A 143,206-nucleotide genomic window follows, 5' to 3' on the forward strand; every position below is an offset into this window, starting at 1 on the left:
ACACTTACGTCAACCAAATGCAACAACATAATTAGAACATCTGAGCAGAGAACGCAAAACTGAAAACAACTGACTTTAATCAAGAAAAATGACATCAAGTCTCTGTGACTGTGGTCAAAACAAAAAAAAAAAAAACAACAAAAAAACATCACCATACACAGAAGTGGCACAGGTTTTCTTCACAGATTATGGAGCAGAGATCTGCTGCCCTCTTGTGTGGTGAAGTGTAATAACAGTACACATTGATGCTTGGCAACCTGAGGAGAGCACAGACTAACAATAGACTACACCATTTTTATATCACACTGTGATATACAGCATCTATCAAGAGTCTCATAACTGAAAACTAAAATGATGATTGGCTCAGATTTCCTGTTGTGAATGTAAATGGGTGAATTACGGAAAAATGTAGTTCAATCATATTCTAAATATTCAGCCTGTGCATATTCTCATTTGTCCAGGTCATAGTATCTGACAGGTCATAGCATCTGACCAGGCTGTGACTGGTCCCAGCCTGGTCAGATGCGTACATGAACTGATGAAGCCTCTTGGATGAGAGGTGAAACGTCTTCCCAGACAAATAATCAAGTCCAGTTGTTTTTTTCGATTTAAACTCCTTTAGGGTATTCTAAATATTCTGAAGACGTTCATAGCATAATTGTCAGTACTAGACTGAACAGTAGAAAAAGAAAAGAAATAGATATTTAATTTAGGGAATAGATACCACAGACAATTTGTTTGTCTTGCAAAATCAGCATCTTATTTTAAATTGCCTCTAAAAATATATTTCTTTTGAATAACCTGTTTTAAATCAATTGCGTTTTTTCTCTTTTATATTGCTTTTGACAATGTATTTTTCATTCTAAGCCTGTTTTATAACCTTACTGGACTTCAGTAAATTTGGCAGCATCTGTGTATTTTTCTGTCTTTTTTCATTTTGTCCTTTAGTAATCTCTTATTTTGATAAGTGCTTTATAAATAAACTTTATTATTATTATTGTAGGCTGGACATTTACAACCTTGAGACTGAATTTAATAAAAAAAATGAATTATATAATATTCCTTTATAATGCAATTCAAAGGTGAGAATACACACCTAAACCTAACTGAGGAATATTGTACCAACCACTAGCCTCAGTGGTAGGGTACCACAGAGGAGATATATGCAGTAAGCTACAGAGTAAGACTGCAATCAAACCGAAAACACAAATCCTCAAACACTTAATCAAAATATGACAGCTGGCTGAGTATGTCAGTGAGGGAGGAACCTCCCATCCCTTATGTTGATGATCATTAGATCTACGATATCTGCATAAGGCTGTGCAGTGACTTCGGCCATCCCAACCACCTCAACTGTTGTCGGCTGCACTCTACATTACCCTGTGCCAACTGAACACTTGGGCCTATCAGTGGTTATACAATCATTTCTAAACTCGCTGTCAGTCTTATAGACAGTTGGCTGATTGATCTGTCCTGAATCGGTCAGTTCCTAAGCAAAACTACAGCAGTACACAGATTTAGCTTCTTTACTTACATAAAAGTAAAAATACACTACCACAATGTAAAAATATTCATGAACTCATGTACTTAAGTAACAGAGCATAAAATCATCAAATTGTAAGTAAATGTGCTCCCTATAGGCAATAAAACTCCTTTCAGAGAGTTACATTATCATATATATGACGCTGGATGTTTATTATTACTGATGTGATCATATGTAAGTAGTAATATTGCACCTGGTGGAGGTGTAGCTATTTTTATAATTATAACCACATATAATAATTATTATTTATTTTGCAAAAACCAGAGATTACAAAGTGTTTTATGTTAAAAAGAAAAAGCACATTTTACTAAATTAATATATACAAAAATATGTTACAAAAAACAAACTTCCATAACACACAGATGCAAGAAACATTACCAAAATTATTATTATATTATTATTATATTATTACCTTTTGATTGAAATACATTTTTAGAAGGTATTCAAAGGAGAATTTTAATTTGGAGTCACGGTAGTTTAATGTATAGTGATGATTCTAATTTATTAGTATAGGCTATTTTTGTATGGAAAACTTTAATTGCTCACTGGTAAATAATCATCCACCATTTTGTCAGATCTGTCAGATCTTTCTGTGATCAGATGACTGCTGACCAAGCTAGCCATTACACCAGCTGTCCGAAGCTAATGTGTTGCTAATACAAATGTAACGTATGTATGTTATGTAACTGTTAATTTCCTGCTGGGTTACAGTGATGTTACTTTTATCTTGTGGACTTTAAGTAATGGCACACTTTATGTTTATTACTTTCTATGGGTACTTGCTTGATACTGTGTTGACACTTTTATATTGTTTTTTTGTATCGCCTTGTGTAACCTTTATATCTTGTCTCAATGCCTTTTATGTGTTATGTAAAGCCCTTATTGTATTTGCTGGAAGGTGCTTTACGAACAAACTCTACTAATTCTCTTTTGCAGTATCTTTAGTATTAATGCATGTTTATTGTATCCCATCTTTTTCTGATCTGTAGTGACTATCCTTTAATTGCTTGTGTTTTATTACAATTGCATTCAGTAAAGATGTCACGGGCCAACTGCTGTCTTCAACCCTTACTGGAAGCCTATATAGATCTGATCCCACTCACACAATGAGGGCAGAGGATGTAGCATATAGTGGAAATATGAAAATAAATTACAAGTGCTTCATTCATTCCACATCAAACTTGGAACAGTTAACAACGAGTTTAACCACAACTGTACTAAACAAGTTGTACAGCTGTGGGTGGGTGGGTTCGTTGTGCTTGCTACAGTGATTTAGAATGCTGCAATAATACTGCAGGGCCCAGTCATTACATCATTTTGTAAGTGTATGCAATTATGTAATTTTGACTGCATGCCGTTAAACGAGGCCAAATTTTGAGGAAGTGAATGTTGGCTAGAGGAGGAGCTTGAGACTGTGCTGACAAGTGGACAGTTTCAAGTGGATAAATGTTGGTCATATCTGCTAAAATTATGCATTTTACCTTGAAAATTAACACTTAATATTATGGTATTTGAACAATGTGGGCATTATATTATATATAATAATGGTATTTCACACTTTTATCAAAAAAGTGAAGATTTGTCTCAGATGTTAAGATTTGTTCTCTTTTTTACATTACAATGCTGCTTACACATTAATGCACAAGTATTAATGATCAAATGATGTAATATAAGATAACACTGACAGAGGCCATTCACCTAAGTTACGTTTACTTTTGATACTTTACATTAAATTTTGCCCATGATACATTAATGCAGGAGTGTTTTTACATTGTGGTACTATTACTTTTGCTTAAGTTAAGGATGTGAGCACTTCTTTTTTTGTTTTTTAAGCATTTTGGGCTATAATGAAATTAAATGGCTTCACTTTCCAATGATTGTGGTATAATATTTTTTTTTGGATTGTTTGAAATTTTTTTTATTAAACTGTATCTAAATATCAGTTTCTCTATCAACTTCTATGCTTGTCATTTATAAACACAAAATGCTGTTGTGCACATGATGTCAAAGCATAAAGCATGTATTAGAAAGTCATATAATAGGATAGAACTAAAATAAATAGAATAAAAGTTTCTAGGAATGCTTAAAAAATTATGGTTTATACAAAAATTCTAAGTCATCATGGATGCATTGTGACTAAATTGCAGATGCATCAATTAACAGTTGGATTAGCATTGGTTGAAAGTAACTACTTTTACAAGTACTGTGAGTTTTCATCATACTCATGACTGTCATTTCTAAATAGATGAACCTGCTGAGATGTGCAAGAAGGAAAAGTTTCAAGGAATGCTTAACAATTAAATGCCTGTTATATATTAAAAGGTTAGATCTGAATGTCAACAGCCTATTACTCTTTGAGCCATAAACACTATTAAAAATTGCAGTTGTCACAATTAACACTTGTATAAGCAGAAAATAACTACTGATAATTGTATTTACTCAAGTACTGTACTTAAGTGCAATTTTGAGGTATTTCTAATTTGAGTATTTCAGTTTTATCATACTTTATACTTCTACTTTACAAAATTTAGGCACGACTTTTAATTGTAATGGAGTATTTTAGCATTCTCGCTCATTATAACTTTTAAGTATAAGGATCTGAGTACTTGTCATATGTAATGTTAGACTATTTGAATAAAATAGATGTGACTTTAATTTTGTCTTGTCTTTGTCATTTTATTTATTTATTTAGATTATTTAAATACAGTCTGTTTAAGTTAGTTATGCTTGCCATAGCTAAATACATAATGACAATTTTCACATGCATATAATAAAAGTAAATGTGCTGCTAATAGAAAGCGTAATTGTCACGGGGTAAAAGTTTATAGGAACACTTAAAAAAGAAATGTCTCAATACTAAAACATGAGGTCATAATGGCAACATATAAACACTCCTGAAACTGCACTTGTAGCCATTAATAGCTGCATTAGTAATTGCAAATCAAACAAACAAGAGGCATTAATAAACGCCTGAGTTATACTTAGCCTCTAATAAAGTCAGGCAAACGAGAACTCAAATGTCATCCCATATCTGTGAATGCAATCGTGATGCTCCAAAAACGCGGAAGCAAGGCTCGTTTGGTATCTTGACAGAGACATCTCTGACCAATCCTAACTCTAACCATACCGTGAGTGCAGCTGAGGGCTTGGGGGGAGGACGGGGGGGGAGCAGCAGCTCAGTCAGAAACAGAAGTGACCGCTAGCTTCATGTCAACCACACAGATAGTGCTCCATTAGCAAGAGCGGAAACCTTTCAGAGGGAAGAAGGCGAGGGAGAGACAGAGGGAGAGTGAGGGGGGCTGCTGGAAGGGACACTGGCCTTTATTTCCTCGCGTTTGAACTCAACAAAAATATTTGTATCGATTTGTGTTTACCTATCTGAAGGAGCTCGGGAATATCAGCTGTAGGAAGGTTAGCTATAGCCACCGCCATCTCCTCTCAGTCGGAGCGACCGCCGTGTCTTCCACACCATGGGGAACGCTGCCACCGCCAAGAAGGGCAACGAGCTAGAGAGCGGTGAGTCCGGGCTGTTGTTTTGGCCTCAACGGCGTTTCATGTTGTATTTAGTCGTTTGACACTTATCAATACCAACCATAAAGTAGCTAGCTACCCTTGTTATAGCACTTAACACTGTCCTATCTGGCAGCTAAAGTAAAGCAGGGGAGGGCCGTCCGTCATCCCCCGCACAGTTATCCCACCAGCGCTGCAGACACTTCGCCGTTTAGTTGTCGAAAAACAACCATTCAGGCTTTGTTTTGTGCGTGTGATCTTGCACATTTAATTAGTTAAAGGCCTAGCAAAGGTGGCTAGCAGCAACAAGACCCCGTGAATGTTGTGGTTTTCTTGGCTGTAAGGCAAGGGGGTGGGTAAGGGGAGCATTGACTGACAGTGTTAACAACAAGCTATTAAAGCATATCACAGAGCTGTGAATGCAACGCTTATTGTTAAATTCCCCGTATGGATGATTTCACACGTTTAAAAGGTTACTCCGTGTGTGCCAGCTGGAGTACAAGAAGGATCAAGCTAGATGACCAGCTAGCCTGCTAACTTTAGCTGTGAGGGGGGGATTAGCCCTCAGAAGGCCCCTGTCATTTCATTGCCTCTTGATGGTGGTAGCTGTTCAGGCCTGTGCACATACAGTTAGCCGTAACGTGTTGTCGCCTCACATCTATATCTTTGGATAATGGCCCCAAACTAGCATCACCTCATCATCTCTTCTGAGGTGTTATCCTTAGCTTATAACAATCACGACGTGGTTCTTACTGTATGTTTTGTTGCAGCCTCCTCTCAGCACAGGCTAGCTGTGTCAGATAGAAACTTTGCACTGATGATCTTAAATCTGCAGCAATAAACCACAAACCCATGAGTAATTGTTATAAATAGCCAATAAATTTTACTTGAAGGCAGTGTGGGACTGTTTCTGCCTAGGGCTTCACTGCTACATTTTATTCCTGGCTACATAAACAAAGCTTTCCCTCTGTGCAGCACCCTTACCAAATATGGTGAAGAAATGACAAATGCCCTCTTTCCATTCATAAAACTGAGACCTACTACTGTCTTCCTGGCATATGCGCACACACACAAATACACTACAATTGTGTCAGTTGTGTTTATTTAGAGCCCCATTTCTAATCTTGCTGTGGTAAACGTCCATCAAGGCTCACTTCTCACACTCAGCTTGTCATTGACTGGAGCAGCTTGTCATCAGACCTTCGTCAGAGGATAAGGGGTATTACAAGCTTTGAAAGGTTTGACGTAACTCGGCCCAGGCCAGTGTTACTTTGCGCTCGTGTACTTTGATGTGTGCAGCTGGTCATCGTTGAGCATCCCATGCAGTATATCATACATGTTTCCCTATGCCTGGTTGTAAACATAAAAGCTGTAGGTGTTTATTGCTTGTTGCAGAATCAGTTGCATTTGATGGCTTAAAATCAGTCACGTATGCACTGACTTTTCTCTGCTACCTTCATGCACTTTTACACTCTTAAAAACTTGCACAGTACCCTCTGTGTTCAGTTATGCACTTAGTTTGTTTAAAGTAAAGTCACTGTATGATGCAGTGAAAACGTTCCTCTTATTTATCGACCTGTTGAGAGAGACCAGGCAGACACAGTGAACGGTGCCAACCACAGACACTCGGGCAGACAGAGATGATCAGATCAGCAATAGTTCTCATACTGCTAAGCATTTCTTTTGAGTGTAACTATGATCCTGAGATCCTGGGCCTCAGCTAACTGTTAAACCTGTTTAAGCTGACACTGTGCCCTGAGCTGCAGATTTGTCTGGAGCGTAACCGCTCTGACAAGACGTCCTGGTTACCTATAGCACTGTTTATACACTAGACTACCTGTGTTTACTCTATATAGCTGCCACTAGCTGGATCAGTTGGTCACAGGGAGATTAAACAGTTGCCTTCATGACACCTATTTTATTTCGCTGTGCCCGTGTATTGTGTTTCACAGTGTAGTGCAACAGGACAGACTGACATAACTAAACCATGTTATGCTTGTCTGGATCTTGGCATTGCTGTCAGGAAGGGCTGGCCAACTGTGCTGGCTTTGGACCATTTATTTTTCCCTCAAGGTACAAAATGTTGGAGAGACGTTTGTGTGAACAAAAAGAGCTCAGATTTTTCAACTATTTAAAGTTTCTGGATGGGGAATATTAAATCAGCATGTAATCGATGCTGTTATTGTCATTGTCATTATCAATTAATCTGTAGGTCAATTTCTTGATTAATCATTTGGCTCATGAAAAGTCAGACTACAGCTGAAACAGTTAGTTGATTAATCTGTTAGTTGATCATTACAAAATTAATCTGTGTCTGTTTCATAATTCATTAATTGTTTAAATCATGTTTCAAGCATAAATGAGGAATCCCATCTGTTTTTGTTTTTCTCTGTTTACATCATTATAAATTTAATATATTTTGGATTTGGATAGTTGGTTGTACTGAACATGACATTTGAGGACATCATCTCAGGCTCTGGAAAATTTGTTGCAGCCCTAGTGTTGGTCTATAAAATGTCTGAAAATATAGAAAAATGACAATCAATCACAATTTCCTGAAGCCCAAGGTGACGTCTTCAAATTGCTTATTTTGTTTAATCAAAAGTTCACCAGTCAGTCATGTAGGTCAAAGAAAAACAGCAAAGCCTGACTGTTGAGAAGCTAGAAGCTAGGACATATTTGGCATTTTGAAAAATCAGTTCAATCAGTCATCAAAATAGTTTTAATTCTTTTTGCGTCGATCAACTAAGTGAGTAAACAACAAATCAATTTAGATTCATTTTGTTAACGCAAATTCAGTTTTATCTCAGTTTTCAGAATTAGGTGCAAAAAACCCAAATTATATTTTTTACAGAAACCCAGAAGCTTTGTAGAACATAGTATGGTTTGAATTTCTTTTTCTCTAGTATGGATTGTTATCTTTTCGATCTGACTTAATGTGCATGACTGAATTTGTGCTACATGGCATTTGGGTACACCTGTTGTTCGAAAACCACTGGAGACAGTCAGTCTCTGTATAAATTCCTCAGGTGAATGTCAACTCTGTTTTCATTCTTGTTGCTTTGGTTCACTACATATGCCTCATGTTTGTTGATGTGGTATACTTGTTGTTATGTACATGAACTCTATATTTCTCTCTGTCTTCTCTTCCGTATCATCCCATCCATGTGGGTGATTGTTCCTGCAAAACGTTGGTGATCAATAGAGACTTTTGGTATGCTCATTCCTCCAAAAGATGACCAGAATGGCAGAACGGCATTGGTCTCATTGTGAAAAACTTGCTAGATGTGCTTGCTTATATTGTGTGCTTTGATAATAAGTTGGTGTTTTTGTTATCCACATTCTCTCAATCTGGATATCTGCTGTCTGCTGTGTTCCCCATACATTGGTTTGTCTCTGCTTACCATTTTTATGCTGTTTTTAATAGTTTTCCCTTAAACCGTATCAAGTGATGCACAAGATGCTCAGATAAACCTACCCTGTAAAGTGTTGTGGTCCCTTTCCCTTTTTGAATAAGGCTACTAATTAACAGAAAATATACTGAGTTTCTTGGCATGCATCACTAGTCTGCCTGTCCTGAATGGTGTTGTCTTGTGTTTATGTTTTATCTCACCTTTAGAACAAAGTATGTGGTATTTTTTAATATCCTGTTTAATTTATATCCAGATGAGAGTTAACGTTTCCCCGTTTTCTTCTCCATTGATTTACAATTTAATTTCCATTTCCCACATTTCTTCCTTTCCCCTTCTAGTAGAATAGCATTTGGTCTTTTTGCCAGTTCCACCTAAAACCTGTACCTGTCTTTATAGTAATGACTCAAACTGTGTTGCTAAACTGTGTAAGCTAACTATCTTTTTTTCTTCTAGTGAAAGAGTTTCTAGCCAAAGCCAAAGAAGATTTCTTACGGAAATGGGAATGCCCACCACAGGTCAGAATAATGGAAAGTTGAACTTAACATTTGCTGTAGCTTCGTCCACAGAGTAATCTAACACATTGTTATTTTCGCAGAGCACAACGTGCCTAGATGACTTTGACAGATTAAAGACCCTGGGTACCGGCTCATTTGGGAGAGTCATGCTGGTGAAACACAAAGGAACAGAGCAATACTTTGCCATGAAAATACTGGACAAGCAGAAGGTCAGTTAAAACATGTATCAGGCCTCATGGGACATTTTCAAATAAATAATAGTGTTGACATTAGCAGCTTTATGTGCAGCGACAATAAATGTTTGGTGGCACTTAATATATCCAGCAAATACCATAAAAGATGACATTTTAACCTGTTGCTGTTGCATTACAGGGTTACTAGAGGACACAAGTAAAATACATAAATAACTAAAAGCTTTCTTTCCTCTCAGTGTTTGCAATCTCTATTGCTAGTGTCAGTGAGATTGGCCTGACAAAGTCATCTTATCTCTTTTTATCTGACAGGTGGTGAAACTCAAGCAAATAGAACACACATTAAATGAGAAGAGGATATTACAGGCTGTGAGCTTCCCCTTTCTCGTCAAACTTGAGTACGCGTTTAAGGTACAGTATGCCTTTTTTTTTTTTTTTTATGTAGTAATTAAGATTCCTTTTTTAGGTTATCAGCATTGTTCAAGTGTCTTTTCCTTTATGGTAGGACAACTCCAATTTGTACATGGTGATGGAGTACGTTCCAGGAGGAGAGATGTTCTCACACTTAAGAAGAATTGGAAGGTTCAGGTGAGTATTCATTACATATAAAATATACAGTGTCTTATTGTGCAGTGCCCCCTTGATTTAACTTTTTATTTTCTGCTTATAAGAAACATTGATCAGTTTTTGAGATTACTTGTGTTGCATGTTTTTTTTTTCGTGTGTGACTGTGACCACACTTATCTCTTATTCCTTTCCAGTGAACCACATGCACGATTTTACGCCGCCCAAATAGTGCTGACATTTGAGTACCTCCATTCACTAGATCTCATATACAGAGATCTGAAACCTGAGAACCTTCTCATTGACCACCACGGCTACATTCAGGTGAGCCAGAACGTAACCAATGAATAAGTAATGCTGCTGTGTCCTAAATGTCCACACTGTGGTCAGGTCACTGTGGAATGGTGTGTATAAATAAATATGTGTACTCCTGACTTCTAGGTGACAGACTTTGGATTTGCCAAGAGGGTAAAAGGCAGGACCTGGACGTTGTGTGGGACACCGGAGTACCTGGCACCAGAAATCATCCTCAGCAAAGTATGGAGTTTCTGGGGTTTTTTTTCTTTTTAAATGTTTGAACAGATGAATGGTCTTTCCTTTCTCTGTAGTGCAACAAAAAGTCCACCCCACAGTTCTTACTGTAGAAGACCTTGTTTGGCTGAGTAATTTACTTCCACTAGTAGATAACATCAATCAATCAATCAATTTTTTTTTTCAGCCAATTTCAAGCAATAAAGTTGTCAATTTACCTAAAACATCCACAGTAGATGTCAGGTTTCTTTTTATACTGACCACTTTCACTGTGGAACCATCATCAAGAGGAAATCTGCTCAAGAGGAAGAACTTTTTTTCACTTTCAGTAGCCTCAGTAGACCATAATGTAATGCAGCAAAAAAGAGGAGTGATGGGTTTTTTCCCTTTTTTTTTTTTTGTGCAAGGCTCCAAATCTAAGTTTTTATCAACCAGAAGAAATTGGACTTTGCTGTTGCAAAAACTCTTTCCACCAGAAAGTACAAACTACATTTGAATTAGACAAGTAGAGAAAATCACTTCGGTTGCTGGTATAACAAAAAGCTCAATTACAACACACAATAAAAGTATCATTAACGTGTTGTATCCCACAGTCTGAGTAAGCAATGGTGGATATTGCCTTTTACCTTATGTGTTCTATGTAGACAGAAATGAGCATTGTTATGTTATGTTATGTTGTGAGTTTTCATACTGAAAATTACAATTAAAATTAAGCATTTTTATGCAAGTCTCGAAAAAAAGAATATCTCCCCAGCTTAATGTTATCATTTGGTCCAGATGAGGATGTAGGAAGCATTTGGAAGTTCTTTCTTAATTTTAGAAGATGTCCTAATAAGGAAGCTCTTACACCCGTGTCTGTCTTGACCGTTTTAGGGCTATAACAAAGCTGTGGACTGGTGGGCCCTCGGAGTTCTCATCTATGAAATGGCAGCTGGCTACCCTCCATTCTTTGCAGATCAACCTATTCAGATCTATGAGAAGATAGTGTCTGGAAAGGTAAGCAGGTGTTTGTTTTGGAAATGTTTACATTTGAAATGTGCTTCCTCCCTGCACTTTGAGAATTACTTAGGTCTTATTGTGCTTGTACAGAACGCTGCTATTTAAACTGATTGAAGGAAAGTCTAATAGATTCTTGCTCCCTATTTCTAGGTGCGATTCCCCTCCCACTTCAGCTCCGACTTGAAGGATCTCTTGAGAAACCTGCTGCAGGTGGATCTGACCAAACGTTACGGCAACCTGAAGAACGGAGTCAACGACATTAAGGGCCACAAATGGTTTTCCACAACAGACTGGATCGCTATCTATGAGAGAAAGGCAAGACACCAAATGCATTTTGTAGTGACACCAAACAGCGTTACCCCTGTGAAAAAAACAACAAGTTAATTAGATATTGATTTGTTCATACTGGTTTTTTGCAAGTTGTAAAATTCCCAGCCTTGATGCTGCAACAGTATTATTTTACACTGTTTTGTTATCTGAGGACTGTTCATCAAATTTATTTTAGTCTTTTTTCTGTGTGAATGTCAACAGACATTTCAAAACTGGGCTGTCAGAGTCTTATGTTTTTTTTTTTTTTTGGTCACTTGGAAATCACCCAACTCCACTGATGGCTGTGAGGTATCAGTGTCACATGCCATTTTGCAGGGACAACAATAGAAATAGTGTTTCGATTAATCAAAGTAGATATTTAGCTCGGGCCTGAATCCTATTGATCTGTTGATTCTTTTTAACCTCAGTTAACAATTGCAACAATTGTACTATGTTTTTAGAAATTTTAAACCAGCTCCTCCTGCTTGTCCAGATTTATTACAAGATTATACCATTTTCATTAACTTTTTATGTTTCTCTTTGATTTATTGTTGGTCCCCGGTAGTTACTGGATGCAAAATTTCTGCTTCTACAAGACAAAACCTAGTGACAAAACCTAGTGATTCTGATGTAGAAACAGTTAGTGAGATCCGACACACAAATCAAGAAGCCTGCTTTGTTTTTCTTGTCTATTGACAATCATTAAAGGTGACTTTTTTGACTTGTTAAATCATCTGCAAACAATTAACAACTCAGTGAAGGTTGGTGTGCACACAAACAAATTCCTGCATGTTTTTGAATCACAGCTAAAGTCATTTTCTTCGTCTTTCTCTATCTCTCCACTTTCATTCTCTCTACCAGCCAAATACTGTATGTTTACTAAATACAGAGCTGAGGGAGGTGGACTGACACCTTTGAAGGAATAGTACAGCAAAGATTTGACATTTGTGTCATGTCAAGCTTTAGCCTCAAGAAGATGTTGATTGCTGTATACTGTGTGCCTCTTTGAAAACATGCAAAGTGTAATGCAGCCCGGGAAACAGAACTGACATCGACATTCATTAATAATGAAGAGAAAGCCCACGTGCTCTGCCAGTCTCTGGTTTTTAATTGGTTGAATGTCAAGTGTTTCTGTGTAAATTTATTGAAAATAAACTGTTATGACAAAATATTAAAAAGGAAATGAGTATAAGTAAATGTACAAGTATGTTTTTTAGGGATTATTTGCAAAATGTGCAACTTCACAGCCAAACATTTGGTAAAAACATTTGGTAATAAACTGTGAAGGTTTAATCTCAGGGTGAATAATATACAGCCAGCAAAGGTACAGTCATATGCAAAACAAAATCCATGACATAAGATACCTTTTTAATGCTGGGCTACGCTTGAGATGAACTACAAAGTGTACAAACTGTTGTCCGACCATGTCTAAAGGCACAAGTGTCCATGCTGTAGCTGTTCCAGATGGCAATGCTCAAAGGTGGGATGAAAAGCCTGCTGTCAAAATTGTTAAAACACGGATTAAGGCGCACACTTTCGGGCACACTCTTCCTCAAAGAAAGTCATGCTGTTGCACTTGTTTATACATACAAAAATTTTGGGAGGTAGTTGTGTGGAAGAAAAGAAAGCTTAAAAAAATGTTCTAATCCTTCATACTGACTTACCTCGCTGTGTGAAGGGGGTATGATTGTCAAGTTTGGAAAGTCACAAAAATTGTTTGACCCAGACATTGGAGAAGTGTGGAGGGAGACAGTTTCACATACTGATCATCTGACTAGCACTTCATTTAAAGCTTACTGCCTCCTTTAGCTGTCAGCTTTCAGTGTATTTTAGCATAACTGGTGCTACTTAACACACAGTAGGTCTGTTCTATCCTTCAGTTGTGCTGAGTGATTTGAATCTTTTTCACGATTTCTCTGTAAGAATAGTTTTCATTTTCTGTCTCTTGCTGTTTTGCCAACTGGCTGTTTAGACATAAATCTAAATCCTGCATGTTAAAATGAGTATTTCTCTTATTCTTGCAGGTGGAAGCCCCATTCATACCAAAGTGCAGAGGCCCAGGGGACACCAGCAACTTTGACGACTACGAAGAGGAGGAAATCCGCGTTTCTTTAACAGAAAAATGCGCGAAAGAGTTTGCAGAGTTTTAGGACGCGGGAACATGGATAAATCAGGGAAAATAAGGGGATCTTTGCACTCTTCTAAAGACTTGGGATGGAGCAGAGACCATCGTTTTTCAGATCTACTACATAGTCCCTTCATTCCACAAGGCTGAATGAGGTCGCCATGATCCTTGGGTGCCGATAACCTCTCACTGTCACGTACACCTGCGTATTAAAGCAGACACACCACTTGTTTCTTTTTCTTTTCTTTTTTTTGTACCTACCCGCTGTTTTTTCTTTTTTTCTTTTTTTCTTTTTTCTTTTTTTTTTAACTTTGAAGCAGTTAGTCTTGGATGTTGTTATCCCCTTTTAAAATGTGATATTTTTCAATTCATGAGGAAAAACTGAGACAACGGCCAATAATAGTCCACACATTTTAACTGACTTGTCTGTGGCAATTTGACACACAGTTGTGTGGGTTGAAGGGTACTCCCTCTAGTCGTCAATGGTGTATATTTAATGGTCTGTTACAAGTCCACATCAAGTACTGGCCAGCTTTCAGAGGTAGTATTTGTCCTATGTGCATATCTGTCAGTTTTGTAAGACATTTGAACACGTCAGGTGTTTAAAGCATGACCAAATAGAAAACAGTGGGAGACACAAGAAGAGAGGTCCTTTCCTTTCTTTGCTTTTTGCCTTAGAGAGCCAAGTCCTCAGACCCCCACAAAAGCATCCACTCACTGTCTTCTTGATATTCTGGCACAGCAAGCCATTGCAGAAAATGACAAACCTTGTTACATTAGTAAAATCCAAATCCAGTTGTTTGTTGGATCCTCTTGGATCTGTTAGTTACATGTAAAATTTGTCATTCGGTATCTTAACCTTTTTTGTCGCTGTGTCTAACATTATAGTCATATTGTCCCTAGATTTCAGGTCTGCTTATAAAGACCTATCGTTACGAGTCTGTGGAACAATGTGACTCCAGTAAATGGAAAAGAGTGAAGTGAAATCCTTTTTAGGGTTTTTATTGAGTGTAATGTAAAGCTGAGAAGGTCAATGTGAATAGTGTTGCGGCTTTGTGCCTCAACATTGTTAGTGATACCTTAAAGTACAGAATTTATAATGTATTAAATCAAAGATGTTTTAAAATCTAAAGAAACGGGAACGCAAAACTGCAGTTTGCCATATTCTCCCTGCCTCCAAACAGATTATGTTCTTTCATTCTTGTCAGAGAATGTAGATTTGCAACTTACAGGTATGCCTATTTGAAAGCTTAATTTCAAGGTACAGTTTTCCTCACAATACACTGTCTAAAATAAAGACTGCTCCTTTGTATCACATGTAACCCTGTTATTGTTAAGCTCATTACATTATACGTATATGCATTGTTTCATATATGTTTTTATTTATACACATTAGAGAAGCTAATAAATTTTATTTTTAAAAGTGTTGAAGTTGTGCAACTCTCCTTGCATTGTGACATTTACCGCTGGCACACTCGCATAAAGATGGTCTGAATTTCACCAGACAGTAATCTAGAATAGTTAATGAATGTGATAGACACTAGGTTTAAGTGGATCCCAGTGTGTGATCCAACAAACTCAAGATGATTTGTGACTAATTACAAGGGTTCTAAATTAGCATTTTATTTGACTCCTTGAAAGTCAGCAAAATGTTTTTTTTTTTTTGTTATCTAAGGTGTTTCACATATAGTGAGAATGTATACACACACACACACACACACACACACACACACACACACACACACACACACACACATATATATATATATAAGAGGTTTTAGTAGTGAAAAAAAAAAAATCACGGGAACAAATTAAATTTAAATTATGCATCAGAAGTAATAGATGAGTCAACAACTCTATATGCCTCGATTTAAGTGTTAAGTAAATCATTTATTTCAGTTAAGTAAGGAACACGGCTTGTACATAAACTTTTTTTCATTTTTTTCAGTAGTTTACAGAAATGTTTTAGTTCAGTTTGAAACGAATAAATAGCGGTTCGCTTGCTGACCAGATACTTTTACATTATATTATATCTACTTGTATCTACCGAGGATAGAACCGTTACAGCGTTCCCAACCCAAAAATCCGAACTGTACATTTTTTAACCTTTGGCTTTGCCGTAGTCCTTCCAGTGAGCGGGTTTGTGGGTAATGTAGTATAGCGCAGGGCACGTGGGGCGTCGTGTTGCTGTTCATTCGAAGTTTGCGGAAACATGGCGGGTTTGGAGCTGCTGTCTGACCAGGGATACCGTCTAGATGGACGAAAAGCCACCGAGCTGCGGAAGGTTCAGGCCCGTATGGGTGTGTTCGCTCAGGCGGACGGTTCTGCGTATCTAGAGCAGGGAAACACGAAGGCTCTGGCTGTGGTGTACGGTCCACATGAAGTAAGTAGCATGAATGGAGGGGTCGGTTAGCCAACTGTTATAGCATAACATAAAATTTATGTAGCGAATGAGCACCGCAGCTGCCACCTGCAATTTTTGTAAATCTCTGCAAAGTGTAATTGAAGTAGGTTCATTACTGTGAGGTTAGAAAGGGCGTAGTTGTTTGCACGTATGTTTATCCGTGATCCAGATGAGCACGAAATGTCATTCAAAGTGAGTGACAATCCAGTTAATATTTTGACGATGAAAAACACTTAGTTTAAAGCTGACCCAGAGAACAACAAACTGAGATCAGACTAATCGGGATTATCACCAGACATAATCCTACTTTAGTATTTTATGATCAGTCAAGTAATGAGTTACCAGAGCCCAAATAAATGTGTTATTAACTCAATGGCTTGACCACCACATTAGGGCTTGTCAACATTAAATACACAAAAGTATGTTTTTGGCCTACATCTGTTTTTCATGGTTTAGTTATAATGAAGGGAAATCTTAATGGTTCAGCACAGAATGACTCTTTCTTCCAACTTTGAGGAAGTTTAGGGAGCGACAGAGCCCTGACCTCAACCCCATGCAACAGCTATGTGATGAACTTGAACATTGAAGCCTGGCTTTTCTGCGAGATGTCATGAGATGTTTCGTGTTTGTCATCCCTAGATGCGAGGTTCACGCAGTCGCACTCTTCACGACCGGGCCATTATCAACTGTCAGTACAGCATGGCCACATTCAGCACAGCAGAGAGGAAGAGGAGACCCCATGGGGATCGGAAGTCCACTGAGATGAGCCTCCACCTGAAGCAGACATTTGAAGCTGCTGTGATGACCCAGCTCTACCCACGTTCGCAGATTGACATCTATGTCAAGGTCAGTAATTAGACTGTTGAACAGGGAGATGTGGATTTGATGGGTTTACATGTACTTTTTGTGATTTGATCGGTGTGATCTGATATTTTTGTTGTACTAAAGTACATGAAAACTTTTCTTTCCAAACAGATTCTGCAGTCAGATGGAGGAAACTACAGCGTGTGTGTGAATGCTGCCACTTTGGCAGTCATTGACGCCGGCATCCCCATGCGGGACTACGTATGTGCCTGCACTGTCGGGTTTGTGGATGAGACACCCCTCGCTGACCTTTGCTATGCAGAGGAAAGTGGAGGAGTGAGCTCTCTGGCCTTGGCACTGCTTCCCCGAGGTGGACAGATCGCTCTGCTGCAGATGGACGCCAGACTACACCAGGATCACCTAGAGACTCTGATTGAAGCTGCCATGACAGCCTGTAAAGGTGTGAGCAAGGTGCTGGATGAGGTGGTGCGACAGCATCTTCAAGAAGTGTCAGTGCTCACTGGAGAGTGATGCAGGGAGGAGGGGGAACATCTGGACTGTGTTTTTGGGTGCAGCCTGGAAATGTTATTGGACTTTGAATGGAGAAGAATGATGGATTTTTTTATGCATTCATAGCAATTACTGTGTACTTTTGTATATATGTAGTGAAGCTAATAATAAATATGTGAACTCTGCATCCTTTCTGTGTTGCTTGTTTGTGGGTAGTTGGATTTATGTATTTATTAAAGTAGTTCAAGACATAATCCTTTTCCCAGTGCAAAAATGAATACAAATGCTCACTTATTATTCAAATAACGAGCATATAAAGAGAGTGACAAATTAAAGGAAAAACTTGAATATACTCTGGCCTTTACAGTCACCAGATCCCAATTCAGCCTGATTTGCCATTTATAACTATCAAATTTATGTTATTAAAATTGCAATGGATTGAGAATTTTAATGCACATAAACTAAGTTCTTTGGAAGGTCAATTTATTATTGAAATAATAACAATAATATTAATAACAACAATTATAATGATAATAACGACAATGAAGCAATTGATTGATATGTCCAGTAAAATTCAAAGCTGTGGTTGTCTTATACCACATTTTTTTATTTTATTTTATTTTATTTTTCTGGACCGGATGTCAGTCCGCCACATTAGTGTTCCCACAGAAACAAGGAAATTGAAAACATTTAGCAGCGGCTGCTGTGAATGAGCTCCACCTCTGCAGGTGGATGTGACCGGCTTTACACTGGAGAGAGGTATGTCTTTATACATATTATGCGAAGTATTGAAAAATTAACCACGGAACCTTTAATAATCATTTCACCTTCGCAGAGGGCAGCTGTTTTAAGCACTTCACCATCCAGCGAAGATAGCCTGCTAGCTAACACAAGGCTAATCACAGCTGTCAATAGATGCAGAGAAAGAGGGCGGCAGTAAACCCTCATAATGACCGACTCATATAAAGATAAAACCCATGGTATCCATGGTATCCAGTTTTGCGGCTGTCTGTCTCAGTGACAATTGATCTATAATTTGAAATAATAGTTACAGCCTGTGTGTGCTGCCTTCAGGGTCCAGTGTGTCTAGGCTTCAGGACTGTGTTACAGCCGACAACAACATGGGGCTGCTGTCGGACCCAAACAGAAGACGGGCCTTGATCAGCCTGCTCACCCGCCTCAATACCCCAATCTGGTGAGTTTTAGCATGAAACAATTCCTGCAAAGGCCCATGGGCTCAAGGGGTCAGAGCCAAAGTTGTAAGTGTGATTGTTATTCATCGTTGGTAAGTCAGTCAAGCAATCACACATGGATGCAAAATGACCATTAAGAGACAAAATAACCGCAAAGAAACACAAATCGACAACTAAGAGATGCAAACTGACCAGTTTTTGTTGTCTTGCGTCAGTCTGGGTGCCTTGCTTCTAGGTATGAGGGGTGGGGGGCCCTTTACACTTCTGCAGGGGCCCATTGTCTGATAACCCATTCATCGTTTGTAGTGACTGAAAAATTAAAATGCCAAAGTTAACTGTTACATGCACAAGCAGATTTAGCATTTTAGTACAATACCCACTGTGCACCTGTGTGTATACCTTATATGATTTCTGCCACTTCCATGTCTCTGTCTCAGTGTGGTCTGCTACATGGCGGGCGTGGCCTGGTTCATGGGTTTAGCTTTTGAGCCGTTCACTCTGCGGACATACATGTCAGAGAACGCCATGGGGTCTACCATGGTGGAGGAGCGGTTTCCAGCCGGGGAGAGGGCACTGGCCACCGGCAGGGAGTTTGCGGCTCATAAGAAGAAAGCAGGGTAAGTTACATGCAGCTTCAATTAAAAAATTGTAGAAAGCTTGAAAATAATCTGGTGTTGGAGATCGTGGAGGGTCTCATTTAGGACCATAACAAACAAAAGTCAGTGTTTAAATTTGTAATTCTAAGTCTTCTCAGAGTCTCACAGGATTTTAAAATTTTCCTTTCTGTTTCTGACTTTAGCTGCCATACTAAGTCCAATAGCATTTGCTGTTATGTTGTTTATCTGCAGTGGGATGCCTGTGGATTGGTTGGTGAAGACCATGCAGGCTAGAGGGCTAGAAGTGTTTACCCAGAGCTTCTCTCGCACTCTTCCCTTTCCTGATGAAAACAAAGAGAGATATGTGAGTTTGTGATTGAAGACTTATTGCATTTTTGTTATAAGGATGCCTCTCTCTTCACTTTTCTTTTCTTCCTCTTGGAAAGCAACTGACTGATTTTTGTTATTATCTTTTTGCGTATTCTGTGTCTCTTCTTCATCTCACGCCGTCCTCAGATGGTGAAAGGCACAAATGTATATGGGATCCTTCGGGCCCCTAGAGCTCCACGGACTGAAGCCCTGGTGCTGAGTGCTCCCTGCAGCCCGGGCGATAACAACAACCAGGCTGTGGGACTGCTGCTTGGTTTGGCACACTACTTCAGGAGTGAGTTTAGCTCCCACTGTATTCTCCCAGCCTGTGTTGTATCCGTATAACACCACAGTGTAACTGCATTCAGTGCTGTCACTATGTCACTAAGTCACTATACTGGATAGTTGGTGCATTTCATCCTCCAATTCTTCAGTTTGTGTTTCAGTTCCATCTCTTGTTTAATGACTGCTGTTTCCCTCAATAGATCAGATTTTCTGGGCCAAGGACATCATCTTCCTCGTGAATGAGCATGATCTGATTGGTATGCAGGCTTGGCTGGAGGGCTACCACCACACCAACACTACAGGTGATCACCTGCTTTCACCCATTAACAAACCACATCAACAAGAACAGTGAATTTCTCTGTTAACTTTTTTTCTGCAATACCAATTTTAATGGTTCCTCTAGGAATGGACTGGTCCCCGCTGCAGGGCCGCGGTGGTTCAATCCAGGCAGCTCTGTCCCTGGAGCTCAGCAGTGATGTTGTCACCAGTTTGGACCTAGTACTGGAAGGTCTCAACGGCCAGTTACCCAATCTGGATTTAGCCAACCTCTTCTATGCCTTCTGCCAGAAGATAGGAGTCCTTTGCACCATCCAGGGCAAGGTAAAGTCTTCTTAACACCTCTCTTAACACATTTTCTCTTTTCTCATGTGTTTGGTGAAGACATTGGTGATGACCCTGGTGTATGACAGGTCATATTCAGATTTGATCTGTTTCTGTAGCTGCAGAGGAATGACTGGGACAGTGTGTCTGGCTACAGCCACGCAGTCAAGACCATGATGCTGATGGTGATGAAGCAGGCCAGTGGACGACCTTGGGGGGACCACGGCCTGTTCCTGCGTTATCACATCGAGGCTGCCACCATCAAGGGCGTCAATAGCTTCCGCCAGTACAAGACTGATACTACCACCATTGGCAGGTCAGAGCAAGTGTCTACTGCCTTTTGCTTAATGTACTTTATTTTCTAGATTACACATATTTATAAGCTGACAACTGCTGCTTTTGTCCTGATCAATATCCTTTAGGCTTCTGGAAGGGATGTATCGTAAGCTGAATAACCTCCTGGAGCGCCTGCACCAGTCCTACTTCTTCTACCTTATGCCGTCACTCTCTCACTTTGTCTCTATTGGTTACTACATGCCTGCTTTCGGCCTGCTAGTCGTCATCCTGCTGCTTCGCGTATCCTTTAATAATTATTTTACTTACAGTTTGTCTGGTTTAGATTACATGTTAAAATTATGACTTTTGGCATTGCTGTTGACATGTGCTTGATTGCCAGACTTTCCCTTGACAACGCTACAGGCCTTGGACCTGTGGGTTCAACTTTCGACTCCACCACCAAGAACAGAAGATGGAGTTGTTGACATTGAGCAGGTGAGACACATGCATCCCATCAGCGTGGCAGATATTGAAGTGTTTACATGGCTTGAGTTGATAAATCAGCACTTTAATAAAATCTGCTTCCTCTCAGCAGTCCAGTCCAGGAGTGCTGTCTGTGTTGACTCCTCTGGTGATCAGCCACCTGACCGGAGTGGCTCTGTACACACTGCCAATCCGTTTTCAGGAGATGGCTGTTGAACACTTCCCAGTGTCAGAGACTGAGGCTGTGGTTCTGACAGCTATTGCTGTTTACACAGCAGGGCTGGCTTTGCCTCATAACACACACAGGTAAGTACTGTCACCTGCAGCACACCTCGGATTTTATGATTTTTCTTTTTATATGGTTTTAATGCTTTTTGGACTTAAAAACGGCGTTACTCGTTATGATATACAATATTCTGAGTTGACTGTGCAGTGTGTTATGTACAAGGAAATCCTGTTACACACCGAATCACAAAAACATGTGAGTACAATGTCAAAGCAGAACACTGCACCCAAATTTCCCACTTAGTGTGTGACAGTGAAGTACACATGCAGATACATATAAGTGTTATGCAGCCTTTCATATCCTGTGTATGACCTCATTCTTGATATAATCTGTGCCCAAATCTTATTTTAACCATCTCAGATTTTAACTATATGTTTTTATACATTTACAAACTTCAAAGGTTTACAAAGGGCGATGAACAACGACAGGTTTTGAAATTATTCCTGACTGTCACGTCACAAGCTTAAAATCCTATTGACCCCGTATTTCAGGAGCTGAAAATGACCAAATAACACTTAAGTTGAGACAGTGGGAAACTTGCGCAACTTTAAGGTCACCGTGATGCAGGAGAGTGAAGTGTTCGTCGTGCTGTTTGTCGCAGACTCCTGTCAGATGAGGGGACGGAGCAGGGCTGGAGAGTGCTGAAGCTGGTCGCGGTGCTGTACCTGGCTGTGCTGCTGGGTTGCACCGCCCTCATCAACTTCTCCCTGGGCTTCATCCTGGCTCTCACCCTGGTGCCTGTGGCTGCCTTCGTCACACCCCACATCCCAAAGTAAGAAACACACACAGATGCTTAGTGAGATGTAACTCTGTACCATTATGTTACTCACATGGAAGTAATACTTAACTCTTCTTCTTCTTCTCCCCTAAGTGTTCTGTCAGCCTTCATCTTGGTCGTCCTCAGCCCAGCCTGCACGCTCCTGTTTTCTGTCTTTTTCTTCCAAGAGCTACAGGAAATGCCCATCAGCTTCCAGGAGGGTTGGTTGCTCTACCTGTCAGTCATCTCGCAGGGCATCCTGGACCACTCCCTGTACGGCTCTCTGGTCTACCCACTCATAGCCCTGCTGGTCTATCCTTGCTGGCTGCTTTTCTGGAACATCCTCTTCTGGAAGTAGATGCCAGTCATGCGGAACCACTGAAGGCTTTCATGGGGAGAGAAACCCTCTGAGGTGTTCTCAGGTTTGCCTTCAGCCATGGGAATATGAAGAATGACAGTTAAATCCACTGGAGAGATTGGAAGTCGACTTGGAAAGTGCAGAGACCCTTTTTTTTTTTTTTTTTTTGACATTTTGTTGGTATTTTAGTATCAACTCCCAAGTATTTCATTCTTAAAACAGTGAAGAAAAATCAGGTGTTCTTGATAAACTAAGCTGAATGGACTGTTTTTTTTTTTACATCTCATTTACAAATAACTAAGTGGAATAGGGGACGAGCTTTTCACAAGTAACGATAAATGTCATGGTTGGGTTGCTTTCTGTAAAAAATATAAACAAAAAAAAAACTATTTGGTTTAAGATTTTTGTTTGTGATACATAAGGAAAACTACTGCACTGTTTATTGTTTCATTTTTTTCAGGCAGGATTGTAATGATGGAAGAAGTTGAGACAGTACCAACATAGTTTATTCTAAGAGTAAACAGTGGTGAAACAGAATAAACCAACTGGCTGGTTGATTGTCTGCGTCCTTTAAAGGATAACCCTGGGATTTTTGAACCTGGGCCTTTTTTCTTCATGGTTTTGGGTGTAAATGATTGATATGGAGAAAAATCAGTGCACTATTGAGCAAGAATGGGGTACTTTGCAACCACTAAACAGCTGCTGCAATGTAAACAAAAGGACGTTTGGTCTGCGTCAAAGTACATCCACTTTAAGTGCTTGTTTTTGCCACTGACAGGTTCAGACTGTAATAAGTGCCTGACAGCATTATGGATAGGATTCCTACTGAGATGCAGCTTTTTGTTAAAGGCCAGAAACGGTCGTTACATTGCTTTGTTCAAAAGACACCAGACTCCATTGACAGAAATAGAAATCGCTGCCTCGATTGCATGACTTTCAGTAATGAAGTGTTCAGACCCTTTAAGTAAAAGTATCAACACAATAACAAATAAGCTAATTGATCGAGGCAGCTCAATAATGGACCCATTGCAAAGATTTTTGCCCATTTTACACTCGAACTTGGAAAAATAAGGCCCAGGTTATAGAAAACTCTTTATCCTTTATGATGTTTATACGCCTGTGTCTGAACAAGCCATCGCTGCGTCTAATGTTTTATACTTGTTTTGATAACTGTCTTTGAAACATGTTTATTTTATATTTATGAATGCCAAAATAAAAGACTGGAAAAGTATGGCTGCTGTGTTTGGAGCGTGATACTTCCCTATATATTACTGCGTTTGCATACAACCTCAAAACTAAGGAACTGATATTTACTTCAAAGTTTAATTCAAAAACATTGTACAAAGACAAAATCTGGAATATTAGCAACACAACCAGCTGCATTTATACAACTTAAGACTTGAGGCTGCTACAACTGAATAACATCAAAAAAGGGTGAAGTTTAGTGATTTAGTGCATCGGCTCTGTAAGGCAGTACTGAGATTATTAAATCCTGTTCATGTTAACCTCATGTTGGAAAACTCGGGATCACTGAAGTAATTAAGATAAAATTAACTGGGAAGCTTGAATGTCTAATGATGATTTCGCCAATTAGTCTAGTAGAGAGAGAGATATTTTGCAAGATATGTGAAAAATTTAACCCGCCGGCGGCACTATAGGAAAAGTTGGCGATCAACAAAGTCCTCAGGTGACATTGTCTGAACTCAAATTCATTGCAATCCATCTCATTGAGATATTTCAGTCTGGAGAAAAGCGGTGGCTCAACCAACAGAATCAAGAGCCAGGCTGCTCACAAGACAAAAAATAGCTAATTCATGTTCACACTGAAAGTCACAAACATGTTTAGAACCACAATTTGTCCATCAATCAGTGTATCTTAGAAAAATAGATCAATAGGTGGATCAACAGGATTCTTTAGTCCCATTATGTTTATTCAGCTAATGTAAGTTTTTACAGTATTATGTACTGAAAACAGATCATTCCATTTCTGTCACAGCTCAGAGGGAATCGAGTAAAATTAGATCCGCTGCTAAAATGTACATCAATTACTCAATGCATCTTGTTAAAAATAATACACTTAATACAATGTTATAAAAAAATAAAAGCACTTGACAACCCTGTAAATGCAACATTACTTCTGTTCATTTTCCATGGCTTTTTTTTTTTTTTTTTTATTTCCAACATTTTGGCTCCAACAGATGACACACTTGAACAGAACAGGGTATTGCACAAGGCTTCACCTTTCCTCTCATTTCACAGTTGGCAGAAACTGAAAGGGCGACATTCCCTCAACTTCTGCTGCAATCAAATGCCAAGAACTTACATCAATTCTCTCTCCCTTAAAATAAATATAGGCCGTCTGTGTTTTTTTTTTTTGCACCACACGCACGCACGCACGCACGCAAGCACGCACGCACGCACGCACGCACACACACACTCCCTGTAAAATAAATAAGAGGTCTGGCCAAATTCAGATGTATGTCATGGTTATGTCCATAGAATTGGTCTAAGCTGACGCTGCAGTTCATCGTCTGTGCCTCAACCATCATCTGAGCCTCTGTGTCATGCTACGATGCTTCAAACGCTCCCGTCTTCAGCAGCCAGCCCGCTGCCAGAGGACTCTCAGTGCACTTGACAGTCTTGATGTGAGTATTTTGTCAACATGTATGTGTATGTGTGTGTAAGTGAGTGAGAAATTGCAACTAGACCGTGATGATGGGCAGTCAGCTGCTGCTTAAACCAGACTCTCCCCGGTCCTCTCTCCTTCCTTTCTCCTTTGTGAGAGATGGGGGGAAAAAAAAAAGAAAAAAGGAGTGAGTGACTGTCACTGAGGGGAAATGTTAAGGAGTAGTAGTACAAGCGTATTGATTGTGAGATATCATGCAGTACCTGCTGGATGTGTGTGTCGGGTCTGGCTGTAGCGCAGATTTCGCAGCCCGGACGAGACGGTTTGTTGATGAAAGTGCACGAGGGACAATCCCACTCTGTCTGCTGAGAGGAGAAAAGTTGATACAGATTTAGAGGGCCAATTTAGATTTGGGGTAACTTTTCTATTCTGCCTACTTATGAAGAGTCAAACAGCTCATGGATACAGCATCTTTTTAACTATCTTTAAAGTCAATAATTAGACGTCTATAGGATCCCGTAGCAGATTTTTTGTAAAGATAATGAGACATTAAATTATAAACTGTATAAACTGGTCACATACCTGTGTTTTACTGGCTTTGGTGGTGTGATCATTCAGTTGCAGATTCTCTATGTCAAGAACATCTTTAATATCACCTGATCTATCGCTTCCTCCACCTGTGCTCCCTGAAGTTGACAAAAACAGCAACAAACAATGAGTCGGAAAATATTCAGACAGTGCCACATTTTCTGGTGCTGTCTCTGTACTGTGACTGTTTACATCCATATCAGATGTTGGAGGGAAGTACTGAAAAAAAATGTTATAGGTTATAAACAAACAATGCTAAAAAAAAAAAAAAAAAGTCTAGAAAAGGAAAGAAACCATATTTGAATAACTTTCACACAGTATTTTCAGTATTTTCTTGTCTATATTAACTCATGAATATGTAGCACGCTGTGGGAGTTGCAGCCTTTTTTAGATTAGAACAGTTCACGTGAACCTAAACAAAATCATCTTATTTAAAATTTAATTATGAATCTTTTGCAGGTTATGACTGACTGAAGTCTCTAATCCATAGGAATCACCAAACACTTAATATCTCTGCTCTGGTGAGATCCTGCTGGGTTCAGGTGCTGCTCGTTTCTGGATATTTTTGATCGCAAATGAATCATATGATCCGATGATTGAGGTCAGGTGACTAAATGCTCAGAGGATTGCAGTGTTTTGCTCTAAAACTCTCCTTTCCTGCTTTGGCTGTATGTTTAGGTCTCTGTCCGGCTGCCTTGTCTGGGGGACTGTATGAAAATGGGTGTCATCATTACCCTTGAACACCCTTATAGCTAAAAGGCAGCACTTTCTGCCTGAGGTGTGATGGGTGATAATTAACAAACTGACCCTGGTTGTTGTGGGGTAGCCTTGAGGGTAGGGTGCTGTAACCCCTCCAATCTTGGGAGGTGGGTCCATTGCCTGGGGGGAGAGGTGGGGCGAGGAGGGCGCTCTCCAGGTCCTGCTGGAACAGCTGGCGGGTAATACGGGCCTGTCGGGCAGAGATCAGGTAAAGGTATGCTGTGTCACCGTCCTTCTGCACCCCGTAGGACGCTAATGACCTCGGCTCAGTGCACAAACACTGACCGATCACCCAGCGCTGCACGCGAGGATGGAAACCGTACTCGAGAAACACCTAAAGAAGAAGAAGAAGAACAACAACAACAACAGGAGTCAGGGCAGCTCCAAAAGCTACTACGTGATGTTCTTATTCCATTATTGATAGTCTTCTAACCTGTTGCTTGAGTGCAGCCACAGTCATGTAGGGAAACACTTTCACTGTGACGCAGCAGGATGACGAGACATCCTCCACTACCACAGATAAACTGCAACACAGATTGGGCACTGTTAGCACACCCCCAATGCGGAACACCTATCAGTCGCCATGGCCTTGACTAAATCTCACCTAATCTCTCCGTCTGCGTAGTTCTTTTCAGAGAGTTGAATGGTCAGCGCTGCTTTTTGGCGAGCCAGAGCCGACGCGTGTTGGGAAGCTGCTTGAGTGTCACCCGCTTCAATCGCCCTGGTAAGCTCCAAACACAGCTCCTCTACAAACAACGAGGCAGCGATCAGAAGCGACATTTCTGGAGCACGTTTTGTGTACAGAGGGGGGGGTTGATAAACAGCGATACTCACCGGTGAGCGGCAGCGAGGCTGAGCTCCACTGCTCCATAGCTGCCGTGTGGTTCTGTCTGCCATCTGATTCGTACGTGTTAATATTTGCAACTGTCAGAGGAGAGATGAAAGAATAATGTCAGCTGATATCTGTATTTATTTTAGCTGCACTTGGCTGATAAAGGCTCAAAGTACATACCAGCAACATACTTTTATCACAGGCAAAAAGTTTAAGAAGTTTTCATGTCACAGAAAAGCGAGCATTTTCTTATGTACAGAACACAGCATAGATGAGTACATCCCCTCTGAACATAAAGAAATCATTTTGGTCCTAAATGATCAACATTCCAGTTAATAAAAAAGGTGGCAAGTGAAATTTATTAAACATAAATATATAATAACATAGAAAGATATGTCATAAATATCTAAGAAATAAATAAATTCGGCAGCTTTGCTTAAATCTAGGGTTGTAAAGATGAGTACACCCTTGTATTATTTTAGTGCTTATTATGTCCAACCTTACTTTTAAAGAACTGCACTGAACCTTCTTGTCATCGAGCGCACAGGTTCACAACATACTGTGCCGTCTATCCTGTTCCACTCCTGGAGGGCGACCTCCTAGAGAGCCTTGATGTTTGAGGCGGAGTGCCGCTCCGCTTGTCTCTTCAAAACCCCCCACAGGTGCTCAGTAGGTTTGAGGTCTCGTGACATACTTGGCCACTGCAGCACTTTCACCTTGTTCTTCCTTAAGAAAGCAGCAGTGGCCTTGGAAGAATGTTTAGGGTCATTGTCATGTTGAAAAAGTGGCCGTCGACCCAGAGTGTGGAGGGAGGGTAGCATCTTCTCTTTCAGGATTTTGCAGTAAATCTTTGAGTTCATGGTGCCATCAATAAAGTACAACTCCCCAACACCTTCAGCACTCATACACCCCTATATAAAGAACTTAACCACCGTCATACTTCAGTGTTGGAACCATGCACTCCTCACTGTACCATTCTGTCCCAAGTGGTGCCATTGTTGTCAGCATTAAGTCTGAGAGTGATTCAGTGGGTTAGGTGACACTCTAATTGTCACCTAGTTACACCTGTTTGAGTGGGATGGTTCAACAGACTCACCAGGTGAGTCTGGTGCCCTTAACGAGCACCAAAAAAACCTTCTTATTAAGTCTTATTTTGTAACTTTCAGGAGGGTGTACTCATTTTACCTTTGACCATTTTGACAAGAAAATGTACTTTTACTTTATATCTGAGGAAACCTATTTGTCCTTCCAATATTTACTCAACATGAAGTTGCCTCTTTACATTTTTCACATTGATCTGTAGCTTATTGATTTATTCATTTTCATCTGAGGCCTGAAAGAAGTGGAAATCTACATGTGGACACATAAGAATAGTCTTGTTTTAGTTTTTTTTTTCAGATGGCTGTCATAAAGTTTGCCTTTTTTCTCCAAGGCTATTACTTCCACATAATTATCAGTGCTATGCTGTAAGAATAAATGTGATCATCGGAAAACCATATAATCTATGTGCTATTCTGTTCTTGAATAATTGTATTGAGTGTGTTATTAAGCATTTGTCATTTTCTTTTGAATTGAAAAAAATGTCATAGACAAAGGAAATAATTGTTAGACTGACCTCGATGTGCCTCTCTTAGCGACGACATCACCACTGTGGCCCACTCCTCGGCCTCTCGGTCGCAGCGGAAGTTGAAGCGGATGCAGTCGTGGGGCGGCGCAGCAAGACGCATCTCATGGCAGCGAGGGGACTTGACCTCATACTGCACCGAGCGAAGGTCAAACTCTGCAATGAACTGAGGGTAAAAAAATAATAAAAAATTATATAAACAGATCTCAAAAGGTCCGTCATTCTGCTAAGCCATAATGCAGGAACTACAGTACATGTCATTCATGTCTCTTTACAAAAACAAAAGACAGAGAAGGGTTGTATTAATTACTTAAAAACCAGTCGAAATGTAAAAATATTGATACTTGATATTGTGACTTCTACAGGTTTGTTTTGTCTGACCAACTGGGAATAAGGAATCAACAACATTGTTTCAGCTCTACAGCGCTTTATTTGGAAATAGGCGAAATTACATTAAAGCCCTTGGCAAATTAAGACAGGCTTTGGAATTTGCAGATACAGCTATATGTTAATGTGAGAAAAAGGAAATAATCCCCTGAAATATGACAAAAACCAAGTGAAATCCTTGTTCGGACAGAGAAAGACTTGTCATAAGTGCTCTAACTTTCACTGTGGAAATGGCGGGAAACATTAGTGCACTGAAGTCTGTTGTGAGTAGACAATGGCAGCAGAGGGATTTGCCTCCTGCCAGAGAGTGTGTGTGTATTTTTATAAAAACTCTGATACGACAGTATGAAAAGTCCAACGTGAGATGACAAGCTGATTGCAAATGTGTCAGATTTTAGGAAGACAGCACATAATGAACTTGATGAACAAAGGACTAATTTGAGAGTGACGTTAGTACATGATGAAACAAGCACAGTCCAAATAAAGGTCAGCTTCAAACATGATCAGTCATGTAATTCTTCAGCTGGGGCTGACATGACCATTGTCAGTCATCACCCATAATAGTGAAAAAAGGAAGAACTTGTCTGTGTACTGAAATCTGTCCCTCTGTGGTTGAACAGAGCAGTGCTGTCTAGAAACAGAGTCCCTGAGATTTTCTGAGTTAAATATATAAAAGTAATACAGTCATAAAAGGAAAAGTAGATCAGTAGTAATCAGCAGTGTACAGATAAATATTACGATTTAAAGCATCTACTTCAGCAACAGAGTGTAAATTTGTCTTCTAAAGATGTTAAGAAGCACTACAAGTGTAAAATTGTAAAAAAAAAAAAAAACTGAAATAAGGTTGTAAAGGGCAAGAATCTGTTAAAATTAAACCTGCTTACAACAAAAAAAGAGGAAAACAACAAATACAAAACTAGCAAACATGTACTGAGGGGTTAAAGTGAAACATAAAGCACATTGGAGCACATAAAGAAATTATACTGAAATGCTTCCGTCAACCCGAAGTAAAGACATCAAGCAGTGGCCGAGCGCAGATCTCATCTGTCTTCTATATCTTCAGAGTTAAAATTATGATGTGTTCTGTCAGGTTACAGTGTTGGCTGAAACAACCTTCTTGCGTCATTACTGTACGCAACTCTATACTAAAAGTGACTACAAGACGTGGATATTCACCAGGCAGGGAGGGTGTATTGATAAACATTATTTAATTGCATTATGGGAATTGTGGGTCTCAGTGTTTTTGGAGCCTAACCCGTACCAGGAAGTAAAATTTAGGATATCTCGACCACTGCCAATTCAATTTTTTTGTTTTTATCCGTCTCTCATTACATACCAAAACATAAAACTGTTAACTGAAAATCTGAGCGAAAACATTGGTCTTCTCAGATCTTTACCACTAGTTGGGCAAAAATATGTATCATGTATATATATGGTGTCAGAGGAATAGTATGCTGTAATCAAGTCAAACGGCATTAGCACGTCTCAAACTTATAAGTTCATCAGGCTCAGCTCTTGCAGTCAGTCTAGGTTTTGTCAGCCTCAGGTGTGCAAAATAAATTTGCCATTTCAGGCCAGAATAAAGTACTTAGTCCTTGTCAAGCTGAAATGTGTGAAATTATGTATTTATGTGTGAAATGATGTAGTTGTTGCTGTTGCTTGAAACTTACTTTAAGCCTCGTGTGACCAAATTGTATGCTGAGGTGGTGGTAAAGCATCTAGGTGAAGGTAGCTCTGATAGTGTTGAAAGTACCCAAAAAATTCTGTAAAACTCACTGCTGCTCCACATTGTTATTTATACCTGTTTTATTCTCTACATTCACAATTACACTTGTCGACACTCGTTTCTCCTTATTTGAAGGCTCTATTCGCCACACCAGATGTTAGAATGCAGGTTATCATGTGTAGAATTTAATGAGAAGAATAGAGACTTCCAGCAAGATACAGAGAGAGAAGTGTCATGGTACATTAAATTCAAGTGTGTCATGCTACATATGACAAATTCACAGCTGAAACTGGTAGTTTGTTTGTTTGTGGAGGTGAGGAGTGAGAGGGAAAATACCCACTTGTCTTCCCACTAAATCCGGGAGTCTCACTGCAGCTGTTGACCAATACAATCACAGCTGAAGGACTTCCCCCCTGATGCTGTTATAATTCTAATAAAACTAAATGAGTAGTGGTTGATGGGAAGGCTGAAAATGAAAGTGAAACTAAAAGCCATCTTAACTACAGTATTGGTAGCTCATAAACAACAATTTGAGGCTGTTTACATCATACAAGTTATACCATTGGCAAAATAAGGACTAAAATAGAGTTACTGTCAGATGGGTTCAGTTAAAAAGAAAACAAGAGGGAAAGTTAAGATTTTGCTAAAAGTTTGGCACATAGTTGTTATTGTGGATCCAGAGGGAAGTTTTAGGTTCTGTTTCAACTGCCTGCCATGATACAGACATGCACTGAAAGAAATCTGATATGATTTTATCCCCAAATCTGAATCTGTGGAGCTGAGTCCGTGGCTGACTGCACCATAAAATGGCGTGTACAGGCCTGAGCTGGTATAAAATATAAATGTGATTCAGTAAGATGGTTCATCACAAACATATCTAAGCGCATGGTGACAGCACTTCTTCAACACACAAGTGTATATGCGATCTCTCACCACACTACGGTTTCCGCTCGTATCTCGCAGTGCAAGTCTGAACTCTCCGGCCCGGCTCGGGTCCATGCTGAGTTGTAGGCGCAGAGTCTCGCTGCCTGCTCCGGGGAGGCACAGGGGCCGGATCCCGGAATGGCACACCGACACCCGGACTGACATCAAAACAGTACTGCAGCAAGCCGTCGGCGCAGGGCCGCCGCATGCAGCCTGCTGGGACGAGGCAGGGACCGGGGCTGGAGGAGCCCAGCCACCCGAGCTGAGTGCCATGTCGCGAACACCAGAGGCGGGGTGAGGGTGTCTTAAGCCCCGCGGCGGGTGTTACTGCTGCCCGCTGCCTCTGTGTGGTTTATAAGGTCCACCGGTATCTGAAGGGAACGCGTTTCGTCACGGGCAGGCTGTGGTTTTCTCCTCTCCTCGCAAATTCTTCCATATCTACCCGACCCGAGCACGGAGCGAAAGAAAAACAAAACAGGAAGTGCAGGAGTACGTCTCTTGTTTTTGTCCGTAGAGAAACGTGGCTGTGAAACATTCGACCTATCTCAAATGCCATACTGACTGAATAGCACTGCATTCACAAAAAAAAAATCGTAATTATGTTGTAGTGTGTAATTTAGAAATGAATTACCATTAATTAATCCTAATTATGAGAACATAGGAGATGAGGACATAAACATTAACAGACAATAAAACAGCACGAAAGAAATCAGAGAGCAGTAAAAGAAATAAATCAAACAAATACATTTTGCAGATATAGGGCAAACAACATCAAAGTGATACTTAATAAGAAATACATTTATCAGAAAACAGCTAAATAATGCATTCACAGACAGATTACACAGGATTCCATGAGTTGAGAAATGTGGTGGGTTTTTAACAGCCTCACCAGACTTTAACTGAGTTTTTTTTCTTTCTAATCATTTAACATTTAAGTGACATTGCACAGCGATGTACACCATTTTGCTGTAGGCTATATTGTAAAATACAGTACATCCTAACTGAGTAACTGGGTGCCAGTGTCAGGAGTTAACAATGAGAGTGATGTGGGTGGTTTGTTGTGTGCCAGTGGAAAACTTGGCAGGAGAACTTTCTATGAGTGGTAATTGATTTATAGACTTTTTTTGAAGACCTGAGAGCAATGCACTGTGTGCGGAAATTTTATGTTGTCCACCTAATGAATGACTAACTCAGGGTAAAAGGTCAGTGTGATGCCCTAGGTCACTGTGAGCCAGCTACTGCACCAAATCTTATTAGCTTTGAGATACTGAGGCGGCTCCTCCAGACGAAGCTGTGCTTTCGGCTGATACTGCTGGTGCCAGGGCAGTCCTTGGATGGGCAGTAACAAGTGGCTGAGTGTTCTGAGAATCAGCACTCCTACATATAGTCATGTTTCCTTGTTTATGGTTAATGAACCAATAGTGTAGTAACACATCCCTCTCCAACCCCTTCTCTCGTCTTATGGGGTTATTTGACCAGTTATGGAGTGCAAGCTTTCTATAGTATTCTTTCTAAATGTATAAAACCTATCCCCAGAGGTTCCTGCTTCAGAATTGAGGTGACATCATGCACAGAAGCCCGATGATAAGAATTTTCCCTAACACACTGCAGTTGTTGAACCTGCTTGTAAATGAAACTTCTCTGTCAGGTCAGGCCTTTTGTTTATCTCATGCATGCAATCTGGTTTTATCTCATTCAATAATAACACCCACACTTCTTGCCTGTGGTGCACTGCATTGTGATATTGTGGAATAAGTACAGACAGTTGTGATAATCATCACCGGTTTAATGTCGCCAATTGCCTCTACTTTTGTAACTTTGTAGCCTTGAAACACAAATAAGATTTTCTTTATTTAGATTTTTGTCCCTTATGTGTTCTGAATATCTTTATCTTTTTAAATGGATTTATATATTGAGTATAAGCTCCAGATCAAACTCAATAGCTGACTTATTCAAATCTCTGTCAGGATTTCCATAATTGTAATATATACTACAGACTGATACACTAGTGGTTATAGTTTTTAGAGAGAAGATCTTTGCAATTTCAGCAGGGTGTCATGTTCAGTCATGACTAAAAGTTAATATCTGATAAAACTGTAAAGGTGTTTCAGAATTGGGTGAAGGAATAAAGTAAAATGACACACTGCCAACAGCAGATCGTCCCTAAACTGCATTGTCTGTTAATAAGGCACATATTACCACGTTTTTCCTATGTATATCTGTAACTAGATGTCCTCATGCATATAATTGAACTTGGAGCAAGTTGACCTGCAAGGTCTTGTCTGATAGAGGTTAGAGACAAATTGTGGAGATGTCTGTTCTGCAGGAGATCAGTTCAAATGTGAGGAACATGAAGCAGTTAGAGTATGCAATCCTGGCCAGACGAGTAAACCAGATCAAGGAGGGGCTCAAGCAGGTAAAGAAAAAAAGGTTTTGACATCAATCTACAATATATGGATGCTTGAGTCAATTTTCCAACTTGTGTTGTGATTTCTTGAACCTCTGCTTTGAATTCACCTGTCAATAGGGAGTGAGAAAGCCCTACAAAGAAATTATAGATGTCTCCTGGGGTGACCCACACAGGGCAGGCGTGAAACCTCTGTCATTTGTCCGACAGGTAATCTTTGACCTCCAAAGACTGCATGTTTTCTTTGTTTGTTTTTTTTGTCAGACTTACAAAAACTGTATGTGCAAACTCCTGCATTTTCTTCTGAACTAAAATCTCCATCTTTCTTCAATGTGTGTCTACATATTTTGCAGGTTGTTACAGCATGTATTTACCCTCAGCTTATCAACAGCAACAAACTGCCTGCGGACGTCAGACAGAGAGCTCAGAGGCTGCTGGGGGAATGTGCTGGAGGGAGTGTAGGTAAGGGCCTGTGTATGTGATACTACAATGATGTGGTTTGAAGGATCAACCTGCTCTACAGTTCCATCTCAGTTTTTTTTTTGTTTTGTTTATCAGTCTGTGTTTTGTGATTGTTCATCAGAATCTGTTATTTCTTCAGGTTCCTCTACAGCTACAGCGGGTATACCAGAACTAGTCCACAGAGTCTCTGACTTCATAATGAGACGAGATGGTGGGGCTCCGTCTCACCCTGAAAACATATACATGAGCTCAGGCGCACAGTGGGCGCTAACGGTAACAGTCTCTATCCAGCCTCTTCCTCCTGTAAATGACTGTCATCTTCAAATTAACCCAGTCTTTTCCCGTGCTCACTAGAACATCCTCAACGTGCTGGTGAACAGAGAGGCTTCAACCAGAACAGGTGTTTTAACTCCAGGGCCATGCTACAGCATTACCAATTTGTCCATAATGGAACTGGGAGCGGTCATCGTTCCCTACTACCTGAATGAGGAGCAGGGCTGGGAGCTGCAGGTAGAGGAGCTACATCGAGCGCTGGAATCTGCAAAGGGAGTCTGTAACCCTGTTGCTCTGTATGTCATCAACCCTGGAAATCCATCAGGTAGTAAAAAAAAAAAAGAAAAAAAGACTGGAGATCATCTATTATATTTTTGTATCAAAGAATGTACAGTATATCACACGGTTGTTTTCGTGCTATGTCGACGACAGGTCATGTTCAAAGCAGAAAATCGATGCAAGAGGTGATCCGGTTTGTTTCTGAGAAGAGGCTCTTCCTTCTGGCTGATGAGGTGGCTGTCTTAAAGCAGTATTATCGCTCCATTTGTGCACATAAACGCACACATGTACAGTAAGTTAACACGTGTCCCTCTCCACAGGTTTATCAGGACTGCGTCTACGGGGAAAAGAGTGAGTTTGTCTCCTACAAGAGGGCTCTGATGGAGATGGGGCCTCCTCTTTCAGACACAGTGGAGCTGGCGTCCTTCCACTCAGCGTCCAAGGGCTTAATGGGAGAGTAAGTTCTCAGTTCCGATGAGCGTCTGGAGTTTGTCAGCTACTTTGTGATAGGTGATCTTCACAAAAGATAAGACAAAAGTTCATTCTTGACGCTGGACACCAGCAGCTGACGAGACAACCTATGAGGGTGACAGGACGATGGAGAAGATAAAAAAAGCCAAACATTTAGTAAACAGTTCAAAACGCACTATAATGAAGTTGTATGCAGCCAAGGGCATTTTAAGAGTTTATTAACCACACTTCTGGGTGCCCACAGGGCGAGTTATAGTTCTTGACAAATAGATACAGCTAACTATATTATGGCGTGTTAAGTGAAGTGTAAGTTCTTGAAGTGCAGAAGATCATGTGATATGATGGAAATCTCCCAAACAGCTGGTAAATCTGCACGTGGTGAGACAGTTACGACTGATTGGATTCGTCTCTCCCACTAGGTGTGGTCTGCGTGGCGGATATGTGGAGCTGGTAAATCTGGACCGTGCTGTCATGAAATACATCCACAATCTTTTCTCGAAAGACAGCTGTGCCCCTGTGTTGGGTCAGCTTGCCCTGGATCTGATGTTGAACCCTCCACAACCAGGAGATCCCTCATACCCTCTGTATAATGCGGTGAGAACAGAGAAACGCTGCTCAGATTACCATCCTGTTCTGCAGGATGTCTAATAGCCTGCTGCCCTGCCAACTCTCTCCCCCTTTTCATTTTTGTCCTCCTCTCCAACTCTCCGTTTTGCAGGAGATACAACACATCAGGAGCACGCTGGCTCGTAATGTGAAGAGAGCCTGTGAGGTTGTGAACAGTCTCCTGGGTTTCTACTGCCAACCAGTGGAGGGAGGAGCATTTGCGTTCCCCAGAGTGTATCTTCCACCTAAAGCCATTCAGAAAGCCAAGGTTACTATACTGTCTTATAGAACCATTATACATTATAATCATATAATTATCAAACGTCACATATCTGGTGCTTTGGTTATGTGATGTCTTTGGATATTTTAGGAAGTGGGAATGAAGCCAGATACGTTCTACTGTATGAGACTGCTAGAGGAGACTGGTCTGTTGGTCAGTCCTGGTTCTGAGTACAGGCAAAAGGAGGGCACCTACCACATCAGGTATAAATCAAGTGTTTTCTAATAGACAAACTGTGGTATTATTAAAGATAAGTGGTCCATTTCAGAGAATAGTTGCATATTTCAAAAGGGCATTGTAACTGTGCGCTGTCAATAGAGGTTTGCAACATTTTACACTTAATGTTTCCAACCCTCTTTTATTTCTGCAGATTTTGCATTATTACATCTGAAGACATCATGGAGGAATTACTGAAACGCCTGAGCAGCTTTCACACACAATTTATGAAGGATTTTTCTTAGATAAAGTGACTTAAGCAGTTCAGTGAGGAGATATTTAGTACAATAAATATGACATTTACAGCATGCTGTCCATTTTAATGATGTTTGGCCAGTCATCCGTTCTCTTTACTCGTTATAGTAAAATATAGTCAACTTCTGCTTTTCAGAAAGCAAATAACCATAAACAATAAACCTCAGTCCAAAATCCATACGAATGGATTTCCTCACGCCTCAGTGCGAGTTTATCATTTGCTTCAAAAAGTACAACAGTCCAGAATCCTGATCAGTTCAGCACATTAAGTGCCAACTCAAGTACTAAAAAAATTCTTAAAACAAAATGACCCTCTCCACAGAAAACAAAAATAAAGATACTATCATCTTTCTTGGTTCTTCTGTACCAGACATTAGATCCAACGCACATGTGTAGAAAGTGCTCATCGTCAATCCACCTCACTGTCGCTGTTGTAATTCTGAGCCAAAGGGTTGCAGTGTGTATTGTTGAGCAGCTCTACGAGTAAAGAGATGAGCTTTCCGTCTTGAGAGGAGTAGGTGATTGCGTTGTTGGGACTGTTGAGGTTTCGGTACAGCATGGTCTGAATGGAAGTGCGTAGCTCCCACAGCAGCTCCCACGTCTCAAGTGTCACCTCACAGTGCACCAGAGAGCGACCAGGAAATGACACTTCCAGTCTGTCTCCTCTCACTGGGACATAAGAGAAAACAGTTATTTATCATCAAGGTAGGAGGATTTCAGTCTGTACATCTAGCAGGACAATTATATTTTATTTTTTCTGGTTTATTGCTCATCGACAGCTTTAACGCTGTTTGGAAAACCAACCCAGCCAATCAGAGAAGAATTGGGATGTCGTCTTTCTTGCCAGAATCAAAGAGTAGCAAAAGAAAAAAGACTGTTGGGATTCACACAGCTATACAAATTGCTCAATTAACAGAAACAACTTTAAAAATCTGAATATATATCATTAATGAAACTGAAAAATGTTAAGTGCTCCTAGCAACCGCAGCTGCTAGTCGACTGAAAATCACAACTTGGTTAAAATGACTGAACTAAACACACAGTATGCACCAGCATACCAAGTATACCTACTTTGAATGTTGAAGCAAAGGAATACATTTCATTCTGGGAACATGTTAGAGTTTATTACACTTGAATGACTGTAATGTAATGTAATGTATCATGTAGATAAAAACGGGCCCCCTTTACTGACTTTAAATCATAATAAAAGAAGGGTGTTAATGTGTGGTATTGTTTATTTATTAAAAATGGTATCACATACATGTGGGACCAAAAGTGCAGGCAAATTGCTCTTTGTTGTATTTTCAGACTCGCTGCTGCTAAGTTAGGGACTGTTATTAATGACAGTGCAGTTCATTTCATAAACCACAGAGATGTACTTAAAAAGTCTGACAGGGTTGGGGTCTCAACAACCAAAGGACTTCAGTTGACACTGTATTTCCTCAGGTCCTCAGCAATACACCTAACAAGTTGAAGTTGATCGGATGAGTGGTTGTTGTGAAAGAGACAGATTACTCTATTATTGGGAAGCCAAAATAGCTCTACCTGGGTCATTGATTAGACTCCAGGTTTGATAACTCCTTCTGTCAATGTCATTAGCCGAGGGGTTCACATGTTTCTTCCAACCCTACACTGTGAATGTTTGAATCATTTATTCAATATGGACAAGAAGAGTATAATGATTTGTGTGTTATTAGTTAAAATACATTGTGTTTGTTGTGTGGTTCTGTCTTCCTGTATCACGAAACAAGATTGTGGACGTTTGTGTTGTGGTTTCGGTCTCAGAATTGTTTCACCCCTATTCTTCATGGGCAGCAGTACATGTCCTACCTGTCTCTTTGATGTCACAGTCTGTGAGCAGCAGCAGGGCCAGCGGATGGACCACAGAGGAGTCTCTGATGAAAACTTGCCCGCTGGACTTGACAGCGTAGAAGAATGTCAGCCAGCGACTAGGGAAGTCTTCCTCTCCTCTACACACACACACACACACACACACACACACACACAGGAAGACGTAAAGTTTACACGCGCATTATGTAAGTCAACACCTGCTGTAGTAAAATTTTTGAGCATGTTCAACCTGTTGACTGAGGAGCGGTGAAGCAGCACTGGTCCACCGAGTGTGCGGAAAAACACACCGTTGGGGCGAAAGCGCCCTTCTTTAGTAACCACACCTTTCTTCACCTAAAATAAATAAAAACAAACAAGTGAAAGATTTTTCTCCAAAGATAGATGTCCAAATTATTTGAAGAAGTACAGCAGGAAATAAGCTGTTCAAAGCCATATTATCGACTCCACTCTGAGAAGCTGCCATGTACCTGAATGAGGTTGGGATAGAGTCCAGCCAGCAGCACAGCTTTAAGCAGCTCATCCTGCTTGCTGTGTTCATTGTAGAGAGAAGCGTGATGCTGGCACTCACTGGCACGAGAAACCAGCTCAGCGTCATGCAGGTTCTCACTGAACTGAGAGATGAGACCTGCAACAGCATGACACAAAAACAGGAATGATTTTGTGAAGCAAGTTAACAAGTAAAAAAGTTAGACCTAACTTTGGACCCACACATTGGGTCTCGTACAAGAACATTTTCTTATTTGCTTCGTATGTCTTTTTTCTCTGACACACAAACTTGTTGCAAGATCTGGCAAGATCTGGCAAGCCATGATGATGATTTTAGATGAAGTCTGTTTGTATTTATACATTTTCAGTATCATATTTAAAGTTCAAATTCATTCAGATTAAGACATTGTGATTTCAAGTCAAACAAGTGTTTTTTCCTTGAGGAGAAAGGCAGACTACCTCTTCATGACTTGTATGACCGGTCAGAACCGCTCATAAATTTCATTAGTACCACAGAAAATTATTTCACTCATTTGAGCCACTTCATCCCTAATCTGTGTTTGAGGGACAAAGTCGATGAGAATGATATTTCACACCAACCGTTGATGAATCGAAGGCTGGTCCTGGACAGAGTGTGTGTGTCCAGATATTCATCTCTGTCCTCTCTGTTGCCCTCGTGCTGAACTCTCCTCCAGCCTAACACAGCTCTACTGAACACCAAATAGTCACTGTAGCTGGAGCCGCTCAGCGCCTCTTTCGCCTGGAAAAACAGAGCACAGATGAAGTGCGTTATATTCAAGAAGTCAAATCCGTTTTATTATGACTATTATTCCAACTATGTAGATTAATAAACATCTCACCTTGTTGACTAGTGCTCGGTTCTGCAAGCTGTTGTAGAAGGGGTCTCTGGTCAGACAGGCAGCTATAGACAGCATGGGCAGAACACACCTGAACATGGCACTCAGGACCAGCACTTTGCCCAGCCGAGGGTCACATGACATACAGGCAACACGCTCTCCTAAAGGCGTCAGGGTTTCTGTCCCGTCCAGAACTCCTGCCAAAACAAAGACATCGACATCAATTTAATCCAGCACAGAAATACATATACGTGCAAAGTTAGATGCATAACATGATTAAAATATCATCCAGAGCATGAATTGTTCAGACTCACTCACCTATTTCTTGTAGATTTCGGACAGCTTCTCTCACAGCTTCTTGCTCTGGACTGTCCAACACTTGAGATAAGAAATCTTCAGCCTTAACAAAAGAAAAACAAGACTAGGTCAAAACCTAGTACGTGGCTGGACCGCCTATGGTCAAATCCTGATTTTATAACCATGACATGGCCTCAACACAGCTCACAGCCTTCGTCTGGGATCCACAATAATTTAGCCTTTATTTACTTCAACTCCTACTACCAACTACTATTCTGGTCCTTCATAGAATTTAACTCACTTTCAATTATTTCGACTCAACTGAACTTAATTCATTTCACTCAATTTAATCAATTTGAATAAATTTAAGTGAATTAACTTCATTCAAGTTAATTGAATTGATTTAATTCAAAGTCGCTTTGGCAACACTGGACAGGCAAAGCTCCTGTGCACCAGTCAGGGCAGCTGTGGCAGATCCATCCAGTCGACCACACCGCTATAACCAATCCGGCTTTAGACTGAGGAAGGACCGCCTACTTAATTAACATACAGAAACCGAGATACATAAATAAATAAAATGTAGAAATACATACATAAATCCTGAAATGCAAAAATAAATAAATAAATAAATAAATAAATAAATGAATGTTGCGGTCCAGCCAAAAATGACATAGGGCATCATTCAATATATGAGAAAATACCAAATAACAGTTTAACAAACACACAAAAGCTATTGTTCTCCGTCAGTACCTTGCAGTTACGACTGTGGATTTTGGTCTGCATTACTAAACTCTCCAGCGGGGTGCGCAGAATCTCAGGGATCGGAAATGGAGTCATGGATTCCAGCTGTTTTCGTGGGAACAGGTGGTAGGACTGTCCCGGCTGACATCGCCCTGCTCTCCCTTTTCTTTGAGTGACATTAGAGCGGGATATCCAAACTGTGTCCAAACAGGACACCTGGAAAGCCAAATGAAACAGGTTGGATTTGTTGCCTTTTTACATTCCAGCAGAAAATATCACAATCCCCAAATCTACACTTTTTCAGATCTGAAAAGGTTAAATGAGAAACTGGAGTAAAATGCAGATAGTATTACACTAACCTTTGTCCGTGGGTCATAATTCTGTTCTTTGTGAGTTCCAGCATCCACCACATGGACAATGTCATCTATGGTGATGGAGGTCTCAGCAATATTGGTGGTGAGCACAATCTTCCTCTGGCCCTTTTGGGGGTGCTGGAACACAGTCTGCTGGTCGGCCACTGATAAACTAGAGTGCACTAAAAGAAAAAAAGGAAATAAATTATAAATGCATTCTCTTATACTTAAAAGACATAAGAGAAGTCTTTGTCTGTGCTCTTACATGGCAGGATCATCTGTGAGCCCAAGGAAAAGTGGGGCTTCCCCTCCAGTTTCTCCTGAACTGCCTTGATGTCCTGCCATCCAGGGAGAAAACACAGCACTGCACCTGAAGCATGAGGGGGAAGGAGTTTGAGGGATCATCTTAAACACTGCTGCAAGGGCATTATTTAAATTTAAAAAAAAAAAAAGAAAAAAAAAAAGAAAAGTTAGAGATAGTGTATTAGTTACCTGGTTCTCCATGTCTGTCAATGTGCTCGATTACATCAGCCACTAAATCTAGATCGGGTGTTGCCTCAACTCTTCTTTCCTTAAACAAGATAAAATACCATTTCACATGATACAGCATAAGCGAAAAGAATCTTATGCACAGAATATACAACAGTGGGATGAATTTAAAGTAATGCATCACATCAAAAACTAACAAATCCATCCAGACTTCAGGCTCACCTGCTCGTCTGTCTCCTCTCTTTCTTGGACTGGCAGTGGGCGTCCCATCTCTCTCAGCACATCCTCCAAGTATCTCTCCTTCACCGGGTGCATGAACCCTGGCACCTTCACGATTGGGCAGCCTCCAAAGTATTGGGCCAGCCTCTGGTTGTCCCCAGTAGCGCTCATAAGCACCACTCGTAGGTCGGGGTTTTCTTTTAAGCTGGAGCGCAGTAAGACCAGCAGCAGGTCTGTGTTTATGTCTCTCTCGTGGACCTCATCCACCACCACGTGACTGATTCCCTTCAGGGACGGGTTCGACTGCAGCTTCCTCAGCAGGATGCCCACTGTGAGGAAGAGCAAGGCTCCTCCACTGTGCTCGGGAGGTCGGCTGTCAAGTCTCACCTATGCACGGAGAAGTACTTATTCTACAAAAACTCCGAAACAGTCAAAGATTCATCAACTAATGTGAATTACTATAATCACAATAGCATTACAACGGAAGAAAGCTTTACTCTTGAAATACTTTAAAGCTTCTGCCAGTCATAAGCAAAAGTCTGTTACATTGACATGAAATCAAATTATTGAATTAATAAATTTCTGAGTGCTCATCCTACAATAACAGTACCGACGGCCAGAAGAAAAACAACAGTTATTGTTCATTTTTATGTAGCTTTGCCTGAAAAACGCAAAAGTTATTCAGTTCACTATCACATAACAGAGAAAGGCAGCAAATCCTCACAAACAAGATGCTGGAAGCAGGTAATGTCTAGAATTTTTTGCTTTAAAATGACAAACTATATAAGAAATAGTTGTCCAGCAACTTGTCAATTAATCTAATAATTTCAGATCTAATTAACATAATATATTAAAAAACAAATGTATGTGTATTCTGTAAACCTGTATCTACCTGATGTCCCACAGAGTTTCTTAGGGATGGGCCCATCTCATGAGCAACACGATGGGCCACCGACACGGCACTGATCCGACGAGGCTGGGTCACCAGGATGTTGCAGTCGGCTCCCTCTCCGCCTCTCACACAGTCCTCCAGCAGGAAGCGGGGGATCCGTGTTGTTTTGCCACATCCGGTTTCACCGGCGATCACCACCACCCTGGAAGACTGCACAGCCGAGATCACACGCTGACGGTAGTCATCAACCGGGAGTTTCACACCCAGTACAGGGTTTGCCTGCTCCCATTCCTCCTGAAGGTAGGTATTGAGCTCCTGAGCCTCCTCTTTTGACAAAGGTTTGTATGGTCTGCCTGTGATGGCGTCTGCCACCAAGTCCTCCTCTTCTTTTTCTTCCCCTTGGTCTACTGTCTGCTCTCCTTTTGCTTCATTCTCCTCCCACAATTTCTGCACTTCTTCTGCCACCGGGTACTGTTGAGAAGAGGATGAGGTTTTAGCTTTGACAGAAAATTAAAATACCACCACATGCCCTACGAGAGTAGTTCCCAAACTGGGGGTTAGGACCTTCAAATAGGTGCCAAGATAAATCTGAGGAGGTCAGGAAAATAACTGATGAAATGAAAAGTATATATATTTCTTTTACACAAATTTTGCCTGTGATAAAAGAGACCATAACCTGTGATGAGGGGGTCACACTAGAGATCCACTAGGACACCCGAACATTAAATCAAACATCAATTCAAATCTTTGGGCATTATTGTGCTGCTATAACATCCTCTGATCTTCACTGATTTGTTGCCACAAAGATGAACACACTTTGGTTTAATATATAATTGTATGTTGTGACATTAAGAATATGTCCACAAATTTTTGACTGTGTAGTGCAGACACACGAATGTCATCCATCTTACTCACCTGTGTGAGATACTCCCTCATACGAGTCTCCAGGTAATTTGGGATTTCCAGTGGGAGGGGGCGTCTCTCCCTCTCTCCTGCCTCCCTCACCTTTTCATGGTTGTACTTGGCATGAGTCAATGGATTGTTGTTTTTATCCAGCAGCTCTAGCTCCTAAACCAGGTGACATGATACATATATTAGTACTGTTCTAACATGCAAGAGCATAGTATTTCTCCAAAGTCATTCCCACCTTCAATTTCATGCAGGCGAGAGCTGCAGCTTTCTTCTCTGCTGTCACTCTGTTACTTGCTGTAGCTGTGAACTTCATCTTCTCAGGCCAGAGCACGGTGAGTTCACATTTCTTTTGCTTCCCTCCAGTGGTTCGGAAATTCATTAGCTCCTTTAATGACAGACAGAGATATGGGTCGAGAACGTACAAGCTAGAAGTGATTAGTTTCCATCGTGGTGAAGACGAGAGCTACCAACCCTGATTCTGTTCGATGATGTGGCCACCTGGATGACCCTGCCCAGGAGAGATTTAGGTTGAGGAAACAGGGAGAGAGCTTCAGCAACATTGGAGGTGTCCTCTACAGGGGACTGGTATTGTTTGAGTTCATCTGCTTTGGCTTTAGACATACGGACATTATTTCTCCATGAGTTGTCCTCATTATCGTAAAAGGGTGTATGTAGCCCTCCACTCCCTTGGCCAGCTCTCCTTCTGGGGAGCTGATTGTTTGGACCAATCACACCCATTTCCTGTGCACAAAGAGAGTAGAAGAAAAGAGTGAAGGAGCAAGTCATGACACGGAAGTAAAATAAATAAAAAAAAGTGTGTCCACTTTTTACAGTGTAAAGTCTTACTCTGAGCTTGAGACAAGCAGCAGCTGCAGCAAGTTGTTCTGCATCACTCCTCTTGGAGGCATAACCTTCCTCTTCAATCTTGCAGGGCCACATCAGTGTGACAGTGGCTTTCTATCGAAACAAAGTTGCAGTTCAAAACTTAAAATCATCTATGAGAGACCTCTCAAGTACATGGTGCGTCCAGAAACCCCATTTAATCACGACATTTGTTCTCACCTTGACCCCCACATGTTCAGTGTAGCTGTACTGGATGAGATGGGACAGGTCACTGACTCCCAGTGACCGAGAGATTGTGTTATTCAAGAGGGTTTTAGGATCTGGAAACTCCTTCAGCAGCTCTGCGTTAAGGTTAAACCAATAAAATAGTAAAAACAAAAAAAGGTCAGACACACAGTTGTCGGAGAATTGGTGACAGAATAATATCCTGTTGGCTGGTCGGCTGATAACCCCAAATGATAAGCTACATAACTATTCAGAATTTCTTGCCGCTTGGGTTGTTCCAGTAAGTCCTAAAGATCTCTGAATAGTTTTTACCACCACTCATTCTGGAATCCTTACTTTGACTAGACACATTCATTTTCATTTCCCTGATCCTTGTGAAAGCTGCTGTGGGCAAAAATGTGTTTCTTAGCACGCAGTGGCAACAACAAGAAGATTGGAGCTTTTTTAACATGATATTATTACAGCAGACCTGCAATCGTCTCATGGTGGGATGGTTGCATGGAGAGGGACGGAAGACTGGACTTTGCCGTTCAAGTAACGTCTAATAGCTAATGAAGTGAGAAAAAAATGATACAGCTATGAGAACTGTGCTTTTATACAGCCATTCTCTATTTATTATGTCATTACAGCTTCCTTAAGGCTTGGGTAAACCTTGAACTATAGTAGTGAGCGGATGTTTTCATGATGTTTCTATGATGTTTTAGGAGGGATGTCCTTGAGGTTTAGCAGTGCTGCGAGCTGTCAACTGTTAGCCGTTAGCTAACTTAGCTAACAGCAGTTTTCACTCACCTCGTTTAGTCTGAAAATCGGAAGCACCGGGTTTCTCAAATCTTCCAGCTTTTGTAGTGTACCACCGCATTTCTTGGCTCCAGTTGGACGCTGTTTTGCCTCCTGTGTAAACACATTTGGCGATTTTGCTCAGCCCTCTCAGGCGCACGAGTAAAACGCCGGGTAGCGCCATTTTTAAACTACAATCTCTTCTTCTGCGGCAGTGAGCGGAAGTAGACAACAGCATTCACAGCGACACCGTTTGGGTGTAAAATAAACTTACATTAAAATGTTATTAAAAATGCTATTAATTTTACGTTAATCTTAATTACCGAGACATCTCTTAATCTGTTCAATTTATTTAAAGTAAATAATTAAATAAGAAAAATACATGAAACATGACTTTCCTTATACTTGACCCCTGTGAAAAATTAAATTCTAGAATGTAAATTTGGGTGGTATTGGATCCAGAGATCCTGTAAAAGGTGTATCAGCAAAACCAAATTCCCTTGACCATCATAAGCTCTTAATCAACAAATCAAATTTCTCCTTACACTGCATATTAATTGCTGTTGTTATAACATATAACGTAGTTCCTCTTGCTTCAAAACCTCAAAATATAAAGGCAACTAACCCCTGTTATGGTAAAATAATATTGAAATTTTGGTGGGGCTTCAACAGCTGTGGGTCCCAAGAATTGTCACCTCCTCTCACTGCATGCAAGGTTGCAAAGGGCACATCTGAAGTGTGGATAAAACATAACAGGGTAAAAATCAGTTTATTGCATCGTACTGGGTATAGTGTCTCAATCAGCACTTGCTGTTTACAGTTTGAATTCCAGGAATTATCTGACTTCTTTGCACACCTGGAGAAACTCCCAGACTCTGTCTGGTGCTGTCTGGACTGCAGCCCATAAATAGTGCTGCTTGAAAAAATAGCTCTTTTTTATCAATATGGAACTGGCATTTGTCCTCCTCTTGGTTGTCACAACTGGTGAGTTCATGTTAAACACATTGTATTTGTTGGTGCGAGTTGCTACTTAAAATCAATATGAACCAAGCTGATATCTTGATTTGAGAGAAAGCTGGGGACCCTCTTACTCTTATTCAGCTTCTCTCGTTTCTGTGTCTCACTGTGTTGAAGTTTCTGGGTGTGGTGTACCCAATTACGAGCCCAACACCAGCCGTGTGGTGAATGGGGAAGAGGCCCGTCCCTACAGCTGGCCATGGCAGGTGAGTCAGTGCAAACACTTTTTCACAAAAATAATTTTTACCCATCTGATTCTCATACTGCTCTAAATCATTCAGTTTTCCATTTATCTGTAGGTGTCTCTGGAGTCTTTCTTCCCCACCTGTGGAGGAACACTTATTGCTCCTGACTGGGTCTTGACTGCTGCTCACTGCATCACGTGAGATCAAGTTTACATCTCAGATAAACAATTTTACAACTAAAATAAATGGCATGTTAGATCTCTGAATTAATCTAGGATGTTTTTCCTTGCAATGGTCACATATCATTTCTAGATTAAAATGACAGTGATGTAATAGTAATGTCACTGATATTCATTTCTAAAACTCATTTTTAAAGACATAGAGGCTCTTTTTTCCCAACCAGATTCCACACATACAGGGTGGTTCTTGCTGAGCATGACATGAAAAAGCAGGAGGGACCTGAACAGTCCATTATGGTGAAAAAAATGTTCATCCATCCCAAATGGAACGACAACTGCGTGTCTTGTGGGTAGGTTATTGTCCTTTCTCAACATATTCAGCCCAGCAATCTAGATCTCAGGTGGATTATTAAGAAACACAGTAAATATGTTCTTTGAAAAGGTGCTTACCCTGAGACCTTGGGAGTTTCTGCTGAACAGCAGCTGAGTAAATAGAAGTTTTGTAAATGTAAATGAATGCACCTAAACATGTAGTAGAAACCGGCGCTCCACACAATTATGTAGACTCTGAGTTATTATGAAAATATAATTAATGACAAGTTTAATTCTTTGTGTTTCATTCTGTTATGTAGGAATGATATTGCCCTGCTAAAGCTGGAGAAGAGCGCTGTTATTAATGATAAGGTTCAGCTGGCTTGCCTGCCACAGCCTGGTGCTACCCTTGCCCACAACCAGCCCTGTTACGTCACAGGCTGGGGCCGTCTCTTCTGTAAGATCTGCTGCCAAGTCTGCTAACACCTAGCTCATGTCGGGGGAAGTGCACCCTTGTGGAAAGCAAAAATATTTAATTGCTCTGGGACCTGAAGATATTCATCAAATATAATTCAAGTTTTCAGCTGTTGTTACAATGAGTGTGTCCATTTCTCTATAGCTGGAGGTCCCCAGGCAACTACACTTCAGCAGGCCCTACTTCCTGTGGTGGATCACAGTATCTGCAGTAAAAGTGACTGGTGGGGCAGCTCGGCGAAGACAACAATGGTCTGTGCAGGAGGAGAGAGCAAGTCAGCATGCCATGTAAGAAACAACAACATAGCTCCATACTTTATGTGACACAAATGATACCATTTTCTCCAATGCTCCAATATCTGCTATAATCTTCCAGGGTGACTCTGGCGGCCCTCTGAACTGTAAGGGCAGAGACGGTAAATGGTATGTTGAGGGAGTGACTAGTTTTGTGAATGGGCGTGGATGTAATACTCCTAAAAAGCCCACAATGTTTACCCGTGTGGCCTCTTTCATCCCCTGGATCAGTGAGGTAAGGGAAACATCACTTTACATGAAGACATACAGTAAATGTACTGTTGTGGCTTTTTGTGAAATGTACAAACCTTGTGTTACTTCCTTGCAGACCATGGCCCAAAACTGAAGAAGTTTCCGTACCTGAAGAAGTGACTCAACAATAAACTGTATAATGAAATGTTCATATTATGTTTGTCTTGTATTTCAACAAAAGGGGTATAGTATTCATAACATAAAGAAACATTTTAATCAGTTGTATACATTTTTTTTACAAGGTCAGGACAAGGGTAAACTTCAACATACACATATTTAACATAGTAAACATTTAAATATCTATTATGGAATTACAAAGGCATATTGTGCACTGTAGGTTCTTGGTATTTTTTAAATGAATTAAGAACTGTATTATGATCATATCTAGAACTAAAGTAAATGAAGTATATGGTTTGTTTATACTTTACAATCAAAAGCAATTGACTAAAGTAAAACTGTATATACATTTGAACATGACCAAACGTGTGAATGCAGCAGCTGCATCAAAACATATATCCCACTACTGTTCATGTGAAAAGATTATTTTCATTCAGCAGCCTTGGTTGTAGACTATGTATTGTGTGGCATAAATCATTACAAGAGATAATCATGGGTCTGAGGGTGTCCAGGTGAAGAAGTCGATTCCCTGCAGCTCCTTAGGTAAATACTCCTGCTCTACAGGGTCACTGAAGGCTGGGTTGTATTTGTAGCCTTTAGCGTAGCCCAGCTGCTTCATCAGCCTTGTGGGGGCGTTGCGGAGGTGCAGGGGGACGGGAGGCAGGGGGCCTTTGTGGTTCCTCAAACAGCCCTTCACATTACCATAGGCCTTGTAGATCGCCACAGACTTGGGTGCTCGTGCCATATACACCACACACTGGGCCAGGATGACCTGTTGAGCAGCAGATGAACAGAAGGATGACAATAGAGATGAGACACTGAAATACAACTTGTATGGCAGTAAGCCATTTTGATGGAAGACTGTATAAAACCACCAGGTTGGCCGACCTCGCATTCAGGCATTCCGATGAAGTGACAGGCCTGGAAAGCGGACACAGCCTGAGGGAGGGCAAAGGGATCTGCCATACCTGAGAGAGACATGACAAGAAAGGCATCCAGTCAGCCTGCATTCAAAATGACATTTTCTGTGGTTAAAATCTTATCTTTCAGCCAGTTTTTTCTTTCCTGTAATAAGTACAAGTTGCCTGGGGTCAGGGAAAGTGACGCACATAATGCTTAGGGACATTTTAATAGGCAACTGACAGAAGACTATTAGAATAAGTTACTTGGTTATTTAAAGAGACAGTAGACTACAGTATGTATGGCTATGTACTTTACAGCAATCCCTGTTCAACAATTCATAATTTTTACTGCAGACAACATTGCTACTAACTTTGTAACCATTTCTCACTTTTCAAAACAATGTTACCAAGTACTTCTTCACAAAGTAAATTAAAAGACAGTAACATAATACAACTACAAAGCAAGTTTCAAGTGTCACCATGCTATATGAGGACTGGCTCACAAAGAGCATAAGACCAAATCCAAATAAACCAGTGCAAAGCATAGAAGAGCAGAATATTAAATCAGTGAATTAATTAAATAAAATTCTAAAAGGATTCTGCATAAAAACAAGTTTTAGAAGAAGAGATTTCTGACAGGCTCCACTGACAGGATCTCCCCGCAAAAGCCCACAGTTATCTGTAGTTATGAGCTGAGATTATGTGACAATCAAAAACAACACAGTCTTCACTCTTGTTCAAACTGAACTAGTGTCAGTGATGTAACCAGGAACACGGCCATGCAACGCTGCAAAACATAATCAGTAAAACCTAATCTTATCCACAGAGGCAACCAGCGTGTTAAGACCAGAGGATCAGAGTGGCAGCAATGTGGCAGCGGCATGAGTGATTAGAATAAATCATAAAAGAGAAAACACCTGCGATGGTGTCATTCAGTAATTTCACATACCAACATCCTCGCTGGCAAAGCGGACCAGTCTGCGAGCCACATAGAGAGGATCCTCACCGCCCTCCAGCATGCGGCCCAGCCAGTACAGAGAGGCATTCTCATGGGAGCCTCTCATCGACTTATGCAACGCTGAGATGCAGTTGTAATGCTCTTCACCTTTGAGTAACACAGATACATACACAAAAATACGTCAACAGGTGATGCAAGAAAAAAAAAAGAGACAGATCAAGATCTGTTGGTGGCATTTCCCAAGCCTTCACTGTGGTGCAAAGAAAATTACATACAAAAAAGTTAATGACTAGCACACCATATAAAACCATAATGCAAGGAAGAACACTGTCTCTGTTAAGCTCATTAGTCAAGCTCAGGGACAGTTTCATCACCATGTGAAACAGGAATCTCAGTCTTTTGGGACAGCTGAGTATTATGTAACAGGACAGTGTAGAGGACATTTGAAGCCATTATTGTTCATCAAAAGGGGTCGGGTAGGGGAGGTGTAAATGACTGAGTGTTTCAGTTGAGAAAAATCCAAGTTAAAGTGCTTTCTAGTTTTATGAATGTACAGCACACCAGTCTTAATCAGACTCAAAGGCTTACATTTCGTGTTGTAAAGGGCACTGGGTCTGTACAAAAATGTGTGTAGCTTAATACCCCTAAGTGACATTCACACACACGCACAGAGAAAACAAACATCCCACTCCTAAGCAACCACAATCACAACTATAAACACGCCCACATTATATCTATTATATCCATTTCCTTTTATCGTCTAATGCATTTCATATGAAAGCCCCATGGCAAGAAAGTGATAACAGTTGCTGAGAGGTAATATGTTGGTGCTCTCAAGACCTCAAGTTATTTAGAACTTATTTAAAGTGAAGATATTGATGGTAGGTGTTATACTGAAGCTGCTGAGAGGATTTTAAAGATGTGGATTTGTAAAATATGTTGCATATTCCTCACATTTTAGCCATCATTGGCAATACTTCAATAATGACAGAACAGAATTATATGGAAGTTACTACAGCAGATGCTATGATAAATTTAGGGTGACCCCTTTCAGATCAGTGAGGTTCACAAGGGTTACTTAATTACAGAAACATTCAAAGTACACCCAGGCTTACCAGCTTTATCATAGAGAATATGGGACCTCTGAAGACCCTCCTTGACATGGTCCTCCTTCACCAGTATTTCTTGAGGAGAACTGCTTTGTGCCAACAGGTTTGGCTGAGTCAAGCTCACCTGAGCCTGAACAGCCAGCTGCAGACTATTGAGTCCTGTTCTTGCGTCACCATCACAGAGGTAGGCTATGGTGTCCAGAGCTTTTTGCTCAATGTAAATCTTTGGCCTAGGAAAAGAGAAAACCATATCAGTGTCAATATTTTTTATTGTAGTAATTTCCCATGTAAAGAATCAATGCCTGAGAAATAAAATGATGACAAATATTAGAGATTTGTACTCATTTATGATAAGGCCACTGCAGCATGACCATATTATAAGATATATACATATACATAAGAAATAACTGCTTGTTACTGGGTATGATGACGAATATATTAAAACATATATTCCCACACAAGTCTCTTAATTCACTTTGATATAATAATCACTGAAAGTAAAGTACTTATCAGTTTATTGTAAATGTAGTGTTTTTGTCAATTTCTGGATTATGTAGAAATAATGACTCAATTACATGTTTTGAGTCTCTGAACTTATACTGTGTTACAGCCTCAGATGTCAGTGCATCCCAAACATTACATCTGACGCAACTACTGGAATATCTCCCTGAAGATCACATACCATCTGCAGCCAGGAGTTCATATGCAAATTTGTTTCTATTAACATATCAAACCAAACCAGAGTCTTTGAGATTGCTGCAGCTCCAACAACTACTTTTACACTCCCCCCATATATTATCTAACTAAACCCAACTGAAGTAGCTGTAGGATGACACCCGGTCATTACATGTGGGACACCGAGGGCTCGGCCCCCAGAGGAGCACTTACTCGTGTCCCCCTGTTTGATCTTGACCTTTGGGATTCGCTGGATCTCGTCCCAGGACTCTGATACCGAGTGTAGCCACGGCCCTGTCCAGGATCGAGCCCATCGCCTCCACGGAGAGCTTATCCAGCACCAGCACCCTGCACCTGCTCAGCAGAGCAGCATTCACCTGGAAGGACGGATTCTCTGTGGTCGCTCCAATCAGTGTTAAAGTCCCGCACTCCACATGAGGAAGGAAGGTGTCCTACAGATACACACACATACTGAGTGAAAAAAAGGCGAGAGCAAACATATAATGAAGAGAGGTGAAAACAAGGACCATCTCTGCAGTGATGACATCGAGGCTAAGTATTTATCTGACCATTTTCATAATGCTTGCTCCATCAGAGAAATTTCTCATCTTGCTGCCACTATTGCAAAACACAGTCACTGACAACACTTGCCCTACTATAATATGTATTTTCATGCTTTGAACCTTATTGGGTCATTAAGCAAAGATCAAGACGGGTCCTCCTTGGCAACTAATACAGGGATTTACTGTCATGCAGCAGATAGCTGCATAGAGTCACGGACACTAACAGCCAACAGATTCCTATGGGAAAGTAAGGGAAATAAACTATGCAAACCTCAGCGATTAGCTTCACAACCTGTAGTGTACTACACAGACTTGCCTTTGTCATCGTGCTTCAGAAATTATTTTAAACATTTTGCAACTAAAGCTAACATTACAAACTAAGGTAGCGGCTCAGTACTCCACCTGTTGGGATTTGTTGAAGCGGTGAATTTCATCAATGAACAGGATGGTCTTCCTCTTGCACAGTCGGAGCTCATTCTGCGCCTGCTTGATCACCTCTCGGACTTCATTGGTGGACGTACTGGTTGCAGACAGATTGACAAAACGAGCTGTGCCATTCTTTTTACTGGTGCTGGCAATTATGTGAGCTAGAGTGGTCTGAAAGACAACAAAACATATACAAGGTAATTTGATTAACACATATGGTCTGCCTTCTTGAATCTTAATGGGCCCAGAGGCAAAAACGAAACTGCCCGACACCACCGAAAAAAAAAAAAAAAAATTCTGCTTAATAATGTTAAGGGTTTGATTATACGCACATATATGGCATCTTTAATCTCCAGTGTTTGAGCCATACATTTAATATTTCAGATCACGTAATGCGCCTAGCTTTGAGGGCCTCATAAATCTCATCTTCACTTCAGCTGTGGAACCTGAACACTGCTAGACAATTAAGGGAGGGAGTTAAAGAGGTCAAGTGTGAGTAAAGCATGTTGACAAAGTCTAAGTATGGCAAGCTGATGTGCAACAATCCATGCAAGTCGCTTGGCATACCCAAGAAGTCATTAACAGGCTGTATTCAGGTCTGACAAAGAGAAGAGAGGCAAGCACCAACCTGGCAGCCACAGACAGAATAACTTACCGTCAACATGGTGTAAAGGTTTCATGACTCTCTCTTTATCAAGTGCAACAGAGAGAAGAGCAATAAAAACGTACATTAAGAGAAAAGGCAGTATTTTAAGTTTTGGTTGAAGCTTAGGGCTGCACCTAATTATTTTTCACCTAATTAATTTTCTGTTATTTGACTAATAACTGATCAATCGACTGCTTGTTACAGCTGTAGTTTACATCAATTTTAAAGCAAAAACAGCACATATTCAAAAATGAGAAAATCTGCTGCTTTTCTTTATTTTATGTAATTTTTGACTGATAGTTTCACAAATCTATTATGAAGGGCATTTTTGATTGTTTCTGGCATTTTAGAGACCAAACAATTAGTCGATTAACTGAAAAAATCTCAGTTAATGATACTGATTATCTTAAAACTTCAGATATCACCATATGTGGTAAGAATAATATCCATGTTTTGCGATAGAGTGTTGATGATAGTCAGATCTCGTCAATAAGGCTATGGGTATCTCAGCTGTCACCACCACACCTTCCCGCATCCCGGTGGTCCCCAGAGGATCAGAGATGGTATTTCCTGCGAGTCCAGAAGTGACCGGAGGAGTGTTTGCTGGCCAATAACTTTACTCTGACCAAAGTATTCTTCCAGGTTGTTTGGTCGCAATATCTCCGCCAAAGGTTTGTCCATCGTTAGCAGTGTCCGTGATGATAAACCATGTGCTGTCTTCGGCGTCTGCCCGCTGGACGCAGATGTTTGGCTCTTCAGAGTATCCCTACCTGCTGGTGCAGGTTCAGCCTCATTCAGGACACTACGTTGAGCCCCCTTGCTGTCAGAAGTGGCAGCGCCTTGTTTAGTATTAAGTAAACCACTCCGTTCACTTTGAACTGAAACTTTACTCTTGTTGGTCTGAAAAAGAGAGAACATAGCAGGTGTCGGGGTCCCTGCTACAGCTTTGTTGACACCGGGGCTGGCCCATGATGGTCTGGCCGGTACAGCTTCCGCATTAATGCGCGGTTTCTTTAAAGGAGGTTCACTGTCGTCTGTGGTGGACGGGCTGCTGTCAACACCTCTCAGCAGACATACGTCGAGGTGTCCATTAATTGTGGTCGGCTCGAAGTCTTTAAAACAAACGGGACACTGCACCGACTCCAGTGCTGTGGATGTCTTCTCGTTCGCCATGTTGATTCACCGCGTAACTTTTGACCTTTAATCACGTGACCAAACACTGATTTGAGATTAACTGTTAGAAACTTGTTTTTGCATAAAAGGTATGTACAGTTATGACTTCCTGAACTCTTTTACCAGCTAAATATGACGTTTATTCGAATATTATGTTTGTTGAACTTTTTTTTATACTTCGTGGACCAATTTTGATTTCGTTACTGTATATACACACTACTACTATATATGGTATGTTGTTTGCATTTACGTGCTGTGGGACAGTCCATCATGTGGACTTTTCTTAATAATGACACTTTGAAATTAAATTTGGATTGTATCTTAGTTTAACCGCTAGGGTGGTAAGTACAGCTAACGTTGTCACTAAAATATGACTATAACTGTTTTCTTAAATGTTGGCCAGGGAAACTTGTTCTCCCCGTAGTAACTGTGGTACCTGAATGCTGCATGATCTACATACATTAACAGCCAGACTTCACACTTTGGCCATCGGTATCATATGGAGGACTTCCGGGTTTGTCCTTGGGGCTAATGATTATTTTAATTTTTGATTAATAGTAATGGAAGAGATATAAACAAAGGCTTCAAATAAATTTATGTTAGTATTATTTTGTGATGTATTAGGCTAATAGTAGTAGTAGAAGTAGTATTAATAATTGTTGATGCTCTAGTTGGTGATACTTCTGCCCTCAGAATGCTGAAGTACCTAATACCTATATACAGTATAATATCATGGAAAGCTACTTTATGTGATTTCTTATTTACTGTAAGGAAAAAATGGTTGAATTATAATTGAAAAACTAAAGTCTGAATTGTTTTACTGCTGCTGTTTTCTTACAAACTTAATTGGTGCTTTATTGCAGCCTTCCTCAGTCTTTCTCTCCTTCTCTGCTCAGATGAAAGATCCAGCCAAGAGACACATACCAGAGAGGTCAACCAGACCAGGAAGACAGCGAGAAAGCTCCGAAGGAAAGGGCCGGCGGCCAAGTGTCCCCCTCAGGGAGAATGGCCAAGTCTAAGTCAATTCATCAGTGTGCCAGCAGCTGAAACATGACCAAGCTGGCCTTGTTCCCCTTCTTAGAGAAGGTGAAAACCATGCACTGCTTCTGGGAAATGAAGTTTGAACCACAGGTATGCACGCAGTTCATGAATTGCTTATAAAAGATACTTAGCCTAGATGAAGGAGTATTAATATGCTTTTTTAATCAGCCGTTTGAGTCTACAGGAGCACCAGCAGAGGGTGCTAATGCATTTTAAAATAATGAAAATAAGTGAAATGCTGTAACACTATAGCGGCTATAGTGTTACAGCATTTCACTTATTTTAAAATTAGGCTCTAGTATAGCCTAATGGTGCATTCATTAATTAGCCCAAATTATAAACAGAGACTAACCACTAATGATCTTTTTATAGTAAAGATTTGAAAAAAACAATGTGGCTTTGGCATTTATTTTCAATGGTGATTCAGTATGGTCTCACCTAGACTTTCAAAAACAAACCCTCTAAAATTTACCAGGGTATAAAATGACAAAATATTACACCATGTGTAGTGTCCACTCAGCACACCGTGTAAGTGCCAAAATAGCTTAGTCAATTTTATCAATTGCCAAATTATGTGATGCCTGAGAAGTGCCAAAAATAGCGTAAAACATGTAGTATGGGATTCAATTAATCACATGTTGTAGCTGAAACTTACAGTCTACTGTAAAGCAAACTGAGACATTGTAAGCAATCAAAGACCATATTTGCTTTTTTTTTCCACCATGGCAGCCAACAGATTCATTTGAGCAGTGAGAGCAGAGCTCCCATCCAACAGTGAGTTCATTATTGTATTTGGCAGAGCTGGTTGAGAAGCCAGAGGAGGCTGGGGAGGTTTCCAGACATGCTGCACATAACTATGACTGGCCACTGTTGGCCAGATGATGCATTCTTGGCCATCTGGCCGTATGGGTTTCACACCCAAAGTGTGTGATTGTTGCACAACATAATGTAGACTATGTTCTATTTTCATCTGGATTGACACTTGATAATAATTCTATATTTGAATTACTGTTGAATTACATCTGTTTACTCTGGATACTGTAATTTAGGTTTAGCAAACAATAAAGGTTGATATGAAGTTGCAATGCTGAGAACATTGAGTGTAAGCCCCCACGTGTTAGTTGATGTGACATTTGCAGCAGTAATCCAATAGCACGGGCTATTATTTACACCACATCCAAGTGTCTGTGTTGACAGGGAGACAAGACCCACCATCACAATTCTCTCAGTTTTAAATGCCCTTTGCTGTGTTAAAGATTAATCTTGTTTTTGTTAGACTATGGCTCACATAGTTTATTCACAGAGAGGACTATTGGAGAAAAGGACATTGAAAAAAAGGCTTGCTCTCTAGCGAAGATGGGAGGTTCAACAGAGTGAGAGAGCGAGCATGTCTCTCAGACACCCTTTGCTGGCACCTGTCACTCTTTTGTCATGAGGACAAACTGCCCGTCCTTTGGCTCTAAGTGCTGGAAGGAATGGGGGGCGTTGACTGAATTAACAGCGGCAGTGGAAGATAGTGTAGTATTAACATTTGGGTGGTCCCTACCCTGAGAAGGAGCTGCCATCTCTTCTAACCCTCCACTTGAGTCTCTTCTCCCTAAGCTCCATAAGATCCTTTGTAGTTAAAGATAGCAAAAGCAAGACTTACAGAAGAAGGATGAGGAGTAAAGTGAAAGGCATGGAGAAATTTGTCACAGGCTTGGACATTTGGCTGGTCAACAGCATGTGTTTGGTTGCCTCCTACTTTTGGCGCAGGCTGGGTGATTTACTTTGCTATAGGAGAAGGCACAGAGCATCTACTCCACCTGGCATTCAGGTATATACAAGGATGTTTGAGGAACACATTTTTACTGTCTTTCAAATCATCAGAGTTGTTGTCATGAAGTGTGTGTATGTTTCAGTGTTTCAACTAACTGCCAGATGGGCCAAAGACAATTTATAGGACAAAAAAGTTGTATTATACTCTGTTTTACACTCAAAATCCACTTTATTTTATCATTAAGTCCAACTGAGAGAATATTTTGCTCATCAAAAGCTCAGCTGTGTCAGGACTTTTCTTGATGTCTTGACTCACACCTGTGTCAGTCACCTTTATGATCGTTTCATAAAGTTTTAGTCTTATTGTTACTATTCTCAGGTACCTTGGATAAAGCTATGATACCTCAAATACATAAGTTATTACTGATGCTTGAAGCCTGTGGGCGATATTCAGCTCACAAGTCCTTTTAAACACAACACACGAGCTGTCAGCAGGGAACTGGGGCTTCGTGCTGTTGTGATGTATTGTTGCATCAGGTTTCACGAAGAGTAGGCTCTCGCCCATTTCTTATGACAGGCACAATGCTAATGGAAATGGGTTTCCTCTTTAATCACAGCTCTATAATTACTTTACCCTCAGACAACAAGCAAGGTTGTCTCGTGATTAACTATGTTAATATATTTTGTATTATACTTTTACCAGTTATGGTTAGATATTTTGAGATGACTAACACCTCACTCTGCAGTTTATTCTTATTTCTTCTCTGCTTATGGCATCACGTTATCTATATATCTGTTTTGTCTAGAAAACCATAAGCATTTAGCTGCAAGACCTGCACGTGAAACCATCTTTGAGTTACCTTTTAAAGTACATTTTATTTGTGTGACTAAGTGCTTACTTTTACACTCATATTTCCTATGTTATCCTCCAGCTAAATGTCACATCTAATTGAATTAGTTAGCTCAACATATGGGGATTATCCTTTCAGCAGTAATGTGCTTCTCAGTGAAACACGAGACTGGTAGTTATGATGCATATGTGTTTTGCTATGTTATGGATAGCAGCAGGAAGGATAAAACACGAGATAAGAGGCCGGTGGTGTTTACGAGTGCAGCGTTTAGAGAATCCGCTGTGAAGGTACAGTGAGCTCTAGTGGTAGAGCAGGACAGGCACACCGAAGGCAGCAAATCCTGCTGTTGCTGCCATCTAGTGATTAAATATTTTACATGGCTGCTGAGATGCAGCGTTGCTTTAATGGTGACATCACTGTCACAGTGTATGTGGTTGGAAAAGCAGGAGACTTGAACTTCTTAGATCAGTGCAAAAAGCTTTTTGCCTTATAACACTATTTCATTACCCTCTTAATATCTGCATCTCATGGGTTAACTGTTTCTTTCAAAGTAAGATATAACCCAGTGTCACTTTACCTGATTTAAATTGTAAAATGCATATTATACCACCTCGATGTAAATATATAGACTGCACGCAGATTATAAATACACACATTCTGTAGTTATCTTTAATGCTGTGATAGTGTGCCTCAGAGACGAGCTGAAGCCCTCTCACCCTCTCTTGTTTCCATTCCTCGCTTGGCATTTAGGAGATCCGTACTGACATTTACCATAGGAGATCCACAAGTATGTGACTAGGCTTTCTTTGCATTCTTTCACTAACCTTTAATAACCTTTATCACATCCTCAATGTAAAGCGCTTCTTACATTTCCATAGTGATAATAATAGTGCATCGGGGGAACATCTTCCTCAAGTGGAGGCACTGAATTTGAAAGTATTACTCAAGTACAAGGGAGATTATATGTGCTGAACGGAAATAAACGTACTACAGCAGCTTTTTTCAAAAGTACTCTGGTTCCCTAGTTATGTAAGATTCAATGTGTCATCCTCACTTAAACCATGAATGCACTTAATTGATGGAAAAATAGGTGATGGTGGAAAAGTTTTTTTTTTTTTTTTTTTTCTGTAATTTTTAAGCAATTTGCCATAAATGTTCTTAGCTACTCAGATATGAATATTTGTTGGTTTTCTTAGTCATCTGTGGTAGTAAACTGAGTACCTTTTTGGTTTTCAACTGCTGGCCGGACTACCATTTCACCATGTCAGCTTGAACTCTAACAAAATGTTGTAAAAAAATAAATACACTGTTGCCCATAAAGTTGGAATAATTTTGTTCTCAGACACAATCCTCTGTTTCTTCCTATTTAAATGCATCAGTAATCACTTTTGACCAGGTGCAATGATTATATTATGTGTCCCAATTACCCAGGTGAAATGGAATAAATCACATTGTCACAATCATTTCATGGAAAGAGGTAAAAAATATTTTATTCCAACTTTATGAACAACAGTGTATTTGTCGTAATGTTGTAAAAACTATTTTATTATTTTCGGGCAATTAATCAACCAAAGATATAATAGATAATGAAAATAATCCTTAGATGCAGCCCTAATGCACCAAAAATTAGTACTACTCCTGTTACATAATCATTTATTGCTCACTCACAAACAGTGAAATATGTGATCAGGCTCTTGCATTGCTTTGCAAACATTAGTATTTACACCTCCTGTTCTTCCTTTGGTCAGGAGAACTGTAGAAGAAGTGGATTATGTTTTCATTCTTACAGCGAAAACCAACCCTGTTCCAATCTCTGAGGTCACACTGTTCATCTTTTATGAACAATGCCATCTGCTGTTCAAAGTAGAAACCTAACAGTGGTGGAAGACGGACTCAGATCATTTACTTTACTCATTTACTAATTGCCAATAAAAATAGAAAAGAAAATCACAATACAAATAAAAGTGATGCACTCATAATTTGTCAAAAGTATTATCAGCAAAATATACTTAAAATGTCAAAGTTAACGTCTCATTTTGCAGAATGGTACCTTTCAAAGTGGCATATTATTATATATATATTATTTCTTATAGTATTTGGTTATCATTTTTGATGAATTAACATTAAGTGTGATTTTAATGTCACAGTTGGTCTATGTGGAGCTAATTAAAGTACTTTACAGGGCAACTAATCTACAGCAGTGCATGATGTTTTATAAGTTAATCATGATTTATGTCATGATTAAATCTGCAAAGTAACTGTCATTATTTAATCTACTAATCTGAGTAAATGTTCTTACTTTCCATCACTGCTAGTTAATCAATAACTGGACCAGTCACGTGCAGTTTCACATGATTTAGTTCCTCAGAGTGTGTCCAGTTCCAAAAGGCATCATGCGAAATCTCTCAACATTTGGATACTTCAACTTGCATGCGATTTATCACATTTTACAAGACAGGCATGTGTTTGAATGTGTGTGTGTGTGTGTGTGTGTGTGTGTGTGTGTGTGTGTGTGTGTGTGTGTGTGTGTATGCTCATTCTCATTCAATGTACTGAATCAACATGATGTAGTCCAATGTAGTTTTATAACCCTATATAAACAAAACCAAAAAGTGCAGCAGCAAAATGTGTTTACATGCCAAGAGAAAACCTGAGATGACAGGGAAAGAACAGGAGAGACTTCTTAGACATTAGCATGAGGAGTAAAGTTTCATGGCTGCCACACACATTTAAGCCCACAAGTTTCCAAGAGAAAGTGTAGCCAGAGCTGGAAGGCTGTGGCGACGGAGTGGAGACTGGAGAGGTGACTGGACAGTAGCCACAGCACACAGACCCCACTGCTTCCCAGGACATTGTGTTCTCAGTAAGGGAGGTGGTGCTCCATTTTTAAAGGTTCACCTTCTCCCAAATGCCAAACAAATAGCCTAGCCAGATAGCCAATAGCCAGAGCACCATACAGGTCACACTATTCAACCGTATTATTCATAACTATTCACATGTATGCTTATGCAGAAAAGACACTGTCCAACCTAAGATACATTTGTGCACTGAAGTCCCTTTTTGCCTTTTTGCTCAGTAACATGCACTTTATTTGATGTAGAAAAACCATTTTGCTTTAATGATCGTCCCTGAGGCCTTCATTTATTTCGCCATTACGATGTCTTGATTTCAAATGTTCTCATAATTATGCATATTATAATTAGGTCATCTATAATAAACAACAATAGATTAAAGATACAATGATAACTCGATAAATCAATTAATTTATCTATTTCAATGATCAATTGATTATATTGAGGTGTTTTTTCCATGCCCTGGGTCCAGCCTCTCAAATGTGAGCATTTGCTGATTTTCTCTTTCATATATGACGCTAGACTGAATAAATTTGGAATTAAATTTTCAGGTTGATCAGAGAAAAATTAGACATTGGAAGACATCACCTTGGGCTCTGGCAAACTGTGATGAGCATTTTTTTAAAACACTGATCAAAGGCACTAAACAACATCAAAAGAGAGTAAAAAGTACAAGATCTTGATTTCATAATCATTACGAGCGCAAAGATGGTGACCTTAAAAGTTTGAAGGCTTACTGCTCAAAGGAGCAAAGCCTTCTGCTGTATATCAGTTTACCTTTACATTTTTTCCACTCGCGAAGTCCTCCAAGTTCAGACTGCAAGGTCAACCAGGACTCACACAAACACAAAATTATTCATCGCATTTTACACAGGCTATCCGAGCATTCATGCAGTTGACAGTGTCTCCAAACATCCTGATAATTTTGCTGTCACATTAACTAAACAACATTTTAATCATGCACCAGTAGACAGGGCATTGATTTCTCAGCTGCCACCTTGTGTCCTCGGGCTGTGTGTACACATGCTAGGGCTTGGCAGAGAGGGTGAGAGAGGACTTTGAGCACCAGTCATGGCGCTGTTACTTTCTTTGGCATTAGCTTCACTGCAAAGTGTAAGTGATATAAACTCGATATTTGCTTTATGTCATAAGCCTCAGAGGCCTGAGGTCTGTTTATATCCCCTGCAGGGTTTAGTAACCTTAAAGCGCCCCTCTACCTCTAAGCAATGCAAAGCAGAGCAATGCATGCTAACCTTTAATGTGCAGCAAAATAACAGTTACATTTCTTTTTTCTCTCCTGTAACATTTGTAAAGAAATACTTTTTTTTTTTTTGCAAATCTTTTTATTGATTTTATATGTGCAAAACATACAAAAAAAGAAGAAAAAAGAAAAGGAAAACAAAAGCTACCATTGAAGGGAAGTACACTAAAGTCCATAAGTAACTGAATATTTCTTTCCTGGTGAACTAGAACGCAGTGAACTCTCAGGTCTTGACAATAAAACATTCAAATATGATGTAATAATAATAAAAAAACCAGTAAAGAAATACTTAGCATTCCTCTTGCTGCTTTTGTGGAAAGTCCAGTCTGTCTGTTCCATGCACACCACTGCGTAAGAAAGTTGACTGTCGATGCCCCTCAAATTGACACAACATGCTGCAAATGACCTACGTTGTCTGTCATCTGTTGGCATCCAGAGACAGGTGTGAGCGTCCCTGTCTCTCCCTGACTGATTAATGGTTGGTTCCACTCCCATCTGTTTCTGCCCCCGTCATATTCACTTGTTGTATTCCGCCATAGCCACCTTACGCAGAGTGAACCCAGATGAAAATAAAAATACAGGGGAATGCATGTGGGTCAGTCGGCTCTTACAAGCCTGTAGGAAAATTACACAAGGCTTTGCACAGCGCGGCTCGGTTCTTAGCTGAATAAGACAGAGAGTAATATGCAACCTGCAATGATGACTTGTCATGAAATATGAGCCGACAGATAAACTCCTTCCCTTCCCTCACCTTACCGCGCTTGATTCCACTCTATCTGCCAAGTTCACAGCCTCCTTCCTGGTCCCTGCACCCATGAGCCCAGATTTTGGCTTGAGCCGCCAGAGTGAGGCGAGTTTGGCTGGGGTCACTGCGGCTCAGTTTGCAGTCTGCGCCTCTTTTGTCAAAAGTATTTCATGGTGGCTTGAGCAAAGCTGGATTCCGCCTCTGCTCTATCATCTGTGAATTTATGGGGGAAAAGTGAGTTTGTGAAGTTTGTGAAGGCAAACTTGTCAGGAAGTAGCTTGATTAACCAACCGTGAGAGTGTTGGAGCCTCTGGCTATTTAAACTTTGAATAATTTTGACTGCAGTATTTCCTTTCCAGTGTTTGCACCCAGTGAGTTGACATAAACACATGTCTGTTGTAAGGATAAGTCACATTTTGATTTACAGGGAACATGGATTCTGGTCATATTACAAGAGCTAAGTTAAAATTGATCCCTTCCTCTCTTGAGGGAGGTTATCAGGGCATGGTTTTGTCAGTGAGTTGGCATCGTATAAATCATCAGTGTCACCCATCTCTTCTTTCAGCAGAAAGGCTAAATATCTTACTGTAGGTCCCCTTAGCCAGGAACCACAGGCGTCCTCACGTTTCCCCAGACACTGGGTGCAAGTTACCAGGTCTTCAAGAGATAAGCAGGGAATTTGCATTGCAACATGGTTCTCATTCACAATCGTATACAGACAGAACCACATGCAGCAGTGCCAAATACCCAGCTGCCCGGTCCTTTTATTCTTTTCAATGCCATGACAGTCATTTGAATAATTTCTTTTAAATTGTCAACGCAGCTTCTATTTTGAAATGATCTCAAAATGTCTTCTTCTGCCTTAAAAAAAAAAAAAAAAAAACCCCACCTGTAAACTCCATCTTTAAGCTTCTCCTTTTTTGGACACCTGTGCAGTCCACTCAAGAACGCGGACCAGACATGTCCACCTGTTACAGCGAGTTAACGTCATTGTCATTCGAATAAGGAAAAACTGTAAAAATGAGTGAGCATTGTCCCACTTGTCTTACACGCTGAAGGAGTATTGTGTACAGTGTGCATTTTGACACCCAACAAGCGAGTGACGGTGGTGGGCTTAACACTTAAAGGCTCTCAAATGTCTCATAGCCCGAGCAGTGCCAAGCCCCCACCCCAAACACTTGACCCCTGCTGACGTAGGCTGTCCATTTACATTTAGGGACACCGGCTCACTCCATTCTTAATACCATTTCTATTGTGGAGAGAACCAGGCACCAGGGATAGTAAGAGAGACTGATTTTTTTTTTTTACTTAAGAAGGTGCAGAGCTCATTTTACTTGAGCTTTACAGTTTTAGAGATTTAAAATCTTCATAGCTGGTAATTTTTAAAAATCTTTTCTGGCTGGATTTCTTTCTCTTTTTTTTTTGTTGTTTGATCCACATTTCTGTACTTTGGTTCATTTGCACACCAACGTGAAGCACTGAAGGGTAGAGCTGGCTACAATTGTTGAAAAAGTATTTTCGTCTGTTTCACGGACGTTGCTAGTCCTATTTTTGTCTCAAGCTGGTGTCTTGACGTGATTTTTGTATCACCGGAAGCCATGAGTGCCTTGGTAAAGACGGGAGATGGCAACAATGCAAGCTTTGACCTCATCCAAAATCGGATTGAGTCACTGAGCAGCAAGATGGACAAGCTCATCAACATTCAAGAAAAGGTCCTCAACCGACTAGATGGGATGTCTCAGGACATTGACGGCATTGAAAAGGATATGGAGAATCTGAAGGTTGACAAGGAGGAGATCCACCTGCCACCCAGGGTAGTGAACCAGACCCAGGTCATGGGGCGAGAAGTGAGGGAGATATGCCAGGAGATGAGCACCATCATGTCAGTGGTGAACCAGCGGTCCGAGCAGCAGGCTCAGAAGCTGGAAGGGATGGAAAAGCTGGTCCTCAGCATGCAGCAGGTGATCAGCTTCATTGGGGAGACGGTGAAGAGTTCGAGGATTATGGAGCTGGTGTTGAAAGGCCCTGCAGCTCGGAAGGGCTTCAAATCCAAAGACAATAAAGGGAAGCAAGCTGTCAAGAGAAAAACATCCACAGAAACATTAACCAAGAGGCTTGACAAGGTGAGATTAAGAGCCTCAAATTGCTGAGAAAATGTCTCTGCTTGAAGTGTATAACTACAGTCTAGTCAAATGTTAAGAGTCTACATTATATTGCTATTGCATAAAATGGGTTTTGGAGACATATTATTGTTGATATGGATTAAGACTTTAATGTTTCTCCAGTCTGGACTCTGACATATGCATTTAACATTTTGAATGATACATTTGATATTTCTAAGGGTGCATTTATCATTTTAAGTATCTAAGCGTGTTGCCAGGGTGTCCAACCCAGCTATCACTATGGACATCTAGTCCTGTTCTTGTCAGTGTTGTAAATGATGCTGTACAGTGTTTTCCATTCTGACACTGATTTCTTAGATCTCACCGGGGACTTGTTGTCTTGGCAGAACATGTGAAAATGATCATAGCAGCAAAGCTGACCACTCCTACGCTTCTCTCGAATGTGAATGTGGCTTGGCTTGTGTGCTTAATTCCCCATAAAGTGGGCAGGGGTGATAGGTAGTGTCTGGGCTTTGGTATGTTTACACTCGCCAAGTGCTGATTGAAGGCAAAGAGATTAAGAACACTAATTTTACAGTGTTATGTAAGTTACTCCACAATAAATATATCACTTGTAGCTTACATAAAGTCCCAATTGAACTCCAATTTATGGGGCTGCTTGTTGGATCTCTACCCATGCTGCGTGGAACATGGCCTTCTTGGCATGAGGCTGACTGTGGGACCCCCCCTGGCAGGGCACGAGAGGGCCGCTGTGAGGCCAGGGGTGAAATGTGAGTGGCCCGGTTTAGAAATGCTGTTTTTGGATCTGGGCTGCAGTGTTTGGGGTCTAAGAGGGCTTTAACCCCTTCAGCTCATCAGGAGTCAGATGTCAACAGATTGTGATGAGTCAGTGTTTCTCCCCTTCTCTCTTTAGCAGCTTGTTTCGCTCATTGACTCACTTCAACTAGGTACATTACCGCCTGTCAGTTATAGTTTTGCTTCTGCACATTTCAGTCCTGTGCCAGTAATTTTGTATATTCTACATCACTTTTTCCAGCAGTTATACCCCTCTGCTATAAAGCAGGTATTGCCTAAAGTCTATGCCATGTGGTTCTTTGCAAATTGCAAAACTTCCTGCGGCGCAAAATAGCTCTTCATAAAATTTTTACTGGGAGTCCTGCTGATAATGCTGTCAAAGTACCTTTGATTTAGAGGTTCCAGTAAAAGCCTGCATTTAACACGGCATGCAGTGTTCAAGAACGGCTGGTACAGGTTCAGAAAAGTCAAAAAGTAAATATGTACTTATGTAAATATGATCTCCATGAGGTTACTATTGCTCCAGTGTGCTTTGCACTCATATGTCTAGATGCAGAATTTACATTTTTAACTTAATGTCCAAAGGTCCATTGGTTTGGCTGGATTGCCTAGAATGAATGAGGTACTCAAATGTACAATTTTTTAAAAGGTTTTTTTACACTTAAAAAACATTTCCTGTGACTCTAAAGTCACTTCCGAAAAACAAACCTGAGGCATTTTGTCTTAATTGTCCAATTGGAAGACAGACCATGACCCTGTATAAAGGTCACTAAGTGCTGCTTGGCATCAGAGGCATGGGTTGCTCTTACAGACTTCACCACACTCCTGTCACTTGCATAGCTGCAGACGTTGGAGTCATATCTCTTTTCCTCTCACCTGAGTGGTTGTGACGTCATGTGACAACGTTATCACATACTTGAAAAATATTTGTGTCATGGTGCACAGTGTACAACAGTGGAGTCACTTTTTTTTGTATCCATATGTATCAGATTGAGGCATCATGACTTATTGAATTCAAGCCAATTAAAAGATGGAACAATGTATTTATGGTTTAGATTACGTGATGACCACATATCAATCTGATGGCTTCTACGTGAGTCACATTTCAGGGAATTTCTGTTGTCGTCAGAGCACTTGTCAGGTGGTTACTTCACCTTCAGAGGTGTGAGATTTCTGTCTGTTACTGTGGCCTTTGCACGCTTTCCCCAATCTCCCAATCAGAGATTTGAACTCCTGAAAACACCACTGTCACCGGGGGAAACTCCAAATATCTCCTGTGCTGTTTACCTCACCGAAGCATTCGGAGAACAAATGTGAGACACCAAGGAGTTCACGACAGGTTTTTCCATGCTAACCTGATCAGAGAGTGTTTAGTGAGTTTCCTCAGCTGAGAAATTTGAACAACAGCCTACCGTCGCTTGTAATATTTTCCGCTCAGGGTCAGCATTGCATTCCGTCGCTGAGTGCGACAAGTGATAAGCTATAAATTCACTGCCCTGCTGCTGTCTATCCAACTGCCATGAATAATCAAAGGCATTCCATACAAGTGGGTCTGCACATGGAGACATGCAATAAATGTGCTAATCTGTTAGCTGAAAACGGAGGAAGTGTCACTTAAATTTTGTCCTTTTCATGATTTTATGTGTCATTTCACTGAGTTATGGATTCACTTGTGTCGTGCGCTTTACATGTGACCCTAACTTCATCAACTCTACCTGTCACTGTCATTCAAGTATGTATTTGATTTTTGATTCATTTGTTATGTTGTTTTTTACATGTGACCCTAACTTATATCAATCACCCATATGTTTCATTGTCATTCATACTTAACATGTGATATTTATTCCATTCCATCTGCATTCATGTAACCCTACTAAGCATTGCCATCTTGTCTTTTTACTAGAAAACTACCTCTAATAAAGCCAGTAAAGGGAATCAACAGATAACTCCTGCATGTGTGCCCAGTACTCCTCAGCCCTCTCACAGGATAAAGCTCCATGGACCAAAGCATTTCCTCGCCTCTCGAAAATGTGGAAAGTTTGTAGGTTTATTGTGCTCAAAGACCATATTTACACAGGAACATGTCTCTTTTATTTGTAATATCTGAGTATATGTGCATTTGCATTTTTGGCTTCAGGCTGGCACCTTGTTCTTCATGTTTTCAACTTAAAGGGCTGGCTCTGTATGTTGAATGTTATTGTACAGACATACTTAACAAGAAAAGTGTAACGATGTGAAATGTTTGCATAGCCACACCAAAGCTATGCTTAGTTACATTTGACAAGCAACAAAAAAAAAACATTGTTGCCTTTAATTTTAGCTTGGTGAACTGGTTGAAATGATTTATCTTAAAGAGGAATGATAAAGCAGAATTTTGGAGAAGAAGAAAATGTCAAAATGTTCCTTTTAATATATCATTTTATTGGATAATTTATTTGAAAACGAAAAGAAAATTGTGTGGTGCCGATTTTTCTTTTGACTGTTTTATTTGTATTTCACAGTTGAAAGACCATAAAGGTAAAGATGGGACAGAGAAGCCATGTTTGAGCCCTAAGAATCAGAAAGCTCAAAAGAAGATGAAGCCCCCAGACACAACAGGTGCTGAGATGGACATGCTGTTTCCTCCACAAAAATACTATATGTCAATGCTTAAACTTCCAAGAGTTGCTCCTTTTGCTATAGTTAAAAAGCATGCATTTGCTCTCAAAGCTTCCGTGACAGGAACATCTTACTGTGTTAGAGTGATATTCTATTACACGTTCAGCTATAGCCTCCTAGCATGTATACCATGACACAGAAACCAAGTTCAAAAGGTCAGAGTGAAATATTTGGCACCTTCACACTTTACCGTATAACCTTTCACAAAAACCTATTCAATCTTAAATATGACAGAACGTTATGATGAATATTTAACAGGTTGTAAAAGGTTAAATCCAAGTTCTGTTTGGGCTTTTTGTAGATCATATCTCTCTGAAGAAGCAGGTTTTGCTTCTTCAAGAGGTGCAGAAGCTCAACAGGGAAAACACAGAGAAATCAGGTCACCAGCTCACCCCTGAATGTCTGGATCTGGAGGCTGGAGTGCCCCCTAAAGCTCAACAACCTGATCAACAACCTGCTTGTAATCTGGTGGACTACCTGCGTGAAGATTCCCCAGTGGCTGAGAAGCATGAGGTTGTTGAGGCGGTAGGTGAGGAGGAGGTGGGGGAAAAGGTGCCTGAGGGCGAGGTGGTGGTTACAGAGCAGGAGCCCAAGCTCGATGTGGAGGATGTAGTGGAAGAGAAAGAAGACGAAAAGCTCCAAGTCCCGCAGGAAAAGAAGGAAGAGGAAGCTTCTGCTGTAGAAGAAGTAGCTAAAGCCCCAGAGCTCCCCGCTGCCCCTGACAATGAAAAAGAACCAACTGCTACAAGGTAGTCAATTAAAGTTGATCAACAGAAAATTAATTAATGAATCAACTATTTTGATGATATTGTTTAAGTTATTTTTAAAACAAATCCCAAAAAGTTGATTCCAAATCTTCAAATGCAAGAATTGGTGCCTGTCCTCATCTCTTACATTATAAAAAATATTTTTGCATTTAGGACTGTTAGTTAAATAAAACAAGACATTTAAGGGGTGTCACCTTGGGCTTTAGGAAATTGTGATGGCTATATTTTTACTCTTTGCTGATGTTTCATCGGTCAAAAGGACTGATTACTTTCTTAAAGATGTAAAGATGTTGCTCATAAGAAAAAACTAGCTCCAAGACACAGTTCATAGCATGGTAGTCTGGAGCAAGTGCAACTAATGTAAGGATTCATTTGTAATTAGTCTTAGCCAATAATATCTATCCAGATATGTCATTGATTTGATGACTTAACTCCTAACATGTTGAAAAAGGCTTGTTGTTTAGCCATGTGCCAGCAGCCACATCTTTATACAAAAAACTTTTGATTTATAATAAGTAGAAGTATAATAACAAACAAAAATGAAAACTACCATCAATTTTGTTTCAGCTCTGATGACCACACCGATGCCGCCCCATCTCCAGTGGCCGAGCAAGACCAGACAGCAGAGATCAGCAGCGCTACTACCAATTCCTTTGTGACTGAGGAACACTTTGTAGTGGAGGAACACACAAAGAGCCAGGTGGTGGTCAGGGAGGAAGAGGAGAAGGAGAGGGAGGAGGAGGAGAAGAAGAGGGAGCACAACGAGGACGAAGAACAGAAGCTTGAGTCTGAGGACTGGGCCGTCTTTAGGGCAGATGGAGTTGAATTCCAGATAAACCTCAAACAAAGGTTGGAAAGAGAGAGGAAGGAAAATGCTGCAGAGAAGGAGGATGATGATGATGATGATGATGCTGAGCGGTACTTTATTGGTAAGTCAGGCCTCATTGAAAACTAATCATGGTCGGACGATGAAAGTTTAAATTCTTATTTAACCAATTGTTGCCCTTTGTTGGTGTAGAGAAAAGCCACTGTAAGGCAGCGCCAAAATAAATCAATCATTACAAAATCTACATGTTGGCCACAGTTGAAATATTTGGCTTAAATTCTTCACAGCAGTGAATTAAAATACTGAAATACAGGAGTCTATAGTTGTTTTATACTGTATATCAGCTGGACTGATGAATCAACCAGGCTGATATATCAGATATTATCTCAGATATATATATATATATATATATAGATATACAGTATATATATGTCGGCTGAGAAGTAACAGAAGCTGCAGAACAGATATGCCAAACTACATTTAAGGTACTTAAGAAACAGTGTCGCCATCACATAGTTGACCATCTGAGAATGCTAAGTTGGTACAGCACAGGGGTATGAAGTAATATAAAGCTTTTAAGGTTGTCTGGCACTATGACTAGAAGATATATCGTGCTAGGGCATGGTTGCTCCTCTGTGATATTAAGGCAACAACTGTGACTGTAGCTGATGTTTATCGTAGTACGCTAGTACACAATGTGCTAACTTGATTATGGCAGCCATGTACCCTTTCAAGCGCCTCACTGTAGCTGATAAACAATGAAGCTCCTGTGTTCTCACATTCCTCATAACCTATTAAAACAGATTATATCTTTTCTCTTGTCTCTTCTTCTCTCCGACTTTAGACACCACTCCTCCTCCAGCGGCTCCTTTTAATCACCGCGTTGTGTCGGCCAAGCCTAACCAGATCAGCAACTTCTACACTATCAACTGGCAGGAGGTCCTGGGCGGGTGAGCGTTGTGCTTGTGTGTGATGTAAAAAAAACACACAACAAAAAAATTAAAGCTACCGGAGACTAATTGATCAATCACAAATAAAAGATAGTGAGAGAGAGTTTCAATTCCCATAAAGCCTAATTGCGTTACACCCCCCACCCCGCCCCCACCCCATGTCCACCCTCATCTCCTCTCCTCTTCTCTCCCCTGGTTCATAACTTCAGAGTCACAGCAGTTATTTTTACTTCAGGACTGAGTGGTATGTGAAACTGTATCCCCGGTGCCAGCTGGTAGCTAATCACTAAGTGTTAATCCAAGTCTTCAAAGAGGAGACAGAGCCCAGCTCAGATTTAATGAAATAACAGATTAAGCACAGCACTCTTCTAAAACATCCCTGTTTGAAGTAAGATCAGTTTTTGATTTGTCATGGGAAAACACATGAAACACTACCTCTGTCCTGTTTCACAACTGTTTCTAGGCTTCTAGGATGTACGATTTTGAGATGATAGACTTGGCAACTGTGGAAATTGCATTTTTTTTTTCTTCTTCCTTTTCTCTTCTCTCTCTCTTCAAGGGGTCGTTTCGGTCAGGTGCACAAATGTGTCGAAAACTCCTCTGGTCTCACTCTGGCAGCAAAGGTCATCAAAGCCAGGAGTCAGAAAGAAAAGGTACAGCACCGAACGCACACTGTCATGATAATGAATTAGTCCTATTTTGATAAGTGGAGTGAGAGCCACGCCACATGATATAAAAAGCAGGAGAGGGGCTTAGCTACAGTTTTTATTACATACCAGTCCACTGCAAGGCCACACAGAAGCAGAGGGAATACTTCTCACCTAGGTGAGAAATATTTGACCTAGAAGAGAAGATGCATTGTCTCATAGCAGAGAACAGCTGACACCTCTCACCGTGTCCATGTTTGTGTGTGTGTGTGTGTGTGTGTGCGTGCGCGCGTGTGTGCGCGCTCACTTGGTGTGTGTGTCTGTGTGTCAATGTATGTCTGCAACTGTGTCTGTCTGCTTCTGCATCTGTCCGTCTGTCTGCGCCTGTGTTTTTGGTAGGAGATCGTGAAGAATGAGATCCAGGTCATGAATAATCTGGACCATGCCAACCTGATCCAGCTCTATGCAGCTTATGAGTCAAGGAATGACATCATCCTTGTACTTGAATAGTATGCTCCTTCTTTTATATTTTCAGCACGTGTTCATTAATTTCAAAACAGCTTATTGATCACTTTATAACAAGATATAACTTGATTAAACTTAAATTGTTAAGTTAAATTAAATTGGTGGGCCCAACAGAATTTCTGTTAACTAATTTAATTGTTAATTCATTTTGTGTGAGAAATGTATTCTTAAATGTATGGACAATTTTGCTAAAGTAACATGATACTTTACATTTAATATATATATATATTTAAAAATTTTGGGTTCGACTGTTGATTTTTATGCGTTTGTCTTTAACCTTAGTGTTGGTGGAGGGGAGCTGTTTGACAGGATCATTGATGAAAACTACACTTTAATGGAGCTGGATGCTGTGGTGTTCATCAGGCAGATCTGCGAGGGCCTGCAGCACATGCACAAAATGTACATCCTACACCTGGACTTAAAGGTAACAAAGTCACTTATATTTTTAGGACACTTTTTACAACAGAATTCATACATTCCTGCAGTTTATTTAAAGCCTCTCAGTTAAAATCCTGTGTTTTGTTATAAATTTCAGCCTGAAAATATTCTGTGCGTGAGCAGAGTCACAAATAAGATCAAGATCATCGACTTTGGTCTCGCCCGGATGTAAGTAATAGTATTTCCTTCTATTTTATTGACAGTTTTGTCCATCGCTGTAATCACGAAAAATGTAAAATGTCATTGATTTATATCCCCACATAGATATAAACCAAGGGAGAAGCTGCGAGTGAATTTCGGCACGCCAGAGTTCCTCGCTCCCGAAGTCATCAACTACGACTTTGTGTCCTTCAACACAGACATGTGGAGCCTCGGTGTCATCACCTACATGATGTAAGCAGACACACAAACACAGGCACATACTTTTTTAAGAGACTAATGTTAATGACTATTTGTCTCCTCTTGTTAGTCTGAGTGGTCTGTGTCCCTTCCTCGGTGATGATGACAACCAGACTCTGAATAACATCTTGGCCTGTCAGTGGAACTTTGAGGAACAAGAGTTTGTGGAGACGTCCAAAGAAGCCAAAGATTTCATCTCCAGGCTCCTCATTGTAAATAAAAGGTACCATCAACCTTTGTCTATGTGTTGCTGTGTCTCAGTCCTAAACTGAGATTAACATCTGCTCATATTTGAAATACAGTCTGTGCATTAAATTATATTTATGTGTCATTGTGTTTCTCATCAGTTGGAGGATGGGGGCAGCTGAGGCCTTAAGACATCCTTGGCTATCTGACTCAGTGCTTCATCACCACCTTTATACAAAGGTAGAATACACGGTCCTGGACTGCATTTATCATAGATAAGATAAATAATGAAATAGTCATGACCACAAATCTAAGGCTTTATGAATGTATGGCAATCAACTCTGTGTGGAATTTGTGTTTGTGCCTCTTTGTGATTTTAGTGCTCTAGTAAGGTTAGGGTTAGGTTTTTTTATTTATTTATTTATTTTTATTTATGTGGTAGAAATGCTATAGTAAGTTAGATATGAAATTTTTAAAATAAATTAGACATAAAGAAATATGTTGAGGGAATAAGGACACTTATGTGTCACTGTGATAATACATTTGTTTTAATTAATCATACATTGAAATATTATTGTTGACCTTCTCTGTTTCCAGAAAACTATGTGCAGATCAAGGCGATCATCATGTGTGCCCATGACTGATAGTTGAGGTTGGTCTGTTGTTTCGTTTTTCGTCTTATTTTGATGTCACTTTCTCAATTTGTTTTGAACAGAATCTTATTGCTTGTCATAAGAGACGTAAAAGTTACATTCATCCCTTTCAAAACATCCACAAGGGGGAAGCATGTCTCAGATTTTGTGCAGGGCAGCATAGAAGCGACAAGACATTCAGTACCTGCCTGTTACAGAAAATAATGACTGTCCCAATTATAATCATTTTCTTTTTTCTTTTCTTTTTTTAGGGCTCTACAGAGATGTGACGGCTCCAGCTGTGGCCACTCGGACCAACCCTCCTGTCCATGTAAATGACCTAAATTTCAGTCAGTTCATCTGCAGCATTTTCCTGAAATGTGATCCACTGTGTTGTGTTAATGTAACCAATATACCAGAGCAAAATATAAAAAGAGATAACAGTTTTATTCAAGTGAGATTTAATAGTTGATAGTCGCAGCAAGTGTTGTACTGTACTACTTTTTCCATGAATAATGAAAAGACAGATGAAGAACATCTTATAATGTTAATCAGTTGTCTTGCAATTAATGTGATGAAATCATGATAATGAGAGTAATAACTCTTGACTAAATACCTGTTGAGTTTGTGGTGATGTTTTATTACATTACATTACTTTGTAAGGTTTTTTTTATTTTTATTTTTTTCATCCTGTTGTAGATGGCATTTCAAAATGATGCTGTGGTCAGAATCTAACCTAGTTTAATTAGACCCATATTATCATACATACATACATATGTACGTATATATATATATATATACATATATATATATAATATATACATATATACGTACATGAGCTTGACTGTGTGTGGCACCTTTGCCTTGAAAGTTGAACATGGACATTGCACTATCTACTTCACTTTCAAGTATCCACTCGCCCTCAGTCACCTATAACCAAATACACTGTGTTGTCATTGTTTGCTGCTGTTTTCATTTACTGCTGATACTGTAGATAATAACTCACGTTTAGAAACATACCTCAACTGCTTCTGTGTGAAGGCTACAGCATGATTCATATTAATGCAACCGGAATAATCTGTGCTCTCAGTTAGAAATGTTCTTTTTGGGCTGTAAATAGCTGCTGAACTGTAGAGTAAAATCCAGATTTTCTCATATGTATGTATGGACAGAATGGAATTTGTGTGCTTGGTGTCATGAGCTGTAGTATGTGCACTTTATACTGATATTTATATAAACATATATTATACATGAAGCTACCGTAGTTCCATTGAAAACGCTTGTGTGGTCGGACCTCCACGTCTCCTCCATCTGTTTCATCCTGCTTTGTCCTGGTGTTCATAAGCAAACACACATTCACTTTTTATGTCTTATGAACTAGGTGTAACTTTTTCATTATTTGTTGCATGTTGTTATGTGTTTTTGTGTTATCAGCTATTAAAGCTTAAACTTGATAAATAGAGTAATAACTTTTTAATACCTTTTTTTTTTTCTTTTTTATTGTATTGTGCTTGAGCTGTCACTCTAGAGCCACTCCGGCTGTATATTCTTGTCACTGTAGAAGCTTTTTACACATTACAGAGTTATCTTTGAAATACCTTCTGTGAAGGTTCACTAACTGATAGTAACACACTTACCTACCTAATGTTGCCCAAGTGGATAAAATATCATTTCAACTAAGTTTATGTGAATTTATTTTAACTTCATGATGAATGTGACATTAACTGTTGTTGAACACGGAGTGCTAGTAAAAGAAGTTGTCCTCACAGAGTGTTAACAATTTCAAATTCAGCATGTATTTGAGAAGTGTGTACACACCCATTAAAGTGAAGTTGTGTCTTAAATCAGAGTTTGTTTGCTTTTATTTCACTTTTGTCAAGGTTCAGTTTGACCACATACATTAACTGTGCAAATAAAGAACTTGAACCTTGAATCCAAAATAGTGATTTGTGTAATTGTGAAATGCTCAGCTCAGATCATTTCAGTCTATTGTCCTTATTAATATTTATACACAGTAAATGCACATAGAAATAAAGCATAACAATGTTGGCCAAAAAGGGAAAACTTTTCAACTTTTGAACTTAAAATATGATCTTTAAGGCCACTGAGGAGAGAAATTAGAAGATGGGAATTTGACTACAAACCTTTGCCCCTTTAATTACCCAAAGATGTCAAAGTCTTAGTAAATGCTCTGTCACACTGTAGAAGTTATCTTGAAAATAATCTGTGAATAATGCCTTTTTTATATGAGAAGAAATGAAAACACAATGTGATGTTTTTTTAAGATCAGTATGCCACTTGTTAATAGATAGCATTTTTAAATTGTCACATACATAAAGCTAGAGTAATGATACACTCTTTCTAAAACAAATTATAGCCAATTTGTGGTCTCCTAATGTGAAGCATAAATCTAAACTCAACCAAATGTTTTCAACATGAGTCCCAGTTTTCTTTGGTATATTTAGTTCTGAGACAATCACATAAACGTTTTTCATGTCTTTATACTCTCTCTGGGTTATTGAGAGGAAAACACACTCTCTGTGCGATTAAAAGCAGTCTTCGTGAAGCATTTTGTCTGTCTGTCACAATGTAGTGAGCTATTTTCAGTGAGAATTTTACAATCTCAGCCCAGGTCTCTGTAAACCTTGAACACACAAACACGCACCCTTATTCAAGATGAAAGTACAGCTGATTCCAGGAGCCTAATAAAGAGCATCTGAGGGAGCCAGTGTGTGCAATACAGTTTGTTCACCTGAGAAAATAAACTGAGTGTGTGGGATGATGATGATGTCGGGGGAATGGGGCTTTGACTCTGGAGAAAAAAGAAGTGGCTATCAAGGATTATTACAGAGGTCACAAGAGGGGTTGAGAAACAGAAAACATGAAGATGAATGACAATGAAGAAACAGTGAGCTGAATGTGAGTTTGTGATGAGCATGTACATTTGAAGAACATTTCAATTTCCACAAAGTATACCTTAACTTTCAGCCTGCTCTATCCTTTAAAAGACACTGAGGTCTTATTTACAGAACCCACAGGGTTAGTCAGGGATACGTGCAGACTTTATGGGAGAGTACCATGGGAAACGTGTACTTAATTGTACAGAAATACCAGAAAAGCAAACTGCACCACCAAAAAGCATAGAAACCCTGTAGTTGACCACTTTTTACATCCAGTAGTTTAAGACTGTCATGGCCATAAAATTGTAAGGGCCGACGAAATAATTCACAGTTTTGGGTTATTTTCATTTTTCTTCCATTTTGATTTATATATCGTGCACTGGACAGTGACAAGAAAGATGGATGAGGGACAAACTGTCTTCCATCCGTATGAAAACCTGAAATCGACTTGAGCTCAGGCTCCTTTTGAGGAATTTCTTCTTAGAAAGTGGACAAAAGAAGATGTGCAGCTAAAAATGAAAACTGGCCTTAGGAGTAGCCTATTTACAGAATGTCTGATATCAAAGCGGGTTGAAAGAGAAGATTAAATAAATAAGTAACAAGTGTAACTTTAAAGTGAAAAGGACACACAGTCATAAGCAAGTCCTGTCCTGGCAAGTGAAAAACTTCAAATAGTCACTTCTTGCAGTTTCCTCAGATATTGATTGTAGATGTAAACAAATGTGTATGCTGAGTATCTCAAGTGCAGATTCAATGATGAAAACACACAATTATAGATCTGGTGAGATAACTAGCTAGCAAGCTAGCAAGCATGCAAGCACCTAGTTATAGTGAGATTTTCCTAATTTTCCAATCCTGACACAACAACATTATATGGATCTTTGTGACAGATGTCGGCTTTTTAAAATGATTTGGAATATTTCCAGAACTTCAGATTTCTACGGAGCCCCTAAAGGGCCATCGGGGGAAAAAAAATCTTTTCTTTCTGGTGGGCACGAAAAAGTCAAAGATTCCCCCTAAGTTTTTTTCCCCATGTCCCCTCAGGGGCTCCGTAAGTTCTACTCCATAGAATGAGCTCTTACCGTGATCCTAACCATTCTCATTCCTCATGCCTAAACCTAACCAATCCAAACAGTGGAAGCCACGACCACTAGCCAATCAGAGGCAGTGTAGGGCGGGTTATGTCGTAAATTTACATCCGGCTGCTGTAGCATTGATAGCTAATCGAAGGATAAAATCATAATGGAGGAAAAGCATTTTGCAGATTTTTTTTGGCAAACCACCATATAAAGAGAGCCTGGATAAAATCCAGCCTTCGCAGAAGAGCAGCTCCACCAACATCGTTTTCGTTTGGCTGTAGTTTTTCCTTGGAGACAGGCACCCGCCGAAGTCGTTAGCACCGCCACCATTGAGGAGCCTGCTACTAACAGGTGTCAAGGTGACATTTGACATTTGTCATATGAGGAGCCTTTCCAGCCACTCTACTTCCTATTTCCGGCCAGACGTTTTGGGAAAGAAACTTTCAGCCGTGCATTTACACAAACTTCGTTTGCTAAATGGAAGTGGCTTCACATCGTTGCGGAGTAAGGTCAAGTTGTGTGCTTTGCCTGCGTGAAGTGGCAGCAGAGGGCAACCGGTCGATTCGGTGGGCCATCACCTTCCCGAGGAGCTGGACCCAGGCCGTCCTGATCTCCAGCTCAAAATGCTAGAGGATGTCACCAGAGAGTCTCGTGTCGCAGTTCAAGATGAAGCAACATGTCTAAGCCATACCTAAGCTCCATCCACAAACAAGAACTCTGTTTACAGAAGATGAAAAACTCACTTCTGTGCCTGCATATTTCTGTGGTCTCAATACGAGCGGACCTTCGCCACCTTGCGTGAAAACATGCCTACGCAATACCATGACCCAAAAGAGACAAATTTTCCTCTTCCTGATGCATGTCCACACTGATATTTTGAACTGATTGGAGATCCATGCCCTGATGAGAGACTTTCCACAACACCTGAGCGCAAGGCCGCATTTGGATTATTACAACTACTGGAGCACCTGGCCTGCAGCTCAAGGTAAGTTATTTGGTTTAAGCTGCCGCCGAGCATTTTAAAATTCAGTTGTCAATTACTTTTAACATCACACCGACATATCTTTGTTGAAAAATGTGCGTATTGTGCGGATATGTTCTTGTGTGCTGTGCTCAATGAGCTTTTGGACCCATTAGTGAATATAGAGACCTACATTTGATGGTGTGGTATTGTAAGCTGCCGCCGAGCCGTTAAATATTCAGTTGTCAATTATTTTAAACATCACACTGATATATCTAAAAAAATGTGCGTGTTTGGATATGTTCTTGTGTGCCATGCGCAATGGGCTTTTGGACGTGTGTATTGCAATATTTTGGCATTATTGTGAACTATTTGTGTAATAGCATTACTGAGTCCTTTTTTTATACAACTGGCTGCTGCTGTTGTTACTGCTGCTGCTTTTTTGGTGTGTGCGTAGTAGTATTGTTGCTATGCTGTATTTGTATGAGTTGTATTGTATGGGTTGGGGTAAAATGCTCCTCCCACTACAGCACCCCCAATTTAAAACATCTTCCAGCGGCCCTGGCTGCATGCTGGTTAGCTGGATAGATAACATTATTTTACGTTGACTACTGTAACCATCAACGTTGTGGGGACCTTTTGCTACAGATATTCCTGTTTTTGGAAAAAGATTTCTCCTGGTGTAATGTACATTTATTAAAAATCTTACTTCAATAACATTTTTACAACATTAAAATAAAACACCTGACACATGAATTTCAAATACTTTCCATCCATAATTTCCTATCAAGGACTGACAGCTTTGTTATGTCTACTATTTGTTTATTTTCACACATCATTTCATCAGACATAAGAGCTTTCATGTCAGGAATGGTTCAGAGAGAGTTCATACATTCCTCAAACAGGCAGAGAATCCGAGTCAGTTAATAGCCATTACTATGAACATGCAAGTCGTTTGGCAAAACAGGTGATACTGATTTCTTCCAAGGATTTTTTTCCCCCCACTCTTACTTACTTTTTTTGCATAGCTTTTCAAGAGCCTCAGGGTTGGAAGCCGAATGCATTAAGCTCTCGCTCTATCCCTGGTCCAAGGCCCAGGTTAGAATGGTGAGAAATTCAATTTAAGAGGAGAAAAATGCCTCCTTCTACTGCCCCTCCACCACCTCACCCCTAAGTCTCCTCCATCCACATCTCCAGGGGCGAGCTCGAGGAGCCAAACCAAAACCAGATGGACTTATTGGGCCTAAAGATAACAAATAGTGCCTGAGTTCCTGTCAGTTAGAGACCACCGGAGCAAAGAAGCTGAGGGTGAAGAAAGCTTACTGACATGTCTAACTCTTTGTCTTGCTGTATAAAGTAGTATTAATATTGACAATACAGTCTATGTGAACAAGAAAGTAAGACAGAAGTTGATGCTGAAGTTGGTTTGTTTGGTCAGGGTAGGAGCTTGTTAAGGGTAGGGATGCTTTGGATAGTTTTGGTGTTGGTGCCATGTGTATAAAGGGGCATTGCATTCAGAAAACCAGGTGAGGTGCTGGCTTGACTTTGGGAAGGTAGGCTGTCAGCAGTGACCCGAATCTCTGGGTGGCATGCTCTCCAGTTTGTTAGTGGATACATCTACCGCCCACACACACACTAAGTAAGAAAGGACAGACAGAGAAAAAAGGGGAGGGTGACCCCAGAACTCCTCACAGCCTCCCTGCAGATTGACTAAGAAAGTGTCCTTTGTAACAGGAGTTTCCTGTACGTAATTAAAAAATATTGGGCCCTGCTCAGAAGGGAGGAGACGGGGCCCGAGGTTGTAGGAGGCTATGTGAAGGGTAAGATTCTCTGCTCCACTCTTCGTTTCATGTACGAGCCCCGGAGCTGGCCCTGACGTTTGTCCAAACAAGAGGCGCTCTCTCTCTCTCTCTCTCTCTCCAAGGAGGTCCGGAGAGAGGACCAGCCAGTTCTCAGGGCCCGGGGGCAGGTGGTTCTGATTTGCGTGAGGGGAGGGGGGGGGGACCACGTTTATGTTCAGTTAATGGCAGAACATGTGTCGTCACGTCCAGCGGTGAGAACATGCTGGGTGAGTGATCTGTTTTTAACTTCACTGAGGTTTGCCACCAGTAAGAATACAATGTCCAGTTATCCCTTCATGGTTTTCCCCTAATATAGTCATCTTAATCCTGGATATCACTGGTGTCCAGTCTTTTTGAAGAATCTTTATGATGTTGTTCAATAGAGACTATGTAACTTTTACAATAACAAAAAGGCTCCTCTCCTCATGAAACCAAAGTTGGGAGCAATAAAACACAAGTTTGCTCAATTCAATACACACAGGGGTTTCAGCAATACAGCGTTATCTCTTCTGGTATGACCAGAAACTTATGGTGGCTAATGTTAGCTAATGTTAACAAAGATGAGAGATTACTGGGTCACGTTGCTTTATGACCCTTCTTTAATTGTTCTACTTTTACACTATATATGCACCTGTAATTGACACTTGTGGTGACTGGTGCTGCCATTAAGCAAAAGATAGATAGTGTTGCCTTAGACCAGCTATAACAGTTTTTTTTTTAATAACAGTGTATCAAATGACTCTGTAAATTCAATGTGACAGTGTGAAAGGTGTTGCTCAACCTAAAGATGATTATCACTTGAATATGCAGCTCCCCCTGGCTTTATGGAGCTTTATAGCGAGTTTCAGCTCATTGTGTAGCTGTCCAAATCATTGTTCTGGTTCACTCTCCTGGCTATCAGCAGTGTACTTTTTGGCCACAGCAGGCAGCTGTTGTCAGCGAAAAAGCTCTGAAAACCCACTTTACATGACCTTTCCAGTACCAAACGGAGGAGTTAGAGACTATAGCTGGTGAACACAGTGGAGCAATTAGCAGCTGCAGAGCCAGATATTTCCCTCAGGAGTTGGTGGAAACCTAAACAGAGATAAAAGGAGAGTGAATATTAAACTTACCGTCATCAGGTGGACACAAATATGAGTCCAAATGAATGCTAATGTTGCTTTGTATCTGCTGGATGTGCTAACTCATCCAATGTCAACTTAAAAGGTGATAAGATATCAGTGTTGTGTGTTTCTGCTTAAACCTAGTGTTATGCCTTTTATAATAGATTCTCTGTGCATTTGATGGAATTCTGTATTGAGTAAAATGTCTAATTAGTCTAATATGCTCAACAATTATTATTAGTAGCTTGACGTAGATAAATCATTGTGTGATCAGCCCGTACATGCTCCATACTTTTATTCTGCAACGCATTTTTTTCAGTAACAGTACGACATGACTTGAAATGAAAATAGCCATCTCCCACCCACACGCAGATTGATTTCCAGACGAGGGGGAAACACAGCAGCTTGCTGTGTTCAGTGTTTTCAGTCAGTGGTTTCAACACTGATCAAATGGCCACGCCGAAGCCTTTAATGATCTTGGAGGTTCCCTGCTGTTGGGTCATCTGCTTGGCTCCATATCATCTCCAGGTTGGGCCCTACTGCTGGTCAGGCGGTCCCACAATGGGGCCCTTTCCATCAGCTTTGTATTTACTCGTCCCTCTGGCTCACCCCTCAGCCTGCACGGGGTCTCTGTTTAGTCTGCCAGCCCTGCTGAGAGGCTTCAGTGGCCAAGAGAGCCGTAATCCATCAGGCCTCTGCGTGTGTACGTGCTTCGCTCTTTTATGCTTTAGCTCTTGCTGAGGAGTCATTGCTGAAGGAACTAAATGGAGCCAAGCGTCTTGTTCAAACAGAGTGAAGGAGCATGTTCTCTGAGACTGAGGTTAGTGTGTTAACACAAGCTTGTGTGCTTGCGTGGGCGTATGAACATGCTGCTTGTGTGCATATTTTATCACATCAGACCTCTCCAGCCAGACAAATGAACTCCTTCTTGACCCCTTACCCATGCAAACATCTACTTTTTGTGCCCGAACCATACGCCTGTCATGTTTTATTGGATCCCCTTTATCTACTCCCACACTCTCGCACTCGCCCACACACACACACACACACACACACACACACACACACACACACACACACACACACACATGCTTGCATAACTTAATTTTGTTACAGAACAGCAAACACTAGACATGCATAAGCTTTATACATATCCATATCCATACATGTCTCGGTTATGCTCTCCCATCCCACCCACAGAGTCTGTCCTCCCTCCCGGTGCACAGTGATCGATGAGCTGAGCCCCGGTCTCTGTGCAGCAGGGACGTACTGAGGGGAAAAGACCCTTAGCCTGTTCTCTGTCTGTCTCCCAAAAACAGCTCCAATGGCCAACAAAAACACAGCACAAGGCACCCAAATAGTAACCCGTGCTGTTGCCGCCATTGTAGTGTGAAATGTTTCCCACGATGGAGCTCAAGAGCGGAGAGGAGGATTGGCACAACCCTGAAAGTGAGAGACAAAGGTCAGACTGAGGTGACGCAGAAGATGAAACGAGTTCATTTCTGTCGTGGCAGTATGTATGTTGTTGAGATGTAAAGTATAGTGTGGTGAAAATCAGCACAACTTTTGCAACACCGCATATTTTCAAGGAACAGGGTACAACCTCAGCCACCCATTTGGGTTTTGATCGGGGTGGGGGGTGGCGGGGTGGTTACTGATACCTGACCATATTTAAGCTAAAAATTCATTGCCTGGTTTGTTCTTGGTTTGGCTTTTTTTTTTTTTTTTTTTTTTTTTGGGCCTGCCTTCATTTCAGTCCAGTCTGCTTTTAGACAGGGGAAACAGGAAAAGAGTCACAGCGCTGCGGTTCATTCTTCAGGCCATATTCACTTGACCACACAAAGAGCCCATTTTGAGGGAGACATTTTATGTGTTGTGTGGCAGGCAGCGCAGGCAAAAAAGATTTACTGTGTCTGTGTCTATTCAGGGGCGTTTTGGATGATGTTCATGCTCTTACTGGTAGGGGCCAGGGATTTATTGCGGCTGGGAAACACTGTCAGGTAGATGTTTCTGACAACAGTGAACACTTTTATTTTATGAACAAATTACAAATATGCAATTATCTCCACCTTTCAGATGAGCAGTTCAGTTTTAAATTGATATTCTGTCAAATAATAAAGCTGCATTTTACACTGTTAGAGCACAGGTTTAATGTCTGTGTAATATATATTTACACCACTGTTTCAATACCTTCATAAACACATTTGCACTGTATTATTATAGTCAGTATTACAGCAACATATTTCACAGATTAAGAATAGGCTACATATTAGAATTGTGTTGTGTTGTAAGATTTTAAAGGCAGCATGAAAGAAGAGGAAAAATATTTGATATAAAGATTTTACTTGTTCTTATTTGAATCTGTGAATAGGATTTTAATACTTTATATTTTTATATTCTTTTGTGACCTGTTTTATAAAGGTACAAAAGACAACTATGTTTAGTCTATTAATAAAAAAATATTTTTGGACCAAAGCTTTATTATTTTCAATCAATAATGTAATTATAAAATGGTTACATTTCATACATTGTATCTATTCACTAAATTAACATCAAATATTGCTCATACATTTTTCAAAAGGCAGCATTATCAATCATAGTTTAATTTTTATTTCTTTCATTTTTAAATGTTATATTTATTTATTTAGTGGTTAAATAAAACAAAAATTAAAGATCTGACTATAAAGCAATTTTTCAACATCCTTTGGTCATTATTGGGATCATTAAAAAAAATGTCTGTGAATGTTCTTTTCCAGTTCAGTTTCAGTTAAGCTGACTTTTTGATTCATGCAGTAAATGTAAATCCAGCAAATGCGGTGATGTCACATAATGGCTAATTCTATCGCCATAAATAAAAAGTTATAAATGAGTATCAAAATGAAATAAAACTGTCGAGTTTCAGTCTTTTTAAATAAATCAAACTCATACTGTAAACAGAAATATGCATAGTTGTGAATGGTGTATGCTGTTGTGTATGTGTGTCTGTGTGTGGATGTGTGTGGGCATGGAGGTTGGTGGGAGAGGAGGAAGTTGTACCACTGAGGTAGCACTTGGAAGGACTAACAATGGCCCACACGTATCCTGTGGCTGTCAAAATCTTGAAGACCCTACACAAACACTCTGGAGTCAGCGCCCACAATTCCCCCTTTTTTCCTCAGTGTTCCAGGTTTTGTTTCACTTGCAGTCTCTCACTTTTTTTCAGCTGAAAAGTGCAGGGATTTTTGTTGTTGTTGTTGTTGTCTGTTTCCCTGTCTTTGTGGAGACACAAAATCTGAAGTTAAAGATGGATTGTAGCCTCATCTGGTGAGGTGAGGTATCTTGGAAGAATATCCGATCTTGTTTACTTAAAGTAAGTAAAAGATATATATATATATTTTTTTGTGATTCATTTGATCACGGACCCTTTCTCCCTGTGTGCTGTCTCAGCAGATCCCCTCCCTTCAGCCTGAAAGCAAGAGGCAATCACGATCTGCAGAGCTCACATCAGCATGGGGAAAACACACCGCTGATTGCCTCAGAGCAGGAACCCACTTTCCAGAAACTCAGCAGAAAATTAGTGCAGAGTGGCTCCATGTTGAGGCTAATGCACACACACCTGTATTTCCCCACTCTTTCCCCCCTCCCTACCTCTCTTTCTCCAGCAGTCGCTCTTTATCCCTGCCTGGATGTCTGCCCCCAATAAGTAGCCCTTGAACACCTCATATACAACGCTACCAAAACAAAATTAATATCCCCTTTACCCTCTCATCATGCCACAGTGGCTGCCTGCTTGCTGAGAATACAGTGTCCTGCCAGGGAGCATTTTGAGAAAGCCATTCAATAGCTGCATGCCTTGCTTGGCCAATGCTGTTTGCTTTGATGGGTTGCTGACAAGACTGACCTAAGCAGAAATCTTTTCACTGCCCAAAATTGGTGCAGCACTTTTCTTTTTACATTCACAAGCGCTTGCTGTCACTGAGTTCAACAATGTAAAGGGGACCACCCATGCAAAAATAGATGTCATGATGGAGCTTGCTGTGGTTGCCTCGGTGGTAGGCTGTAGTTCTGTGCAAACACACCACATTATTGCTGACAAGGAAAGGAGAAACTGTGCAGCCTGTAACCAGCAGAGGGCGACTAAAGCTTTGGAAAGAATCCCAGAACATTATTAGGCCAACATGAACTCCCCCTCCCCATTTCTCAGAGTGTCAAAAATAACATCTCCTATTACGTTCATGGCTATAGAAGAAATTTAAGTAGGGTGGTATGAAACCTCCTGCCAACCAGAGCTGAGACAAAATTTAATGGTATAAACTGCAAGAAGAAATCGTTCATATTCATTGCCTGTGTAACTGAGAGATGCAGCAGCTTCATAAATTTTCTTTAGATAGTCACAGTATGGCATTCTCTTTTTCATAATGGTTTCATGGTTTTGTAATGGTCGTCAACCACTGAAAAGCCCAAAAATACAAAAATGCACTGCTGTGGAGGAGCCCAACAAGAGGTCACCTGGCCACACGATGCAACGGCATCCCTATATATTTTAAATGTCAAGGACTAGCTGCATTTAATCATACCTTCACCCTCCTGCCTGGTCCCACAGCATAGAAAATCCCCACCACTAAGCCACCGTCAGCGCCACTCCCCCACCCACTCCAGCACCTCTCCCCGTTGTTCCCATGGTGAGGGCTGTCAGTGGCCAATCCGAGGCGGCCGCTAGGACCTTGGTGGTCTGGAGTGTCTCCGAGGTGGCACGGCCGCAGGGCTGCAGAGAGTAAACAGGACACTGGGGGATGGAGGGATGGAGGAAGAGGGATAGAGGGATATAGGGATGAGATTGTGGAGTCAGCAGCCTCTCCGCCCTGCCTGGGGAAGAGGAAAGCCTGTAAAGCCTGCAGATTCAGAGCTCACACAAACAGTGGACCGCCCTGAGACTCAGCTTAGTGGATAAGGCTTTGGCCAGACAGAGGGGGTAGTCAAATAACTGCTGAATTAATTTTCCTGAGAGCACATTTTCACCAGAAGCGAATTCATTAGATTTGATTATTTTATTTGAGGACACTGTTTTTGGTTTATTTATTGTGTGATATTCCAGCCACAGAGTTACTTCATTATTTATTTACTTCACCTACCAAACTTTCTGTTTAGACAATGGTGGAATGAAGCACATTCACTCAAGTTCTGTGTAAATTTGAGCTGGGCCTACTTGAGACTTTATTCTTCTACTCCCCTTTATTTCAAAGGAAACGTTCAAGCTTGCGCTTGTTGTCTCTCAGTTACATCAAAATATCCATGTCTTAGACAGTCGGCTAATATAAAAGTAACACTAGCACTGGGTCAAAACAACCTGGTGTTAGTGAAAGTTCACCTGTTTAACCCAAAGTGGGTCAATTATGAATCCAGTGATTTTAAATGAGCTTAAATTAGCACAGGACATTTGTTTCATCTTAACAAACTACAACAGTAACATGCTGCTTACACACTAATACACAAGTAGTGATAATCAAATAATGTGATATTCAATACTACAGGGCCAGTTTTCTGCATGGACAACATGTTATACATGTGTATAAATACCTTCTGTACTTTTACTTAAATAGTATTTTTAATGCAGGACTTTTACTTGTAATGGAGTACTGTTACACTGTCATACTGTTTCTTATTTTGCAAAGGATCTGAATTCTTCCACCACCACTGACAATGGACTTAGAGTTTATACGTAAAAGGGTGAGCTGTATCAAATAATTATCACTGGGAAAAAAAAGACATCAAAATGTCTGCCAAAAGGAGGTTTAAAGATAATTCATAAAGAAGTGTGGAATTCACTGGTGCCCAAGTCTTAAGGGACCGTGAAATGAGTAGCCAATATCCACATGTTATACACACCGTCTGTTTCCAATAATATTACCCTTGCGGGTGATGACAGGTTGAAAAGTGATTTACCTGAGCGGGCTTTTATTACAAATCTTTCTTGCACCGTTCCCTCTGCTACTTAAGGAATCAGACTCGCTTCATTGTGGAACTGAACCCCAGTACTAAACAGCATAGATGGCTTCCAACTGTTTTTGACTCTCATGATAGATCCTCGCAGAGGATTTGCAAATAGCACTGAAAGATTTACTTTGTTTGTGGGTAAAGTTGAAAGTTAAAGTGTAATTCTTGCAAAAATTTTGTCTTTAAACAAGAATTTTCAAAATCCAAATGTGCAAAATATAATAAATACAAATCAGTAAAAACTAAAATAGTAAAAAAAAAAAAAAAAGTCTAAAGATGGCATCACAGCTAACCATGACAGCGGACTGTGTCTTCTCAATTGAATTGTCCTTTGAGAAACAATTTTTTTTCCCAACAGTGGCTTTTTCATTATTTTCTTTTAGAATCCACATCCAAAGCAGTGTACTTAGTCCATGTTTTCATAGATTCAGAACCAGTCATCTGGGTTTTGTCTCTCTATTTAATCTGCCAAGGGGGAAGGCAGAGATGGAGGCTGTTCTACCAGGAAATATAGGTATCTAATAGATCTACTCCCCGCTTGTATTTTGACAGCAATGGCAGGTCTCGTGAACTAATGGCATGCTTCTCTTTCTGCCAGGGGGGAGAAATATACCGCCACAGGGGAAGCCACAATCCTAACAGGCAGCTGGAAAATAGAAAGGCAGACATGAACTACTGCACTGGCTGCCCCGAGAAGAAGAAGAAGACTCACTGCATAACAAATAACATATACTGAATTAGGAGCGACTTTTATATGATTCATTTTATGTGAGAGGTTAAAATGGGGCAAAATATCCACAGATAATCTGAATTCGATCGTATTTCACTGAGACATGTGCTTCCCCTTTCCTGGATTACTGAGGCATGTAATAAAACACACACTGTTTGAGTTGCTTCCTCTGAACCCTGGAGCCCCTAGAAATGTTGTTTAAGGTGATGTGAATGCTTATGAATTTCATATTTAAGAAAGGCAGAGAAAAGCCAAAGCAGGCAGGTAAAAAAGACCAAGAGACGGATTATAAAACGTTTCTCACTGTAACTGTCACACCGATAAAGAAAATAATTAATATTTGCATGAAAGCATTTTTTTTTTTTTTTTTGCTACAGCTATAGTTTTTGAAAACAGAATTGCTTTTGTGAACTCTTTCGGGTCTGCATCATGAAATGTGAGCAAAGGAAAAAAATCTCGAGACTTTTTCTGCTGCGCTCCTGCAAGAATTTTTCAAAAATTAAATGTGGGGTCATAAGACCTCCAGGGATTCTTATCTGTAAATGAAATCCTTTTACTTTTTCCAATTACAAAAAGAAAAAAAAAAGAAAAACAGTCCATAGAGAGGGCTTTAATAAATGTAATGGAAGCAAGCGTCATTAAAAACAGGATTCAGACAATTAATTTGATGAAACAAAGTGCTGGCGTGGAGCCAGAAGGGTGAAGGCATTAGAGGGGTTACTGCTGGGTGACTCAAGAAATACTGATATTTAAAGTACAGTCAAATCATCATTAACAGGCAGAAACTGACAAAGTCATATTTTTTTTATTAGTTGCTGTTTTTCTTTAAATACCTTTGAGATCTTAATTATATTTAAGATCTTTATTATTTATTTTCTTTATTATTTAACATTTAATTGCTGTTGTACGAACATGTGGGATTCAGGTGTTTTGCATACCAAGGTAGTTTTTAATAATTAATGGTGTCTGTAGCATTTTGGGAGGCGAGGGAGAGAAAAAAAAAAAAAAAAAAAGGGAGGAAAAAAACAAAAAACAGCTGTGTTTCATAAGAGAAAGACCAGAATTTAAAGCATGCTTGATTTGAAAGCCCATGAATTACTTTTTTTCTAGTGTGTGTGTGTGTGTGTGTGTGTGTGTGTGTGTGTGTGTGGCCTCCATGCCGGCCTCTCGTGTGCTGGAGCGCAGAGCATGAAATGGCTCTAAATTGGCTGTGTTTGCCCTCAGAGGACCGCTCTTTTGAGATCATATCCTAATCCCTCAGAGAGGCAGTCCACAGGGTTGCTGCTTATTCAATTAGTCCGAAGCCATGGCTCTAAACATGGTAGGGCAAGAAGGAGTGTGAGAAAGTGTACAGATAGAGAGTGGTCTGTGTGTGTGACTGTATGTATGTTGGAGGTGATGGTGTGGGGCCATTGTGGAAGCTGCATCTGTTTGTATTGAATATTTAGACACCCATTCTGCGCCTCTTATTATGGGCTGAAGGAGGAGGAAACATCTAAGACAAGTACATGAAATACTGGAAGACTGAAAAATATTTTGTGATATTAAGTTGGTGCAAAGCGTAGATGAGGTCTCCTGCCAGAGGGTGGCGCCTACATGACATCTCATAAGTAGGTGTTAATAACTTTGGGAGCTTGATAAAAGGTACGTGAGAGGATGCAGCTCATTCCAGAGGGGTCATCGCTAAGCCTACAGCCGAAACCACACTCCCTGAGGCAGCTGTTCAGTTACCTGAAGCTCCTGACTTCAACTCCATGTAAAGTCATCAAGTTCTCCCTCTCGTGTAAAAATTCAGCACAGGAAAAGTTGCACTCTTATTAGCTTTTCCCCATACAGAGAAGAATATATCATTTGTGTTTATTAAGAAAACATAATAAAGATAAAATAGCAGTTACATTAGCAAAACTTAATTAAATCTTTTTGGTAGTCTTCAAGGTATTAATATTGTTAATGAGTAGTTTTTTTTTTTTTTTTTTAAAGAAGTTTACATGGAGCAAAAAAATTGATGAAAAAATCTAAACTTAAATTTGAATGTGTTAAATTCACGGAAAATAATAATGAACTTTCAAACACTGTTGTTTCTGAAACAGTTGATGAAGTCCATACCTGACGTGCAGTTGGGACTGACCAAAAATTTTATTATATACATATAGTAAAAACAAACAAACAAACAAACAAAAAAAAGAGAAGAATTGATGAATAAGGCAAATATTTTATTACCATTGTTACCATGTGAATGTTTCTGTGTAGAACCACAGGGCATCACCGCATGAATGACCACACTAAATGTACATTCAAAGCTCCTTAAAGAGTATGTACATTTATGTAGATGTTGCATATCAGAGCGAAGTCATGGATCATCAGCCTGCTTGCAGTTTTGACTTGCTGTGACATTCATGAGTATGTTGACCTCCATTTTCAACATATAGTGATCTTCACATAAGTATTTGAGCTTGTTTGAACCACTTATAAAACTTTTATGTGACGTTGCTGCATCCATATATCTCTGTAGTTAAGATAATGTATAAAACATTTGTTGTATCCCATACGACCAACTGTCTAACAACTGAAGTATGACTCCAAAACATAAAGAATACAATGATGGAGGGTGAATAAAAATGTCAACTTAGGATGCATGGTGACTTGGGTTTTGAAACGAAGCCACGTCACAGCTGAAACAGAAGCCAAGAGGAGTTGAAACATCTGGTTGAAACAAGTTTAGAAAATGAGTACCTTTGAGTTTCACGTCATTGTGTGTCATCAAACACACACCCCCTCTCATTTTGGGTAAAATCTGACAAAAATCTCTACAACACGTTAATTCGTTCCTGTGAACATTTCTCTCATTTCTCACTCCTGGATCTGATTTTCACAGCACTGTCTCCTCCTTTGTCTGCAGGGAGAAAAGAGGAATATTTCTGTGTTACGGTGAGCTGATAGACAGCGACACTTAGACTAAACAAGGTCGAGGCGATGACAGGAGCTGTGCAGTCAAAGCGTGGACGGCCCACCCTGCCAACACTGCTTGTCACTCTGGAGGTTTACTGGCTGTGACATTAGGTGCCATGTGTCCCGCTGCAGCCACCCCGAGCCCTTTCCTGACCACCGTGGTGCTTGTAAGTTATCTGTATCAGTCTGCACCGCTTCATGTGAGACCTTTCAACCTCTACATATTTTATATTGCAGCATTTAAAGTGGGGCATATTGAGAAATACGCTTCAGCGAAGAAGATCAATATCTGTTTCATCTTATCAGCATGTGACATCACGTGTTTAGCATCGCTTAGCTTTGTCTCCAACTTGGGGAGAATAACTATAGAAGTGATTGCAAAGCCACTATCACTGGTTGTTACAGTAAATCAAAAAAAAAAAAAAGAAGAAAAAATCCAATACAATTCAGGTATTGAAAGCGATCAGGCTGGCTGAACACAGGAGTTCAGAGCCATTACTTGACCGTGGAAGAGCAGGAGACAGGCTCTAATGTGCGTAAAGTAACGCTGCAACGCAGTTTGGAAAATACTGAACATGGACGTTGACAGTGGAAAAGAGGATTATGTTAGCAGGAGTGGTTTGACAAGTTTCTATGGATGTTTTCTTTCAGCTGTGAAAGTTGTTACTATTGGAATCCATTGTAACTGCAATGAATCCAAGCTGACCACGGCCTCTGTTCTCTGTGAAGGACAAAGTGTTTTTTACGTCTCAAAAGATGCTCTTTGGGTGGAATATCATTTTAAAAAGCGAGTCCTTCCCAGATCTTTCATTTCCCTGACATCATATAGCAAGTGGCTTTTACCAAAAATGTTCTATTTTTAATCACTTTGTGTGTCGTGAAAAGCGAGCACAGGATAACTCAAACCTTTATGTTGCATTAACCTGACTCGAGGTTTGGGCTCACTACTTTCTTTGGCAAGTCATTGCAGTGTTCGGCACATTCTTCTACCCACCTGAATAAAAGACGAAACCTCATTCAGATGAGGTACAAATGAGTGTGCTAGTACAGAGCCAACTGAGAGCTCTCTGTGCTGCGGTGCGGGCCGACCTGTAGCCAACCAGTCTTTCAGCAAGCCAGCCTCTGTCAGACCAGGCAGTCCAGAGTGCATAGCTTTACCGGAAACCAGGGCAGTTTGATTGAGTTCCTGTTATTGACTGCTTTTCTTTTTTTTTTTCTTTTTTTTTTTTTTGCGGAGAGCAGGTTTCTGCCAGGTTAATTTTTTCCTCTGCCAGCTGTCAGAACACAGACTGCACAGAACCGCACACCCAAGCTCTCAAGGCCCCACCAACGCTTTCAACTCCAAATACTCGTTTGTCTTCCAGTGGCAAGCATGCAATATTTGATAAGCAATTCAATATTTGAACGTTCCCTTTTCTCCATATACTGCACTATTGTGTTAAAGGATACTTGTCTGCATAGTGTGTCCTGCTGTGGCTTCTGTGTACTCTGGAGCAGGAAACCCATAGTATCCCTCAGACAGTAAATCAGCCCGGGGATTGGGATGCTCCTGTTCAGAGGAGGGCTAACTATGAGAGATGGAAGCAGTGGAGGTTAGGCGGTGAGAGGTAATGCATTGTTTGGCCCCTGTCCCAGCCCATATTGAGGCCGGTGTTGGCTCGAAAGCCTGAAAGATGTGTTTGTTGTACAATAAGTTGTAGCACCATTGCCATCTGGGTATAGACCTTTGGTCAGTGCTGCGCAGACGTGTGTGTGGTTCCCCGTGCCAGAAATAATAATAATAAAACAAAGAGGCCCATTCATTCCTCCTCCCCCAAGATGAATTTACCACAGTAATGATATTAGAGGTTCAGAGAGGATTAGCAAAGTAGTAGACTTTTTTTCTTTTAATGTCACTGCTGAGGGCATGCAACATCCTTAAATCCTTTGCAAAGGGACCCAGTGGATTCAACATGCATCATATCTTTAACAGCTGCTCAAGCAGAGCCGCCTGCATAGAAAGTCAGTCTTCCTGTGGTGTAACATTTGTGTCACCCTTAAAAAAAAAAAAAAAAAAAACAGTGTCTCATCACCTTAACAAATCTCTTTGTAAGTTTTAAAGGAGTTAGCTTATAGGTCATGTGAGGTAGGCAGCGGGTGTAAATGGTGTCCGTCCTTTTTAGTACACTGAGGTAATTTTAGTAGCTAGACAAACCAGCCCTCCTACACTTATGTCTTGAGATAATGTGATAGTGTGTCTTTCCTTACTGTCATGTGAAGGTGAGATACACCATATACCAAAGGTTTCTGGTGTTCATATTATATGTCTAGACAAACACCCCCCCCCCACCCCCCACTATCCCTTTCCAGAGTCCTCCTCTTCCACTCTCTCCCTCCACCCATGTCCACATCCTCTTCCGGCTACCGTCCAAAGTGAGTCTGGAGTGAAGCATGATATGAAAACTATAAGCTGCTAAGATCCCCAGTGGGCAAGATGAGGACTGTGATTTGTGTCCCAAATCATTCTTTATTTGCTGTCTTTTACTTTCTATCATTTTATTTGAGTGTTCAAATGCAAGTGCAGTATTTCTGCAAAACTTCCAACAATGAAACAAAAAAAAAAAACCTCTTCTTTACTTTATGCTAAAAAAAATGTCCTACAATGGATTGCATCACTTTTTGCTCCTGAGCTTACAGATGTGTAAATTACAGTTATGCAACACTTCACATATAAGTGCTGACGCAGAATTTTAATGATTAATACGTGCCCTGCCATCAACTTTGGGCACAGCTTCTGTAACTCAATGTAATGTCTTATTGAGGATTTATAAAATGTGTTCACATGGTTTACTGTGAACAAGTCCCCCAACCTGTATGAACATAGAGGTAATTTGTCCCTAACCAGCAGCGTCTCCTGAATTAGTGCAGAAAAAGCAGGAAATATGCCACAGAGCATCTGTAGAAAAAAAAGACACTTTTTAATTCATTTATTTTCATATTAAAATATAAATATATATTACATATGACTTGATTGATTATTGTATGAGCGTTTTGTTAATAAAAGTGCAGATAACTTTTTCTGGCTGCTTATTAGAAAATGAGAAACTCATAACCCTGATTTACTGTCATTTAAAAATGAATTCTTGATATCTTATTGGAAAGTTCTTATAAAGTGAGCTACATATACTTAGATAGTGATGAGATAGTGTGTGAGCAGGAGTGATTTTGGACACAGATGAACAGGCTGAAAAAAAAAAACTGTGCTAAAACACTAAGTTAAATGTGAAGCACACTTCTAATTTGTCACATACATACATACATAACATCATCTTTGCTCCATTGTTGCATTACAACATGTAACACAAGGGGCGTCTTTTGATATTGATTCTGAGGCACCACCGAGCCACCTGTCAGCAAACACAGCAATCCATTAAGAGCTACCCAGTGGTGCTGATTGCTTTGCCCCTGACCCCAGCTGCTTGTTTACTCAGGGCATGGTTGCTAGTGGGGGGGCGCGGGGGTAGCGAGGAATAATTTGAATTCCATAGAGTGGAGTTGTGGTGAGGGGCGCAGGTCCTTTTCCACCACCCTCTATCCCCTCCACCCAAACTCACACAAACACCCAGTCAGTCTCTGGGTGATGGGCTGAAGCCAGGCTCCTGACACACCACCGGCCCACTGCCTGCCTGCCCGGGTAGAGCGGGGCCGTGTTGATACAGCTGGGGTAGGCAGAGGTGCCGAGAAGTCAAGTGACTTGACCGGGGTCAAAGCACCTCTCTCACCCACACACACACACACACACACACACACACAAACACACATGTGCAGACTCACAATGACACTCAATATGTCTTTATCATCCTTCTTTGCAGGGACTGCCTTAAATTTCTCCTCAGACAAATGTATTGTCTGCACCACTTCAGCTCTGTTCAGGAATGTGTTTATGAAACACCCTCAGATTGCCTGTGCTTCCCTCCTCTGTGAATTATACCAAGCTTTCATCATGGGTACACTTTCAAGTCTACCTCGGGTCTCACCTTTCTTGTTTCTGTAGTTGACTTAATCATTGTGAGAGCCAAGAACAGCTCAGGAAGGCAAATAGACCACAAAGGAAGCCAATATCCTTCTCACTTCTAGGGCTTTTTAATGTTTTGCTTCAATCGTCGACCAGTAGGAGGTGCATTGTACAGTGAGTTACGGCCTTATCGTCAGTAAGTGCATGTTTTGGACTGCTGGTGCACAATTATTACTTCATTCTACCTCTAATCTTTTCCAACAGATTCATAATGTGTTTGAAGAAGAAGAAGAGATTTATAGGCAAAGCTGTCTTTGTCCTTCTTTTGTTTCCACTGGTGCTCTGCGAGAAGGGATAACGTTTCAGACAGCTCCCAGAGCAGCACCACAGCGCCAGCCGGGTTCTGTACCCTGCCCAGGTCTCCATCTCTATCTGTCTGAGGTCGTGTTAGACTGACTGTTCTTCGTTGTTCTGACAGGGTAGGAGCGTGTTTCCACCTCATGACTCAGCCTGCGGAGGCCCAGGTGTTTTTAATCCAAACTCTGAACAGTCCCTGAAGAAGATTGATGAGCCTTGTTATATGTGTCCAGACAAATAGTAACAGGGAATATGCTCAGCCACGCCAGACGGCACACACGCACACATACATATACACACACTCGCTTTTTCTGAATATGTGTGCTCGTGTCTGAATTACTGAGTGATTGAGTGAGTGAGCGAGTGAGTCAAGAGTTGTGTGTATCTTTGTGAGCGTGTGAGGGTGTTTGTCACCTTGTATAGGTGTGGGTCTGTGGCAGAAAGGTGGCCAAATAAGTTTTACACAACTGAACAAATCTCTTCCCAGGTCAAACGACTTCATCACAAAGAGAGAAAGAAATAAAAAAAAAAATAAAAAAAACTAGAGTAAGACTCTACAGGCATGCTAGCGGCTCTAAAGCAGCAGTGCTTTGAGCTAAATGCTAAGATCAGCATGCTAACATGCTCATGATGACAATGCTAACATGCTAATGTTAAGCTGATACAATGTTTACCATCTTAGTTTGGTGTGTTAGCATGCTAACATTTGCTAATTAGCAACAAACACAAAGCACAGATGTGGCTGTTGGGAATATCATTAGCTTTGCAGGATTTTGGTCTTAAAACAAAGTCTTAGCAGGGAAATTTTGACCCAATGGGAGGAAAAGTTGAAGGACAATCAAAATTAATTAAAATTGTATCCTTAGGCGGAGATGAATTTGTGAACTTTTGTTAACAATTGTGAACAGTTGTTAAGACATTTCACTCAAAACTATAAATGTGAAACTCATGGTGGCACTAGAGGAAAAGTCAAGGGATCACCAAAGATCATCCAGGAACATTGTGTAACCCAGGTTATTTTCTGTAGCCCCAATTTACAGATTACCCCCTAAATGTCTTGCAAGCAGGCTATTGGCAGGGACTTTCTAGGCTGCTGCAAGAAGCTTGCTAAACTCTGATGTAGCTGTTGAGAGAGGAATTATCATTGGATGTACTCCTTGGGCGTTTCTTCTCAATTTTGTGGATTATCCCGGTGAGTTAGCTACTCAAAGTTCGCCAATTAGCATTAACACTTCATTGCTATAGGGTGGAGTTGTGTGTGAATGTATTTTGACAAACATGATAAGCAAAACCAGTCAGGATATAATGATTTATGTGATGTGAAATTTTTTATGGTTGTCATGAGCTGTTTAGCCGCTCGCCTTTGTCGGCTAATCGCGGCCCGAAAGCTTCTTAGGTGTAATGGTTTTAGCTGTTGAACTAGCTCTAGTGAAGCAAAGAGTGAATTGTGTGTATTTGAATTGTGAATTGTGGTTAAAGCTAATGTGTTGTGCTGTAAAAAGAAAACCAGTTGTTTAAGGCCAGATGTGTATTAAATTAAAACTGAGTTACAGAAAAAGGGACTATTATGTTCAGAAATGTTATAGTTATTGTAAAGCTGTCTTAATTCTTTTACTATGGACAGTGAAATAAGCAAAATAAGATGATATGATAACTGTTCTGCACACTGGTGTGCAGGCTTTAGGGAGGATTTATTGTGTGACAACGTGGAGCTGCCCCATCTGCTGCTGCATCGTCCTTGCTGCTTGTGGACAACGTCTTCTTGTCTGGACGTTGTGCCGTTCTAGGGGAGGTAGGAATCAAGCAAGAGGGATTTTGACTAAGGAGGATTCATTTATGCTTTTGCACTTTTTTTTTCTGAGAACTCGGATTATTTTTTCTGTGGGTCCAAAATATTGACTAAACAACTTTAAATGATTCATTTTCCAAAGGAGTGAATCTGAAAACTCATTTAAACTTGGTAACTTTAAAGGAAACAAGGAATGTTCAAAAATCAAAGGGACAACTATACTTGAGCAATTTGTGTTTAATAGAAATGTAAATTTAATTTTTCTTACACCTATTACCAGGGCTGAGTATTTTTTTTATTCTAGTTTTATTGTTACTGAATGTATTTCCTTAATACGTGAATGTATTTCCTTGGTTGCGTGTACTAGATTTTAATTTCCATAGTAAGTTTGAGTCAAGTGGAAATGGTTGAAAAAAACTGAACTTTGAGTAATCTTTTCCTTGAGTTAGTTGTGTGCGTTTTTTTGTGCTGGAGGTCTTGTTCCTCTTACCTAGAGTCTGCTATTCCCAATCTCCTTACCAAACCAATTGAACTGATGAACCTGAGAATCGAGTGTATCTGTAACCATACTGAACAGTAAGATTTTAGGTTGGAAATACTTTGAGAACCCCAGACTCTGATACTTTAGTAGGAAAGGTTACACATTAGAATCCGAATTATAATTGCACTAGGCTACATTAAAAATTGTTGAGATTCATCAACAAAGTGCTGGACCGACTGAGCGACTTACATTGCCATCCTTACAGCTGTGCTTTTAGCATGGCTAAAAAGAAATCCCTCATGGGAAAAAGGAGAAAGGATCCACACACAGGGTTAAAAGGGCCATAGTACCATGCCATGGAGCCCTATTGTCTCATAGTTCTGGTCTTTTTTTTTTTTTGAGCAGGGCTGCTGTTTTTGATCACCTATCCCATCTGTGACACAGCACGACTGACTTTGTATGAGAGGGAAGTGCTGGCACCAGGCGCTGGGCACCGCGGGGCCTCTGGTCTTATCAGCAACCAGGTCATAAGGCAAACTGGCGGGGGCATATAGGCAGGGACACAGTGGGACAGGAGAAAGCAGACAGAGTAGGAGAGGGAAGAGGGGGAGGGAGACGGGGATTGTGGGACTGCCTCATACCCGCCGGTGTGTGGTTTGTTCTCCCGGGGGACCCCTGCTGTGCTGGACAGGCATGCAGAGGGTAGATAACCATGCCAGAGGATGAATAGATGTGAGAACAAAATCCAGGGGGAATAACAACACATGGCAGTCATACCTACCAAACATAGTGAAAAAATGTTTGCTCATTGTTTTTTGGACTATATTATGTTTCTGATGGTGACGCCTTGTTCAAAACACGTCTATCAACCCTACGGTGTTTGAAAGCCGATCGCACATTTCTTTCAAAACAGAAAGAAATATGTAATAAAAAAGAAATCTATAAACATTTATGACTTAAACACAGACACATTCGTATTTTGCTGCAAAATGCACTCGCGAGTTTGTATATAAATCACCTCCTCTCTGGTGTTTGCGGCGTACATATTTTACTGGCACAACCTGGTTCTCTTCTGCTCTCACTCTTTATTTTCCAGCCTTTTCCTCTGAGTGCCTGCAATTCCTCAGGTTGCTGCTACAGTGGAAGACAGGCCCGCAGGGAGCCACCACTGTAATGCTAAACTGAACCATTTACCACTGTGTATCTGGTGCCAGCAGGCCTGCCTCGCTTAAACACACACATGCTCCAAAGATATCCTTTCCAGAGTTCAGCTTACTGCGCTGCTTAAATGCACCAGCCACCTTATTCAATTAGAGCTTCGTTAGGAGCCATTTGAGCAGCAATTAGCTTGACTGTCTGAATGGTGATTTATGGAGCTGGGAGTAGGATTTTCCCTCTGCTTGCTCTCCTGCACGTCTGGTGGATATCTGCAGTTATTTGGTATATGATTTACGCTCGGAGCCATGACAAGCAGGTGTGGAAAATAAGTGATGTGGAGAGTGCAAAGGAAGGCACTGAGGGGAAGTTGATGGAAATGATGGGGGGAAAAAAAATTATAGATTGTAGAAAAGAGACAATGGTGGGAGAAAAAAAGTAGACAAGATAGTGTGATACAGACGGCAAGATATCTGGACAGACAGAAAGGGAGAAAGCACGTACGTTTTGATAAGGTTGAGTTCAACTGAAAAATGAGTAAGAAAGACAGGAAAAAAAACGGACGGGAAAGTGTTAATAAGCGTTGATCCTGGCTCACTTCGATGACCCATTGGAGGAGCTTGTCTCTGAGGGATTGGAGCAGAAGGGCCAGAGCACCACAGCTTCCTCCTCAGGATGTCAGTAAGGAAGGGCCACGCCGTGTTTGTCTGGGCCGCTGCCTACTTCTTATCGCAATCGCTCTCTCTTCCTTTTTCTCCCTCTCCCTCGGTATCATACTACATATCTGTGTTTTTCTATCTGTTCAGAAATCTGGAAACAATGTTATTTCCTCTCAGAGAGAGGCAATAAAGCTGCAACAAGGCAAACAATGTTTTATGGAAAATGGTTGACAAACAACAAACAAATATCCAGTGAATAACTCGGCTGAAAACCCCCATGATGAAATGGTAAGTCCATCATGAATTGAGTATATTTTAATCTAACTTTGATAGGTTCAGACTGAACAGTCGTGTTTAAATCTTTATCACAGTTTGAGACATAGGTAGCGATCCATGCATCCTGCCTGATGTTAGTGGTGCAGGCCGCTGGTCACAGGTTTATAGAAAACCTCTGTTTAGAACTTTGTAAATCAGCACTTCCAGCAGGTTGTGATCTATGTCTCAAAACTGTTCCAGGTACATGACTGCAGGCTTTGTTTACTCCAGAGCACACTCCCCAGAGTCCAAACCTACAGATCACCTTTGGAATGAGTTGGAACGAGATGTTGGCAGCCCATATGTGTCTGGGTGAACCGGGTGAAGCTTGTGAGTTATAAAGATTTCCATGCAGCACTTTCAGCAATTCAATCTAGACATCATAAAGCAAGGGGTTATGCAAATCGACGTGCTTTGTAGAAAATGCTGACATCGTGCAATACAAACGCTGCATGTGCAGATAATCCATGAATTATTATATTTGATGACATAATAATCCTTTTGCTTTTTAGTTGAGAAACATTAATTGAAAATATACAAATAACTAAACCTGCAAACAATTACCAGCGCTGAGCATTTCTACCATTTTTGTCACGTTCAAAGTCTATAAATGTTTTGCTACACTCCTACTCTTGAGGCTGGCTCCAAAACCGAGTCAATCCCCATAGACTCCCATGTTAAAACGCACGACTTTACTGCAGAAATAAACACGTTTACAGCCTTGTACAAAAATGGTTTTGGTATCTAGTTAATTTCCCCCTTTATGACAACTGTGCAGGGGGGGGGGGGTTATACAACTCACCTGTTTCAATTTTAATAAGGCTTACAGTTCTGCATAATTGAGGGCACGCCACTTTGAGTGACAGGCGGGAGAGCGTATGCTTGCCACAAGGCACCATGCAGCGAAGTCTCAGTTTCACACGCACCCCTCCTCTTTGCCCATTTTTTGGATTAGCCGGGAGTTCGGCGGAGTCGTGTACTGGCATGATGGCGACGGCAGAGCAGCCTATTTTGAGTTTCAAAACTGCTCTTCTGAAACCTACGGGTGACATCACGGAGGCTAAGTCCACCTTTATTCAAAGTCTATGGTTGAAAGGAACCCAAATTATTGACGTTCTGTCCCTCTTTGAGAGTGATGCGCAGCTGATACACGACCTTGTGACACCCATGTTAAACTGAGCTGTGTAACACTGTGGGTCTGTGGCTGAGAAACAATCCAGTCAAGTGCAGTCAAGTGGCACAGGTGACGCTTAGGTCCTTAGTAATGAATCACTCTGTATGGACCCCTGCAGCCACCAGGATATTGGCTCTAAATAGCCTGTTATTGCAGGGAATACAATCAAGAGATAGCAGCATATATTGTGTCCCCCTTTCATTCCAGAGAGAAAAAACCCTGCTCCTGCAAATGGAAGTGAACAGGTTGTGCACGCTCAGATAAACTGGACTAGACAGCCAATAAAATCATGGCAGATCATACTCAGTCCTCATACAGGACCATGTGAGCAGACCTCCTCACACCTATGCCTCATCCCGGTCTCTTTATCAGTCGGCAAACAAGTGAAAACGAGCGCCTGCCCCTCGTTCTATGGAATTCCAGCCATTCCCCTCACGTCCCATTTTCCTGCCTGCTAATGTAATCGGAGGGAAACAGAGTCAGCTTCCCAACGCCACAACCTCCAGATAAGACCCATTTATCACATGTCGTTCCTCTGTGGCTCGCTCCGCTCCGGCCTGACCAGATTGAGGCCCAGACCCTGTCAAATCACGGAACCTTGCCTCCAGAGGGATAGGGTGTATTGGTGTCTGGCTGAGGTCTGGCTTTTGGCTCATACGAAATGGAAGGAATGATAGTAAGACACATCTCAGTCAGGAGCCGAGCTCTTATTCTGAAAATGTGAAAGTGACGTTGATGCGCTAGCTGTCATTCATTTTGTCGTTCACTGGATATTAATGCAAAAGGAATATTCAGGTGTCAAGTTAGGTTTTCATCTTATGAACTTAGTGAGAAACATGTCAGTAAAAAAAGTTTTATAAAGTTTTTAAAAGTTTATGGCGTTGACACATTACTCGGTAAAACTCTTTTTCCTCAGACTTATAATGACTCATGTATATGCTAATATAGGGTTGTTCAGCATTCAGACATTAAGTAAGTGCTTCTCTGAAAGGACCAGTGTCTCGCCTTTAATCTCATCAGAGTTGTATGTTGATTACAAATGATGGGATTTTCCTGTGAATTTGTCAAATCTGTCAGGGGAAAACATGATGAAATTTGCTTCAAGATCAATCTGTCCTCTCCACTTGCTGATGTGTGGCGAGGTGCCAGACGTCTCTCACTCAGCAGGCACATACACGTGCAAGCACTTGCATGCACACGCACTCAGTCATAGAAGCCCCATACACATGAACACAACCGCACATCGCATGGCAAGGTCAAAAACAGGAGGTTTAGGTCAGAGTTGTCGGTGCCTGCTTTCTAACACGCTTTATTGAATCAAACAGGGTTCAGTGTCGTTAAATGTTGTGGCAAGCCCTAATCCTCTCACCTCTTTGCTTCCAAGACAGGAGAGCTTTAGTCTGCTTGCTGTCTGTAAAGGCAGACTACATTAGTGCTGGTCTTGGCTGAAAAGACTGCTTGTATTTCAGAAGTCAGGCCTGGGTCTTTTCCCTCAATGCATGGAAATTCTTAAAACACTGGCGTGACTTCAGGAAAACATTACCTGTGGCAGTGTTTGTGGTGAAGAGGGCACTGTGTGCCAGCCTTCAGTGGCCACTGGGCCTACAGGGAAGCCTGACAGAGTTACCTACTTAGGCTTTCCATGAGCGCCCACACCAGGCACACGACTTGGCCAGCAGGAGATCCAAATTGCCTGTGGCGGTTCTGCTGGAAATAGAACCTACAGTACTGCAGTCTTCTGAAATGCCTGTCATGTCTACAAAGACCAGAATGCGACCCCTGGATGGAATAATAACCACACACGTGACACTAAACATGTCAATCATTAGGGTCTATGACTTCAGCATGATTTTTGGCACTGTGTGTGCCAGAGAGGATATAGCCTCAAGTCTCAATCACGAGGTTCAGTGAAAGTGTGTTCATGATTAAGGCCGAAAATAGTGTGAAAATCCAACAAAATAACGGCTGCATTCCATCTGCTTAAAGGAAAGCTATGGTTAACATAGCTGTTTTTGTACCGTAGTTTGGACCATTGTTTGTCTATAATAAAATTGCACTGAACTGAGTAATAGTTTATAAAAAGGTATGTTTAATTTAGTGCCACCAATGTTATAAAAACTGATAGAACTGATGGTTGAAACGAGCTGAAAAATGAGAGTTGTTGAATACGTTAGTTTTTCTTTAAGAATAAACTTGAGGTTTAAAGTGAAATGACATAACGTTTACAGCAGCCTCTGTGGCCACAAGTGGTAATGGCACATTGAAATTGGAATTCTCTTCAGTCAGTTGCCAGTTGGTCTTTTGAAATCATCGAGCAACTCTGATCCACCAGAAGCGACTGGTCACACTGTACCGAGTAAGTGGCCGTTTCAAACCGAAACAACTCAAAAGGCTTTGTTAATGGGGGTGTGTTGTTTCAGACGCTGGTGGATACTGGTGAGATGCTTGAGTGACAGATGCCAAAGCACTATAAAATCATTTTATAGTATTATGATATTATAAGACAGGATTTACAACTTTGGAAGGTTTTCTCATCAGCAATTATTTCATCTTTCGTTGTAACATTTGTGAGTTAAACGGGAGAAATCCAAAATTCATTAGGCAAGGGGGTTTGTAAGTACTTGATAAACAATGTGGTGCCTCGCCAGATGGTGCTGGATCACAGTCTGGCATAGGTTGAGCCAGGTTCAACTTTTTTTTGCCTGATGACTCTGATGACCGTTTGTTTTGCTGCATTTTCCCTTGGTAAAAGAACGATTGTGTAAGTTGATCCTTCAAAAGTTAGGCAGTCTCGCAAACAAATTACAGAACAGCTGATTTCACGTAAGCTGCAGCTTCTCTGTGAGGCAGACAATCGCACGCCTGTGATGTTAAAGGCCAGAGAACCACCTAGTCCCAACGTAATTGTCTGGGTCATCCTCAAGACAGCAGAAGGGTGGAGGACTATCTGTCTGATGACTGGAACTGTGATTTGGCACTGGAGTCAAGGGAGTGTCCCCACTCAATCACTGTCGACCACCTGACCCCCCGCCCCGCAACCACCCACTCCCCCCCTTCCACTGTCTGACTGTCCGGCCCTGGCAGCAGAACACAGGATATTCTCAGCAGGAGCCTCGCTGTTCTATTCGCAGATTTGTGTTCCTCTGTAATTACACCCCCTCGACACACACCACACACATGGTGTGGTTTATGATGAATTGATGAAGGTGATCCACAAAAAAAAAAAAAAATCTTTTTTAAAATTAGCTACCACTTAGCATGTGACAGTGTAAAGCTGAAAAAAGGAGTGTCTTTGTGACATGTTGCAGTAGCCTGATGAGGCTTGGCCTGTGGTATCCGGGTGGAGTGCGGTGGCAAGTGGTGGATGGAGAGGCCTGTGTTTCATCTCTGAGGCAGAGAGAATAAGAGCAGGAGAGAGAGAGAGAGAGAAAGAGGGAGATAGACAGTGGTGGAGAAAGGGAGTTAGGAATTAGAGTGAGAGAGGCCAGGGAGGTGAGGGAGCGCAGCTGACAGGAGCTTCCTCTGGGTCCGGTGCCTGTTTTCCAAAGGAAGTGCAGGAGGCCTAATCTGTGGCCCCCAGAGGACGGAGACCTGGTGGCCCCCGCTTATTGTCCACTTTATCATCTCCTGCTTTTGATGGGCCTTTTCTCCATATGGACAGGGACTTATCATGAAAAAGAGCCACAGGAGAGGGAGAGGGCTGTTTTGAGTAACTTACAAGGAAGCTTACGCGTGTCATCAAGTGGATTTCGTGAACATCAGAGGATATTAATTTTTAAAACATGCATGAGAAAACTCTCACATGACAGCAATGCAGGCAGATTCATGTCAAGATTGGTGGAGTAATCCTCCCCAGAAATGATGTCTACACAATCTTTTCCCATCTTGTGTGGTGTCTGAGAGGAAAAGTCAATCAGGGAAAACACTGTGGCTTGTGGGGTCAGGAAGTTGATGCAACCACTAGAGCCACAGTTTGTCAGGCTGTCACTTCATAATGAACAGCTGAGGAAGTCTCACACAACCGCATGCACGCACACACACTCATACACACACACACACACACACACACACACACACACACACACACACACACACACACACACACACACAAAATTACCCTCCAGATTCACATGATCAAATGCACGATAAACACAGAAAGGTAAACATTTTAAAACCAACAGTGGATCCTTCGTCTCCTTTCTACTTCCTCACGTTCTGTCCTCCTTTACTCTCTTGGCTTCCACTCCATGAGGTATTTGCTTTTATAAGACAGTAGAGATATTAACTAGGTGTAGTGTTTCTGCAGTTCACTTTGACCAATAACTAATACGTGCACTATGAGGCATTGCATCAGATTCCCTACATCCTTCCACTCCTCCTACTCCTCATGCTATTTTGGAGCTGTTACACGCCCTCCCCCCTTTGTTCCCACTGATTAGGGGGTCTGCTGCAGGGAGTGGGCCCTGCAGCAGGGATGTCCGATGACCGGGACCCTTCCTCTGAGGGTTGCCAAGACACTCAGGTGTTTGCATGGACACACACACACACACACACACACACACACACACACACACACACACACACACACACACACACACACACACACACTGAAACACATTTCCTCCTCCTCATATCCCCACCTGCAACTGTAGTCGTCGTCTGCTGCTGGAGCTATTATTGTCATCATCATCGCCATCATCACTATTATGACTAATGTTAAACTAACCACCATCTGTTGGGTGCTGTCACCACTGCAGTTGCTTCCCAAAGAAATGATGGGTGATTTTTAAGGAATGAAAAGACAACTGTTCCTTCTATTACTCAACTGCGGTTGAAAACACTGGAAGGAGAAGCGGTGTGGATGGATTTTGGTATACCGTCATACAGCAGTCTGCTATATATTTGCTGTCACTGACTTACCTGACATGGGTTAAATCCTCTTTTTCGGATTGTGAAGCACAGGTCATCTAATGTATGATGCATTTCCATTTTTCTGGGCTTTCTAGATGCTCCTGAAATCCTGAAAGGGTGCGGGGGTCGGCCTACCCAGCTTCACCAGGGCTCCCTTGAATTGAAACCAGTTGGAGCAGTAAACATTTCCTACCTCCCATGGCGAGGATATGTGTTGGACTTTTAGAAGGACACGCTACCTGATTGTTGATCCTTTACAAATTAGTAACTTTCTTTTATAGTTAAGGATGAATTACAGCAGCACATGTAGCAACTCTAACCATTGTGCTCTACATTCAAAACAACTGTGGTATAACTGAATCCCAAGAAAATATTAGAAAAGATGAAAGTCGAGAAACAACAGGGAAACACTGCAAAGATACATTATTGGTAGGTTACAATCGGTACAGTAGATTATTAAGCATTTCTGAAGCTGAAGACTAAAGTAAATATGTGAAAAATAATAGCTGGGTAAAATTTGCTGTCAGACAATGGAGATCATATGATGAAATCCCGTCTTCCGTCATTTCTATTGTGGTCTGTGTTTTTCTGCGTTAGATTTGCAAATTACCTCATTCACCTTTCTCTCCTTTCGCAGTTGCTCATTTCACAGAGGAGTGGCGCTGCATGTACAACAGATTTAATGCAGCATTAACTGCAATAGAAGGCCTTGATCTGGTCGGAAACCAGGGATAATCAGGTAGTGACAGATACAGATAGCACAGGCATGCTCGAATCATAGTTTATACCATAACTACCCAAACGTCCGGTATACAGCATTACGTTTGCCAAATTCGATGGTTATTCCTCATCCTGAAATCCTTTCTTTTGTAAAAAAAAAAAATAAGCATATATTATTTGACAATCATTGCCTGTCAAAGTATGTTTTTCTATAAGCTTTCAAACCTTCCAGGGGTTATGTCAGGACAAATAATGTTTTAATTACATTGTCATTCATAGAACTAGAACACTGGGACTGATTAGTTCTATCCTGCAATACATGAACAATTCTGCTTAGTACGCTGATTTATTGTCTGGCTTTTAGGTTACATGTGCATTTTTAAGACTCCTCTAGCTGGATACAGGGTTATCAACCAACTTCCAGAGTTTTAGCTTTGGTATTAGCTTTCGCTAGCTAGCTACAGTTGATAAATTCGGCTAGGGACAGTTGTTATTTCAGCTGACAAAATCAACAATTGTCGGCTTCGAAAGAGAGAATCCTGCTTGTGTTTAGTTCTGTGTGAAATCGAAGACCTTTTCTGTTTAAAAAAAAAAAAAAAAAAAAAGGCTGATTTCGAGCAGTAAATCTGCCACATTCATCACTGTAAACTGATTATGTGCTGTGTGAGAGCAGAGAACTTGACATAGGCATAGCAGCAGTAACTAAGCAGTGCGGGATTAGAGAACAGTCAATTCCACTTTGTTTTACAAGTATTGTTTTCAATCCTTCCCTAAGAGCACCCTCAAGGCCTCGCACAATCTCCTCTATAAGCACTATAACTGTCTCCCTCTTTCTCTCCCCCTTCTATCTCTGTCTCACATGCACGCACATTCCTGCAATCAATGTCTGGCCTTTTCTCGCTCTCTGAAGTTATGCATCAGGCAGAATAGAGAGCTGACCTCAGCCCCTTTCAAAAGGAGCCTCTAATCCAGCACTCTTAACTCGATTACAGAGTGTCAGGGGGATCAGAGGGACTCTCTCACCTGTCATCTATCACAACGACGGGACACAACGCTGAGCCATGAAATCCTGCCAGCCGCAGTGGGGAAGGAGAGCGGGGGAGACAGCGAATGGCAGAGCGACGTTTAAGGGAGTGTTAAGTGGTGTTTCATACCTTTCTACGTGAGCGAGCAATTACAAGCGTTCAACCTGTACGGTGTTTATCTGCGGTGTCACATGTCTCTTTGCTCTTTTCTCTGCTGATTTTCCTCATGTAAAACAGTGCAAACAGCATTCATCTTATTCTCTGACAACAGGGTGAACTCCCTCTGAAATTTTCTTTGTCCTATGAATATTTGTTTTAATCTTACATTCAGATAGGCTCTTTCATATGTTTTGAGAGGAATGCCACAATTATGTTTTTTTTTTAATCAACATAAAGAGGAAATGTTGTATAACATATAGAAAACTGCAAAATATTCACTGACAACCAATTTAATTTGTTGTCCCTATAATATTCAATATTTTAATACATTGCCAACACTATTCACAATTGAAGTATTATTAACTTTTTTTTTGGTTTATTGTTTTGGTTGTACTCAAACTTCTAAATACAGAAAAAGTGAATAGTGACTTAAAGCACAAGACAGGGGAAGATTACCTTTGAACACACAATAAAACATCAAAATCACAATATTTTTTATAACCTTTATAACCTACAACAAAAGTGCTTTCTTTCTTTGCCTAAGCTGAACCACATCCAAGACTAAAGATGCAAACTCAGATGAAAATGTAGGCATACGTAATTTTCTTTCTTTTTTTTTTTTTTAACAGTGTACCATGCTCCTTTTAAGGTGGCACTCTCCCATAATGACCTTATCATTTCAGTCGTCGTCTCCTGGTATCTTAATGGATGGTTGTGTTTCTTTGCGGACCTGTAGAAGAGAACAAGTGACCACCAATGGAGCCTGTGATGTTGATGTTCCAATCCTGCTAACTCACATACTCTCTCTCTCTCTCTCTCTCTCTCTTCCTTTCACTCGCTCTCTTGCCTGGCATGTTGTGTGAAGGCAGGAAGGAGAGGGATTCACCGGTGGCTCATTAAAAGCCATTAAGGAGCAGCACACAGACAGGATGTGGGTAGTGAATAGAGGAAAGCAGTGCAGGGCTGAGGACACTGTTACTCTCTCAAACTCACCCCCTACACCCACACACACACACACACACCTCTACTCTCCCCTCCATCACACACACACACACCACACACACATACACAGTAACACACTGTTATCTTCTCCACACAGCACTTCCTATGGCCCCACACATATTCCAACTAGCGCCTGCTCTTAGCTCTGCCAACTCATGTCTCACACCCCTCTGACCCGAGTGTGTGACGAGCAGGCCTGGCGATAACACGCTTTTCACTCCGCTGCTCTCACTATCTCTTTGTCTGACACCTTATCTCTCGTTCGCTCCCTTTGTTTGTACATCTCTTTGACCTTTCTCACCTCGGACTCTCCGTGTCGTTTGATAGTTGCCATCTTTTTGGCACAATGCGTACGGCGGTGGACCGGAAAAAGCCTCTATAAAAGCAAACTCAAGCTCCAGTACACAGGTCGGCGTACAGTCTGGGGCCTGTGGGTCACAGAGGGATTAAAAAAAGAGGTCTGTTGAGTTGGGATCGTGGCCCTGTGGCGTCAAACAGAAGCTCCACCTGAATGTGACCTGAGGCCTGGGAGGGTAGAGACAGGCATTAAGTCCTCACTGGGAGTGATGGATAAATCAAGAGGGTTGTCCTCTTTTAATAAAAAAAAAAAAAAAAAAAAAAAAAAACAACTGGCGAAACGTGTGATGCTTCAGTAATTTTCCATGGGCATGACCTTATTAAGACGGCTCTGGTGTTTTCATATGCAGCAACAAATCAAATTAATGTACAATCCCAACCTTTATCTTTAAGGACCTGATAACCTCTCTTAATCTACTCTGCTTCTCGCTTTACCCAGTGGAATCCTATGAGTACACTGTTACACTGTATTGTATTATATCTGCCAAAATGAGAGTGATGCCAAAATTACACAAGTGTGATGTGGAAACTTGAAACCACCCCCTGACAAGGACACACACTGAGGATGGACCTTTTGCACTGAAGTAGGAGACCTATTGTGTCCAGCAGTTAAAATCTGGAAACAAAAAGAAATGTTTGCAAATTTATACATTCTGTTGTTTACAATGAGGAGTTATGAGTAAATGTGCTTTTAAAAATTGTTAACTAGTGAAATTATTGTTTTAAAAACAGCAAACAAATGGTTATTCTCAGGAGTATATTTTAATATGTCTGGAGGTGTCCTTTAATTTTGATTGTTGCTTATTTAGTCACAAATAGCGACTAGTTACATAGAGAAAGATATGAAACCAAGAATGGGGGTGCTTTTACAGTACAAATATGATTATATTACCAGGGCAAGAGTGTGGGTTTAGTCAAACTTCCTCACAGTTTCCTCCTTGATTTCAAGATTTGCCCTTTACATTGTGTCTTACACATAATTGTTTTGGTTTGGTGAAAATAGGAAGGCTCACCTCTCCTGCATTTGCCTCCTTTTGCTCTTTCTGCATGCATGTTGTACTTATTTACTACCTCCTGGACTTTTAATATGCATGTTTTTGTTATCATGTTTTGTTTTAAAACATAAACAGTGAGCTTGGGCTGAAACGTGAGGTTCTGGAGGGTCCTACACTGCAATCAAGGAATATGTCTTTATTATGTTATGTTTAACCCACATGGACTATGTCACTTATATAATGAAACACTTTCTATTGTCTTCACCTTCCACGTCATTCTTTGTCAACCACATTATTGCATTGGCTCATTGACATGCTGCACAACTCAACTCAACTCAGCTCCTCCAAATAATTACAAACTGGGAGAGCTCCAAGTCACTTGACACCGTTGACCCTGTTAGTATTTGGAAACTTCCCTCCAAGACTGAGTTAAGAGTCACACTGGCACTGTTTACACAGAAGAAAAAAGCTGGCTGTGGTTAGTAGTGGAATGGCTGAATTGTCCCTTGCCAAAAGACAAATATAAATATAGCAATGTCATTATCTGCGGCAGTTAACCAGGATCATTTTTCTCTCCCGCTTGCACGTGCTGCTTCCAGGTGTTGCCATAGTGAGTAATCCTGTTTTCTCAGCTACGCTGCTTTCGCTGACAGAAGTTCCACATAGGAGTTTGCAGGGTTTAGGAAAATCAAATGGAGGGCAATCACTGTGTTTTGATAAGCCAAACTCTGCGAGGCCCTGATGGTTGTTTGGAGCTGATTGCCCTGGACTAAGAGCTAATCTTGTGTTCACACATACTGTACTTCAGGGCAGGTGTGTAAGGTGCAATATGCAGTTCTGCCCATCTGACAACTTCCAAAATAAAATATGGGATGTTTGCTGTTAAGTTAAAAATGTGTCCCATGTGACCTCACACAGTATGTGAAATTTCAATTCAAATCAGATGAGTAGAATCTGCCTGTTTGGGGAAATAAATTAAAAATACCATGATGATTCACACATGATCTATTGCCTCCAAGAAGGTCAGTGTCCAGGCTTGGCTACACACCGGAGTCGCAGACACTGGTCGGAGGATTCAGAGCTCAGATATACTTCAAGAGTTCAGATGCTTGCTGCCACACAAGACTGACCTTTGGTATTTCAGTTAAAGGACTCTAACCACTCGGCTAACATACTTATAATCCAAGTGATAAAAGATTGATTTCAGGTAGGGCTTGATGTGGACATGAGCTGCAGCAGTTTACCAGATGCAATGAAAACCTTGAGAATGGGATGACCATAACAGGATTTCAGCATGGAGAGACAATAAAGACCCTATCCACTGAGCATTTCTCACCACAGTTACCACAATCGTCTCAATATGTGATAAGTTTGTCTCCTGTCATTGTCTCATTTCCTGGTCTTAAAATAAGAAACCATGTTTCCTTTTATCCTCTACTTATATGGCAACCGCTTACAAACGACTGGACATGGATACTCATTCCAAAGCTATTTGTCAAATTACTAAATCAATGCAATATGTTGCCTCGTTGGTCTGTTTTCAATGTTTAGTGGTCTGGGAAATGTTGTCACATGCTCAGACAACATTCCTAGCTACTACTGTATCAGCCCTCACTGGCACCAGAGCCGCAAGTTTTGCAAACTGTCCTTTATTGATGGGCAGCGAGGCCGGTTTCACTTAAATGGCGTGCCTCTACATCTTCCGTGCTGATGGTGGCCTGACTGCGCAATTTCTCCCTCCAGGGGAATACTTCAATCTGTTTGTGGTTTGCAGCTGGATGCAGGTGATGGAGCTGTGCTTGTAGCCTGGGAGACAGCTGTGTGAGTGGGGCTGGAGCACATGTGAGGCCAACAAGCTGTCCTCAGAAAAACCCAGTAAGGGAAGTGAAGAGTAGTAAGGAACAAAGGATGATATGCTATTGTTTACAATCTGCACGGCTTATAAGAAGACAGTAAGATCAAATCAAAATCAGCTCAACAGGTGATACCTTTTTAAAAAGGTGTGAAGCTTGCACTGTGAATATTCTCTGCAAAACAGATGCATTTTAAAGTGGATAAAAATGTAGAAAGTCGAGACTACAAATTGCCGTGAGGTCCTCAATTAAGCAAAATGGAGATCGGCCATAACGTGTTTCCTGAGATGCTTTGATTCGGTCTGTTAATTTGGAAGGAAATCCACTTGCTAATTGATTGGTGCATATTTTGAAACAAAGCTGCTGATTGGTTTACTCATGGCTTGATTGCTATTTATGTTAGAGTTTCAACGACTTCCTGTTGGGCTATCAAATCCCGGCAAAGCAGGGGTTCGCTCTCCAAACACTCATTTACACAGATTTGATCAGAAACAAGACAACTTTACTGCTGCCCTCTAGAGAGTTGGTCAAAGTATTTGTCTTAAGTAAGTCTACCTACTCAACATTATCATTTTCTTGCTGCGATTTTCCTGGAAAGAATATGTTATGTCATGTTAAGTGCTACTCTTCACTATGAGATGATTAAGCTCACAGTTCTCACAGGGTGAAACATGCAGTGTAAGAAAGTGTTATACAACAGTGAAACCTCAAAACCTATGAGTGTTTAAAAAAAGTGTCTTAATATCTCTCCCTCATGTCAGTCAAAAAAAGAAATCAGCTCTGACATGTCATTTACTGGAAACCAAGAAATAACAAAATCAAGGCAGATACTAAGCCATTTCAACATGATCCCGATCATTACTCAGCACATTCTGCAGGTCCATCTTCACACACTGCAACCTCCTCACATGCTCCTCCGCAGGCAGACAGGTGGCAGCAGAGAGCCACGAGGCCGCAGCAGCTGGTGGCCCCAGGGTCCACTGCAACACAATTAAAATGTATGTGACTTTTATTCCATGCCAGCTCCATCTTAGTGTCACTTCTCGGGACGTCCAGATTTCAGGAGGTAGCAAAGCACTCCAACACGACGGCAGTGGTGACAGTTAAAAAAAAGAGAAAAAAAGAAAAAAAGAAAAAAGAAATGCAGGCAAGAAAGGATGAGGACAACAGGTTTGAGAATGATGGGATGCAGGCCTGGGACAATATGGTGAGTAATTAGATTTTGTTTTATGTCATTTCTACTGTGCAACATTCTCTTATACTTAGGCAGTAGGCAATGTTGAAGCTGAACGGCAAAGAGAAGAATGATAAAGAATTTTCAAAAACTTGCTTGTTTGAACTAAGTGCCTATAAATCATCCCCATCATGACTTTTTTTTTTTTTTTTTACCTTCCAACTCTGTGTCTTGCCCACGCTGGGGACACCGCGAATGTTTAGTCAGGATTCTTGGTGCGGTGTCAGCATTTTGGCACAGGGGGAGTGATTTAAAGGAGCATGGCGTGCATGTCATGCCCCCCCCACGCCTGTACTGTTCCAGTCTGCCCTCCGAGTGTGTGCAAACAAATAAAGCACCAGGGCCTTTTTAATTAGCTCCAGGGCAGAGATTGGCAGCTTGTAGTGGTAGAGATAGCACAGTAACCAGCTATTACTCTAAATATTTGGTGCGTTGCAACAGTTGAGACCATAAGCGTGGGATCTCTGGAGGCACATTAGTGGGTGGAAAATTGAAAACAAGTCTAACTGTACTTGTTATTAATGTCACTTCTAATAAGATTACCAGGATTCTAACAGAATCTATATAGCAAATATTACTGCTGTGACTTGTCTTCATCCACAGCTGGCAGAGTGTTTTGTTCAGTGGTGCTTTGTAGACAAGACAATCATTTATGATAAAGGAAGGAAAGTTGGAGAGAATTGTTTTATCATATAAGGTCATAACCTTTCTTGTTTCCAATGTAGTGAGCAGATACAGCGTTTTAAAATGCTTTATTGTGACAGAGAACATTTGCACCGCTCACACACGCTATGACGCCTCGAAACAGTGTTGATGTTGACCTGAAGGTTATAAAGGTCAGCCTAAATCACTACGCTACAACTGGAGAGGGACACAGCTCATCAGGGGCCTGTTATGTAAGCGTGATTGAGATGTAAATCAGAATTTAAGATTGGAAAAATATATATGTAAAAAAAAAAAAAAAAAAAAAATCCATACTCTAAAAGGAAGGTCATAAATGTGTGCTTTACTTTGAATTTTTAGTTTGATCACCACTAATCATACCAATCTCCTGACATGATTTCAACCTTTATTTAATCGTTAGAAATCAAAAAGTAAAATAAATTAAATAGTAAACAATGACAATAACGATCAAACTATATGACATCACAAAAAAATATGTCCCCCACTTTTTAAAACAAAATAAAACCGGAAAATGAATGAATTACACCGACATGGAGACAGGAATCACAGTCTGGTATTGTTATTTAATTGCAGAACAAATTTTTGCTTTTGATCTAAAATTCAAAACTGTTTGTCAGTGAATCAGTGTAATCCTTCAGTAATGCATATCTTCATAGGTTCTCAGAAGTTTATTACATTGATGGTTTTGGCACGGCATCAAAGGCGAGCCGGGGCAGATGAAGAATAGAAATTCCATGACATGTGTTAGATATCATATTTCAGTTGTGAAGAAATTCCTGCAAACCTCTCTGCGATCAACACATTACTCTTTTCGATTAATGTGCCATTGTTTTTCCATCAGTAAGAATATTTTTTTAATCCAAAGTTTTGCTTGTGTGACTGTATTTGTTTTTAAGAAAGCTGCAGTGCCATCATCCACAGTCTGCTAGCATTGTGTTGGGTTACGCCACCGGACAAGTAACAACATGTTGCTTCCTGATCTTTCCCCCCTGCTGAATAATTGGCATCTTTTATTGAAAGTGTCATGATTTCATTTTTTTTTTTTTATTTTATTTTTTTTTTTTACAGGGAGTGAATATGGAGTGATGATACACTACAGTGATAATACAGTGCATTTTTGGGGGCTGCTTTAATGATTAACCCACATTTGATATGTCATTCAATAGCATGACTGTTCTTCACGTACCCTGATCATGACCCCAGATTTTTCTGCTCACGGCCATGAAAGTCATTATTTACAGTGCAACTGTGTGAGGGCATATCTGACGCTGATGGGGCTTGTGTTTATTTAATGCCGACTAAATGACGGGGTTCAGGCCTTCAGCTTCCTCTGCTCTTAAAATGTAATTATAGGGGGATTCCTTTCCTGCGCAGGCGTTTGACAACTCTGTTGAACTTTTCTCTTTTCATGATACGCTGATTCATGATGCGTTGTCAGTGTCTGCAGAATTAACCCTAATATTAAACATGGTTTCTGCTTAGATTATTTACCTGTGATACCTTGATACAGTACTGCCTTATAATATAGAACCTAAGAAATTAAAATTGTTCCTAAACACTATAATGATGCTATAATTCTATTAATTGTATTCAGGTGATTATGTTAAATTACTAACTTATAGTTCAAGTCAACAAACTAAAAACAACAGAATTAGAACCAATGTTGTCTTGTGTTAGACTTCCCAGCATGCACTGCAATTGTGAGGCGTCACAGGATGTATTGTAGACAATTTCACTTCTAACAATACATATAACAAAACTCACTTATACTGTAAATAGATAAAGATTTTATTGAAATATCATAATTTATTTATTTTTCTTTCTTTTTGGGTTATTTATTTATTTATTTTCTCATGGTAAAATATTCTAATATAACCTCCCACACCCCTAATCCAGCAAACGTGTAGTTTCAAGTATGGATTTTATTTGATTTTTAAGATGAAGGACCTATTTTCTCTCTCTCTCTCCTATGAGTTCAGACCTGAATGTTGAAGAATGTTAATGTGTTTATTTTTCTCATCTTCACGTTCGTCCTGTCGGGATTTTATTCCATCCCCAAATCCTCCTCCAGATCCTCCTCACCTCTCTGCTCTCACCACTGCGCAGCCCGGAGCATCGAGGTGAGCATGTTCAGCATGTTCAGCATGGCCTCCGGAACAAGGGTCACAATTAAGTTACCTTCATTTTTTTTTTTTTTCACTGTATGGGGAAAAAAGATCTTACAACGCGTAGCACCGTGCATAAAAATATAATGACCGGAGTTCAGGCTGTTTAGATCATGTAGTAGTAGAAGTTTTTAACTGAAAAACAGCTGTAGGCCTATAAACTGAACCAAAAATATCAACTCAAACTAAATTGATCACAACCAAAGAATTCAATGAGAGATTTTTTAGACATTATTTGCTAATTTTTAAGCGGAAATAAACAACTTTTCGCGGTCGAGACAAACCGTGAAGTTCCGCTATGTCGCACATGAACCCACAATCTGTCTCAAAGATAAACCGAGGTGAGCCAATCCTTCGCTGCACAATTGTAATGTTTTGGTTTTGCTCTTAAAATTCACCTTAAGTTTTGAAGTTACAGAAAATCTGCGTTTGGAGGCTGATTGATACAGAGACTGAAATATTGTGTAGGGCGACATTTGAACTGCTGCGTCAGATAGAAACATTCTGGATGTCTGCGTATGTTGCAGATTTTTATTATAATTAGATGTTTTGATGCTTTTACCAATGTATGGGACAGTGTGATTGAAAATAAGCTAATACGGTATATGATTTGTGTTTTTGGAGCATGCATTAGCAATCGTTTTGTTATGTAAAAAAAAAACATTTGATATCTATACATACCCAGAAACCTGAAAGTTTCAAAACAGCTGACGTCAGCTGAGTCTCAGAAATAATAACATCTCTCAGCCAGTTCAAGTATGTGATATTGCTGCTTTCAGGGAGTTTATTTAGTCTGCTGTTCATCCTCAAAGTTCCCTTACTTGTTCTGCAACACATGGCTGAGAAAGTAAAACACAGCAGGGCCATAGGGAAATAAAAAAAAAAAATCTCATTCAATTAATTCTTTTGCAGTTTTGTTGATTCAGATAGAAACAAATAAAGAAGCAACATTAAAGATTGTGCACAGCTGATCGCACACACTTTTTATTCAGTGGTGTTTTAAAATGATATAAATATAAACAGTATAAACATGATGAGAAATTTTAAAAACTCCGTATGAATTAGGTTAGACAATAAAATTAACTTGTAAAATGAAACTTTTACATTTTTATGCTATTAATACAAAATGACAGTTGATTCATCTTATGTGAGATCTGATATGTTTTCTTGATATGTTTTAATGTGTTTAAAATGTCCTTTAAGTATCATGTTCTGACTGCTGATAAAAGAAAAAAATATGAGTTCAATTATTTCATATTGTGATGTGCAAGTATCTTAATTTTAAAAATGTGGAAAATAAGAGGTTAATAAAAGTGTTGACATTGTCCTTCCATGTGCTTGTGTTTCCATGCTTGTCAGAAAGAATTAGACAAATAGAGTGAGAGGTCGGACTGGGAGTGTCAGCACGGCTGAATTTACGAGTGTGTAATGAAGCATCTCTGACGAAGAAAGACTAAACAGAGACTGTGTTGGCCTAACACGCACACACACACACACACACACACCTCTTCTCTCTTTATCCTGTTACAGCTTTGAGGAGATGTACTTTATATTTGGGCATTGGCCACATACTCATTCCTCAAAAACACCTTTAACAGCAGGAGGCGTCCCTCATCCAGGATGGACAAAACTTCAACAGATATCATGTATATAAAGTAAAACTACATTAAACAGAATTACAGTTGGTAAGTTATATACAGTATATATATGTATTGCCATTTACATTTGGATAAGAGTATGAATTGAAGTCTATTGTATATTAGAAATAAATCTCTTATGCTTTTTACCTGTAGTCAGTAGGTTTATTATTTCTCACACAACATAACTGCATAACTAAGCCGGCTGTTCTCTCTGTGAGGATCTCCTCACCAACCTGAGGGACTAATTAATGATTAATGATCAATTATCAATTAGAAAAATACAACAATTCAGGTTTCCTTGCTGGTTTCCACCATCATGTCTCCTGTCACACCTCAGAAATGTCTGCTCTGTTTTTTTTCCTGCCCTGTTCAGTAAGACCAACCTTGTCAGGAGTCAGGTGACTTTGGGAACATGTACTGTACTTGGTGATATGGGAGATTGGACTCGGATGAGGTTCTTCACTCCCCCTCCTCTCCGGCTCTGTTTTGACTAGCATGCCAGCTCTCTGACTAACAGACACCCCTGGAGTGGATTCTGGACATACCAAGGAGGAGATGCCTTTGAAAGGACAGATGTTCCTGGGCTTAACCTGCCTCCTTCCCAAACCACTACCCTGCTTCCATTGTATATTTGTTCTTGCTCTATAAATAACTGGCTGGTAACTCACAGAAAAATGTAACTGATGTGCAGCTGACTTCCAGGCCTCTCATCTTTGACGGTGAAAGGGACTTTTAAAGCGCTGGAGAAAAGTCGGTTGATACAGTCACAGTAAATGGATTTGGGCGAGGGGGTCACACTGAACACACCCTTTTTTTTTTTTTTTGTCCACATAAGGACTAGTCTCGACGTCTGGACTGGCTCAGCTGTCTTATGTAACAGCAGTGTGTAGTCCTGGCAGATGAGGCGTGATGGGCTCGAGCCAGTGCAGCCACATTATCCAAAAATATACCAGCCATATTCACAGGGGAATATACACTTATTTGGTGTTCTTCTTAAAATTTCACAGTTGATGCTCGCCTGAGAATTTCGAAGTCGGTGGTGGAAGAGGCAGAAATTATACCCAGCAGGCTAACTGTTTCACACGCCACCTTCTTGTAAAATCTTATTTCACTTTAGATGCTCAAATTTAAAACAAAGAAAGAAAAAAATCATGGGTAAAAAAATTCCTTTTCATTTCATTTGAATTCATCATATTTCACCCGCAGGTTTCAAACTGTTTTTTTTTTGTTTTGTTTTTTTTTCAGCTTTGGTACGAATGCGCAGAGTGTTCGCCCACTTGCTGTGGCTGGAAGGATGAATGGGTGATTGTTCGAGGGCCGTGTGACGACTCTCCTGGGGCCCATCAATTCGCAGAGGCTCCTGGAACATCAGGTCATGGCTAACCGGGCTCTGAAGCTGCAGCCTGGCCTCACTGTGCAGATTTTGCCATAGTTAGTTTGAGCCCAGGACCTCCAGCGCTCACAGCTGGGTCCCTTAAAAAAAGCCCAGCTGAATGGTTTTAGAAACACTGCATCTCCTCTTACCCCACGCTCTCTCGCTGCTCGCTCTCCATCGAGCACAGCACAGATATCAGATACTGTGTTTTTTACTTGATATGTTCATCTTTGCTTGCCAAAGCCCCTGGAAACCATATTAAAGTCTGCATTCCATATTTTCAACCAAAGGGCCTCTTTAGTTGAAGAATTTGTCCAAAATTTCCATTATCCCCTCTCTCCTTCTCCTTCCTCTTCTCTCTTCTCCCCCCACAGCTCTATGTTTCCCTGTCTCTTCCCCACACGCTCACACACATCTTAATTTTCTCTTTTTCCCCTCCAGCGCTGCTATCGTGTTGTATCAGTTACAGCTGACCACCAGTCAGGTGGGTCTGTGGGACATTTTAGATCACGGAGGGGCAAGCCAGCTCACTCAGCGCCTCCAGCCTGCTCCTAGACTCCAGTCCCAGGCCCCGCTGAGGCCTTGTCCCAGGCAGGGCAGAGAGACACCTGGCCAAACCACAGAAACACTTCCAGCTGCAGACTGCCTGATGCTCACCACGGAGAGAATTCAGGCCAAAGGTGGAGGAGCTCACCAAGAACTACAGCACTACCAGAGAGATTTCTCTGGCTTCTACTCCGTTTCATGTTCATTGGAGTCACAGTACCCAGCATCTGTTCACACGGAGGGAGGGGAGGGGAGGAGGGGTGGGGTGGGGGTGGAGGGGGTTCGTTTTGAACAAATTTTTATCTTCTTAAAATGTTTACACTGTGTCACAATAAAAGTCTCCTTCCTCCTAAAAAGGGAAAACAAAGCAAAGCAACTTTTTTTTTTCTTTTTCCAAAACTGCGCTCCTTAAAGTGAAAGTGGGAGAGCACAAGAGGTGAAAACAGGCAGAGAGAACAACAGCTCCCTTTTCTCTGCGACCAGTTGACATGAAAGACCACATTATGTCTGAGATTAGAGGCAATTACTCTGGGAGTGTGCTTTAAGACCTTTGTTTGCCAACATGACAGGAGGGAGCAGGGCTGTAATTTGATGAGGGGGCAGTGTGAGTGAGAAACTCGGCATGGCGAGCTCCCAGCGGAGAGAGGCAAAGGGAAGCCTTTGTCCGCAGCGTGGACATGGCAGTTGGCAGAAATGTGAACGTTTGGAGGAAGATGAATTCAGCTGGGATTCATTAATTAGCAGAACTGTCTTTATCCTCATCGTCAGATTTATCGTGCGGCTACTGTTTATGGCTGAAAAATGAGTTGAAAGAGACTTTACAGCCTCAACATGGAAAATACTTTCATCTTCGCCTTTTGTTCCAGATGACAGTTCAAAAGCTGCTATTTATTGTTTCGGCATTTATATTAATTCAAATGGCACAATTGCGTGAGTTCATTCACATGTCACAAATACTGTAAACATATGATTCAGACTCAACCTGCGGTCAAACAAAAGCACCGCACCACATCTTCAAGACGTGACATCTCCTCCATTCTGGCCCGGGTGCATTGTTTCGAACAAACTGCGAGTTTTCAGGACAGGAAACGAGCAGCTTGTTCCAGACCGAGCGGCAGAATGGAACACGTCTTTATTTGAGGGAAGTCATTCCGTTGATATATAAAACACCAAAGCAAAGTTTCCTTCCCCCTCACTTTCCTGGTGCTATCCCCTTCAAAAGGACACGATCCTTTATACTGGTCTCACATGCACACACGGGACCAGAAGAAAAACAAACAGTGGCCATTTAAATATCAACCAACCTGCCTTCTGTTTGAATGGAGGGGGCTACTGCACAGCTCGGCCCGGGCTCGTCCAGCATGCTGCCAATTACGTGCTCGGCCTTCTGAACCATGGATGTGGACCAAAATGGGGAACAACAGCAAAACAAACCATTGTGCTGATCATTTCTGCAGGTGTACTGTGAAAATAAATATACTGTATGTGGCTATTTATGCCAGAGACAGAAAACCACATACAAATGTTAAAAATTGTGAGACTTTGATTCAGTAGTTCCTGATTTAAAGTTAGATTTTAGACTATTATAACAAAGTCCCTCTATGGCTGCTAGAATAGAAAAAAGGGTTTTTGTGGAAAAACGTTTTTATAATCCTGAATATAAGTTATCGAAAAACTATTGTTCGAGGTAGAATTTATTGTCATTCTCTTCAAAAACACTAGTCAGCGTACAGGGGAACTCAATTTCAATACAATAAAGGTAATAAAACAAATACAAAGATAAAGTGCAAGTAGTGGAATAAAGTGCAACAAATTAAAGTGCCGTCACAAAGATAAGGAGTGTACCTTGTTTTCATTGACAGTAAAATGTCTTATGGACAAATATGTTCATTAAAAAACAATAAGTGCAACAATAAAACAAGAAGACATAAAAATGGCAGCAGAATCAGCAGCCATTGTTTTAGTATCCGGACCAAAACTCAGGTTGCGTATTGGCACGAAAAAATGATGGGTATCAGATAATTTTTAAACAATAGCCAGTCCTACTTTCACCTTTCGCTGTCTTGTTCTCCTTAGCCGAATGTTCCCGTAAGGGTGTGTGAAAGGAGGAAGAGGACCACCTATTAAAGTGAAATCTTAGGAGTGATGGATGGGAGCTTGTTGAGGGGGAGCGGAGCAGCATACACCCCAGGGGAGGGGGATGATGAACAAGTGGAGAGGGGGATGTGTGTGTGTGTAGGGGGGTTTGGGGTGGGGGGGTGGGGTGGGGGTGGGAGAGTTCACTAAATCCCCACTCACACCTCTCGCTGTGGGTGGAGGGCACGGAGACCTCCCATGCTGTCTGACTTAGAAATGTGATTGACTTCATCCTCTCAAGTACTTTAAACTTTTGCCTGTTTTTCCTTGAATCTTTTACTTTCATCTACATTGTTACAGATGAGAAATATGCACTTTCAAGAGGTCCGTAATATGTAAAAATGACTTATACTTCACTTCAGTTGACAGTTGCAGTGTGTGTCAGTAGCTTTTTTAGTTATGTTTTTTCAAAATACTTTATAGATGAAAGCGAGCATTACTTCATGGTGTGGTGCTGAGCGGATTAGCCAACACTCATTTTACCCATTCGAAAGCTTTTCCCAAACTTTGTGGACTATGTGGTCTTTCCAGTTGCATCGTCATACTTTTGCTAAATGTGAAGCTACCTCATATTTCTCAAAAATTTGAAACATCCCGAGCTTTCAGTGACTATGGTTACATAGTGGCTTTTAGCTTTGATGATATCTCATTTGGACTGAGCTATTAATGTATTGGTACTGTCCTGTGAAAACAGCTGTTTTCAGCTTTGTGATGATGCATGGTTTTTGGATGCTCCAAACATGTATTCCTTCAGTTTTTTCCCTAAAAAGTCCAAAAACACCAATTTTGGAGATACATGATTTTTACTGGATGGCTACAATATGCATTTAGATGTAAGTCAATAAGTCGACTTTCTAGACACTTTTCAAAAGAAGTACAACCTCATGTTAAAGATACATGTAAGCAGAGATTCCTGGGTACAAATACTATGCTTGCATATGAGTTAGCAAAATAAATCACAGACCAGAGTGGATAAAATGATCCAAAACCTTATGATACACTTGAGCTGTACTAATTATGAGAATCTGACACATACTAAGGACGGATAACAAACATGTGCTCAAACAAACACATCAATCGCTAAATCGTCTGACTAATAAATGCTAGGATGCTGAGTAAATTTTAATCCTGTAGTCACATTTTAGGCCAATAAAGGCAAATGGAGAGGCTGCAGCTCTTGTGGTTTAACGCCTGGTGTGTAGAGGAATTACTGCTGTAGTAGTTTGCCTTTAACTGTCAGGAAATGACCCATAATCTGCAAGCGTTTGACTGCTGCAGCATTCCTGTGAAATGACACAAGTTGAGGTAGATTAGGGGTTGGGTAATTAGCTCATTAGTCAACATAAACACATGGCGGGGCTCCCCCGTTTCTACACACCCTGCCCCCCTCTCTCCGCCCACAGCTGGTAGGCTCTCACAAACATATGCACGCATACCTGCACGAATGCATATACAGACACATACACTGCACCCAGACCACTTCATCATTAATCCAGTTCCTTTCTTCTGGACTTTTTTTTTTCTTTTTTGCTATTTTCCATACTTTTTTTTTTCTGTATGGTTCTGCTTTGCCCCAGACAAGCCACTCTTTCATATTGTGGCCCTGGGGGCTGAGGGCCAGCCACTTTTCACCAGCACCTTGCGGCTTATCAGAGCACTTTATCAGCCTGAGGGAAAGAGATGAGGGTTAAAGCTCTTCACTCTTCTGCTCTGCAGCTCAGAAAACCAGCAGGCTGTCAGCAAACAAGTATTTGTAAGCTGGGGCTCAGAAACGTGCGCCTTGTGACAAAGAGAAAGGCGTCAGGGGTCATGTGTTTCAGTGTGTGTGTGTGTGTGTGTTTGTGTGTGTGTGTGTGTGTGTGTGTGTGCGTGCATGAAAAACACAGGACATCCTTTGTGCAGCGAGGTGAGCTGGTCCCCACACAGCCTTCCTTGTTGCTCAGGGGACAGATGCTGAACACTGGAACCTGGACAGCCCTTCACACCTCCTAAATGCAGCAGGAGGCCTTAGCTTTCTCCTCCACTTAATTTTCGGACCTTCTGTTCGACCCCCCCCCCTTCTCCTTCTCCTCAGCACCCCCCCGCCTGAAGATCAACATAATGCTCTCTTTCATCAATGCTTCACAAACCATATGAAATATTTCGCAAACTTTATCAAGGAGGTGTTGAAAGTGGAAACATTCCTGCGTTTCTATTCCGCCACGTTGATAAAAACCTTCAGAGAGAATCTCGCCTTTGACTTTCAACACTTTGGAGCAGTGTTTTAGCACCTTGGATCTCAGTCACAGGCAACTTTTCATTTCAGAACAGGACTGGTTGTGTTTGCCTCAATGCCATTGGAAATAGAAGGCCTGTTTGATGGTGTTCATTGACTGATATGAATGACCATTTGTGTGGCTTTGCACTGTACAGAGCTTGTAGCGAGCCAGGTTGCTTGGGAAGCAGTGTATCCTGGTCATGTGGTGCTTGACGGGGGAAATGGATGAATGAAGTCAGCGAGAAAATGCTGTACAATCAATCAGCTGTGGTTTGCTACTGATGCAAATTGGCAAATTGGAGTTTAGATAGAGTCATCTAATTGGGAGACAACATGGCTGATGGATCCATCCATCATCGCCTCGTGAGACAATATACTCACAGCGACAGATCACACATCATGTTCTGGTTAATTTAAAGAGGAACAACACACTGGGCCCTTCCCTCGGTTTAGCTACGTTTTTTCAGATGCAGCACTTAAAAGTTTGACTGTTTTATTTTTTGATGGATTTGAGTGTATGGACATGTGTGTGTGTATGTGTGTGTGTGTAAGTGTGTGTGTGTGTGTGTGTGTGTGTGTGTGTGTGCGTGTGTATGTGTGTGTGTGAGAATACTTGACAGATTGTGCAACTGAAAATTTTGCTCCAGGTGCAATGAAGTCACGTCGGTTTCCAACAATCCCAGTCAAGGGTGGAGAGTTAACGTGCAGAGGCACAGTTCATTCCTTGCGTCGGTTGTGTGTCATTACCCAAGAGATGGAAGGGGTGAGAAGGCAAATGATAAATGTCTGTCACGATGTTGATGAACATATATCTGTGTGCCCCCTCTATGGCTTTATCAGTTACTTCTTTCATTGGCATATGTTTGGGTTTTATTTACGGTCTTTTTTACAACCCTCTGGAGTCTGTCTATTAACTGGAGAAAACGCTGACGGGGATTTAGTTGTTGTAACTTTATTCATATATAATTAAAAAAGCTGAGAAAACAAGTTGAAAGTGTTTATGTGGGGCGTTCACACAATATCTCATTCATGTAAACCATAAGAGATTTTATTTTAAAGTTTTTTTTAAAACTGTGGCACAAAATTCATTATTACTTAACATGTAAATAGACTACCATACCATACATGTGGCATAAGGAAAATTTAAATAATGCTAAACAAAATTCTACTGTGATGAATTTCTCACAAACATACTACCGCTGACGGTGATTGGTGACGGAAAGTGCCACACCTTGCTCCCTGGCTGCGGGCCACAGCCTTATCAGGCTTGATGAATTACATTGACACCCAAGCTATCTTAATGACTCCGTCTATCTACCCATCTCCCCTCTCCTTCCTCTCCCTTTTCCCAGCACTTGGCCTTGCTCCTGCATCCTCCCACTGTTGCAAATATCCAGAGCTGATTTCTGCCTTTGTGTGTAGGTGAGTGTGTGTGAGTGTGTGTGTGTGTGTGTGTTGTTCTAGATGGGAGTAGGTTATTGTTGAGCAGTGAAATGTGTTTTAAAAGCATATAAAGTTATCTTCCATTGGAAGCCAGTGACAGCAGAGGTAGATGACTCATGTCTTGCTGTCTGAGAAACAAACATGATACAAATAAAAAACACACCTGCCATAACTTGAACCGCACCGTGATAGGAACATTAAGAATATTAATTAGCTTTAACCCCCCCCCCCCCCCCAGATGATTAAACGTGGCATTCCTGTGGTTTGCTACTGTGTCTGATGCGTGGTGAATTGAGGTATGTTGATACTACTGAAGATTAAACAGACACTGCAGAGTAAGTAGGACCTGATCCTTAATGGTGAGCAGTTGGCATCCTGGAGTCTCATTTCCTAGTTTTTAGGAGGGCATCCTTCCTTCTTTGACTCCAACTTCCTCTGCTATAACACCCATTGTTAAAAGCATTGCTTCACAGGTTCTCCCAATGTATATTAGAAGGTGCTTCTTGTGGCCCTTGGACTTCGGCTTTAATTTGTTAAGGACAAATGGCCACTAACTACAGCCGTTCTCACCACCTGTCTCGCGAGGCAGCACTGTGAAGAATCAGAGCTGTCATTGACCATGGCTTTAAAGGACAAATCCAGGCATCAGTTAGAGAAAACTTGTGTCCTTGAGATGGTTTGTTGATGTTTACTCTTCCTTTCCCTCTAACTGAACCAAATGAATGATTACTGATAGAAGAGCAAGGCTGTTAGATGCTGCTATTTTGGTGCATGCAAATATTATCTCATTGATTTTTACAAGGGCAATAGTGTTTTGCCAGGAATGAGAAATCCTGTAATAACAAGCACACCTTTGTGTGTGGGAGTAATATCATGTAGCATTGCGTAGGATTTTAGCACCAAATGATGAAAAAAATTGAAAGATTTCTGTAAGGAAATGTGTTTGAAGGACAAAATGGTGGATTGCCTAACGTTTTCATTGGGTAAAGCACTTATTCATGCAGTTTCAACATGAAAGTTATTCTTTCTATAATACTGCTATCTGAAAGGTCAGATAAGAAACTGTGAATAAGATACAAGGTGCACACTACAGGAAACAACATAACATAGTCTTATATTCAGTTTTAACAAGTCAAATTTGAGTCAAAGGAGCTATAAGTTTTGCTACTGATACATAGCCAATGTTAGCATTAACATCTGTTTAATCCTCTGTATGTACCAGTCTAGAAAAAACGTTGCGAGTTCAGCATCAAAAATAATTTCTTTACACGCTAAGATGACTCCTATCACAATCACTTCTTTTCTTCTACTGAATATAGCATGCTAGCTCTAGCCCAGTCGGATTGTCTCATCACTTTCCAATACAGAGTCACTGCAGTGTCCAGTCTGCCCTGAAGAATTAGCACTGCTCAAGGGCGTATTGTAATCTCTTGTCTTTTAAATGCAATGATGGCTGAAACTCTTGGCAAGACTGATATGTAAACAGCTGTTAATGCTAACGCTGACTATAGCAAAACTTACAAATAGCTCCTTTAAATTTTATTTGTTGGTTTTCCATAAAGAATTAACAGCATCTCAAAACCGCAGGCAATTTCAGTTCACTGGGGGAAAAGAAAATGTCATGTGGAAGATAATTTTTGTAACGTGTTAATGACGAAGACAATTAGCACAACTGGTGATGAATAATCAATGGAGATAGACAGACAATGGTGACAATCAGTGAAGAAATTCAAAATTGTTGATTTTTCATCCATGGATCAAATTCTTCAAATATGCATGTGAATATACTTCATAGTTATATGGTGAAAATAAATTACTGATTGGGCTTCATGTTATAACTTATATTTTTACAGTGTATGATCAAATTGTTTATGTAATAACAGCCTCCTCACCTTGATTAGCTGGAACCAAGACGTTTGAGACAGTTACGAGGGGGCAGGCTGGGAACTTTATCCCGCTGTTCTAATATTTCTACCCACACTTGAACCTCAGCCCCAGTCTGCCATTGGCTGTCTCACATGAACACCAATTAGGCGTGATGCAGGACAGAAATAAAGGCCGATGCACTTTGCTGCGAGGAGCATTTGTTTTTTCTTCTCTCTCAACGTCAGAGCGGGTAACCGGTGTGCGGTCCAAGTATTCTGGTCGTAATAGTAGCTCAGTGTTCCGGGAACTCTGGGATAAAAAGTGAAAAAACAAGGCGGTGAGGTTTTCTGGGTAATAACTCCATCTTTTTGTATTGGAGTGCAGGAGGGAGGAGGAGCGTTTCTCTCTCTTGCTCTCGCTCCTTTTTTTTTTCTGTTTTTTCTTTTTTTTTTTTTTGTTCTGGCAGGTTCCATAGCCTCCTGTCCATGGAAAGCATACTCTGCACATTCTGCAGACAAGGGTCTTCAGGGAGGAAATAGAGAGGAAATTGTGCAGAAAGTGTAAAAAATCAGTCTCTCCTTCTCTCGTTCTCTGCCTCTCTGTGGCTCACTTCACACAAAGAAAGACTCCTTGTTTTCAGTTCACTTCTAATTACTTACATTTATCCCTCAAGGGGCACGTTAACCCAAGTAGTTTTTTGGAATCAACAAGGGAGACAACATACAATATCACTCATATACACATTACATACACATTAGTAGTTTGTTCTTTAAAAACAACCAATCATTCATATGAAGTCTTAAATTACTCTATTTTTTTATTTTGTTAATGTAAAAACTACATCATGACTCACTGACAGATATCAGTCTTTCTTGACTTCTCTAACAAGATAACATACAATTAACACTTTGCACTGGTGTTAATGCTTGATCAGAATTTTAAATGTAATATGATGCAAATCAGTGGAACTACAAGTCCTCTGCCAACTGCTGGAAAACAATATTGATTTTCTTTATAATCCCAGGCTTTGGCAAGAATGTTGACGACAAACATGATGAAGAGGAACAGGAAACTTAAGCAGCTTTGTGAGATCTTGGCACATTTCATCCTCTGGCCCATTAGACAGATAATGGCGACGCTCATCTTGCACACCCAGTTTGTCACACGCCTACATTTTGATTCGAGGAGGACTGCCATGGGAGTCTGTATGCATTTATGTGAATGCAGAGGCGTCCATGTGTGTATTTCTGCATGTCAGTCAGAATTTTGTTGCAGCGGAGTGGAGATTTAATAGTCTGAAATTGGCAAGGGGAGGTGGTAGAGAGAAAGAGTTTGGTTTAGGGGCTGAGGTTTCAGATGAGGGGTTTGTAAATCTTCTCAGGGGAGCTCATTTGTGCCAGGTGGTCACACTTTTGGAGTTGGTAACTAACCTCTACCACATGCTGTCACCTGCATGTGAAGTTACGATGCGGTTTCACCACGGCAGTGCCTTTGGCATCCAATGGGTGGTGCTGTCTTTGGGAAAAAGAGACAGCAGTTGCTCAGGTAACATCCAAAACTCGGTAACAAACCAAAGTCATTTTATTTTTCATTTTATGCCTAAACATTAACAATTTCTTCACACCGCGTACTGAATTCTAATCTATACATATCTCCTGATCCAAACACCGATTACAAGTGTGTGAAAACCAGCTTTTACAATAAATTAGCAGCTAAGAGGTATGCAGTTCTTAGGGTTAGACACCGGACCCCGGATACAGTATCCCGGCCTTCACTCTGTCTATGATGAAGGGTGTTGAAGCAGATGCATCTGCCAATCAGCCCAAGATGAATTTAGGTCACTTCCTTTTCATGCCATGCCAAACTAGAAATAGAACTATGGCCAAACAATCCCCCTTGTAATCAAATACCGCTGGTGGGATTTTAGAAAAGGCTATTCATTTTTTGTCTGTCACATACACGTGTGCCACAATGTCAGGACAAACATTTACTACAGGAAGGAAAGGTCTTCATTGTGTTTTGTCGTCACCTATGAAGACGATATGAAAGTCTTGAGCGTTGTGGGTGTGTGAGACTATGAGGTTAAAAATGTTGTCACCCTGGACCCAGGGTTAATAAAGCAAAGACAGAGGGCCAAAAACTTCAAAGAAACTTCTAAGTAGATTTGACAGTGGGGTGCCTTGCCACAAAAGACCATGTTTGGGATTGAATGAAAAGAAGCATGTCACCGGAGGGAAATGTGGTCAGGCATGTTCAATGTATCAAAAGAAAATAACTGATGAATTAAAGGAGGATGGCAAGGTTGTAAACTTCACAGCCTGAGCCGAGGAGGGAAGAGACCCCCGCAGTCTCTGATTATTTAACCACAAAGCTTACTCCAGTTTCTGTAGCAGGCAGCATCCTAATAATAAGATCACACAAACACACACTCAAACAGAGAGACACACAGACAGAACCACATGCTCAATAACCAAGTCACAACCTGACTCAAACAATGTGAGCATTAAATTGTGCCAGACATGATTAGGCTGCCTTTGATCACGGTGGTGCATGGAATATTATACGATTCTGACAAATTCAGAATTTAAAAAAAAAAAAAAAAAAATCTAAGGATATACTTACACCACCAAAGTATATAGACTGAAGAAGATGAAAAGAGGTTTTGGAATAGCCACAAGCCCTCCAACCTGAATGACCACAGAGGTCATTGTCCCTACCGTCTGATACGACCCAGAGGGGCATACCAGCAGCAGGCGCACCAGACCTTTGTCGTTACGGTAGCAATCAGAAACATAAGGTTTACATTGGTGGAACTGTCACGGTTTTGTTAGGTTTAAGGCACAAAAACTACTTGGCTAGATTGTGGTTTGGGTTAAAATAAGTACTTCCTTAAGCTTAGAGGACGTTTGTCGTCATGGTTGTAATTAAAAATGAGCGGTTATGGTTGTGGAATGGAGCAAAAGAAACACTTTGTTTCACATGGGAAACAAACAGGAGCCTCCTGTAAAATTCATGTTTTTATCCACCCCGACCTCCTCCTAACGCGGACTTGGACTTTGGATATACCAAGTCACCTAGCTTCATCCTTTGCTCGCGTCATAATTACTATGAATCACTCACAATACAAATAAAATGAGAACACGCTTACCTAGACATTGCTTCATATATGGCCAAAAATCTCCACAGGGTTCCTTTAAAGTTAGCCCTTAATGTTCAAAATGAACCTTTTAAGATTCCGGCTCATTTACCATGAGATCAGAGGGGAAAACATAATTGGACAAGGTTGCTTCAATGGAGGTTTTTTTCCCCCTTCTCTTCAGACTTTTCTGGCTAGACAAAAATGTCGGGCCTGACAGTCCTGGTAATGGAGCGTATGAATGGTCCAGATTCCACTACAGGTAGAGAACCCGAGGCCAGGAACCTTTCAGAAACTCAGCTGATTACAGAGAAGGAGAACACTTCCACTGCTGGCTTGGTAAAATAAACAAATATGGCATGGAAACCCATCAGCTGTAATAGAGTTGTGGGGTAGACTTGGAGGGCACATTATTTTCTCTCTTCAAAGGCAAAAGAGAGAGAGAGAGAGAGAGAGAGAGAGAGAGAGAGAGACAGAGACACAGTCTGCGACAGGGCAGCAAAGATGGCGCTGTTTTCCATTTCAACAACAGGATTATTCATCTCTCAGAGGGTGAGCAGATCTGGGGTCTGTGGTCGAATATTCAAGAAGAGGAGGAGTCGAGAGCTGTGTTAGAATTTGAGAAGTGTTAATCAAGGAGAGGATGTGGGCCTTCTGGCCTCTACCTGATTACCACCAAATGGGACGGCAACGGCAGCAGCAACAGCTGGGCCCTACAACAGTGTGGGGGGTAGGAGGTGGCGGGTGAGCACCACCCAAGACACCATGGTGAGGGTTAAGGGACGAAAAGAGCAATTACATGTGGGGACTTTCCACAATAGTTGAGATCCAGCCTCATATTTCACTTGTTGAGACTGACCAGAGGAATGCTGTCTCCAGTATCTGTGACGTATTATGTGTTCAGGACAAAAAAAGGTCAATTGCTAATTGTGCTGATGGGAATCGGAGACTATTTAACCTCCTGTATTTCGCTTGTGCCATCATCTGTGGTCACCACTCGCAGATGGCCCATCATGTGCTGCTAACAGAGTTTGTCAGTTCATTAATCCTAGCTGCAGTACAAGAATGCAGTTTTTTCCCCCCTGGATGATTGGTCCTGACAGTGAGAAGGAGCCAGTGACTGAGATGATCAAGGTTTTTTTTTTTTTTCTTTCCTCCATCCTGTGCTCATCTGAGCTCAGCGCATCGCTCACCTCTCTCTGCCAAGTTTAAGTACATGACTCAACATTGTGACATCTCTGATCTATTGTGTATCTCTCGCCGTGTCTCACTCTTGTCTTTTATCTCCATCTGTCTTGCGCTTGTCAGTTTCACTTCCCTCTGCTTTTCAGATATGTTTTTACACAGTCCTGCTGCAAAGCCTTTTAAAGGCCAGTGATTTTTACTAGACAATAAAAAGCAAAACAGGTTCTATTTGGGTTCTCATGTGTCTTTAGTCACCTGACTGTAGGCTACATTGCTGGGAGAAAGATGACAGAATTTGTTAAAACTACATATGTTTGCATTTCTATGTCAAGTGATCTCTTGTGCCTGCAGGCCGATATTATCAGCAAATATTAAAATAACTATTAATAAAAAAAACTATTAGAATAGTATCTTTGCTGGTAGGATACAAGAAATTGCAGTACAGATCATTGTTAAACCTTTACATAGTTTGTCCACCATAGAACACTTTATGTTTTAACTGTACAATATACAGTGTTAGATGACAAAATTTGAGGGATCTCTATCAAAATGCTTGTTATATTATCCTGTAGAAAAAAATGCATGTGAATTCACAGTATGTGAAACAATACTTCCTACATGTAATGAACTCACATTAAGGATTTGTGGCCATTTCACATGTGAAATATCAAAGACATTTAACATGTGTGCTTTTCATAAGGGATGTATGTGTATGTTAAAAACATGATATATTGCTATCACCTTTATACTGTCAAATATCAGTATCAGTATTAGCCCTATCACAACACATCTTGATTGGTCTAATTGAGTATACTGACAACTATCCAAAGTTTTTATCCACTGAATTTGTGTTATTTTCTTAAACCTACATCATGAATCTAGGACATTCATGTAGGACATTCAGGACATTGTAGCAATTCTCTTTGTCTTTCAACTTGATTTTAAAAAGCAGAATATAAGAGTTGTGCAGTAACTTCATACATCAGTAAATTATAAAAAGACTCTAATAACACAAGCTATACTTATTTATAAATGTGGATCTACAGGGAGCCCAAAGGACTGCCTGTGACCTCATAAAGATCAATGTGAGGCTTTCAAAGCAAGAGAAGGAAATGTAACAATGTAACAATATGATTGTTTTGCACTTCCTCTAACATGAAAGCCACACGGAAAGAGACAAGTCTATTCTGAGCCATAAAAGGCCCATTTCTTGTCTTATTTTAAACTTGTTTATTTCTGAGAGGAATATTTAGAATATTTTTAGACTAAATGAAAAGTGTCAGGGGCTTGAAAAGGAGGAATTCACTTGAGTAGGTGCAGATGGTTTAAACACTCACACACGCGCACACACAGGCATCACACATTGCAACTGCCTGCGCGTCACGCAAAAAGACAAAATCACAACATCCGGCTTTGTACTTTGCAACCATAAAGCGACCACCAAAACAACCTCCACCTGTGGAAGTGATCCCACGTGTGATAATAGCTCTGAGTGCCCTTCATGTGCTGTGGAGCAGAGTGCAGTGGTTCATTCTGTCATGGCTGCCTGAGGCCAGGTGAGCGTTTCCTTCCCTCCCTCTTTCCTGTTCTTCTTAAAAGCTGGGCAGGTGAGGCAGGCAAAGCCCACTTAAGATAAGTGGATTACATAGTCTGTATTTTAAGCCTTGCAGTGACCGTATCAGTCGGCTGCACAGACACACTGGGCCTGTTTTTTTTTTATGAAATAGTAAAGCAGTGGAGATGATCACATGAGGTCCAACAGTGTTTTTACAGTTTATCAAGAAATGTCAGTGCAACTTGAATTAAACTTCAGTCTGGTGACCCATTGTTTCTTTATCCTGTTATTTTATTCACCAGTTTGATTACTTTGTGTACATAATGATGTAATAAAATGATCACTAATTCTTAATAATAGTACTACAGATGAGGAGAGAATTCACTGCAGTTTTCCTAAAGTGTTTTTAGCATAAAACCTTGGTAAGAATTTAAGAATATGTTTCTTTCCGTCATGCTTCTTTTTCAAAAAAGGTTTGGTGGTTTGAATCTGTATTAATTGTTTTTTTTGGCTGCTTGGGGGCAATGAAAGAAATTGCCCCTGATAAAGTTTCGCCTTTATAAATTAGAAATCCAGTAGACACAGAGCAACATTATTGTTCTATTGGAATCATGTTTCTGTCCACTTGACAAATGTAAGACCAGTATTCACTAGTCATTCTGGCTCTGCGTTGGTCTCCATGAGGAAAGTATCTTGCTCTTTAGCTGCTAAATGCTGCACTGTTTACCATCTTATTTTGTTACTTTGTCAGTCATGGGCAGGTATACAGTGGCCTACATCGGAGTTATCAAAGGCTTTGAGCCTGCTGTGGCTGAACAACTGATGAAAGCAATGACGCTGAACCGAAACAGTAAAGTTACGAGACAAAAAAGCAAAAGAAAACAATAACCTGAAAGATGCTAAAATGATCCACAGAGCTGAGGAGAACTGCAGAGTCGGGTGATAATTCTCTATAAGCGACCTCTTTCATATATACATAGTCTTTGATCCACTCTTAATAAAAGTACTGATTATAGCAGCTTTAGAGAACAGACTAACACATGCATGCATGAAAACAGCACAAGTGGAGTGAGTTTTCGGAGCCAAAATGAGTGAGCGAGATGGGATTAAGTTTGTTTTGGGAAAGCATGAGTGACCTCCTCAAACTCTCACGCCAGAATAATCATTTTCACTGCCACAAGAATAGCTACATAATTGTACGGAATGCAAAATTTGTGCAGTTCCTTGCTTCGGTTTCTCTAAGTGCTGTTCGATTTATCCTGTCAGTAAGCTGCGATCCCCTGGTGCCTCTCTGTAAGTGATAAAGTGAGGAAAGGAAGGAGTTTGTTGAGTAAAACGCACAGAAAGTACAGAGGGAATAAAGGCAAACAATCACTTCCACATCAGATTTGACAGAGCGAATGGAGCTCAGTTTACACAGATATTATGTTGAAGTGGTTTTCTCATTCAAGCAACTGATTTTCAACTTTCTCCATCAAATGAAACAAAACTGTTCAAATCCTCAAGCCAAACTCAATTAGTTTGTCTTTGTAATCAAAAAAAACACAAGATATTCAGATGTTTCTAGCGCTGCCTGCTCAATACTGCTGGCTTCATAAATTGGTAAGAGCAGTGTGTGTTGTTTTTGCTATATAAGGCTTTCAGCGAGTAATCATTGAAAAAGCATGTTCCTTTAGTCACAACCTGGGAATTTGGAGATTTTGACAAGACTCTGCACAAAGTCACAGGGGCAGGCACCAGTTGGACTGACATGTGGGTGGACTGAGCAATCAGAGACAGAATCAAGGCTGTCCTTACTTTTCTCTCTTGTTCTTTACTCTCTTCAATTTATTCAGTCTTTGCAAATCTTTGAAATATCCATTTGATGGATATTTAAGTGGCTTTTTTTGAGTGAATTGTACTTGTTGGAGTAGTTTTAATGCAGCATACTTTTTACTTTTACTTGAATACATTTTTGGAGAAAAATCTAAACTTCATAAGATACACTACCAACAAGATACCACTGAGACCCTTTTCACTTTATAACAAGATATTTCTATATTTTCATTATTACTAAAGACAATATTCTGTTTTAATTAAAACTTTTCTTGCAATAACAACATATCACTTTACATTGTTTCATCACAAAACGTCCTCATTATATCATACCTATTTATGCTATTAGTGAACTATTTCTGATGAAACATAATATTATTATATCCTAGATATCCTGAATGAATAGTTTGATGTTAAACAATTTCTTTAAAATATGAACTGTAATCTGGGCCTCATATTGATGTTTGCATGAGACATGTTTTAGCAGCTCTGTTATCTTAATGATTATGTTATGATTATGTTCACTCTTTATAACTGTGTATGCTGCTGTTATGTAGCCTATTACCCTGCAGATAATGCAAATCTTAAAATGTACAGAAGTCATACATAACATACATACACATCTCAGACAATACAGAAACTGTTACACTGGTCACTGTTAATGAAGACTCATTGCGCTGCTTTAGGGGCGGTTATTTCATTTAATCATGTCTGTTTAATAGTTCTGTTCTGTCAAAAAAAAAGATAATTGTATTATTAAATTGTAGTTTAAGTAAAAGGTAATTCTTATTGTCCGTTAGCGTTACGCGACGACGTCACTTCCGCTAAGGTTATTTCCGGTTCAGTCACGATACCTGTTTCGAGGTAAAAACGTAGCAGACGTGTTGTCCATGGTCTGAATATTATCTATATGTATCCATATTGAAGCATCATACAGGCAATGTCGTCAGTTCATTTATTTTACAATACATTTGTTAAAAAAGTGATGATTAATAAGCTAATTAGAAACGTTTTCTTTTACAACTATGTACAATGTAATATGTAAGCAAGGGCACAGACACTGATTGTTTTTGTATTATTTATTCTCAGGTTTCACCAGCTTGCCGGTGAGGAAACGGTTTCACTTACTGCGACTCTGCGTCTCCATTGGCCATGGTTTAACTTGGAGTTTGGACACGCTGCATGAGAACACTACGCTCATGATAAGTAAATCCTTTTAATTACAGGCTAAAATTTTAAATGCGCTTAAGCAAATGTCTTCCTGAATATAATGTAAAGTGGATATAAGTGTGTGGCTCAAATAACTACACTTCCCTGTAAAAATGTGTCATTGAGACACTGAAAAACATGTCCCAGACTTCCCTTTTCTAATAAGGGAAAGTATGACAGGCATGCACGCTGCCTCCCACACTCTATTTGTTGTCCTTTATTCCCTTGATGCGTATGAAAAGGGGAGAAATGAATGTGATATCTTTTTACATCTCAGTCCTCAATGCTCTCTAGTGGCTGAGGAACCCCCATATTTCCACCCCCACCCCCCCAAAAAAAGTTTAAAGCCTCTCGCTCAGCTGGGTTCTCCCTTTGTACGGAGAATGTTCAAAGTATTACACTGTCACTAATCATCCATGTTACAACATCTTGAGCAGCGAGGGCTCTCACTCTGACTCCGCCAAACCATTATGGTGCCACAGGGTTGAAGGAATAGTCCACTTTGATCTCCTCAGAGGAGAGCTATGGAGACATCTTTCTGCTCCTCTCCTCGCTCCCCTCCTCTCACCCCTTCTGCTCTCCTCCCCCTCACTCCCTCTGGTGAGAGACTTTAAACAGTAGGCTAGAGGCTGTTATTTTGGGAGGGGCGAGGGGGCGAGTGAAGAATAATATCTTGTACTCCAGGGCCTGGATGGCTCCCCCAGCCCATCAAACGAGTAACAAATGCGGTTACAGACCCATAAAGAATAAAGGGAGGGGAGAGAAGAAGAACGAGGGGGCAACATTTTTCTGACACAGTTTTACAGCTCTGCTTATTACAAGGAGCAGCTTAAGCTCTCCCTCCTCTCCTTGCTCAACTCACCGCCTCCTTTATCAGTCATATCTACACATTCCTTCTTTTGGGACGGAGGGCCACAGGATGGAGGGCTGAGCACGGTGAAAAAGTCGACAAGAGCGTGGGGTGCCAACATGAAGAGGGGGGATTGATTAACTTAATTTTCTATTTGGTTCATCATTTTAATACTACACGTTACAATCAAGATTTTAGGATGAAGACATTGATGTCCTTTTTGTCTTATTATAATACCTTTACTTTCATAATGCTCTACAGACATCCACCAGATTCTTCAGTTGGTATATTTAGTAATTTATATTTATTCATAATTATAGAGTGAAGGACTTATGTTTTTATATTTAATGCATATATTTTAGTTTTCAGTATTACATATCCAGAGAAAATTACTATAAAAATTCTATAAGATATTTATGTTCAAAAACATAATCATAAGAAAACTGCATCTTATTTCCATTCACATAAGCAAAAACATATACATGGTTAATCATTGAAAAGTACTTAGTGAATAAAAAATGCCACATTTTTATACAAAATTTATATTACATTACAATTTCTCTGACAATCCTTCATTTTTGTGCACTATTTTAACTAACCTGCTTCTTTTAATTCATTCTTTTTTCATATGCGAAAATATTGGAATTTAATGCTGCTGCTAACATATTATGTTTTTATATTTGTATCCATAAATATTGTTCTCACTCTCACTACTCTTATATTTATTGGTTGATTTTTTTTTTTTTTTAAATCTGATTGTGCAGCATCAGAAGTGAGAGATGCAAGCTGTGCAAGCTTTATTGTGTTATTAGTACACTAGTTTAACTGATTTTTGTTTGTGCAGCTCTACACCTGTTAGTGACATCATAGAATATATACTAATGCTTTGCTGCTATTTTCTGCTTACAATATATGTAAACTCTTGAGTGTCTGTTATACAGGTCGTAATGACTGAGTGAACAAGGGAGGGATTTCAGCCACTGAAAAACAAACTGCAGCTACACTGAACGCCTGATTTGAACATTTTACCAGGAAAGGTAAAAGAGACATTATTTTGAAATTATAGTGATTAAGCTGCTTGATGTGCTGTTCAGTAATTATCAGCTTTCTCTGTATGAGTACGTTGCTCGGGAACTATAATATTTTCTTTACCTCCTTCTTGAATTGTGCAGGGCTAACATGCCTGGGGCAGTAACCTTCACGGACCGGCTGCTAGCCCAGATGGAACTGCTTCTGTTGTGGTTCCTTTTCAGAGGAGTTGTGTTAGAGGACTCATTCAGACATATAGGTTTTATGCAATTGAAAGTCTTTGGGGAGTGTCTCAGCAGCTTACATATCATTTGAACGTCCCTGACCTGTTGATCAGGTAAGAAACATCCTTACATCCCTATTTGTGTCTCAGTCTGATAGGTTGTAGCAACTAGATCTTGGTAAGATTGTTCCTTTTTGCCAAGATTGTCACAGATCAAACATGCATCTAAGGCTATAGGCTGGCTGTTTAAATTAAATTACCTTCAATAAAATTAGCTGTACCCATTTCCTGGTGTCATTTAGTTAAATCAAAACATGTTTTTTTCCCCATCTTATCCCTCCCATTTTGTGCAGTATATACAACCATCTGCTGAATAATTAAAGACAGTCCCAACAAATTATGATCACTTCTATTTTATCAGATTGTGCTTTAAACAATATGGCAAGCCTATTGTTCATTTAGTATCAACAATGAGAATGTAATAGTATTGAAAGAGAAACACAATAACGGTTGCACACTGCTCCCTGATCATTTCACATTCCCTGCTCTGCTCTCGTTCTCCTTGTCTCCTCTCTCCTTTCTTCTCCCAGCAGTTTAAGCTAATGAACTTGAGTTTACTGACCAGACAGATGCGGCTGATTAATTCAGAGCCGGACAGGCGGCTCTGGCCCTTTCCATTTCTCTCCAGGGAGAGGGGAGGACGGCTGGACATCTCATCCCATCTCACTGATTCAAACCAAAACCCTCCACCCCCCCACCCCACCCCACCCCCATCTCCAGGACAATTTCACTGTGCTACTTAGGGCAGCACTAAATCACCAAACTACAACTATACAAACCAATTAATCTTACATGCACAGTTACAGGCCTCCTCAGGCAAAACTTGAAATTAGATTTTATGAAAGTCCTCAATACATATGTTGTATACTAATGACAACAGCTAATTGGCCTTGAAACTACTCTGAGTAGCCTACATACATTATTAGCATTGATGCCCCAGAAGGAAACAAAGTCCTAACTGTTCTTTCTCTATCCATACACTTAGCCAAGACTTAAACCAACAAGGTTAGACCTACTAATTTGACACTTTGAGAAAAACCCTCACTTACTCATTTTCTTAATGAGTGTTGGATGAGAAGATTGATGTCTGTATGCATGGACTGGAAACAGTTAGCTGGGCTCTGTCCACAGGTGTCAAAATCCACCAAACAGCACCTCTTAAGCTCACTGAATAACATGTTATATGGAAATGTAAAAAGACATGTATACTGTAGATATAGTGGCTAGCTGTTTGTTTCCAGTGTTTGTGCTAAGCTAAGCTAACTGGCTACTCATGATAACTTCATCTTTACACTTCAGGCATCAGAATATTGGCATTTTTCTTATGTAACTCGTGGCAAGGAAGCAATTTAAACAACTTAACCATGAGTGCAGGAGGACGGCAGCCAGGGAAGTGGCATAGGGATGTACAACTTGTGGAAATTTTGGACATGGTCAGTGGAAATACAAAAAGGGGTAAGAGTTCAGAGTTTTCATGAATGGAGATGACGCCAGAGCTATCAAATATTAAACCTCTAGTTCCATAGCCAACTGATGCTTTAAGGAGATAAAACCAAAGAGACGATTAGGTTTCATATTCTTTGTTGGCTAAATGCACCACTAATGGCAGTGCATGACGGCGATATGAGACGTGACAGCCTACAGTATAGTCAAGTGCCTGCGGGAGATAAAATTTCAACTCTTCAGGCAGTCGAGAGTATACGCCACTTTCCCTCTCTTCATTCTCATCACTAATTAAACATGACCTGGAGTGACACCACTGGTCAGAGTCAGAGCATTTTTCAGGAATTCTGGGGCGTGCGTATCACTGAACTGGAGTTAAGATCGAGTCTGGAGGCATGATAAGAATCTGCTGATGAACCTGGCAGCCATGAGAATAACAGCCTCCCTGCTCCTGTGGTATCTCCTCTCAGCCGTGAGTGAGGGGGCGGGCGGTGGTCCATTGAGCAGTGGGCCTGGGACCTCTCACTCATCTCCCACTCATCCTTTCTGCTAGTGGGTGTTATCATCATGTGGACATCTCTTTACCTGTGAAATATTATCGCCTGGCTTGTCTCCACGTAAGAGCTCTTTCGACAAGGCCTAATAGTTCTCTTATTTCACTCATGGATGCCATGGCTTGCCTGTTATTTATAATCTTTGCCTGTCTGTCTGTCTGTCTGTCTGTGTGTCTCTATTCAACAGATGCATATACACACTGTTTCATAGGGCAGTTACCCACTTGCCTCCGCACTGCCCACCCATCCAACATACATCTACTGCTTCGGAAAGGGTCCAGCTCCACCATTTACTGTCAGTAGTCTGATAGTCTTTTGTAAAGCGGCTGGCAAGCAGCGAGCAGATGAGGAAACCCTAAACCGTTTATTAGGAGCACTTTGCACCCTTCAAGCAGAGTGGAGCCGCTGTAAATAATGGCAATAGCAGACCAGCCTGGATCAGGCTAGCCTGATAATTCAACTCAGTGTGGGGTTTTTCAGTGGAGTCACGCCCGTGCATGCATTGCAGAGTAGACAACTTCTAACCTCAATACTTAGAAATGGAGTTCTGTCAAAGTAATGAAACTCTCATATGACCGGCGTATGACATTTCTGGCAACACTGTTCTTTACCATGAGTGTAATATAGTGTACCAGCGACAGACGCATAGCCACTGGTACACTCTCATGGGTCAACCAAGGGTAGGGACAAATGACCTATATGGAAGTTCATGTCGGAGGACTTGTTGCAACAGAAGTAAGAAAAAGAGTGAACCACTACATTTTGCGGTCTAAAGAAAAATAGTTCCTTATTGCAAAGAAAACCGAGCACACACAAACTGTGGTGAGTTCTGCAAGTCAAAGTTGAACCAGGAAATCAGTCTGTGATGTAAATTTGAGTAATAAGTTTGCCTCTGTTTTCTCCTGCAAATTTAGGATGATTGTTTCACACTTGTGTTTCTTGCCTCATTTGACTTTGTGATCTCACAAATGAACTTCCAAGAATGGAAAAAAAAAAAAAATGCATGTGTCTATGTCAGGTACTCAGAGGCAGGGAATCCTCTTGTGAGGCCTTTTGTGATGCCCATCTCTAAGTATCAGAGCCTATTACATGTGGCTACCACTGACAGACAATGAGCTGGTGTTTTTGGCAGCTGAAAATGCAGATTTTTGACAACTGTTTCTGAAAAAAGAGGCAACATAGTGGAACTTTACCCTTAAGGTTGAGCTGAGCACCTCACTGTCACGAGGGGTGGTAAATTTGTGGAAGAACAAGAAGAGTTTTAAAAAAAAAAAAAAAAATTGTTTTAGTGTTTCAATGTGACCG

General features: G+C 40.6%; 8 protein-coding genes and 1 pseudogene across 12 annotated transcripts; 6 read left to right on the forward strand and 3 right to left on the reverse strand.

The window, feature by feature from the left end:
* The first annotated feature begins 4,745 nt into the window (after window positions 1-4,745).
* Window positions 4,746-15,126, forward strand: LOC111231082 (annotated as a pseudogene).
* Window positions 15,127-15,892: 766 nt separating this feature from the next.
* exosc4 (exosome component 4) lies at window positions 15,893-17,603 on the forward strand. Its single transcript, XM_022758187.1, has 3 exons — window positions 15,893-16,083; window positions 16,744-16,950; window positions 17,080-17,603. Exons 1-3 carry the CDS (start codon window positions 15,913-15,915, stop codon window positions 17,437-17,439), a joined length of 738 nt encoding a protein of 245 aa, XP_022613908.1. The 5' UTR covers window positions 15,893-15,912; the 3' UTR covers window positions 17,440-17,603.
* Window positions 17,604-18,101: 498 nt separating this feature from the next.
* gpaa1 (glycosylphosphatidylinositol anchor attachment 1) lies at window positions 18,102-22,677 on the forward strand. Of its 3 annotated transcripts, none has more exons than XM_022758087.1 (13): window positions 18,102-18,177; window positions 18,493-18,613; window positions 19,049-19,228; window positions 19,460-19,571; window positions 19,724-19,871; window positions 20,062-20,163; window positions 20,265-20,461; window positions 20,581-20,777; window positions 20,884-21,037; window positions 21,161-21,232; window positions 21,330-21,526; window positions 22,108-22,278; window positions 22,378-22,677. In XM_022758087.1, exons 2-13 carry the CDS (start codon window positions 18,540-18,542, stop codon window positions 22,619-22,621), a joined length of 1,848 nt encoding a protein of 615 aa, XP_022613808.1. In that variant the 5' UTR covers window positions 18,102-18,177; window positions 18,493-18,539; the 3' UTR covers window positions 22,622-22,677. The 3 variants fall into 3 exon arrangements, with proteins under 3 accessions (XP_022613808.1, XP_022613809.1, XP_022613810.1); XM_022758088.1 differs by having other exon boundaries at window positions 21,333-21,526; XM_022758089.1 differs by having other exon boundaries at window positions 20,587-20,777.
* Window positions 22,678-22,770: 93 nt separating this feature from the next.
* Window positions 22,771-32,569, reverse strand: sharpin (SHANK associated RH domain interactor). 2 transcript variants are annotated; one of them, XM_022758091.1, is made up of 9 exons: window positions 32,097-32,569; window positions 29,042-29,216; window positions 27,429-27,518; window positions 27,199-27,340; window positions 27,028-27,118; window positions 26,643-26,928; window positions 25,830-25,933; window positions 25,511-25,609; window positions 22,771-25,395 (listed from the first exon to the last, which is right to left on the reverse strand). In XM_022758091.1, the coding sequence occupies exons 1-9, from the start codon at window positions 32,358-32,360 to the stop codon at window positions 25,345-25,347; spliced, it is 1,302 nt and encodes a 433-aa protein (XP_022613812.1). In that variant the 5' UTR covers window positions 32,361-32,569; the 3' UTR covers window positions 22,771-25,344. The 2 variants fall into 2 exon arrangements, with proteins under 2 accessions (XP_022613812.1, XP_022613811.1); XM_022758090.1 differs by having other exon boundaries at window positions 25,511-25,612.
* A 1,789-nt stretch (window positions 32,570-34,358) lies between these two features.
* On the forward strand, window positions 34,359-37,343 carry LOC111231011 (alanine aminotransferase 1-like). The gene is made up of 11 exons (XM_022757944.1): window positions 34,359-34,503; window positions 34,615-34,704; window positions 34,848-34,956; window positions 35,096-35,229; window positions 35,311-35,554; window positions 35,662-35,741; window positions 35,829-35,965; window positions 36,399-36,573; window positions 36,698-36,853; window positions 36,956-37,068; window positions 37,236-37,343. Exons 1-11 carry the CDS (start codon window positions 34,399-34,401, stop codon window positions 37,324-37,326), a joined length of 1,434 nt encoding a protein of 477 aa, XP_022613665.1. The 5' UTR covers window positions 34,359-34,398; the 3' UTR covers window positions 37,327-37,343.
* Window positions 37,344-37,723: 380 nt separating this feature from the next.
* Window positions 37,724-46,462, reverse strand: dhx30 (DExH-box helicase 30). Its single transcript, XM_022757943.1, has 19 exons — window positions 46,291-46,462; window positions 45,496-45,617; window positions 45,280-45,390; window positions 44,905-45,174; window positions 44,669-44,818; window positions 44,437-44,589; window positions 43,522-43,992; window positions 42,633-43,016; window positions 42,414-42,492; window positions 42,187-42,291; window positions 41,928-42,103; window positions 41,578-41,784; window positions 40,849-40,930; window positions 40,534-40,727; window positions 40,274-40,433; window positions 39,655-39,812; window positions 39,417-39,520; window positions 39,167-39,306; window positions 37,724-38,005 (listed from the first exon to the last, which is right to left on the reverse strand). The coding sequence occupies exons 1-19, from the start codon at window positions 46,460-46,462 to the stop codon at window positions 37,746-37,748; spliced, it is 3,498 nt and encodes a 1,165-aa protein (XP_022613664.1). The 3' UTR covers window positions 37,724-37,745.
* Window positions 46,463-47,179: 717 nt separating this feature from the next.
* LOC111231094 (chymotrypsin-like elastase family member 3B) lies at window positions 47,180-49,136 on the forward strand. Its single transcript, XM_022758080.1, has 8 exons — window positions 47,180-47,262; window positions 47,413-47,501; window positions 47,595-47,677; window positions 47,884-48,009; window positions 48,292-48,428; window positions 48,591-48,733; window positions 48,822-48,974; window positions 49,068-49,136. Exons 1-8 carry the CDS (start codon window positions 47,223-47,225, stop codon window positions 49,083-49,085), a joined length of 789 nt encoding a protein of 262 aa, XP_022613801.1. The 5' UTR covers window positions 47,180-47,222; the 3' UTR covers window positions 49,086-49,136.
* An 80-nt stretch (window positions 49,137-49,216) lies between these two features.
* wrnip1 (Werner helicase interacting protein 1) lies at window positions 49,217-55,560 on the reverse strand. Its single transcript, XM_022758081.1, has 7 exons — window positions 54,913-55,560; window positions 53,718-53,912; window positions 52,966-53,204; window positions 52,084-52,307; window positions 50,960-51,115; window positions 49,997-50,076; window positions 49,217-49,880 (listed from the first exon to the last, which is right to left on the reverse strand). The coding sequence occupies exons 1-7, from the start codon at window positions 55,558-55,560 to the stop codon at window positions 49,599-49,601; spliced, it is 1,824 nt and encodes a 607-aa protein (XP_022613802.1). The 3' UTR covers window positions 49,217-49,598.
* Window positions 55,561-65,332: 9,772 nt separating this feature from the next.
* On the forward strand, window positions 65,333-76,858 carry LOC111231110 (myosin light chain kinase 2, skeletal/cardiac muscle-like). 2 transcript variants are annotated; one of them, XM_022758108.1, is made up of 15 exons: window positions 65,333-66,191; window positions 68,890-69,027; window positions 69,488-69,584; window positions 69,925-70,393; window positions 70,979-71,340; window positions 72,082-72,187; window positions 72,747-72,840; window positions 73,234-73,343; window positions 73,642-73,783; window positions 73,895-73,965; window positions 74,062-74,190; window positions 74,267-74,419; window positions 74,544-74,622; window positions 74,980-75,034; window positions 75,287-76,858. In XM_022758108.1, exons 1-14 carry the CDS (start codon window positions 65,667-65,669, stop codon window positions 75,031-75,033), a joined length of 2,529 nt encoding a protein of 842 aa, XP_022613829.1. In that variant the 5' UTR covers window positions 65,333-65,666; the 3' UTR covers window position 75,034; window positions 75,287-76,858. The 2 variants fall into 2 exon arrangements, with proteins under 2 accessions (XP_022613829.1, XP_022613830.1); XM_022758109.1 differs by having other exon boundaries at window positions 69,946-70,393.
* The last annotated feature ends 66,348 nt before the right edge of the window (window positions 76,859-143,206 follow it).

Source organism: Seriola dumerili, unplaced genomic scaffold (genome assembly GCF_002260705.1).
Source record: "Seriola dumerili isolate Sdu_G_001 unplaced genomic scaffold, Sdu_1.0 BDQW01000291.1, whole genome shotgun sequence".
Taxonomy (NCBI): domain Eukaryota; kingdom Metazoa; phylum Chordata; class Actinopteri; order Carangiformes; family Carangidae; genus Seriola; species Seriola dumerili.

Coding starts and splice junctions, on each gene's coding strand:
- exosc4 (XM_022758187.1), top strand. CDS start 15,913: ATGGCGGGTTTGGAGCTGCTGTCTGACCAGGGATACCGTCTAGATGGA. Junction 16,084..16,743: donor TGGTGTACGGTCCACATGAA/GTAAGTAGCATG, acceptor TGTCATCCCTAG/ATGCGAGGTTCACGCAGTCG. Junction 16,951..17,079: donor AGATTGACATCTATGTCAAG/GTCAGTAATTAG, acceptor CTTTCCAAACAG/ATTCTGCAGTCAGATGGAGG.
- gpaa1 (XM_022758087.1), top strand. CDS start 18,540: ATGGGGCTGCTGTCGGACCCAAACAGAAGACGGGCCTTGATCAGCCTG. Junction 20,164..20,264: donor CCACCACACCAACACTACAG/GTGATCACCTGC, acceptor TGGTTCCTCTAG/GAATGGACTGGTCCCCGCTG. Junction 20,778..20,883: donor GATACTACCACCATTGGCAG/GTCAGAGCAAGT, acceptor AATATCCTTTAG/GCTTCTGGAAGGGATGTATC.
- LOC111231110 (XM_022758108.1), top strand. CDS start 65,667: ATGAGTGCCTTGGTAAAGACGGGAGATGGCAACAATGCAAGCTTTGAC. Junction 70,394..70,978: donor AAAGAACCAACTGCTACAAG/GTAGTCAATTAA, acceptor ATTTTGTTTCAG/CTCTGATGACCACACCGATG. Junction 73,784..73,894: donor TCCTACACCTGGACTTAAAG/GTAACAAAGTCA, acceptor TATAAATTTCAG/CCTGAAAATATTCTGTGCGT.
- LOC111231094 (XM_022758080.1), top strand. CDS start 47,223: ATGGAACTGGCATTTGTCCTCCTCTTGGTTGTCACAACTG. Junction 48,010..48,291: donor GACAACTGCGTGTCTTGTGG/GTAGGTTATTGT, acceptor TCTGTTATGTAG/GAATGATATTGCCCTGCTAA. Junction 48,734..48,821: donor AGAGCAAGTCAGCATGCCAT/GTAAGAAACAAC, acceptor ATAATCTTCCAG/GGTGACTCTGGCGGCCCTCT.
- sharpin (XM_022758090.1), bottom strand. CDS start 32,360: ATGGCACTCAGCTCGGGTGGCTGGGCTCCTCCAGCCCCGGTCCCTGCC. Junction 27,341..27,428: donor AGCCTCGCTGCCGCTCACCG/GTGAGTATCGCT, acceptor CGTTGTTTGTAG/AGGAGCTGTGTTTGGAGCTT. Junction 26,929..27,027: donor TGGCTGCACTCAAGCAACAG/GTTAGAAGACTA, acceptor CTTCTTCTTTAG/GTGTTTCTCGAGTACGGTTT.
- dhx30 (XM_022757943.1), bottom strand. CDS start 46,462: ATGGCGCTACCCGGCGTTTTACTCGTGCGCCTGAGAGGGCTGAGCAAA. Junction 42,493..42,632: donor GAGAGGAGACAGACGAGCAG/GTGAGCCTGAAG, acceptor ATCTTGTTTAAG/GAAAGAAGAGTTGAGGCAAC. Junction 41,785..41,927: donor ATTATGACCCACGGACAAAG/GTTAGTGTAATA, acceptor TTGGCTTTCCAG/GTGTCCTGTTTGGACACAGT.
- wrnip1 (XM_022758081.1), bottom strand. CDS start 55,560: ATGGCGAACGAGAAGACATCCACAGCACTGGAGTCGGTGCAGTGTCCC. Junction 52,308..52,965: donor GATCAAACAGGGGGACACGA/GTAAGTGCTCCT, acceptor CTCTTTTCCTAG/GCCAAAGATTTACATTGAGC. Junction 51,116..52,083: donor TATTCTCTATGATAAAGCTG/GTAAGCCTGGGT, acceptor TGTTACTCAAAG/GTGAAGAGCATTACAACTGC.
- LOC111231011 (XM_022757944.1), top strand. CDS start 34,399: ATGTCTGTTCTGCAGGAGATCAGTTCAAATGTGAGGAACATGAAGCAG. Junction 34,705..34,847: donor CTCTGTCATTTGTCCGACAG/GTAATCTTTGAC, acceptor CATATTTTGCAG/GTTGTTACAGCATGTATTTA. Junction 36,854..36,955: donor AAGCCATTCAGAAAGCCAAG/GTTACTATACTG, acceptor TGGATATTTTAG/GAAGTGGGAATGAAGCCAGA.